The sequence below is a fragment of the Eucalyptus grandis genome, chromosome 1 (assembly GCF_016545825.1).
Source record: "Eucalyptus grandis isolate ANBG69807.140 chromosome 1, ASM1654582v1, whole genome shotgun sequence".
Lineage (NCBI taxonomy): Eukaryota > Viridiplantae > Streptophyta > Magnoliopsida > Myrtales > Myrtaceae > Eucalyptus > Eucalyptus grandis.
In genome coordinates, this window is record NC_052612.1 from 6,426,381 (window position 1) to 6,570,559 (window position 144,179).

Below are 144,179 nucleotides of genomic sequence, written 5' to 3' on the forward strand. Positions count from 1 at the left end.
ACTTTTCAAAGGCAACATCTCAGCAATTAAGGCACAAAATTCCAAAAAATAAGGAGAAGATATTGCCAATATTGGACGTTCACTATGGCCTGTTGTTACCGCGGTTAAGCCTTGACGGTCATTGCCCCTGCCCCCACGGCATCACCGCTCCTCCCAACCAAGCCAAGTCAGCATCATTCCCTTCGGTGCCATCGACACCGCCACCGACGCAGCGAAGAGTCCGACCCACGCCAAACATAGATTTCCAGCAGAACCGAAGAGACCCGCCAGTCCAGCCAACTCCTGCAGCTGCTGTTCGCCACCAAAATCAGTTAACCAGCATCTCCGGCGAGCATCAATTCTTCCCTGCAGCCGCGCCGCCAAGCTGCAACTGGGAAGCAGCCGCGGACGAGCCAGCGAACCAAAGCGCCCTCGCTGACGGTCTGCAACCTGAGCAACGGCGAACAAACATTCTCCGTCCCATCAGTTTAGCTGCAGCTTCCAGGCCCCACTCATAGCAATCACTAGCCTTGCCTACGCGTCCCATTATCCCTGTTGTTGTCGTGTCCAGCCCGTTGGAAAAATATTATATGAAATGAAAAATAAGGATAGTTGGAAATCTATTAAAAATATGAGAAAATAAGATCAATTTTCTGGATCCTGCAAGTACTGTCATACTCGGAATACAAAATTCGGTGCTATAGCTCTAATGGCTATCCTCCCAAGAAATAACAAACCTTTTTTATTCTCTACAAGATAATATAATAAACAAGAACAATGTTATACAACCCAGCAATGAAAGAAAATATTTGAGAAGAAAATGATATTCTCTTCATAATTCGGCATATATTCAAAAATGTCTTTTGAAGTTATTTTTATATTCAAAAAGAGAAAACAGTTACAAAACCATTATAATGCCGTTGTAAAATGATAGAGGGTTTATGAAAAAATAAATTAATCGTTACAAAGTCGTTAAAAAGCCGTCATTTGACCGTTAAAAAGTAATTATATAAACATTAATATAATCATTATTTTCATTGCGGCCATAACTTCTATAAAAGTCGTTACTTTAAAATATTTCAAAAATTGTTGCAATGGCCTTTTTGCACGACATCACCCTATAGTCCACGCAGCTTCCAGGTTTTCCCAGTGGGCAATAAGCAAGCTTTGAGCACACCCAAGTGACCTGGCTCTTCTCCAGACCAGTTCAAGCAAACCCCATCGAGCTCTTGATGCCTTAACTGAGTCCAGTAGCCTCAGTCGAGCTTCCACCGCGCCTATAATTTTCCTGCAGTGTCCAAAGCTATTCCCGGTGAACCAGCGAATTTCAGCAAGCCCTGACCTTCAGCCCTGCCTTCTTCGACTTGCTGAGTTCCCTGCGGTCAACTCTAGGTGTCTCCACCAATCTTCGGCGATTCCTGCTCAGCCCCGCTGCATCCCCAGCTACATTTGGACTTGCTGGCTTTGCTTGGAACCTCTTCCTTGAGTCAACCCAGCTTTTTGGACATCCCTGCAGCAGCTTCACGAGCGTTGATTACCTCTGTCGACGCTACTTCTATCACTTAGTTGCCATTTTGATTCTACGTAAGCTAAGTCTTTGATGTGGTGGCTTAATTTTTAGTATATAACGTTAAGTTCGTGACATTTAGTAAAGCCTTAGGATATCTAATTCTGCTTTTTATATTTTCCTGCATTAGTCAAGGAATATTAGAGCGCCGGACCTTTGGGCCTAAAGGTCAGGTCCTTAGTATCGCCCCTTCATTATTTGTGACTATAACATATCTTTTTATGCGTGATTGGTTGGAAAAATTTTACATGCATCACAATAATGTCTTCGATTTTTAATGGTAAACTTTGGTAAAATATATACTTTGATGCTTGACAATCATCATGTATAAATTGCATATCATAATCTCTTATACATATTTAGAGCTTAGGGTGCACTCATAATTTCATATTTGGGGCAATGCACTTAATCTTAAAATGAACATAAATTTAGGATAACGCCTAGTTTTCATTATAATAAAATGTCATTATTATATGTAGATTGCATGTAATTTTCGAGTTAATCAGTCCCATAGCATGCGTATCATAGAATACAAGGCTTTTAGAATTAATCATATGGATAACGTTAACTATTAATGGCATTACTGCATCATCCATTGCATATAATTCCATAATCACTAAATGTTCGTTAGGTCTCGGATTTTTAATATAAAAATTGCACTCCATATGGTCTTCATATAGAATAGATTCATGATTTCCATAGACCACTCATTTTTGCTAATTAACTAAGAATAGGGCATACATTATTTAAAATGTTCCATACTGCATATATAATAGAAATTGCATGCTCATTTAATTTATAGACTTTAGGGTCATCTGTCTTGTTGTTAATTTATAAAAGAAAAAAGAATAAAAAAGTCAAATTAGAGAGTCTCAAGTAGATTGCATTAATTAGGCTAACTTTTTCTAAAATTCATATCGCCCACTATTCAGTAGATCATTTAGGATTAATCTGACTAATGTCCCACATAGATCATTTTCGGAATTAATTCCATCATTTGTCATTTAAAACTAATCATGCATATCACGTAGCTGCATCATTCTTGCATGTCATTTAGTTATTTTATTAGGTCCTTGGCATATCGGTAAATTTCTTTTAACATAGAACTCTAGGGTTTATTTGTGTTTTTCTTAAATCATTGTGTTGGTTAAATAATAAAAAAATTAAAAAAAAATTAGAATATATTGCATATTAGTTAGTCATTAACTCATGCTAATCATAGACACCATTCATGCATTATGTATGCATATATTCCTAGCTAATGGTTTGTAGAAACCACGTGGTGATGGATAGTTATATGCTTTGCTTTGGCTTGGTGAATCCAGGTTCTTTAAATTTTTTACAATCTATTTACTACTTTGATTAATGAGTGTTACTTTCTTGATTGCATGCTCACATGATCACCATCTCCCATACTAGCGCATTCGATAAAATCAACTAAGATTGCTTGCAAAAATATTTTCAAAATAATAAGAAAAGGTACCAAAACGGCGTTGAATTAATCTAGTGTAATTAACTCCTTGAATCCATTTGAATATCTGATTCGAAGAAGTAAAATATACTCTCACATTTTACTTGTGTGTCTAATCGACCCATGGAGATTAGCGGTGGCTCCAAAAGGTAAGGTAAATTACATATCTAATTAAATACCAAGTTAAGATTGGTGGGGCTTCTTGGAAAGAGCCCATGCTAAACACAAACAATTGCCTCATGAGGAAACCTTCATTCCCATTAATAATCCATTAGCCTTCCCCTAGTGGTTCACTATTGGGAAGGTCGCGAAACCTACTACCACTTAGCAACTTCACTTTGTTAACACCTAAATTTTGCCTTGGTATTTTAATTTAGGACTTAGTTTTTATTTGCATCTATATTTTATTTTCTCTTTTCACCTTTTTTGGATAAAAATAATGATAATAAATAAAAACAATAAAAAAAAAACAGCAGCCCATTGGGGCTGGGCGCAGGCCCAGCCCCTTCCTCTTTCTTCTTTACCCTCGTGCGGGCCCCCAGGGCCCAGCCCGGCCCTTTTCTCCCCCCAGGCCCGGCCCCCTTCTCCTGTTTGTCTTCTTCCTCACGTTGTCTTCTTCCCCGTTCGGATGAGCAGCACACGCCAGAGGCCGGACGCGCGCGATGCCGGAATGGAGGAGGAGACGGCGACGTACGACATAGCAGGCGGAGGGGATGCGTCTTCAATGCGAGGTGGCCTAGCTAGAGCCACCTCGACAGATGGAACGCCAATTTGGCCGGCGAAGGCCGTTCGGTGTGCGAAGGACGAACGACCGAACCTTCATCAATCGGCCTTCCCCTCGCCTATAAATAGGGCGTCGGGGGAAGGCTAAACCACGGCGAAGAGAGGGATCACCGGCAGCAAGCTTCGAGAACCTTCCTCGAGAGAGATTCGGGGGAGGCCCGAGGGCGAGCCTCCGGAGATCTCAGATTTGGCCGGAGAGGGTCAGATTCGGGGGATAAACGTCGAGCAAGAGTAGCCGAGGCCAGCCGGAGGAGAGACGCCAAGTAGGAGCAGTCAAGGCCAGTCGGAGACAGAGATCCAAGAGAGGCCAGCCAATCCGAAGCAGGGTGAGATCCAAGCGAATCGCACCCCTCCGCCGGACCTCTGCCGCATCGACGCCTTCCCCGATCCCTGCCGTGCCTTGCGTCGCCGCCGTGTCAGGTAAGAACACTGCCAGCTGCCCCTTTTCTTCTTCTTTACATCTTGTTCGGCCTCACTGCGTCCAGGGTTTCCCGGTGCTGCCGTCACCGTAGCTCAGAAGACGCCGGAGCTTGCGCCACCCCCTGTTCGTATCGCTCCAACCACCAAGGCCCCCATCATCTGCTGTTGCGGCCTCACCGTCGCACCTGCTGGCGTAAGCTACGGCCGCCCCCGTTAGGGTTCGAGGGTGAGGAGTAGAGATCCCGTGGCCGGCTTCGTTGACTGGCGACGACAGTCAGCGACGACGGCGACTGGCCCTGTTGGAGGTCGGGTCATCGATAGGCCGGCGCAACGTAGGCGGAATCCGACGGCCGGGCATGGAGGGGTGGCGTTGTTCATCGCGACCACTGGACCACGAAGGCAGTTGCAGTTGCAAAGCCAAGTCGGCCGGGTTGGGCGCGTGACCCAGGGTTTGGTCGCGTGGGTCGAGTGTGGGTGGAAAATCGGGTAGGGTTTTGGACGATCCGGGCCAGGTATACAAGAGCCGGGTCCGGGTTGGTTAAAACGCGGGCTTGTGGGCCTTTTTTAAGAGGGAACGAGGCCCAGACTGGGCCCGTGTTTTCGGCCCATCCGAGCCAGCCGCTGGCAACCCGGGTCGGTCCCAAACCGGGAATCCGACTCGAGTTGTTTTTTATATAATATTGTATTATAATTAAAATCATTAATAAAAATAAATTATTTTCAGAAATCAGAAAAAATCCAGAAATACCCCATGTTTTCCTAATTTTCCAAAAAACCAAAAATGGTTAATATTTTCACAAAGAGATCAAAAATCCAAAAATGTTTTTATGTTAAAAAAAAATAGAAAAGACTCAAAAATGTTTGTCCTCCACAAATGCATGGAAAACCCCTCAAAATTCCAAAAAACCTTAGGGTTTAAACAATATTAGGCATCGAAAGGACATTAATGATTAGCTAATGTAATCAAGTTACCGAACTTAGTTTCTCTTGTTGCACAAGAACAAATATTCTTCCAAATATTTTGTTTGGGTTTCTAATCTACCCACCACAAATTAATTAGTTGCGACTCCTTAACTTATAGGTAAAAAAATATCAAACCATTAAATCATGAATTGATGGGCTTGGGAGAGCCTGGTTAAGTCTAATAGACCTAGTCAAACCATTAGCCTCCATAAGCGCCTACCTTGATTGGGCGCTGAAAAAAGAGGTCGTGACACACTTTGATCTCCACTATAGCCCTATTTTTGTTGTTGAATATTAAAGTAGAAAAATTGTGGAATCATGAGTAGCAGCATGGAAAAATTAAAATGCTAGAGTATAATGTGTACCAAATCTAATGGTATTATAATGCATGAGTGAATTGTGCTAGAAAAATTTTACATTGGAGAATTGATAAGTTATTGAATAGTTAATAATCTTAGTTGACCTATAACTTATTAACCTAAGTTTTTTAGTGAATATAGGTATAACTGAATATATTCACAGGTTCAGACTTTGACTCTCTCTTAGCGATCTTTCCAAATGAAGATATCAATTTTGACTGAAGGTTGATCTAACTGAATATATTGATAAACTTAGACTTATGCTCGTCATTGCTAATCTCCCCTAGATAAAGGCATCATATGGTGATTTTAGTGCAAAGAGAGTTTACATCCAATTGAGGCATTTTCTTCTTGGAGACATAAGTTTTTCAAGCTATGAGATAATTCTCGGTGATTTCTTTTATCAAGTTTTATCGAGTAATTACATGAAACTAAATACCGTATGTTTAAGTGTAATCTAGTTGGAAAACACTCAAGCATAGGAGTAATTATAACTCTATAATTATGTAATTGATTAATGGATTATTTGCTATTAACTCTCTATTAGAGTATAATTAGACACTTGGATTGGAAATCATGTGAATTTCTCATTTACTTTTTTGTTTCTCATTCATTTCACCGGTGATTTCATTCTCTCATATTGATTTACTTGCAAGATCCAATATCTTTAGCAATATTTTGCAACAGATAGCTTAACATTATCATTGTATACACCATATAAAGATCTCTTAATTACTTGTTGAATAACATTTCTAGTAAAATAAGAATATAGATTTATTTGTAGATTTAAACCACTCAACTAAGTGATATTTTCTTCTTGGTTGTGGAATATGAAATGCTTCGAACTCCGAAGGTATTTTTCAGTACACTAAAATAAGGTTGATCGGATGAGACCAAAGAAAGCCCTTTTTCGCCCAGAAAAACCTTCTTAGTAGAAATCTATCATTCAAAGTGGAATTTAAAAAAAAAAAAAAAAAAAAAAAAAAAAAAAAAAAAAAAAACTTGGGGTACGGATGTGGAGATCTAGTTATTTGGAGGCTTATAAAATATCTCGTAGTCGGTGAGATTTGAATATTGTTTCTGATCTGAAATCTCTGTTGCCATAGCTTTATGCTGCTATTGACAATTTCTCCTCTAGTTGATTAATTATGAGACAAGAAATAGTTTTAAAAAAAAACGCTTTCTCCCTGTCATATCATATCTCTTTATGTGTGCCAATCGATTTCATTGATCAATTTATTAGAGACTTAATCAAGATACCAACTCGAATATAACAATTGGCCTAAAACTTCCTGTAGTTATGCGGTATTTATCAAAATCTTTAGGTATTTGATTAATCCCCACTAGATGAAGGTAGTCCTCACAAACAGACAATTTAAATTTGAATACACATTCAACACTACATGAAAATTAACACGAATCCTAAAATCTGTTACGTGATAACCTTCATAAGATGCTTAATGCACCTGAAAATACATCATTTAAAGACCATATGTCTGCTCTTTGAACAAGCAAACAAAGCCAAAACAAAACTTTAGTTGGACAAATGGACCCTCTATTAAGAATAGATAGACTTGCTTTGAGGTGCCAAAAGAAAGTCAAGCCTTATCATGTTCTTTTTTTTCAAAGTTGTCATAGTTTCTAGGGATAAGTGTTTCGTAAGTCCTAAAACTTATCATAAAAGTGTAATTGAGTCCTAAAATTTTCAAAAAGTACAATAAAATCCTAAAATTTATTAGCGTTTTTCATTTGCTAAATTGGACAGAGTTAATGGAATGACTTAATTGCACAAGTTCGATAAGTTTTAAGACTTAATTAGACTTTTTGAAAGTTTAGGCCTCATTCGCTTTTTCATAACAAGTTTATGACTTGGTCACACTTTTTGAAAATTTTATGATTCAATTGCAACAAATTTTAGAACTTTCCGTACACTTATCCCTATATTTTAATATGAAGCAATGTTGCGTGGTAGACAATTAGGGGTACTTTCTAATTAGTTTTAATTTTTCATATGCAACTATTAATGGACAATGAAGATATTAAACTTCATGTAAATAGTATATGCTTTGTCAAGACGCTACTCCGTTTACCACTCCCCCACTTGTTAAATTTCGTGGATAGACATATGTAATGTGTTGACCCAATAGGTCATGAGTTTTAATTTAGATATGTCGGCTACTAGATATCCCTCTGATCTCACATTGCCATATATGAGTTGTAGTTGATAGATAAATCTCGTGAAATCTCAAATTAATATGGTAGGCTCTTCCGCCGTGTCGGCATGAGTGAGCTAGAGCCAAAGTTAGAACTTTATGTGTTGGCGCAGCAGGCTTGTGTGTCATTTCCTATAGTGGTATAGGCTGTTGGAAAAATATGGCTTCGAATTGGGTAAAACAATGAAGTTGGATCTTTAGAGTACTCAAGTCGGACTTTGAGGCGTGATATCACTTTCTTTAAGGATTTATTTGCCTCACTACGTTGCTAATGGTCACCGGCAAATTTCCTCCAAGATACAACAAAGTCTCAAGTGAGAATACTAGATAGCAATTATAGTATTTCTCCAGGGTCTCTCATGGGAAACAATTAGAAACAATGGCTGTTGTTTCTCTCGAAAGAAAACGAAAAAATGGAAGAAGATATATCTTTGATCTCAAAACAAATGTACTTATATATGTCTTTCGAATAAATGCAACTCTTCAAAAGATTGCAAAAGAACAAAGACAACCTTTCGGGAAAGGTTGTAAAATGAACAAGTATGCCTCAAAGGTTACGTTGAAAAGACATAAGAAATTCGGAATTAAATAAATAAAAAATAATTGTAACTTTCATGAACAGTCGCACTATTTCAACAAGACTTTATAATTAATTTTTTATAGAAATAAATCCGAATTTTCAATAAATAAAAATAATGATCGTTAGTTAGTGCCAAATCTCGTCCACGTGCGCACTCACATCTTTTCGATGTGGGACAAGGCACCTCTTCATTTGTTTTATAAACAAATTACCAACATAGGCAAGTTAGTCAAAATAGAGATGTTAGTGATTGTTTTTAATTTCACAATCCCATAATTGTCAGACATATTGTACTAGTTAGGAGCGTGCAATAGGAATTGCCCAAATTGAGAACCACCTAAACCAGACCGAACCGGCCAGTTCTGGGTAGTTTCTAGAGAGGGCAGTCCGGTTCTCAATTCTAAGGTGGGAATCAAACCGATGGGACTGACTAGACCGGACCGATTAATATAAAAAAAAATTAAGAAAAACCCTTTTGCCCATTTGAGGTTTTGCTTTCCCCTCCTTCCCTTTTTGCTTACTGCTTTCCCCTCCCTTCCGCGTTTTGCTTTCCCCTCCCTTCCGATTAACACAAGCTGATAAAAACCCACTGAAAAAACCGAAGCTTTAAGCTTGATTCTTGAAGACAGAATCGGTCGTTGTGGTCGCAGTCCTCCTGAGGCTGGGCGAAGGGCCGTCGTGCAATCAAAAGACACGCCGAACTACACCAGTTTAGGCGTGGGATACATGGACGTGGGAGAAGGAAAAAGGAGAAATCATAAGTAAAGGGAGCAAAAGGGAGGAGCATTTGGAGGTGTGCGTCGTAGTCGGAAGGATTGTTGTAGAGCTGGGACTCCAGGGCTTCAATCCGGAGCTTGTCCTCAGCCTTGGAATCGAAGTCGGAGTTGGAATCGGAATCAGAATCGATTGCAGAAGGGGAAGAATCGGCAAGGACACCCACGGGCTCGTCTGGAGGTGAAGGCATGGCTGAATCTTGACCTTCGCCGGCCATCTCCTTCTGGTCTGCCTCTCCGACCATCTCCATCTCCGTCTTTCTTTCTCCTTCTTCTGGATTGACGATGGCGGACGCTTTTTGGATCTGAGAACACCTCGCTAGTCATTAGTCACTGCTCTACCGGCGACAAACTGAGAAACGTTGCGACGGGATCTATAAAAGGCAAGTTTATTAGCATCACACCAGCTCCTTTGCAATTATGCTGCGGTTTATGAATTGACAACAAGGCCATGCGGCCACTGAACAAAATACTTTCTGGATGATCTACAGAAAAAAGACAGAGCTATCAACAAAACAGTGCACTCTCGTCAGCCCATCGACAAGACGGGGTCACTAAAAAAGGACCAATCCAACTGAAACAACTACTTATCTCCTCATCCTTCACTGCATAATCGGAAGATCCTCAAGCCACAAGCACCAACTCATCCAACACGGCGACAAACAAATAACAAATTATCAATTCCACCAAACCGAACTGGACCAATCAGTCAGTCCGATTACTAGTTCCAGGACCGGTTGGGCTCATTTCCCGATCCTAGAGTCTGGGAATTGGTCCTCCTGGTTTGATTCTTGGTTCTACCTCGCAACAGGATCGACCCGGGAACCGATCAGTCCTAGTACTGGTATATAACTCTAGCGCAATGAAATTAGAATGATGCATTTTAATGCCGTGTGAAGGCAGATGAGTTGCAGTTAGAAAGGGCAATATCATGTTGATGGTAAGGTCGCAATATTTATTGTTTTGGCTAGAAAATAAAGCATACATACTGGAAGACATCCTTGTAGACACCGTCAATAAACCGATTTACAACTTTGTCCTCTCTCACTTCACTTTACTAATCAAAAGAAATTCTTGCAAACACTAACGTGTTGAAATTAATCAATTTGTAACTTTTCTCTTTATATAATCTAGGGCTACAAAAGTGAGAAAACCCGGTTATTTGGAGATTCATAAAATAATGTACAAGTCTCTTATACCGATTAAACTTATACTTTAGCATTGCAAATAGCTAGTATTCAAATAATTTGCACACAGTTACAATAAATGAGGTTATAGATACGAAAGTGGGATTATATCCTTTGGAAAGTTAATTTTTTGACCTTCGGCAAGCAGCACCCCCACTTCGCGCTAGATTTGTCCTTGTTCTTGAATAAAATACTAAGATAATATGAGTTTGCGAATTACTCAGTAAATCAAGAGAAATTTTTTTAATAAATTTTAAACATGACATTCCCGTCTATTTAAGTTGATCACTACTCAGACCAAAAAAAAAGAAGAAAGAAAGTTGATCGCTACGTGTTAGTATTATTAAATTTTATTATGTTTTTTTTTTTCAAAAAATAACATATCACCGTACTTAATCTGGGTGAACGAAAGAGAATCAGGGTATCAAAGAATCACAATAATCTCTCCATAAATTAACCTCAAAAAGATAAAAAGAAAGTAAAACCAGCAACTTTTTAGAACCTTCTTAGTCACTAGAAGCCATTGTTATTGTGTATATTTTATTGGTTAATGATAAGTAACTGGTATATAGTATTAGGCCTTAATTTTCTTTTAATTGAAAGGTTACATTTCATTCATTTCCACAAAAAGACAACGCATCCAACTGCAAACCAAAATAAACCCTAGATAGTTTCAAAGCAAAACAAGTTCCAAATAATAAGCTGAATCATCAGAACAAAGTTAAGAGCCACATGTTCAAAGAGCATTTTAGTGATTTTTTCAAATCAAAATTGTCGATCGATTACTGAATCCATCTTCAATAATGAGCACACATCGAGAACTCCATAAATTGCTATGGCTTTGTCTTTCGGTGGTGTGCGTCTAGGTTCGATGTCCCTAGCCATCGCCATTCAAAGTAAAAAGGTTGTCCGAGCACAGATCTAATTGAACGAAGCCTTCACAAAACTACTACAATGTCTTGCAACTCTAGACTGGTACAACAACTAAACTCGAGAGAAACGAAACATTGAAAATATAAATGCAAAAATCCTCAAATCTAAATTAAATTGGAATATAAACCTTCACAAATTGAGAGAGAGAAGCTTTTAGATTTAGATTAGATCAGAAGAGAAAAGCCCCCCAAATGAGAAGGAAACAAGAAAAAGAAAACCAAATCAATCAAAGAAAAAGGGAGTGAAGAGAGATCGAACTCAAGCCCTTCCCTCTATGGAGATTGAAGAAGAAAGTTGCATGGAGATGAGAGAGAGAGAGGAGAAGAGGAGGCCGGCAGCTAGGGCTTGATACAATCTCGTATTAGGCCTTAATTAAATGGTGATATAAGTATGTGGTGACCTATAGGATAAGCAATTGCTTTTAATTTGAGTGATTCCAACTTTAGAATTTATTGTCCCATATTTACAGTAGGTGTACTCAATCGATTAGGCGTGCCACTGGGTTGAACGGATTATTTGATAATAAAACTTGCACCTTTCGGAGCAATATTTTTGTTAGTTTTTTTCTCATTTTTATTACTTGGAAAATGATAAGAAAAATCAGAAAATATCAATTCACTAGGGAAACTACTTCCCATGTGGCATTTTCAGTCTCGGATTTATAGGAAAAAAGATTTTAGTGTAAGAGTGGTTTGTAGGCGGAATTGTCGTGGAAGTTTTCAATCAATTAACCTGTCCCATGCTACCGTCATCAAAATCTTTTGGAGCTAATTCACATTGTTATTACTAAATATTTTTCTGCCATTCAGCAAAAGAGACCGTGCGTGTATCGCGGAGGGATTTCTTTGGGCTTTCGAAGAGGAATGGCCAAAATAGTTGAGTGGGAATAGGGGCACCGCAGAGCAGTTTCTTCGAGATTTCCTAGTGGATTGGACAGCATGGTTAGCACATGAAGAAATTTCCTTGAGTTTTCAAAGAGGACTGAGAAGGAGGTTATGACACATGACTACTGTACGGACGATCCCCCCTTGGACGGTTGGTGATGCTTTCCTGATTCTTCGCTGCGGTGAACCGGTGCAATCTCTCCCTACCTCCAGTTTGAGGGCGCGCCTTTCTAGATTGAACTGCATTATCCATGCAGCGTGATTTCGGTGTAACTTCTCAATATTTATGGAGCCACTATCCTTGTTCATTTCGATGGGGATGTTTGCATGGTGGATTAAGAGCACATTGAATTTTCTCCGAGCAAAAGCTAGGATCAAAGTGAACGTCAAAATTAACCCCAAAAAAAAAAAAAATCATAAATCTGTTTTATGAATATCAATTCAATCTTACCAATTTTTTTTTGGCCTTACCAAAAAAAAATATCAATTCAATATTAAAGCTTTCAATTTGATTAATCTAGTTTTAATGTAGTCATTCCGGCCAAAGGTGATGTGAATGCCAGCTATCTTACGTAACATAATCAGCACTAATATAGATAATTTTTACAATTTTTTTTTATAATTTTTCCAGATTTTTTTTTTTTCTTTCTTGTTTTATTTTCCCTTTTACTTCTTTTATTTTCTTTCTCCATTTTATCAAACTCTAACCTGGCAACCCTTGCCAGCCACGGGGTGAGGAGTGCAAAGCCCTTGGTTGCCCATGCCACATAGGAAAGCGGCATCCATGTCAATAGTTGCCAACCAAATTGGCGAAACAGTACTGACCAAAAAAAAAAAAAAATTGGCGAAACAGATATACTAATAAATTGTCAAAAGTTTAGAACAAAATTAGTCAAATTAAAATATTTAAAACTGAATTGACCGTGTACAATAGGTTTATGATAATTATCCCCAATTATAACTATTGGGGGTTCCAAGAAATCTTTTTGATCCTTATTGTTTTGTGGATGAAAATGTGATTGGTATAAGCGATCAAAATGATGTAGAATATATCCACATATCTATTCCCACGTATGTGGGATATATTCAAACGTATTCAGGCAATTAGGAACAGCTCCTTCTGGATCTCTCACCAGATACCTAGAGAACTCATGCACACGAGGCATGAATCATGATTACTGTTTTGCAGTGAGAGCTGGTGTTTTGCCTGATCACTTCTCTCCATTTATCTCTCGATCTGCATGCTTCTTTGGCAGACCTTTCAACAAAGAAATCAACATACATGATCAAGGAAGGGATTCTCATCCCAAAGCTTCTACCACTGAGCTACTAAGGAATAACGGGAGATTCGATCTCATAGAGTTCAATTCCCGTTCTCAACTCATAACCAATATGAGCTCGAAGTTTCCTTCGTAACTCCCGGAACTTCTTCGTAGTGGTTTCGTTACATGCCTCATTTCATAGGAAACCTCAAAGTGGCTCTATTTCATTATATTCCATCCATATCACAATTCCATTCATTTAATATCCATTTGGTGTCCATTGACATAAGAGATGTCGTTTCTAGTCTATATCTTTATATTTCTATATATGGAAAGTTAAAAAATCATCATATAATAATCCAGAAAAGAAATTGAGATAGAAAAGAAAAAAAGGAGGTTTGGATGAATGTATTAATCATGAGGCATACCTTTGTGCATCAGCATGAAAGCATCATGCATGATTTTCCTTACAAATTCAACATGCTAATTTCACACATCAATCAGCCTCCACTAAAGAAAAGGGAAAAGCAAAAGCTTTGGGCCCATTTTCATCTCTATGGGTCTTCAAACTAAGGGTGAGCATGGTTCGGGTTGGGCCGGTCCACCCCTTAACTCTAGGACCAACCCGTACAGTTCTCAATTTTGGGACCGAGGACCGATCCTATTGAGCTTGGGAGGCGAGGGACTGGACCGACCCAATGGGTTCGGTTTAGTTCAAGGTCAACCCAAGACCAAGTGATAATTTTTTATTTAATTTTTGTACTCCTTAAAAATCGATTGAGGATCGATCGACCCAATGGGTTCGGCCCGGATTCAAGGTTAACCCAGGGACTAACCAATAATTTTTTTTTTATTTCATTTTTTATACTTCTTGAAAAGGCAATTGAGGATCGTACTGACCCAATGGGTTCAATGATGAGCAAGGTTAGCTAAGAAATGCAAGCGGTGAGGGTCAAGTGGGGTGAGCGTCAAATATAATGAGTATCGAATGTCGAGCGGGGAGCAACAAGCCAAGTGAGCATCAAGCGGCGAGCGGCACGAGTGACCCAAAGTGAGCGAGGCAAGTGTCGAGTGGCAAGCGGAGAATTTTTTTTTTTTTTTTCGATTTTAGCAAATTAAAGACTAAGAGGACAAATAAAACAGAAGAGAACGAATATTATAGGAGAATACCATAAGGTGCATTTTCGGATGCCACAAGGACTCCTCACAAAAACATTTTCCTTCTTTGTAAATTATGACTATTGACACCATAAAAGACATTAAAAACCTAAGTTATTAAAGAACAATGTAAATTTACTTAAACTCATTAAAGAGTTGTTTAATGTTATTGACGCCGTTTATTTTAAGGTTTTATTTATATAAAAATTTATAAATAATATATATAGTCAGGGTTGGTTCGGGTTAGACCAACCCGAAACTCTCGTAACCGAGGACCGACCTATAAAGTGTTGGTCAAGGAATTCTAAGATCAAGGATCGACCTAATCTCTTTGGGAACCGAACCGGGATCGGCGCGGGTTGGGCGATCCGTGGTCACCCAAGGTTAACCCTTAATCGATGCTTACCCCTACTTTAAACTACACCCGAGCCTTTCCGGGGCCAAGGGGAAAAACCAGGATTTTAATTTTAAGGGTTCTTGGTGAGTTGGGCTTTAGTGATCGTCGTTGGCACATCTTTTCTTAGGGTCAAAATCGTCGTTGTCACTTCAATTGGCAAACTGTCTCCGCAGTCTCCTTTTCGCTTTTGATAAATGGCTCGTGCCCTCACCCTTTCAAACATTTCTGTGGTCTTCTACAAGGTGGTCTTCCATATGATCTGTTTATATCCCATGGCTGAGCCCTTTCAGCTTTTTTTTTTTTTTTTTTTTTTTTTAATGACCTAGGGATTATTGAAGATTACCCTTTGGGAATCACACGATCTTCCGGTGCTCGGTAGCACCGGTGGGGCCTTACCGTAAGCCGCTATTCAGACATAAACCCTTAGGGAGTTGGCCTAGTAAACTACCTCTGGGACCTCCATTTAAATCGCGAGTATCCGAAAATTCAAACTCGTTCCCTCGGCGATGAAGTAGCAAAACCCAACCATCATGGCTACCTACCGGTGGATCCCTTTCAGCTTCTTTTATATATCTACAAAGTCGTTTAATGTCCTCGAGGCATATCTTTTGTCTGCAGATGACTTGCTATTTCGTTTCGAGCCTATTAGCGGGGGCCATTAACATTGTCTAAAGCAACATTACTGTGGCCTCGCAACGAAGTTACCAATTTCATAATAGATGAGCTGTTTTTCAACAGTTCACAACGATCCAATGTCTATGATGGTGTTGAATTACAGGAGCCAACGGGAGAATAAAATTAAGGATAGGAAGTTGGTCGCCCCCAGATCCACATTCAGATATGTAAGTGAGGAAGGAAGAAGAAAAAAGAGTCTGATGAAGTCAGTGTGAACCACTGCGATTCGCCCCAGTGGCCACCGTTCCAACATGGAAGGGGGAGGTGAGGGGTTCAAATCCCCACATTCTCAGGGGGATGGGGTGGGGACGCGTAAGTTTCAGAGTGGGTTTCGACTTCCACGCCCGTAAGAGGCAGGCAAAAGTCCGAGAGTGAGTGTAGAGTAGGCATAGAGTATGACCGACAAAAAAAAAAAAGTCAGTGTGGGGCCCACTGTGCACACATGGCAACTAATGAATGGACTACTATAAATCCTATATGATACTACTTGAGCACTTAATATTTTCTCGATCGGAGAGTAGAGACTGTCCTCCCACAATGGATAATTATGGAAAAGTTCGAGTAAGTTTGCAACACATTTTCATATATGGGACACTTGAATTTCCTAATGACCACAATCACGATCATGACCATTGGAAAACGGAGAACTTTGGATGGAACTCGGTAGTTCTGTCAATTTTCCTTCTTTACTTGTCGATATCTCAATGATTCGTAGCAAATATTTTCCGATATTGTAGACATGAAACAACGTGACGTCACAAATTAGATCAGCTGTAGAGCTTGCTAAGTTCTTCTTGCTGCAACTGTACCCAACATAATTTATCAATTTACTAACCAACCTTCTCGACATCGTGGTCCTTTTTGCTGTTATTGGCAAAGGAAAAGAGTATCCTATTGCTTAACCCGCAAAGAGAGCCATGTAAATTCATACCATTTCGCTTGGATTGAAATTTGCGATTCGATGGATGAAAGGAAGAGCATATGGTAAAAGAGAAACAGGGTTGTGATAGTACAGCATCATTCTGCGTCTCATTTAGAATTTCTGATGTAAAGTGAAAAATTAGTGGACTTGTGGAAAAGAAACTCAGTCTCTTATATTTTGAATAATCCTCCGATCCATGTAAATGGGGGGAAGAAGGAAAAGAACAAAAGAAAATAACAAAGTTATGTGTGCTCCACTTGTCCTTTTTTTTTGTTTTTGGATTGAATAGAGGAGGTTTGCCATGGTTCAGTTTCTTTGCTTTGACATCAACTACCTACTTGATAGTTTTCATATTGCTGTTTTAGTCAAATACCAAGCAGCGAGTCATTCTCTTAAATTTTTTATCCTTGTCACTCAATTCATAAGGAAGCAAAATTACTCTTCCAGATTGCTTTGTTAATGGTTCTAACAGAGGAGGCTTGTTTCTCTGTTCGTGGAATAGGTGAAGTACTTCATAACTATGGCAGGGTATTTACGCTGGAATTGCATCTATACCGTTTTGTGGAGTAAGTACTTCATTCCTTTCCCGTTTGATCCATTCCTTTCGCCAATGATTAGCAGAGAGAAGGAAGCTAACATCAGCGAGAAAGTTAAATATCCTTTCAGAAAATGCGAAAGACTTCTTGGTAAGTTGATATATATGATGAAGAGATAATCTGTTTGGCTATTCTAGAGTAGTTCTCTCTGGTAGAATCGTACATGACAAAGGTAAGAAGAAATTGGCTTCTCAAGTCTTTCCTATAATTATTTCCAAATACCATTATTGCATTTGCAGCGTGGTTTTAGATTGATTTGGCATTAGGATGCACCATTCTCTAGTGCTCTCTCGGTTGAGGTCAGAGGGGGATTGGAGTTTGCTTATATCACTGCAGTTTGCTCTTTTGGCTTCTTTTACATTCTGGTATTTTCTTCGTTCTTGTGGACTATTTGATCGAGCTACGAAGGGTCACCTCTGACTATGTCCAGCTTTGGCTCGGTCTTCATTGTCATTTTCTGATTTACATTACCCTTTGGTTATATCCAGGCTACTATTTCTGCACCATCAACAACTAGCTTCTTTACATGTCCACATGTAGAAATACTGCGCTAAACTAATTGACTCTCTTCGTTCATTCCTCTCTGTGTTACCACATCTTCTAGTCTGCTTCGTAAACCTTCATACAATCACAGGAGCACTTGGCACCCGCTGGTTATTTGAAGATTCTGACCGTGAGCACGATTCTGTGTTAAAAGAGCATATATTTAGAAAGGAAGATTTTTTGTTTATATCTTCTTGAGGGTCCTAATTTTGTACATCTTACCATATTATCCAGTGAAGAAATTGTATATCCATTCCAAAGTTGGTGTGGTCCACGATTCTCTTTGTATAAGATAGGAGCCGTGCGTAGGTTCATAATCCTTGTTTTTAGCTTCATGTGTTTGATTTGCTTGTGATTTTTCTCAATGCAAAACCTCATTTCACTTGCTATTGGCTCACGAAGTCTACATGTTCTTTCAATTAATCAAGGCGGGAATTGCCTGTTGTTTCTGCTGGACCTTCCTAACTATCTAAAAGGTTGTAAATTTCTCCCAAAATTAAACAATGAATGCGTGCATCAGAGAAACTGAACCTACAAGGAAAGATTTGCTAGCTTGGAGAACCTGGTCCTTATTATGGTGAGTTTTGTACGGTGTTTTGATTTTGGACTGTCTTTTGCAGCTTCATGATGCTAACATATTTTATTTCCCCATTGTTTGAGCAAGCGTGTTGATACCAAAGGAAACATCCTGGTTCGGATATATCCAGATGGAACTTTTGACCCTGCCTTGCCTGCACAGGAGGTAATTATTGTGTTGCCTGGACACATGATTAACATTCAGTAGTTTGTCATTGAATTATGGTTTGTTGGTTTTTTTCCCCCGCCATGAAACCTTTTATATCTTGAAGACAAATTAGCTTAAAGGTTTTAAAGCACCTTAGCAGGAGTACCTTGAAATGCAATTGTCAGCATTTTTAGCTACCGATGCTCGCAAACAGAAACGAGGTTATTTTTGGGTAATACTGATGGTCACTGATAAGCAGAGGTAAAGTATTTATGCTAGATCATAGTATAATCTCTCTGTGGTTCAGAAAGCATGCACTTTGAAAGATTCCATTCTGTTGAGAATTATTTCCTGTACTCAAGCCAATTCCATAATTAAGATTTTGCTCGAGGACTTATTGCAATATGGTGCTGTCACTGTGGGTTAAGCTCATCGTAACATGCTTTTACCCTTACTCGATGATACGATATGCATCCTTTTATCATTAATCCAGTGGGAAAAGAGATGAATGTACCTATCCGATGCATTTCCTGCAGACCGAGCTTACATTGAGGATTGGATTGGATAGAAGACCTTGGATGAAGCTGGGAAAGTCAAATTATCAACATCTCTGAGAACCATCTCCAGTCAAATTTATATTACCTTACTTGGTGGATGATGCAGCTTCAGCGAAGAACGTGGCAACTGGAGCAGGTTCCAGTAGTTGGACCCCTTGGGTTCAGGGTTTCTATCGAAGAATGGTTAGGCTGTTCAAGGATCGGCCTCTGCTCCTCTCTGTGCATTAGCGAGTGATGCAGGATGTATTATACACAGGAACATGAAAGATGAAGCGAAATGATGTTTTTTTTTCTCCGTGAGGGAGCAATTGAATTTTTGTAGGTTGACATGGTGATACGTTCATGGTTTTGTCTACCTAATTTTTTGATGATGTCCAGTGAACTTGAAAGTTCTGAGATTACACTGAAAGGTGACATTCCCATTTCTATGAAGGCTCATGAAACTTTTGAAATAATCGAAAAAGAAGGATCTTGCATCAGCCATGACTAGCTCTTAATAGATGCTCAAAATGTTATGGTATTCCGGCAGTTTTGCGCAACTATGCCATTAGAAGTTGAAGGCAAGTCCAAATTCAACGGCAACTTCAACTATCTGCTAGTAAACATCACATTCTTGGGCAAACTTTCCTCTATCTACGCCTTCTTGTAAAACTAAAAAAGATATTAGGCATTGGTGAATGCATTACAATATTGCTAACTTACCAACTTTTAATCTGCCCGCTTGAAAACTTAAGAAGGCATTGGTAACTTACTAATTCATTTGACATTTGTCTATTCATTACCATGTCGGAACCTTGCTAACCTCTTACCCGATCTAACTTACAAATCAATTTGATGTCAGTAAATTCTTTACTATGACAATAGTTTATTAGCCTTTAGCTTGTCCGTCTGTAAAATTTTAATAAAGATGATAACTTACAAATCAATTTGGCATTGGTAGATTCAGTACAATACGGGTAACTCACTAACCAGTAACTTGATTTTGCGAGTTCACATCATAAACTTCCCCAAACATCAACCAACTTGAAGAATGTGTAAGGAATTCATGGAAATAAAAGTAATGGCAATTCACTGTAAGATCAAATAAAACTCATACATGCCATGCTACAAAATCCGACACTTCATTGCAACCAAAAGATTATCACCAAAGAATACCTACAGCAACTGCTCAGCAACTGCTAACCCTCTTGGATTATTTTTTGGTTAACTGTGATGGAGTCGACTTGGACATCCTTCACGTACAGGAGAAGTCTCAACTTGTTGGCCTTTGCAGCGCTCCTGTCAATCTTGAGCACGGCCACAGTTGGTTTACTTTGACTGCTGACAAATTCCCGCGCAGAAGGTCACGGGACTATAGAATCGGCCCAACTTGTTAGCAACTTTCCTAGATAATACCATAATCAAACAATAAGTTTCGGATGTATCTTTTGTGAGAGCTACGTGACGACCCGAGAAAACTTACGTCGGGGTCAAGGAAAAGACTGATGTGGTACAAAGTCAGGCCTAATCCAAACCCAACAATAGAAACGATTCCGAGCCCGATGGTTCTGGGAAATACAACATACGTACAACAAGCAAAGGCTAGTATCATCGCAATCTCAGCCGTGTAAGCGCAATTTGTGGCGGTGCTGGCATATCCTACCCTCAGGTGACCTTTCATGGCAGTAGCAGCGTATTGTAAGGTTAATGCCAGCACTGACAAACCGAACGCTATAGAGTTCAATATCACAAAGGCTTGGAAAGCTGCCCTGCCAGCAAGAATCGCCATTCCATTGTCGTTGTTATAACCTCCGGGCATCGTCAAGGACGCGCCGAAGGCAACTGTGGCTATGAGTACCGACACTAGTATTTGAAACTTGGCAAATACATCGTAATTTTCTTGGTAGGCAATATTCCTTTCTGTGGTTATAGAGATATCATTTGGCTTGTCTAGCCACTTCTTAACATTTTCAACAACCGCGCGTTGAAAATAGAACGCACCAAATTCTCCCAACAAGTGATGAGCTTTTGCGGCAGCGTAGCCGACCTAAAGAATGTACAGAAATATTAATTAATGAGTGGTCTTTCCCAGAGAAATACTTCAAAACCCTCACTCTACACAATGAAAACCCTTTTACAACAAGCAGAAGTCCTAGGGAGTGCTAACATAATGAAGAATTCATTCAATTCATCTCTTTTAGATAAAACCAGTAAATAGAGTCTTTTGAATTAAACAATTACAGTTTTGGGTAATCATATAATTAAGTGAGATAATCTACGAATTGGTTGAAATCCGTTTCCCAGATGGGGCAGAGTGCAGGTTCTCTGTTTTACCTCGAAACTGTTTGAAAGGGGGCACAGAAGAAACAGAAGGAATTTAGCTAAATATTGTACAAACTATTCTGATTCATTTCTATGAATGTCGCCCAATAGTCGTTTCAAATTCAGAAAGTGCATATCAACTTTTGGATTGGGATTTTCTTAAGTTACACCTTAATGCCACCTCTTAAATAGTGACGCCTCAGCGCAGGAGCCATTAGACAGTTCAGATTTATACTGTACTTTTCTTTCTTTTTTCTCTTTACCTTGTCCCCTAACTTATAGAGGAACCCAACCCCAATGTTTTGCATTGCTTTCAAGATAAATAGGACACTGTTACTTTTGAACAGGTTGAAGACCCGCCTGTCGCATGGATTTGGAATTTAAACTAATTAAACAATTTAGTTTTAATGATATTGTATGATCATCCAGCACAATATTTATAAACTTCAGACATTACATTTTAGAGAACTAATATATATTTATTAACCAAACAAAAAATTTAACTAATGTTGAACATTACTTTACTACGTGGTTTGTCTAAAATTATACCCTGTTATTTAAATATTTTGTTACTAACAAAATATTCAAACTCAATATTGATTTAAACTATTTTTATTTGATGCATTTAGCTAATCTATTAATACATTTTTTTTATGTAATCATATTTATAAATGGGCTTTTATGTGTGGGAATTCGTTAGAAGGTTCAATACTATAAGTATTGCTTCAATTATAAAGACTTCTATTTTTAACATTTTTGCAATAGTAACTACTCGCAAGATAATCATTTGGTAAACTGAAATTTGTATATGACAATGCACATTGATAACCATGTTATAGATTAAAAATAATATATATATTTGATCGCAACCTTTTAGCTACCGTTTGCAATACTCACTAATATGTCTGCATAAATTTTTTAAATAGACTATTTAATTTTACAATTTTTTTATTTTTTTGGGTCTTGAACGAGCTCCTTTTGGTGGATGATGGGCTCAGCAAGAGCCCACCTAGGAAGACGATCCAATAAACCTCCATATCCAATTTGACATTTTGCATTATCACTAAAGGTACATCTATTATGCGGAAAATAAATGATTTTGAAATCTAAAAACAATCGTTTATATCGCTTATAAAAATGAACAAACGAAAATCTATTTTATAGTCCACGAAAATGTCTTGGCATTTATTGTTTTCGATAATGAAATATTTTTCATTAACTAATTATTTCAAATAATATAAATGATCATTTTTATGTGATTATTTTCCAAATTATTCATTTTCTACAAAACTCCATTTGTTTCATTTGACAATGAATGATTTGAAAAATATGTTGCTAAAAATAATTGTTTATATCACTTAACAAAATCAGTCAACGAAAAATATTTTTATTGTCAATAACAATTTACATTACATGAACAATGAGAATTTTTTTATTGATTCATTTTTTTTTTTAAACGATACAAGGGATCATTTTTAGGAAAATATTTTTCAAATCATTCATTTTCTACAAAACATATATACCTATCATTTTGTGCACACATCCAATTTGTAGATAAATTGATATTTTGAAAAAAGAAATAAAGGGATATGACCCTTCACGATTAGTTAATCATAAATATATATCAATTCACTTCACATAGTTATGCGAATTAATGTTGACATTCTGTCGTAGGAATATTAATGATAGATTAAGCGGTATAAAAAAATCCTTTTATTTGTGCCTAATTAATGTAATAGTTAGAGTGCTAATAAATGTTAGGTGAAGTGGGAGGGAATGAAGCTTTTTTTTATACGTGGTTCAACCCCAAAGTTCAATTTTATTCAACTTTCTAGTTAGATATGACTAATAAGATCACTTCACTCCGAGGCCCTTTTTCAAATGCGTGTCACACTCAGTAAAGTAACCTTTGCTGCCATTTGCTATGAAAATTGAGAATATAATCAATATAGTTAAACAATTGAATAAGCAAAACCATGTTGACGTAAAAAGACTTCAATTGGGTTGTTTGTTTGCACGTGAAATGAGTATCACCTGGGTCACAGTTTCTAGACAATACTGAGAAAATTACTCTGTGAATGAACGAATTGGGCTCTATGGTGTTCAAGCAAACATACCTCTTTGTGAGCATAAAAAATGTCATGGGCGGTCAAATGTTCCTTATTTGTGGCTGAACAGTCCACCCCCTTATCTTGTGCCAATATGTAAATGATGTATTTTTTATGAAGCACAGCCAAATGTAGAGCCGTGTTTCCATCAGTATCTTGTTCGTTGATAAGATCCTCCAGGTTTGACGTCCCTATTATGTACTTGACTACCTTTACTTGTCCTCCAATGACAGTTGCATGAAGAGCCGTTTGCCCTTTGTTGTTTATGATGTCCCAAGCATCAGGACAAACTGTAACGAGCTCGTCAATGACTTTGATGTGGCCTTGAAACGCTGCAATGTGAAGAGCTGAATCTCCCTCTTTGTCTAAGCCATATGCCGCAGAAGTATCGTGTTTCAGGAGCAGTCGAACTGCTTCGTCTTTTCCAGAGTAAGCGACATAATGAAGAGGAGTCCACCGAATATCATCTCCTTCATTGATCAAGTCTGGTCTCTTCTCCAAGATTTTATCCGAAACTTTGCAAACACAATAAGAATACGTCACGATTTAGACTGTTTTTAGCATCTTGACATAGATATTTAACACTGCATTTCGTCCCATTTAGCTTTCTCCTTTTTCTCCTTACTAGGGAGGACCATGTCAGGTTACTCTGAAGTTTCTCTAGAGATGTTGTGTAACACATGTAAAATCTAACTTCCTTCAATCTAGCATAATGCAGAAACTTGTAAATTTTTCTATTTTGATAAATGAATTTGTCAAAAATTCATAAAGTTGATTGAGAAGATGCTTCATTTCTATTTAGCAAGGCATCTGCTCTGTCAAGGCTAGAATAAAAGATCAAGGGTTTTTACTCAGATGCCAATCAGAAAATTAAATTGAATGAGGACTTAGCACCTTCTACATCTTCCGACGTTAAAATCATTGTACTCCCTTTTTCCAAGCCATCATAATTTTCCCTCGAGGGTTAAATTTTTTTGCGTTCATACCATGATCTTTTGGAAATATATTGCAATGTGCCCTATCATCAACTGTAAATTGAAAAGCAATTAATCATAAGGAGAAAATGACGAAAAGAAGAAGAATACCCAAAAAAAAAAAAAAAAACAGGAACTGGATGAGAGAGAAAAGGGAAGACGTTGGGGTATGATGGTGATAGTGGTTGACGATGGTGCCCGGGGAACAATATGTAGAAATATTCTGTCTTATGATACTATGTACAAACTCTAATCTTCTTCTTTTGGTCCGCAAACCAAGAGAAGACGAACGAGTTGGAACTTATTTAATTGTCAATGAATATAACAATAAAGAGAATGCACCAGGACTAGCAACTTGAATATTTTCAAAACATAATCCTCACGCAGAAGTGGGTCACGCAGAAGTGTTCAAGAGGCATGTCCTTGGGAAAAGCATGACCTTTTTCACCAATATAAAAGTAATAACAAATAAATAAGGATGCGTTTAGTAACGTTTCTGATTCGAAAAACAGGTTTTTTTTAGAAACACTTTTTTTCTATTTTTATTCCCGGGAATAGTTTTTAAGCATTTGAACATCTTTAGTAACTACACAAAATTTCTGTTTCGAGAAAGAAATATGTTTGATACAACCTCAAATTTTTTGTAACTTAGAATTTCTTTTAATTTATTATTAATCTTCTTACAATTTTTTTTTTTTTTTCTTTCCTCTTTTTCTTTTTCTTCTCCTTCCTTCAGTCGGTTGCTAGCCGACGACCGGCCAGACAAGGGCCGGCCTCGGGAGCCTTGCCGGCCACCAGCAAGGTCCCCCAAGCCTTGTCGTGGTCGGGCGAGGTTCCGCGACCTCGCTTGGCCATCGCGAGGCTCAGGGGAACCTCGCCCGACCACAGCAAGGCTCGGGGGGAACTTGCCGGTGGCCGGCGAGCTTGGGGCAACCTAGCCAGGGGTTGGCGAGGCTCTGGTGAGGTCGCTAAGCCTCGTCTGGCTTGTCACCGGACAACGACCGGCTAGGGGAAGAAGAGAGGAAGAGAAAGAGAAATTAAGAAAGTTAAGAAAAGAAAAGAATAAAAAGCTTGATTCTTAATTTTTGTTTCTTGAGTTGTTCCCGGGAACAAGAAGCAACTTTTTTGTTTCTTGTTTTTGTTCCAAATCTGTTCCCGAGAACAAAAACTTACCAAATGTGTTTCTATTCTATTTTTACTTCCGAGAACAAAAGAATAGAAACACTTGTTCCCAAGAGCGTTACCAAACGTAGCCTAAATGTGCTGTCCCTCTGGAGTAAAGGAATAGAGGGGGACGCTAAAGGCGTGGAAAGATATGAAAAAGGAAGTGGAATCCGCGAGGAAAGAAAACAAAGAAAGAAAAAGAGGGAGTTTAACCAAATATCAAATAAATAATAAAGAGATTAATGCATGGTCAAAATACTGTGATAAGGAGTGTATAAGCCAAAAGAATGAAAAAAAGCGTGGCCGTAATTTTTTTAATTATATTTACAAGATACTAGTGTAGATGGGGGCCATACCACCGGCAATCTCACTAGAGAGAAGCCTTGCATTAGAGAGAGAACTTCGGTTGAAATTTATGTATCACTGGATTTATAATCTTGTGATACTTACTTGTTAGTGAGGAGTGCACTGCGGCATGTAGAGCTGTCAGTCCCTTAGGGCCCTTATGAGAGCATGGCGACGAGGAAGCCTGTAAAATCGGCTCAATGATATTTGGAAGGCTTCGATGTGTTGCAAGATAAAGCGGGTACTCACCAACAGCATTAGTAATATCACATAGGTGAGGATCTTCTTTAATCAGCAACTCAACCACCGACTCGTGACCTCCTCTAATTGCATAGTGCAGCGAGGAATCCTCCTTATTATTCTGTCTCTCAAGTAGCTTTTTGCATGCATCAAGTTGATCTAGTGATTTTGCCAAATCCGTGAAGACTCGAACCGCATGGTCGTTTCCCACTTTAGCAGCAACATGTAAGGGAGTGTCTCCTCTGTCGTTACCTTGCCAAAGAAGGGACGATCTTGATTGATGTTGCAGAATATCTCGGATGAAATTTACCTGCTTGTATTGAGCCGCAACGTGAAGAATATTGTTCCCCTTGGCGTTGTTTGGTGGAAAAGATCCTCTCCATTTTCTGAAATTGTTGTCATCAGGGAATGAAAGTCTCCTGACTTTGCTGCCTCATATACTTTAGGATGCATACTCAGTCTCTCTTTCATTCTCAGGACACGCGGTAGTTGCATGTAAACTTATCAATATAAGCAATGAGTTCAAGTGGGAGGAATTTCTTTGAGCTTTCTAAGAGGACTAGTGTGAACGAAGGATGCTGGAGAGGAAATTTAGTTGAGCTTCCCAGGAGTAATAGAAAGGAGACATTTATATGCATATGGTGGTTCTTCAATTATTCTTATAAAATCGAAATAAATTTATCAAGTTTAGTGAATGGTTTCCAAATAGTCTAATCAGTATGCGTTTTGGACTTCCTGTTTTTACACACAAACAATAATAAGTGGGCCAACTCTTGTTAGAAGGAAGGAGCACAAGTACAAAACAAAAATAATAACGGTAAATAAATTATATAAGCATGAAATTGAGTTAACGGACTGCTTTCCACTCTTCATCAAAATTTGGACCATCGGACATGTATGATTCAAACATTCTTCTTGAAGAATCGAATTTGATTGAACTTATTTATTAAAGTAATGACATTTGTGGGCCCACTTTTAGCTGTAGTTTCCTTTTTCTTTTTTTTTTTTTTTTTTTTTTATTTGACCGACAAATCCTTTACTCTTTTCAGTCTTCATGGTCCTAGTTTGTCGTGAGTCATGCATTCTCACCATGTTACTTGTGATGGAAGATTTACATACATAAACTTTTTCCGCTCAAAGATTTACATATGCAAACTTTTATGGTGCACGAACTTAGGTAAAAATTAGTTGACGCCCAATTTGAGGATCGTCTCTACTTGTATGATCCATTGGCAAAACTTGGAGCTCATAATCATATCTTTTCTATTGTAATGTTTGCTTAATATACCATAACGAGTAGAAATCTAAAAAAAATTATGATAGTTCAATGACTATCTATCGAAAAAAATGAGAGAGAGAGGGAGGGAGGCTGGGCAAGACCGAACCTGCTTTGCTTTGTCAGTGAGGGCTAGTGACCCTTGGTGGGTTGCCGGTGAGAGCTTCCAGGCCCTCATCCGTGTCACATAGTGGTCGTCATTGTGAATTTATATGTAGAGTTGAATTAGTAAGACTATTCTTCTGATGTTCTAAACTTCTTATCTCTATGGAACACTAGCTACAACTATGTCTGTTAATGGAATTTGGCAAATTAGTATCTTATTTGAACCCCGGTGACATTATGTTTATTTAGAACTGAATAATCTGTAAACGGCAAACTGCATTGGCAATGGGTTATTTTGTTTAACTTAACTTTCTATTTTTTTCGTGTATGTTGGTCTAGACTTCCCACATAGGCGCCATCATTAATCTTTTTTCAGTTCATTAGAAAATGGACTTATTTTTATTGGTTTACTCTTTCCCCTGTCTCTTACCATGTAGAGAAATAGGAGGCGGCTCACGGGACCCGTGGACTATGCCACTTCTAGAGCAGGCAACTTGTCGACTATTGCTTGTTATCCATGATGATTTACATATGATGACTCCGTGACAATCTGTTATGTTCCTTGCCTTTCAGACTGACGTCGCTTGTGAGAAGGTGTTGACAGTTTCGGTGAGATATATTGTCTTCTGGTACCTAGAGTTCACTTTTACCAGAACAATTTTGATATCACAGGTGCAGAACACGAGCGAACGAACTTAGCGATGGCTTCGACATAGTCAGGCTTTCTCAGGCAATGACATTGAATGTCGATCTTAACCACATTATAAGTCTCTAACTATGCATTCCCTCTTGTTGATGGAGATAGTAATTCTTTTTTTTTTTTTTTTGGTCGAAATGGAGAAAGTAATTCAATTGGACATGGAATTGAACATATTGAGAAGTTTGTGAACCTTCATTTGATGCAAGAGAAAATCCAACAGCTGTAAGTCGAGTGAGCAAATTGGGTTGACACCATCAAAGAGCCTGGACTTAAACTGGCTTAAACTGTTAGGACAGGACGTAATTTTTCATCATCTCTAGTTTCAATAGTTTATATGTTAGGAAAGAGAAGACGTTGGTAATGACTGCACATCTTATTGACAACAATTTTAGTTAAAATTAAATTTATTATTTTAAGTTATTGAGGTAGTGAAAAGTTCAAGGTAGTATCCTCGTGGAAAACTTGAAGTACGTTTAAAATCTACACTAATGCTTTTGAAAGCTTAAAAATGAAAGCTATTAGTAGCCAGTATTTACCTAAAAACATGGGGTTTAGATGCTGCAATGGTCAGCTCTTTGTAATTATTCTGTGCCGTTCTATGTTGTACTCCAGTAATTCTTAGGTAACATAACCAGCATACTGCATTGATGCAGTATATCGACAACACAGTTAAGCTCAATAAGTGATAAATGGATAAAAGATAATGTTGTAATCTATGTATTCTTATTGTTGTCTTTGTCCTGTTGCCGGTTACCTAGTTTCTCATGTACATGGTTAAGAGTTATCCGTCTACCATCATTTTAACTTGCCAATCTCACAGGGCACCATGATTGGTCGAGGCGTTGTCGAATTTTGTGATGGAGGACCTCCGGTGAGAAAAAGTTCTGCAATGAGTGAATTGCACATTTTCATGCTATGTCTTCTTTCTTTTCAATATTGAGGTGAAAACATGTGGCGAATTACTTTATATTGTTCGAAGAATTTATTCCCCTTTGTCCTTTCACAAGTCTTATAGTATTCTTCTTTATTGTACTACTGGCCAGCTTTTGAGATGTGCACATAAAATTCTCTTTCTTGTGGTTGTTTTCTTAAACATGTGGTTGAAGTATAATACTTTGAGTCTGCCGAGAAAATGCGATTCCACTTTGCAGCATGACACTTTGTTAAGCCATGCCACGATGGTGTAAATTTCTCCAACTTCTCGAGAAAAGGACGTCATGAGTGCCATAATTTCCACACGGTATTCTCTCTTCTCCCTTTTTTTTTTTGATCATTTCAATTGCATAACTTATATATAGCGTTCACTTAAGTACCATAACTCTTTTTTTTCCTGATCACTTGAGTGTCATTTAAATTTTCAATCGATCACTTAAGTACCATAACTTTTTAAAATTGTTTACCACAAGTGCTACACTACATCAAATTTGCAGCACTTGGGTGAATATTTTAAAAAAAATTTGGCATATAAGTGATCGATTAACCATAATGACACTTAAGTAAACGTTTTTTTTTATAGAAATTATGGCACTTAAGTGGTAGGAAAAAAAAGTTATAACCCTTAAGTAAGCGCTATATGAAAGTTGTGACACTCGTAATGTCTTTATCCCCAACTTCTAGTTTGATCCTAGAAGTAATACTTGATTGCAGTTGTGAGCTTTTTAACAGCAAGTCTCTTCCCAGAACACTGCCTGCGCTGGTAATGCTGTGGGCCTAGACTAAGGACCTTAACTACGATGACATAACTCAACTGAAGCTCCTTCAATCTGGCTTCATTTTTCAAGCATGACATTGAGGAAAAGACTGCCTAGAGAGAAGAGGAACAATATTTTGGCAAATGTTTAAGTAGGAATTAGTGACGGGAATGATTTCCATGAAATAAAAGATTAGCTTCCTCATAGGGGAACGTCGGGTTTTAAGGATGATGCAATAAACTTCTACATTCGTGTATTTCAAACGGTCTGCAGCACATTGCTGCGCTAATTCCCCATCGCCAACCAGCTTGCTAGATATTCTGGAGAACTTCGGATGTAACTTGGTAGCTACGTCATTTTTCCTTCTTCAGTAGTCGAAAATCTCAATTGTTCATATTGAATATTTTCCCACACTACCGACATGAAACAACGAATTAAATCAATTATAGAGCTTGCTAAGTTCTTTTTTGCTACAACTGTACCTAATATAATTGATAGATCTGCTGATCTACCTTCTTGGTGTTGTGGTCCTTTTTGCTGTTATCGGCAAAGGAATAAAGTACTACTACTTAACCAGCGAAGAGAGCCACGTTACTTTAGACTCTTTCACCTGAATTGAAATTTATGTTTGATGAAAGGAAGTGCAAATGATAAAAGAAAAGGGGAGTTGTGATAGGACGGTATCATATTATGTCACATTTATAATTTCTTATGGAAAGTGAAAAATTGAAAGTGAAAAATTTGTGGACCCACAGAAAAGAAAATTCGGTCTCTGCTTTTTCAAATGATGACACTTCATTTCCAAGTAAATGCAGTAAAAAAGGAAAAGAAAACAAGAATGAAAGAAATGAATAAAGTTATGTATGCTTTCCATTTGTGTATTTATTTTTTAGTAAGTGGACAATAGAGGAGGTTTGTTTCCATGCTTCTTTCGATTGCCATAGACACCAACTACCTATCTGAGAAATTTCAAATTGCTGTGTTATTCGAAAACCCAGTAGTGAGTCGCCCTCCTAAATTCTTTGATCCTTGTCACTCAATTCATTCGGAATCTAAGTTACTTCTCCAATGTGCTTTTGTTAACTATTCTAACATACCAGGCTTGTTTCTTTGTTCGTGGAACTGGTGAAGAACTTCACATCATTAGTAGATACCTGCACTTAATGAGTTCAAAGTTTTTAGAACACCTTAATAGTAGCACCTTGAAATGCAGTTTTCAATGTCTTTACTCATTAATGTGGGAAAATGATACTATAAGCACTATAACTCTCGAACAGCGCTTACTTCAATGCTAAAATTTTTGGAATGATTACTCAAAGTGCCACTCTTTAAAAAAAAAAAACAACTTTAGTTCTATCGACGATTTAGGTTGTTGGAAAAATCTACATGGCAGTATTTTATTATATAAACTCCAATGTGGCTTGCCGGCATGATAAAGTCAGAAGTATATCTCTGACCGACGTCCTTTAGAGATTGTTTGCCCCAAATTAAGGAATTGGGCCAAAGTCAAAGTGTTGTTGAAAAACCCTAATCCTTTGTCGCGAACTCTTTTTTCTCGGCGCCCACATCAGGGGCGAGCGCCTAAAGGAGGTTAATGGCTCGGCTGAATTTATTATGCCCGGACTCTCCCAAGTCCACTAATTCGCGACTTAATGGTTCAAGTTTTTAACCTGTAAGTCAATTTTAAAACGGAGTCACCACTAATCGATTTGGGGTGGGTTGATTAGAAACCCAAGTGAAGTATCGGGAGAAATACTCACTCCTACGCAACCAGAGAAATTAGGATCGGGGACTTGATTACACTAGTTAATCACTAATGCCCTTTCGGTACCTAATCTTGTTTAAACCCTGAGGTTTTTTTTTTTTTTATGTTCGAGGGATTTTCCATACATTTTTGGGAGGAAAAACATTTTTTTTTTAGTCTTTTTCTAATTTTTTTGGACACAAAAGGGATTTTTGGTATTTTTGGAAAATACAAGTCTTTTTGGCTTTTGCTGAATTTTTTTGGCTTTTTCATGAATTTTTGGCTTTTTTTGGATTTTTGGCATTTTTTGGAAAATATGGAATATTTTTTATTTTTCTGATTTTTCAGAAAATAATTTTTTTTTTAATATTTTTCAATATTTTTTGGTTTTTTTTGGAAATTAAAATATTTTTAACATTTTAAAACATTTTTCGGTTTTCTGGAAATTAAAATATTTTTTAATATTTTTTTTTGAAAATAAATTATTTTTTATTTTTCTTTTTTATTAAAATATTACATAAAATAATAAAAAGCCGACCCAGGTTGGATCCATAGGTTGGGTCCGACCCGGTCGACGACCCAAAACGCGCACGGGCCCGACTGGATTTTTTTGCTTTTTTCTTAAAAACTCAACCCACACACACACGGAATTGGGCCTATTAAAAAAGGATGCCCGGCCCAAGTTGAAACCGGCCCGACGAGTGTGTCCGACCCGGGAAACCCTACCCGGAAACGGAGGAACCGGGTCGAAAGGACCCGCGAACCGACCCAGTTCCCGGCCTCCTCTCTCCTTCGTTTGCTCGCGGCGTTGGTGGGAGGGACCGAGGCGTCACCGGGCATATGGCAACGACGGCGGCGACGACGGAATAGACGGCGATGATGGCGGCGACGGCGACGACGATGGAGACGACGGCGACGACGGTGGAGACGACGACGACAATCTGCTCAGCGAGGACGACTGACAATGGGTCTGTGATGGGGGTTTCAGTGGCGGCACGATTCGAAAAGGGGGAAGATGCGACGGCGGCGACACGACCGGCGGTGGTGATGGTTACCGTTACCTGTCTGTGATGAGGTGGCGAATGGTGGCGGTGACAGGAGGTAGTGACGTCGGCCCCGTAGCTCCTAGATCTAGTGTGGCGTCGGCGGATCGATCGCGACGCGGCTCGACGGGGGGTCTCGGCTTCTCGGATCCGGGTCCTTCAAACCTCCTCTCTCCGGCTTCGACTTTCTACGGCCTCAGCTTCTCCGGATCTGGCCCTCCTCTTTGATTTCTCTCTCACTCAACCTCCACATGCTCGGATCTCTCCCCTTCGGGCTCGCTTGCCGCCGGCCTCCCCCGAAGTCTCTCGGAGGGAGGTCGATCGAGCTTCGCGACCCGATTTCTCGCGTGCTCGCTCGTTGATTCTCCTTGAAGTCTCCCAAGGGAAGATCTCCGAGTTCGCTGTGCCTCTCGTCGACGGAGGTGCTCCTCTATTTATAGGCAAGGAGCAGGCCGGTCGACGGAGGTTCGGCCGTCGGCTCTCGCACGCCGACCGGAACCTCCCGGCTGAACCGACGTCTCTTCTGAGCATTAAAGGGGCGCATTGAAGGCGCATGTGCGTCGCCCTCCCCTTCAGCGGCCTACCTCTGTGCCTCTCTACCGTAGGCTACCCTTGAGCGCGTCGCCGGCCGCCGCGCGGGATGCACAAAGGCAGATGAGGAAGAAGAAGACAGGAGGAAGAAGAAGAGAGGGGGGGCCAGGTCGTGCGAAAGGAAAAAAGAAAGAAAAGGGGGCTGACTGCTTTTCTTGCTTTTATTACTTTTTTTTGTTTTTGTTTTTGTTATTTATTTTGTTTATTATCCAAAAAAGGAAAAACAAAGATTAAAAGAAATTAAAGCCTAAATAATAACCTAAATCAAAATTTAGGTGTCAACATCCTTATTTGTCAAACTGGGGCAAAATCATCTTATCAAATCGTGCACTAAGAAGAACACAGTTTAGAAATGTTGAAAATTTGTCCACCATACGATTTCACTACAAGGCCCTATCTTCAATCCTCCATCATGTCCTCATCTTCACTACAAGGCCTCCTCTTCCTCCTCCAAGCTAAGAAGAACCGGTCCCTTCTTCACCCATTCTTCGGGTTTCATCATCCTGAGCTGTAGCGCAGGAGAATCAGAGCATCATGAAGACAAACGAGAGGTGAGAAAGAGGGCTCTGTTCTCTGTTGAGAAAACAGAGCTCTATTTCTCCATTGCGTTTGCTCTATGTTCTCCTCACCGCATGCGTACACAAACGCAAGAACACTGAGATTTTCTTTTCAGTGTTACTATTTTTCTTTTGCCCTTTGCTCATCGCTTATGTCCAAAACAAACCTCCAACATGTAATTATTCTCCTCTTCCAAAACATGACTGAAACAACCTCCCAATTTCTTTGACTTCTTCAGATCCACCCCTCTTTTACGTAAAACCAAACTCTTCTTCCAATTTTCTGTCCCAAATTTGTGATCTTCCGCTTCATTTGTTTGGTTATTGCAGTGTATTCATTTTGATTCAGTTCTTGGTTGCACGTCGCGAAGATAATAGAGAAGAGTTTTTTTTTTTTTTGGGGGGAGAGAGAAGCCTTGTCGCTTTGTTCGTATTGCCCGTTGGATGAAAAAAATTTTCCCGGTTGGACTTCTTATTTATGTGAAAAGCCATGCATGAATAAAAATTTTACTAAACAAGCCACCTAAGATGAATTGTCGAAATTTATCTCGAGAGGCATTTAAGTGATTATTTTTCTTCCGATATGACACTCAAATGATCACTCATAGCCTTAAATTAAGCACTGAAAATTGTGCATTTTTACTGTCATTTTTCTACACCTATCCTCTCTGAAATAGAAACTGATAAGCATCGGTAAAGTATTTAAGCTAGATTAGGATGTGATGTCCCTGTGGTTTAGAAAGTTCCATTCTTTTGATAATTATTTCAGGTACTCAAATTCCAAATTTAATAATTCACTTGAGAACTTGCACAGGCATAGATATATGAAATACCAAGGAACTGGAATATTTTTAATTTCTTGTAACATTGTTATTAACTTGGAATTAATTGTTCTATTTTTTTTTTTGGAGGTTTATGCCATTAAAAATTCGAGACCTTTATCCTCTTGACACATTTATCCAAATTAATTTTAGTCTCATAAAAAATTCACGACACATTTATTTCAAACTAATTTTGTCTCTCAATAAATCCCAAAATTGGTAACTTGACCGAAATTTACCATCAACATTAGATCCTAAATTGCTAAAGGATGCTAGATTTGGGTCAAGTTACCGATTTGGGATAAATGTGTCATGAGAAATTAGTTCGAGAGATGAAAATATAATATGGGATAAATATGTTATAAAGTATTAATTTGAAATTTTTTATAGTATTAATCCTATTTTAATTGCATCGTATATGGTGAGCCAAGACATAGTACAGAATGGAAACATTTTTCTAAGCTTTATATATGAATGATTAACCATGTTGGATGTACGATAAATAAATAAATAAATAAATAAATAATCATGTTGAATGTAACACTGAGGACTACGGAAATCACTATCTTTACCGAGCTTCCTCCCCTACAATCTTATGGCAAACAAATAGCAAGAAGAACCCAAAGAATAAATAGGTATACAAATAATACGCAACAACAAATTTTTTTTTTTTTAAAAAAAAAAGGGGCTAATTTGGTCTTGATCTATGTTCTATATAGCCCACAAGAGGAGTTTTGTTCCATTCGCCAAACATGTAAGCTTCAGCCCGGATCAGTTCGGACGGCCCATGTCCAAATTCGTTGATCCCACGAGAGGAATAGAAAATTTGCTCTGGAAGAGAAGCTCCGTTCGAGAAGCTTGTGTATTCTTCCCCCGCCACCTTTGGACGTCGCCTTCCTCCCCTGGCCGTCGGACGGTGCTCGCCTCCTCTGGCCATCATCGATCATCATTCTCGGAAAAACACTGATCGGAGAGAAAACCATTTTTGAGGCACGCATACACCCTTGTGAGAAACCACACGGGCAAGGACGATCGGAAAAGAGGAAAAAGCTCGCACTCTCTTAGCGCACTTCTTTTGAATTTCTTTTTCTTCGGTCATCCTCATCCGCCAGTAATCGCCATCGGTTTACCATCACCGGCCATCGACTAACGTACGTACTGAAAGAGGACTAGAACAAAAGGCACCGGTTGAAATCACTCGATGGTATTAAGATTTCTTCCGAATCCTTTGCTACCTCTTCATTGTCAATGTGTTTTTGGCCGTGAAGACTTGAAGCAATTCGTGTTTGTCTGAAACTTCATTACCAGCTGAGTTTTTCAGATCCTTCTCGTGCGAACTCGACCAGTAACTGCCCTTCCCTACTATACTCTGTTTTGATGAATAAAAGTAACCGAAATGACATGTTCTAGATTAGAATAGAATCGGTTCAAATTCGTATTCATTATTGATGATTGCGTGCTTGGAATGATTTAATTTGAACCTGATCTCTAATCCGAAGTCATTGCGCTCTGTTTCACTTCTCCGCCTAGTGCACGTAACATGTTTGATAAAATGACTCCGAAGTATAGTCTGCATATAATTGATTGATTGGTTGGTCATTAAGCGTGATTTAGTAGAATTTTACGCATTGACCGAGACCGCCACACCTAGGGGTGAGCGCGGTTCCCGGTTCTTAAAGGATTGGTTCCGGTTCCCGGTTCCATTTTTCCGGGAACCGGAACCGGTCGTGGAACCGGTTTCGGAACCGGTTAGGGTTCCAAAAGGAACCCCCCTCCCCCGAGACTCTCGAGACTCCCGACCCTTTCACTTTCAGTTTTTCAGAGTCTCGCCGGACGCCGCTCTGAGTCTCACCGCCGGACACCGCCACCCTCAAGGTCACCGCCGCTGAATGCCGCTAGATGCCAGTCGCTGACGTCGCTTGCACGAACCTCGCCGCTGGATGCCCGTCGCTGCCGTGCTCGCTCCGCCCGTTGTTGCCGTGCTCTGCCTCGACGCCTATTGCCGACTACTTGACGCAAGCAGATCTGAGCCGAGCTCATCTCCGCTCGCGACCCACCACCGCTGCTCGCGCCAGAAGCCCCGACGACGTTGATTATGCTGTCTCCGCTCGCGACGAGCGGACCCACCGCCGTTGCTCGCACCAGAAGCCCTGACGACGCCAATTCTGCTGTCTCCGCCGCGACCCACCACCTTTGCTCGCGCTAGAAGCCCCGACGATGCCGATTTTGCTATCTCCGCTCGCGACCCACCATCGCTGCTTGCGCCAGAAGCCTCGACAACGCCGATTCTGCTGTGAACAACTCGTAACCTCATGGAAATACATATTAGTTTTGGAGTGAATATTCACCATGTTGAAAGTGGCTGGCTAGTGTAGATTTGAAGCTGAAGAAATCTGAAGGACCAAATTGATGTTTTGCTGAAGTAAATTAGAACATTCTGGTGCTGTGTTTCGAATCTTTTATTCAAACATGTTTCAACTTTACTCCAGTACTTTGATCTGCTGTTGATGGTCGCTCATGCATAACATGGTAAATGTCTATATTATTATATGCACACTCTATTTATGATTCACATCCTTCGCAACCACTAAACTCCCGTTGATCTTGCAGAGACAGAACACATTTTCACTGCTAGAGGAGCGATTACGAGATCCTTCTCTATTTGTTAGGAAGAATGCTGTTCTTGTGCTCTCCCATCTCATATTGAATGATATGATGAAGGTAAATGGACAGATCCTGGAATATCTACAATGATATAAGTATTATCGATTCATCATGATTGGAAATGCCATTGCTTGTCCAGGTGAAAGGTTATATAAATGACTTGGTTGTTATGGGTTTTGAATGAAATCTTGTAAATGCTAGATTGATTGCGCTTATCCCTGCAACCCTACTTGCCACAATATGGTTTTTGATCCCAATGAACACCCCGAAGTTAGCTTCCTCCGTTAAAGCCTTCTATCTATTCTTGAAGTTTCTTTTGTTATTGGCAAGATGAACTTGAACAATGAAGGGGATACATGATTCTATTTTACTTTTGCATCAGCACAAGTTGCAACACCAAAACCGCATGCTGGTCACTCTGTGTAATTCTTTAATGTATGCAGAGTATTGATAGTAATGAATAAGGGCACCCTTTTCTTCTAATCCGATCTTTCTCCGTGCACTACCTAATTTGTCTGGCAGGTGATTAACCATCTTAGACCTGAATACTTAGAAGATGAAACGGACACCTTCCAGGGTGTGGATGATTGGGATGGTATAACTTCTCATTAAAGAGGAATATCTTCAGAATTTTGATTATGGCATGATGTTTCTACCATTGCTATTTATATATGCTTGTAGGATGTGGAGCAAGGGACTTTATGAAAACTTACTCATAAAATGGAAATTGTCCGAAAACTGTGCTAGAACTTATTCATCCTGTAATTTGATGTGCTATTCAATTGGCCCTTACAGTTCCCTGTGGAGAATTACGTGGAGAATCTCTTAATTTAAGCCAGGAGGTATGCGGTCCTTTTGAGATGTCTGATTCACTAATGGAACTGGAGGAAAGGCTGAAGCTTCAGCAAGAGCCATTGGATCATGGACCTACTATTATTTATGTCCCTACGAGGAAAGAAACTTTGATAATTGCCAAATTCTTGTGTGACTTCGGCATCAAAGCAGCAGCTTATAATGCCAAGGTTTCATTCTGCATAATAAATACCCTTTTTAATTGATGTATTCTCAATTTGATGGTTTCATTTTGGTATCATTCTTGCTTCAAACTACTCCACATTTCTTTTATGCGTGTACGTTATAGTTCAAATTTGAAAATGAAAAAAAAAAAGAACCTATTGAAACCTGAAACCAACCCTGGAACCTGTGATAGGGTAGGTTCCAGATTCTTTGTTTTGACAGGTAAGTTCCAGGTTCCAAATTTTTTGGAACCTGTACCCGAGGGTAGGTTCTAGATTCCAGATGAAATCGAACCGAAACTTGAAACCGCTCACCCCTAGCCACACCTATTCTTGTTCTATTCCCGAGTACGTTTGTCTCCGAGGTGATGGATGGGGATCAATGGCAAGTAAATGGATTCGAGTTAATGACTGGAGTGTCAATCCATTGAAGCATTCGTTTCAGTTTGTTTCTCCATTCTTATGTTCTGTCCATTCCTTTATGTTGCGATTATTGTGGATCGAGTTGATGGTGACGGAGGATGGCCGTAGGCAGTGAGTCTCTGAATTGTACTGTTTCAGGTGAATGTCCATTCATAATTTTAGTGTTTCGGGTCTTGAACTTGACAAGAAAGGATTGGGCTGAATTTGGTTCAAGTAATTCGGATTTGATGAGTTCTTTTAGGGAATTTGGGCTTAATTCGACGAGTTGAGCCCAATTTGATTTTTTTAGGGAAGAATCTAGATAGATATATAGCCCAAAGGACTTTTACGGCCCCGACCTCGAAAGTATAAGTTTGACTCATACACGAACCGGGCCCGGGGCACAATCCGCGTCCCCTTCTATCCAAATAAATAAATAATAATAATAATTTAAAAATAAAAATTTGAAACAAAATTGAAATTTAAAAAAAAAAAAAAAAAAAAGAGGTTAGAAATAGAGGCCTTGACTAGGTTGTTAACTTTTAGCACTAGATTTGGCTTAGTTTCATTTAGTTAGCATACATATAGTTTAAAGAAATTAGTAACTTTGATAGAGTTTAGTTTTAGTAGATTGATCGTCTGGACAAGGAATTGGATTCAACTTGAATTTAGCTCATGAGGATCGCTGTAAGAGGGGCTTAATGATGATCCTTTGCTTGATACTTTATTGGGTTTACTTCTTTTTACTTTACTTTATTGTATCGATTGTGATTGTTTATTTGCTCTTGATTTTGCTCTCGTGGATGGATATCGTTTAGTGGTATAGGGTACTAAAATAGTTAAAAGATTGCATGAATATCTTAGGTACCAAACCAATCTAGCTAAGTTATTGAAAGGGCACTAGGTAGATAATTAGTGTAATCAAGTTATCAATCTTAGAATATCTAGTTGTGTAGAAAGAGGAATATTTTCTTATATCTCACTTAACTTCCAGTCAGTGTTAATAGGCTAAAACATTGCACTAAAACATTGCACTAAAACATTGGAAATTCTAGTGTTGCGTGAGGTAAGGGTTAGGAAGAACTTGAGCCATTAGAGAATCGTCGGTCCATTGTTGGCATTATGTCTAAATCTATCTTTCTCTAGACGTGTCGGGAGGGTCATGACACCTCGGGAGCTGTCTCCAGATCTCTCTCTCTAACATGCAAAATATATAGTACCGTACTTGGTGGATGATGCAACTTTAGCAAACAACATGGCAACAGAGACGGCTTCTAGTAGTTGGACCCCATGGCTTCAGGGTTTGTATTGAAGAATGGTTAGGTTGTTGGAGGATTAGCTGCTACTCCTCTTTGTGCATGGCGAGTGATGCACGTGTTCCACATACAAACACAAAAGACAAAGTAAGATGATTGTTTTTGGCATCACTGTGTGATTAGATTTTCATAGGTTGATAGGGTGATACATTCTTAGCCCTGTGCACCTAATTATTTGATGATGTTAATTACTGGATTGACTTGCAATATCTAAGGTTACTCTAAAAGATGACATTCCCATTTCCATGAAGGCTTATGAAACTTTTGAAATAATCGGAAGGTTTTTGGCTATCTCCTCCTCGTTGATGTTCGGTGCTCTTTCAATCGGAGCCCCCTTTTCTTCTGGTTTTCGCGACTTTGATTATGCTGGTGCAAGGTCTTCTGCTGGTGTGGGGTGTTGGGTCTTGGTGGGTTTTCTCTCCCTCGTCCACCCTTGGACTCCATCGAAGCATCTTGCCAAGCTTGCCTTCCCCGAGTATTAATGCTCTTCAATAAATAGGGTTTTCTGGGTTCCTTTCTACTATGCTGGGCTATTCGAGCGGATGGATACATCCACTCGTGAACTCATTACTTCAGGGAAGGCCCAGAAAGATCGGTCCAGGGGCCATAGCCGTGATAGGAGATCTCATCCTCCTATGGACAAGGGCAAGGCTACTGCCTCCCCTGCCCAATCTCCTCCCACTCGAGCCCATCCACCTACTATTTCTATTGTTGTTGGTACCTCTAGTAAACCTGACACTAAACTTGCAAGGATGCGTAAGTCTTCTAGAGGGCGTGTTGCCCCATTAGATCTTGAGGCCACCAAGGCACAAGCTCTTTCTTGGGCAAATATAGCTAAGGCTGCTACCAAGGGATATGACCTCACTTTTGTGCCTCTGGATGTGGTTGATGGTGAGCGATTTGCCTGGATTCCATCTGAAGTCCTTGAAGGTTGTGATCCTAAATAGAATGAATGCCTTGTGGGTTATTATGTAGGCAAAAGGTTGCCATTCAAGATGACTGAAATTGCTATGAAGAACGTTTGGGGGTCCCAACTTTTGGAAGTCTAGGCGAATGATGATGGATTTTATTTCTTTCATTTACCGGACCTTGAATTTCGGAGGAAGGTCCTTGATGGTGGGCCTCTCACTATGGCGAAGGTGCCTCTCATTCTGCAATAATGGCACCCATTGCTAGAACTTAAGAGGAACAACCACAAAACGGTCCCGATGTGGGTTCGGCTCAGGAGCGTTCTGATTGCTCTTTGGTCTGCCTTGGGAATTAGCACTATTGCTAGTGCTATTGGTCGCCCTTTATATATGGATTAGCACACGAAACAGGTTCGCACCCTATCTTATGTGCATGTTTGTGTTGAGATCAATGCTAAACATACCTTACCAGAGTCTATACCAATTGGTATAGAAGGAACCACTCACTGAGTGGATGTTCTATATGAATGGAAGCCTGTTGTATGCCCTGCTTGCTGCTCATTTGGTCATGTTTGTGGCCCTGAAATACCTGCCCGTCCTCTTGGTACATCTGGTGCTAATTCTTCCATCCCAGCCAACCCTGTTGGTGACGTATCTCGGCCTGTTGATCATGCTCAGAGAGCTCGGGTAGATGAAAGGTGGAAGGTGGTTTGGGGAAAACAGGGCACCCGTGCTAGTGCTTCTTTGCCTGTCTCCACTATTGATCCTCCTCAGAACTCGGTTATTCCTACTAAGGGTGTTATTCCTAGACTGCAAGAGGCTAGACCCTCATTGTCGATGAACTTTAACGTCCCCCGCATGCAGGTGGTTACCTCCTCTGTTTCTGAGGATGATTCGGATGTTGAGGCCTCTGTTGCTGGATTCGAATTTAAAGAAGATAGGTTGCTTGCTGCTTCCTCGGTTCCGTTGAATCTGTCTCCCCCCGCTGAACAGGTTCGACCGCCATCCCTTGTCCATCGGCCAAGTGAAGTACATCCAACCTCCTTTGATAGTAACGCTTCGGGTAGCCCCAAACTGAAAACTACCTCGAAGAAAAAGCGAGGTAAAAAGTAAGTCCCCCGCCATCTTATAAATATGTATATTGCTACTTGGAATATAAGAGGATTGGGTGCTCCTGTTAAACAGGCTGAGATCTGTAACCTCATTAGAGTCAATAGCCTAAGTTGTTTGGACATTTTGGAAACGAACTCTCCCATTCTATTCCGTTCGTTATCTCATGGCCTTGTGCCCGGTTGGGTTTGGATTGCTAACTACGAGCACTCTAACAAAGGGAGGATCTTGATTGGATGGAATCTTAAGGCGATTGAGCTTACCTCCCTCTCTTCCTCCCATCAAGTCATTCATGAGCATTTGAAATGTCTCTCTTCTGGTAAAGCTTTTTACCTTTTAGTTGTATATGCTGAGCACACCTTTGTGCGTAGGCATCCTTTATGGCAAGACTTGATTTAGACCAGTGGTTCTTGTAATACTTCTCCTTGGCTGGTCTCGGGCGATTTTAATGCCATTAGGTTTCCCTCGGATAGGGTTGGCAGCCTCTCCACCCGGTTACCGTCTTATCATGAGTTTGGAACCTGCTTACTTCAAGCGGAGCTTGAGGATCTCCGGTATACTAGTTGTAGATTTACCTGGGCTACCTCCTCTGGTGAAAATCGCAAGCAGAGGAAAATTGATCGAGTGCTTATCAATTTTTGCTGGAGTAGTGCATTTTCCTTTTCCGAAGCCTCATTTCTTCCGACCGACATTTCAGATCACTCTCCAATGGTGGTTAGAATCTTCCCTACTCCTAAGATGAAGAAGCCTTTCAAATTTTTTAACTTTTGGATGCAATATCCGTCTTTTACTCAGTTAGTTCGCCAAGCTTGGGACTCGCCGATTAGGGGTACAACCATGTACACCCTCTATGTTAAGTTGAAGCTGCTTAAGGCTAAGCTCAAGAGCCTTAACAAAGAATCATTTTCAGACATCTCTGCTAGAACTATGGAGGCCCGTAATGCTTTAACTGCGGGACAAGAAACTTCCATTTGGATCCATTTAACTTGGAGCTTGTAGCATGTGAGCGAGAATGCATCAACTCTTTCTCGGACCTACATCTACAGGAAGAAAGCTTCTACAAGCAGAAGTCTCAGGTTAAATGGCTTGAAGAGGGTAATCTTAACACCAAATTCTTCCACTATTCGGTAAACAAAAGGCATCTCCTCAATAGAATCCTATCTCTAAGGGATGATGCAGGGAATACAGTTCAAGACTCTCCTCAAGTCCAACAACTTGTGGTCTCTCATTTCTGAGACCTTTTGGCCTCCACCACTCTTCCTAATCTGCCTTTAGTTCAGGATGTTTCATCGGTTATCCCTTGGGTTCTCGACAACAGCCGGGTTCTTAACCTCTCAAGACCTGTTTCTAATGCGGAAATTCGTGAGTCCTTATTCTCCATTTCAACCGGTAAAGCACCAGGCCCCAATGGCTTTGGCGTGGAATTCTTTAAGCATTGCTAGGATGTTGTTGGCCCTTCGGTTACTAGTGTAGTTAGTGATTTCTTCACTACTGGAAAGCTCCTTAAGGAATCTAACAACACTATTCTCACCCTTGTGCTAAAATGCCCAAATGCTACTATGGTAAATAACTTCAGGCCAATTGCTTGTTGCAACACAATATACAAATGCATTACAAAGATTATTGCCAACCGTATGGCTGCCGTCATGCCTTCTGTCATTAGTACTTCTTGAAACGCCTTTGTTAAAGGAAGACGAATTAGTGACAACATATTTATAGCTCAGGAGCTTTTTGCGGGGTTCCACCTCAAGCCACATAAGCCTAGGTGCACCATCAAAGTTGATTTCCGTAAAGCTTATGATACTCTCAATTGGGATTTTCTTGAGGTAACGCTTCAAGCTTTTCGCTTTCCCCTCCACTTTATTAACCTTATTATGAACTGTGTTCGATCGCCTCATTTCTTAGTCTCCCTTAATAGTGAACTCCATGGATTCTTCCCTAATGGTAGAGGCATTAGACAAGGAGATCCCATGTCACCCTACCTCTTCATGTTTGTCATGGAAGTTTTTACAGGCATCCTCATTAAGCAAACCAGTTAACCATCGTTCCAATTTTTTTGGAAATGCAAGCCAGTTACTCATTTGTTTTTTGCGGATGATGTGCTGCTGTTTGTGGAGGTGTCTATGCCAGCCCTTTCTCTTCTCAAGGCAAAGTTGGATAGTTTTCCCGCATGGTCTGGCCTCCAACCGAATCTACATAAGAGTGAGATTTATTTATCAGGGGTCTCCCCTGAATCTCGCAGCGATTTCATCTCCTATTTGGCTTTCAAGAGGGATCCATGCCTTTCCGATATCTGGGGATTCTTGTTCTTTCTTCTAGACTTCGTAAAGTTGATTGTGCTACACTAGTTAATCTCATCACTTCAAAGGTGCAATCTTGGACACAACATTTTCTCTCATTTGTGGGTTGCCTACAACTGATCAGGTCAGTGCTCCATTCCGTTCAAGCCTATTGGGTGAATGTCTTCATTCTTCCTGGATTAGTTCTAGATGATATTGAGCAGATTTTGAGGCAATCCTTATGGAAGGGCCTAGACCTTGGTAGGGGTGGTGCTAAGGTCACTTAGACTGATGTTTGCCTCTCGAAATCTAAAGGGGGCTTAGGGATCCGAAGACTCAGGGAAATCAACACCATTGCCATGCTAAAACACATCTAGTTGTTATTTACAGATAGAGAATCCCTTTGGTGCAGATGGATACACTATGTCTTCTTGAAAAATGTTAATTTTTGGCTAGCATCTAAACCTACCTCTTGTTCTTGGTCTTGAAAAAAAATCTTGGACCTTCGTGTGGAGTTTCGCAAGTGCTTTTGCTGGCGAGTTGGAAATGGTTGCTTGACTTCCTTCTGGTACGATAACCAGTACCCCAAAGGGCCGTTGAAATTATAATTTTCCAATGCAGACATTTACCCTTTTTGGTTACCCAAAGAAGTTATGGTCACTGACTTTTTCTCTTGTCCTGACCCATCTTTAGGTGTTTTGGATGTGGTTGCCTCCTAGGATGATCCCCTACCTGAACTCAATGATGAAGATGATCATTTTCTTTGGCTGGGTAGCTCAGATGGCACTTTTTCTGCTGCATCTACTTGGGACACTCTTCGACCAACTAGCCATCCAATATAGTGGGCGTCCTTCATTTGGACCAATTCATTGGTTCCCCGCTACCAATTCCTGTTGTGGTTGATTACAAAAAATAAACTTCCGACTCAGGTACTACTCCTTACCTATGGTAGAATACCGGATGTGAACTGTGCCTTCTGCTCCCGTCGACCAGATTCAATTGATCACTTATTTTTTGGATGCCCCATTATTGCTGCCTTAGCCGCTTTTTGGGCTACAAGATTTAATTATGCTTGGCGGAATAAATATTGGAAGGAAAACTTGCTTTGGGCAATCAAATCTCTCTCAGGACCCTCCTTCCGCTCTTCTCTTGCTTGCTTTGCATTTGCTGCTTTATGCAACATCACTTGGAAGGAGTGTAACAATATACTATTCCAGGGTAGACCTCCTTCCCTTTTGGCCATGAAAAGGCACCTTGAACAGGTTATAAAGGACAAAGCTTTGTCTTTCCATCAAGTCCCTCCCACTGTGGCTAATAGGAGATTGTTGCAAAGCTGGTCACTCAACCCCTCCATTTTGGTGAGCTGATCACCTTGTTAGTTGACTGGTTTTTTTAGTAGGATTTCTTCCTTTCTCTCATCTGCTTGGAGGTTCTTTCGGGATTTCTCCTCCTCCTAGCTTCGAGACGGCCTCATTACCAACCTTAGAGCCATGCTTGGTTTCTTTTGTTGGTAGTGCTTTCTCATTGCTGTTTGTGTTGGTTTAGACTTGCTGGTTTTGTGACGTTGTTTGGCTTTTTTCTTTCCCTTGCCCTTGGCTTGGTTACCTTTTACCTTGGCCCCTTTCACTCTTTCCGACTTGTTGTCCTTGTGAGTGCAAGTTTCGGGACCGAGTTTTGCTGTATAGCTATATATAGCTCTTTTGGTTTAAAGTCAATATATTTCTTACCTTTCACCCAAAAAAAAAAAAAACTTCTTCAAACATCTACCACTGTTGAAGAATGTTCAAGGAATTCATAGATATTATAGTAATTGTGATCAACGGTAAAGACGAATAAAACTTAATATATGCTATGAAAATCATTTTTTTTTTAATTCAAATTCCCCAAAATCCGATGCCCTTGCAACCAAACATCTATCACCAAGCGGTAGACAATAACAATTTGGCAGTCCAACCGCAATCGCTCAAAGCAGCTGCTAACCCTCTTGGCTTTCATTTGGTCAACCGAGATGCCGTCTAGTTGTATATCCTTCACATACACGAAAAGCCTCAACTTGTTGGCCTTTGCTGTGCTCCGATATCTTTGACAGGGTTTAAATCAGACGGCAGACATAAGTGTGACATCCCAAATTTTCAACCCTGTCTTTTACTGAATAAATCGGGCATTTCATTGACGCGTCTATAGGGTTATTCTCAGAGCCGATGACTCTCGAGATAACTAGACTAGCTGGGGAAATTATTAAGGAATTTAAGGCAATAGACTTGAGAACTCGATCAGGAATTGGCTTCTTGACCGTGTCCATCTTTAGAGGTCAATACGGCACGCTTAAAAATCGATTTGAAATCGAGATAGACTGGATCGATAGAGATATGTGACTAATCGTGGGTGACACCACCGAATTAGAAAATTCTCGTCGGCCAACACTAGACTCGATTTTCTTATTGTTTTGATACCCCGTGTCCGTAATGAATCCTCGAGATTTTCACGACAATCAAGAGTCGCCATTGAGTCGAGTGGGTTCATAGTGGTTCAAGAAAATCGACCACAAGTCATTTGCCTTAAAAAGTTCAAAACTACCCGATAGTCTAGGTCACGCTAAAAACGCGCCGAATGAAAATTAACCGCCAATTCGAGTCCGATTTCAGAAATGAAGTTTTGGTCATATCACAATAAATTTTAGAAAGATCGATTCGTCCTCGAAGATTTTTCGGAGATTCGAGAAATTTTACGGAAATTGGGTTTGGACGTCGCGGAAATTTGCGTAAGTTCAAATTGGCTAAATTGATAGAAAATGACTTCCAGATCGAGCCGTTGTGTGTCGGATTTATAGAAAATCATTTGGGATTTTTCTACACCAAAATTTAATGTCGAATTTGGGAAATTGAGTGATGAAGTTAAAGATCAAAATGTGAAATTCGGATTGGAAAGTGGCAGCAATTTTAGGCTTCAAATTTGATTGGTTTATAAAGATTTTTACAATAAAGTATTAGAGACCAACCAAGATAAGGATAAAGAAAAAGGAGGGGGACAAGCAATTAAGGGAATGGCTTAGGTTTGTGATTTTGGGTCCCTCCTGTCGCTATCTCCATCATCACTGCATCTGCCTTCTCCTCCGTTCCTATCCATATTCGTGAACTCTCTCTCTCTCTCTCACAAATGAAGCCTACGAATTCCAGCAAAGTGTTTCTCCATTTTCGTTCATCCCTCTGCCACCATTTCAACAAAAAGAATTGACTGGCTTTGACGCCAAGATCCCACCGAAGCCCTCAACTCCACTCGTCCATCTTCCACTTCGCTGTACCAGTCGGCAATTGAGTTGAAGACGCCGAGGCAGCAACCGAAGCTACTCCATCTTCCACGCCCTTTTGTCAGCACAGCCACGACGTCCAGAGAAGCCAGGCGCTTCTCCACACGTCATCTCGGTCAAATTCTCCACCGAGCGAAGCACTTGAAGACCAAAGCCAGCACCGAAGGAAGCCACCAGTGTCTCTCTTCAACCACGCGCCCACGATCCAGTCAACGGCGCCCTCTCCTCCACCGTTTGTTGACCGAAGAAGCACCGCCCCCAACGTCTTTAACCTCTGCCGCGTCCACTTGTCATCAACGCACCTCGATCGGGCGAGATTTCCTTAGCCGCATCCACGGGATATCTCCCTTGCAGCTGCCGTGTTGTCCACTCGCGAAATCAACCCACGTCTTGGTCAAATTCGGTGATATCTCGGCGGTTTGTTGACCACCGAGTGAAATCCCTGCAGCTGCGTTCGTGTCTTCTCCAGCAGCAAAGACCCCACCGAAACCTCGAAGCAGCTCCACGCCTCACCGAACCGCACGTCATCAGCTCCTTGGACCACCGAAGCCGCAAGCCCAGCCCAGCGAATTCCAAGCCCAGTCGTCCGTGTATCTTCAGCCCATCTGCAGAGGCATTTCTAGCCCAGCATAAATTGGATTAGAAGCCCAGTAATTTCAGTCTTTTGGGCCCAGCAAAGACAGGCCCAATTCAGTTTTATTTCAAGCCCATTTTCAGCAATTGTAGTCTTCAAGCCCAGTTTTTGAAGCCCAATCGCAGCTAGGCCCAAGTCCAAGAGCAAGCCCATTCCAGTGCAAGAAAAAAAAAATCTCATTTGGGCTGAGATTTGTTGGGCCAAGTCCAAGGCCCGGTCCAAGTCCGCCGGTGTTGTCGAAAGTTCGATTTCGGCCGCCGTCGCGCCGCCGTCGTGGTGATTCGATCCCCGCTTTTGATCAAGTGAGTTTTACTCACTAATGCTTTATTAGTTTGCTAATTATGCTTAGGGTTGGTTAGACTTAATTAATTGCAATTAGGTGGTTGGATTAGGTTAGAACAATTAAATTAGTGACTTAAGGATGCATGTTAGATGGTTAGCTATAGCCATTATGGAGTAGAAATGCTCTAGTATTTATTGAATGCATCTCGGATTTTTCCGACCCGTTTCGGGCTCCAATAAGGCAATATGGGCCTAAATTGGATTTTTAATGTTTATTTATTTATTTTCGAAATTTATTTATTTAATTAATTATTTTTCCTGAAATTCAACCGGGATGGCCGGTGATCGGAATTTCGTGCCGATTGTCATGGTGCAGTCCATTTATTTAATTGAGCTTCAATTTTTATGGAATTGATTTAAATTTTGAAATTTGAGGAATGGTCATAAATTGTTTGTTATTGAGTATTTGATTGGTAATGGCCGAGCATGGATATATAGCGCCGCACGTTGATGGGCTATATAGTAGGGAGAATGGTGAGAGCTAACGAGAATGTTATTGGTTGAGACCAATCAGACGATATTATTGGACATACGTGGTTCGGTGATTGGGAGTATCACCGGCGAAAACGGGCGCTTAAAGAACGCACGTAAATGACTTATAGACAAACGTGGTTCGGTGGTTATGGGAATATCACTAGTGAAAACGACGCCTTAAAGAACTCACGATGTTGTCTATAGCCGATGTCACCTTGGCGAAAACGGCGCCCTAGAAAGGACACGTGGTTCGGTGATCGAGGATATCACCTGGGTGAAAACGACGCCTTAAAGAACGCACGGTGTCGGTGATCGGTATGTCATTGGCGAAAACGACGCCCGAGAAACACATGTGATTTGGTGAATGAGTACACCATTGGGAAATTATGGTGTGAGTGGGAATGACTTAGAGATGGTTCGATTGACATGTAATCGACTTAGTCGATTGGCCAGTGCTTGATCGGATGTTGTGAATTGTTTGAATATCTGTGTTTAACCTTGAATTGCAGGTGGGAACTGAGGCCAAGGTAAGTCCTCTGACTCGTGTGTGCTTAGGCAACCGTATGGCGTATTAGTTTATTAATCGAGTCTTAGGGGGTAGGACTCGCTGAGACGTGGTCTCATTGGTTATTGAATAACCATTTCAGGACCCTGAGGAAAAACTGAAGAGGAAGAACCTGAAGGGGAGAAAGTATTTTGAAGTGGAAGATGATCCAGAGAGGGATCTTGAGTACAACCCAGATGTGGATTGAGATCCCATCCCTTTTGTGAACCCTGTTTTAGTGTAGATAGGTGTGAGACTTTTATGCTGTAAATAGTATTGTAAATATATTATGAGTTGTGCCGTTAATGAAAGTGTGGTTGTGAATTTCAATATGAAAAATATGGCCTGCTTTTCTATCCCATTGTTTTATTGTCTGGGGATTTATAACTGCTTCCGCATGCGTAATAAAAAAAAAAAGAAAGGGTCGGCGATAAGTAGTCCTGGGATATCGCACTTTAATAATCGACCAAAGAGAAGGATGGGCGCGTCCCCGAGGATCGGGGCGTGACAATAAGAGTGCTCGAACTGACATAGCCAAAAGAAAATTTCCTGGGCACAAAGACATGGGACTGTAGAACCGTCTCAATTTATTAGCAGCTTCCTAAAGCATTTTATATTTAAACAATAAGTTTCGGACATATCTTCCCGGAGAGTGAGGTAGCCGATTTAAAGGATTATGAGGTTCAAGTAAACAACCGATAAAGTACATAATCACGATACATCCACCAATGATATAAGGAGTGATTCCAAGCCCGATGGTTCCGGTAAATACCACTTAAGTACCACAAGCAAAGGCTAGCATCATCGCCCATATCGCAATGAAAATGCAAAGTCCCACGAGGTGGGTGTATCTCACCTCGTGGCGAGAGCTCGCGAAACAAGTATCAAATTGTATGAACAATGCCAAGACTGGGAAAATGAACGCTATAATATTTAATACCACAAAGGCTTTGAAAGCTGCCCTGTCAGCAAGAATCGCCATCCCTCGGTTGGGTCCATCGTTGTTATATCCTCCGGGCATGGTGAAGGTTGCAGCAAAGGTCACCGTGGCAATGAGCATTGCCACTAATTGTTGAAGGTTGATCAAGTTTCTTATTGATGAATCGGAATTTTCTCGGTTGGCGGTATTACTTCCAATGGTTATAGACACGGCTGGTTGACCTTCAACAAATTACTTGTCCAACATCTCCCTCATTATTTTAATAACCATGCCTTGGAAATCCGATATTCCTCGAGATTGTTCCAATAGATATATGACTTTGGCAGCATGGTAGCCGACCTAAAAAATTTACAAAATGTATTGATTAGAGGGTGAACTTTTCCGGCGAAATAGTTCATGAAACTCACTTTACGCACTCAAATTTCATCTATAAACATACAGAACTCCCGGCGAGTCATAAAATATTATGGGGCAGAGTGTATGTTCTCTCTTTTATCTCAAGAATTGTTTGAATGGGGGCAGGAAAAAAACAGAACGATTATACCCAATTAATTTTTAAATATTCTGATATTTTCATGTGAATGTGGCAGAATAGTTGTTTCCAAGTCAGAAGGTGCAAATAAACTTTTAAATTGAGATTCTCTAAAGCTACATCTAATCTTACATTTAAAGTCACCGCTGTCTGGTTGACCCCCTTGCACACAAGGGCCATTAGACAGCACATATTTATTCTCCATTTTTCTTTTGTTCTTTTTTTCCTCCCTCTAGCTTATCCCTTAACTTTGGAGGATCCCAACCCCGATGTTTTGCATTGTTTTCAAGATAAATAAGATGACAATTATTTGTGAACTCTTTTGATGACCCGATTGTCGCACGCATTTAAAATTTATGCTCAATGAAAGTTTTTAGATTTGATGAGATAATATGATTATACAATCCATATTTACCAACTTCATACATTATATTGTACACAAATAATATATATTTATCAACCAAACAACATAATTAACTAATATTGAATATTACTTTATTGAATTCTTTGTTACTGGGTTGTCCAAGTGGTCAATCTTCCTACATAAGAAAAGAAAGGTGGGGAGTTTGATTCCCTACCTTCTCATATGGGTAGGGGGTGAGAATGTATAGTTTCAAGTGTGAAGTTCAACTCTCATACTAGGTAAGGCAAAAATCAGAAAATAGATTGAGAATTAAAGTAGGACAGAAAAAAAAAAAAAACTTCTATTAAAAAAATTCAAACATATATATATATATATATATATATATATATATATATATTTTCGACTTTTTTTTTTTATAGTGTGTAGTTAACTGTTGGCCATTAATTCAATATTCAGCTTTTTTTTTATGCAATTAGATTTTAAATAGGGCTTTTATATGTGAGAATAAGTTAGATGATTTCAGACTATCAGTATAAATTAAATTATAAGGACTTCAATTTTAATTTTTTACTGGGAAGATAATTATCTTGTAAGACATAATTTCTATATGACGAAGCAAATTCATCACCATGTTATAGATCAAAACTAAAATATTGAAGACAACTTCTTTAGCTACTGCTTTTTGTTAATATTGCAATACTCATTAATATTGTTTAACCAATTTTTTTCAATAGTCTAAAATATTTGTATGTTACTTTGTCACTAAATCGTTTGTGTGCACATATCCAATATATAGATTAAATGGTTGTTTGAAAGAAAGAAATTATGTCCCTCCACATTTAATTTATAATAAATGGATATATAGATTTATTGGCTATTGGATCACATTACATTCAAATTGTAAGCTATGGGAATTGATGTTGATATTTTGTTGTAGGAACATTACAGATAGATTAGGCGGATAAAAAAGCCTTTTTATTTTTGCCTAATTGATGTAATAATGTGTCGATTAATGTCAAGTGAAGCGGGAGGGAATGAAGCTTTGTTTGTAAGTGGCTTAACCACAAAATTCAATTCTGCCCAAATTTCTTATTTATGGTTCGATGTGAAATATGACATCACTTCACTCCGAGCTCCTTTTCAAATGCGTCACGCTTATTAAAGCTATCTATGCTACTATTTGCTCAAACAATCGACTAAGCAAAACAAAGTAGACGCAAAAACTCCAATTGGGCTGTTTGTTTGCACCGAGTATCACCTGAGCCACTGTTTCTAAACGATACTGTAGAAATTGTCTACAAGTGAACAAATTGAGCTCTATAGGGTTCAAGCAAGCAAGCATACCTCATTATGAGCCAAAAAAATGTCAAGGGTGGTCATATGATCCTTGTTTGTGGTGAAACGGTTCACCCTCTTGCCTTGTGCAAGTATATCTATGATGATGTAGTTTTTATGAAGCACAGCCAAATGCGGAGCCGTGTTTCCATCGGTACCTTATTCCTTGATAAGATACTCCAAGTTTGGCGTCCGGAGTATGTACTTGACTACATCTGCTGCTCCACTCATTGCAGCTGCGTGAAGATCTGTTTGCCCTTTGATGTTTATGATGTCCCAAGCAACGGGACAAAATTTAGCAATCTCATCAATGACAAAAGGGTAGTCTGCAAGAATGTGGAGGATTCCCCAAGAAATAGAAGAGTGCAACGTTCCTAGGAAGTGGACCCTGCTATCTTCGATGTTTGAGTTGGCCTTGCCTGGGTAGACACTTGGTGCTGCTTTGTGTCCTTCCTTGGCGTGTTTTATTGTCTTGGTGCTGTTGGCCGATTGGCCTTTTCTTAGCTTCCTTTCACTCATCATGAGCCTGTTTATCTTGAGTGACAGTTTTTTGAAGCCGTTTGTCTGTACTTTTTGACCTTCCCCTTAATATTACTTACTTTAAGTTTAAAAAAAAAAAAAACGAGTAGTCTGCAAATGCCGCAATTTGAAGAGCCGATAGTCCCTCTTTGTCTAAGTCATATGCCACAGAGATATCGTGCTGTAGGAGTTGTTGAACTGCTTCGAATTTGCCCCTCAAAGCAACATAATGAAGAGGGGTCCAACCCATTTCGTCTCTTTCTCTGATCAATTCAGGTCTGCTCTTCAGGATTTTCCGCCAACCTTTGCAAATACAATATGAATATGTCATGGTTCAGACTGTTTTCAGCATCTTGACGGAGATATTAAAATTGCATGGTCTCCCGTGAAGTTTTCCCCTTTTTTCTCGGTAATAGCAATGTATATGTCATGGTTATTATGAAGTTTCTCTAGTTATCTCGTGTTAACCTTCAGTCTAGTATAATGCAGAAATCTGTAAAGGTTTGCTTTTTGATAAATGAAATTGTTAATAGTTGGTAAAGTTGATCGACAAGAAGCTTTTCTTATCTTCAGGAGGGCATCTGCTCCGTCAGGGCTAGAATAAAAGACCAATGTTTTTTTTATCTGATGCCAATCATTTTGCAGAACAATCGTGGCCAACTCAATTTTATAGAAATGTCAATATTGAATTAGGACTTAGCGCCTTCATATTTTCAATGGTAAAATCGTTGCACTCCCATTTTTCAAGTCGTCATGATTTGCCCTCAAGAATTAAAAAAATTTGCATGCATACCCTGATCTTTCGGAAATATATAGGGTTAACATTGTGAAAAAAATCCAAAGTGAATCACATATAACAAATTTGCCCCAAATTAATTTTTTTGACTATCAAAAATCCCAAATTGATATATTTATGACAAATTTATTCCAAACTAATTTTTTTACTAAAAAAACCCACATACTTATATATTTGTAACCATTTTATCCCTTATTAATTTCTATTAAATTTATCTAATATAACGAAAAAAACCCAAACTAATATGCAAGTGACTAATGAATGGTAAAACTCTAAATCGATATATCCATCAACGAAAAGTACCAAAATAGTCCTAAATCTTTTGTTTTGGTATCAATTCAATCCTAAACTTTTCAATTTGATCAATTTAATCATAAACATTTTTACATTGATCCAATTTAGTCCATTCGGCTAATTTTAGCCGGAAATTGCTAATGTGGCCGGCGGCGGTCTTATGTGGCGTCACGTGAACAAATTTTATAATTTTTATATTTTTTCAGATTTTTTAAATTATTTTTTCTTTTTCTCTTTTCTTTATTTTTATTTTTATTTTTATTTTCTCCTTATCCCTTGGCCGGCGAGGTCACCGGCAGGCCAATCATCGCCGGCCACAAGCTGGTTAGGGCAAGGGGCCCCGTGCCCTCGCTAGCCACCGGCGAGGGCCGCTGCGCCCCGGCGGCCACAAGCGAGGTGTTGGCCCCCACCCAAATCCAGGCAAGGGGCGGTAGCCCTTGCTCGTGGAGGGCGAGGGTGTGGCAGCCCTCGTCCAGATCTAGGCGGGGCACGACACCCCGCCCGCCACGAGCGAGGGTATCGGGCCCTCATCTAGATCTAGGCAATTATTTACCCAAATTAAATTTTTAAACGCCATTTAGAGATTATTTGCCCAAATTAAGGAATTGGGGCAAATTCAATGTGTTCTTGAAAAACCCTAACCCGCATTTCTCAAATTGGGGCAAAATCATCTTATCAAAATCTCCTTATCAAATCTTGCACAAAGAAGAACAAGTTGGGAAACGTTCAAAACTCGTCCACGATACGTTTTCACTACAAGGCCTTCTTTTCAATCCTCCACTCATGGCCTCATCTTCACTGCAAGGCCTCCTCTGCCTCCTCCAAGGCAGAAGAATCGGTCCCTTCTTCACCCATTCTCCAATTTAGTCATCCCGAGCTGTAGCGAAGGAGAAGTGAAGAATCAAGAAGACAAATGAGAGGCGAGAAAGAGGGCTCTGTTTTCTCCATTGCGTTTGCTCTGTTTTTTCCTCAACGCATGCGAGCACAAATGCAAGAACATTGAGATTTTCTTTAGTGTTCTTATTTCTCTTTGCCCTTTTGCTCATCACTTATGCAAGCAATAAACTGAGTTTATCCAAAACGCCACAAAGGCGACAGAGAAGATTTTTTTTTTGGGTTGTGGGGGGAGCCCAATTGTATTGTTCACGTAGCCATGTTAGATGAAAAAGTTTCTTCATTGGACTTCTTTTTTATAAGAAAAGCCGCGTATTAATAAAACTTCATATAAAAAACGTAAAATTTGTTGGAATTTACCGCTGGAAGCACTTGAACAATCGTTTTTCCACTGATATAATATTTAAGTAATTACTTGAAAAATTTTGGCACTAAAAAGATATGACATTTAGTGTTATTTTCCTACCAATGCTCTTTGAAACAGAAATTGATAAGGAGTGGTAAAGTATTTAAGCTAGATCATGGTAGAATGCCCTAATGGTTTAGAAAGCATGCATTTTGAATGGTTCCATTCTTTTGAGAATTATTTTCTGTACTCAAACCAATTCCAAAATTAAGAATTCGCATGAGAAGTTGCCTGCCCATAGATATATGAGAAACTAGGGCATTATAATATTTTTAATCACGGGTAACATCGACATTGACTTGGAGTTGACTGTTCTATTTTGTTTTTTTTTTACGTTTATGTCATTAAAAATTGAAACCTGTATCCACATAACAAATTTATCCAAATTAGTTTTTGTATCACAAAAATCTACAACACATTTTACCCCAAACAAATTTTTGTCTTATGAAAAATCCCAAAATTGATAACCTGACTGAAGATTACCCTCAACGTTTGATCCTAAACTATTAATGGATGCTAGATTTGAGTCAAGGTACCGATTTAGGTTAAATATGTTATGAGGAACTAGTATCAAGATTGTTTGCGAGATGAAGACAAGGTTTAGGATAGATATATTATGAGGTATCAATTTGAGATTTTAATGGTAATAAACCTATTTTTGTTGCATCTTGTATGGCCAACCAAGACAGGATATAGAAGTAGTTGAAACATCTTCTAAGCCTTATGTATGAAAAGCAAGCATGTTAAATTTAATGTTGAGGATTACAAAATCGAGTTTCCCGAGCTTCCTCTACAATCTTATGGTGTAGGAGTTGTAAATCCATGACATGGTCCGTGATTACATCGTGCAGTGATTTATGATTTTCATTTGATCATTAAGCATCCAACTTTGTAAAGTTGGTGATCTAAGGGAAATTGCATTTACATGAGAAAAATGGACATAATGCAATGGATGAAAGAGCATATAATGATATGGTGTCATCATTATGGTGTAATATTGTCATACCATGCTTTTGCGCCTTACTCAATGCTACAATTTGTATCCCTTTTTACCTTTAATCAATTGGGAAAAAAAAAACTATGAACGAATCTGATTGATGCATTTCTTGCAAACCAAGCTTTACATCGAGGATCGGATTCGATTGAAGACCTTGGATGAGGCTAGGAAAGTCAAATTCATCAACGTTTATTTGTTGAAACCTCATTTGAGTTGACAGTTCAAGTATTTATCCTTGTAAAAATACAAAAAAAGAAAAAAAGTAAGGCAATAGCAAAAAGAACTAAAACTATAAAAAGGCAAACAAATAATAATCAATTCCACAGATAAAAAAAAGGGATCTAATTTGGTCTTGATCTATTTTCTAAAGCCCAGAAGTGGAGTCTTGTTCGCTTTGCCAAACGTGTCGACTTCACCCCGGATCAGTTCGCAAGGCCTATGTCCAAATTCTCTGATCCCACGAGAAAACGAATAAACGAAAGATTGCTCCGGACAAGAAGCTGCGTTCGAGAAGCTTCCGGATTCTTCCCCCACCACCGTTGGAGGTCGCCTACCTCCTCCGGCCGTCGGACGGTGCTCGCCTCCTCCAGCTGTCGTCGATCCTCAGTCTCGGGAAGACACTGATCGGAGAGAAAACCATTCTCGAGGCACGCATGCACACCTGAGAGAAAACGCACAGGCAAGGACGATCGAGAAAAGGGAAAAGCTCGCACTCCCTGAGCGCGCGTCTTTGGAGTTTGTTTTTCTTCGGTCATCCTCATCCGCCGATAATCGCCATCGGTTCACCACCGCCGGCCGTCAACTAACGTACGTACTGGAAAGAGAACTTGAACTGGCGAGGTTTTTGAGCGTCCAGAAGTCGCTCTCTCGGTTATTTCTTCTGAATCCTTTCCTGCCTCTTCGTTGCCAATTGTGTTTGAAGCAATTTGCGTTTGTCTTAAACTTCGTTACCGGTGCTCATCGTCACCAGCGACCTTTTCCAAATCCTCCTGGTGCGAACTCGACCAGCAATCACGACCGAGAACTCCTCATCGGCAAGGTAATCTCTCTCGCCTTCTATACTCTTTTTTTTTTTTTTTTTTATGAATAAAAGTAACCGAAATGGCATGTCCTTTATTAGGATAGAATCGGCTCGAATTCGTATTCATATTGACGATTGCGTACTTGGACTGATTTTGTTTGAACCTGATCTCTAACCCGATAAACTGATTTTGTCTGAATCTGATCTCTAACCTCAAGTCAACGCGCTTGCTTTCACTTCTCCACCGAATGCACATAACGTGTTTGATAAAATGACTCCGAAGCGTATCAGTGAGTTTCTGCTAAATCTGAAGATCTACTAGTTTAGTTTGCACATTATTGATTGATTCGTTGGTCATTTTAAGCATGATTTTGTAGATTTTACACATTGACCGAGACTGACATGCCTATTCTCGTTCTATTCCCATGTGTGTTTGTCTCTGAGGTGATGGGTGCTGGTCGATGGCGAGTAAATGGATTTGAGTCAATGGCCGGAGCATCGATCCATTGAAGCATTCGTGTCGGTTTGTTTCTCCAATCTTATGTTCTGTCCATTTCCTTTACTGTTGCGATTGTGGAGGATTGAGTTGATGGTGACCGAGGATGGCCGTAGTCACTGAATTGTACTGATTTAGATGAATATCTGTTGATGATTTTAGAGGTAATGAATTTATTATAAAAGTAAAATCAAGTCTTAAAATTATTGTTAATTAGTGTGAGTGCAGGATCGAACTTTTACAGCTTGATATGGTGATACATCTTTGGCCTCGTGTGCCTAAATATTTGCTGGTGTTACTCAGCGGATTGATTTGAAAGTTCTGAGACTACAATGAAAGATGACATCACTACTTCTATGAAGGCCCGTGAAGCTTTTGAAATAATTGGAAGCATCACCAATGACTTCCTGCGGTTTTTGTGCAACCATGCCACGAAAGAGAGATGCATAGAAGTCGAAGGCAAGTTCCAATTCAACGGCAACGTCAACTATGTGCTAGTAAACATCACATTCTTCAATAAACCTTCAGCGGAGTACAAACCAACAGTCGATAACGGCAGGTTTTAAATTGGACAACTGACATAAAAGTGCTCGAACTTGAAGGCTGACAAAGCAAAAAGAAAATTTCCCGTGCACAAGGTCAACTTATTAGATTTCCTAGCGACCAGAATGGAGCCTCGGCGTCAGGGAAATCAAAAGATACGGTGTATCCCGCAATCAAGCAAGAACTTTCGCATATATCCTAGGGGTACCCTACGTAGCAACCACGCATGAGCCTCGTGGTCAGATAAATCATACAAGAAGCACACGGCAAAGAGAAGTCCATACGTAACACAAAAATGGACTCCTTCCTCGATACTCTCGGGGAGCCTCTCCCGTGCCAGATTCAGCCCCACATAAAAGGCTACGAACAGCCCGAGCATAGCAATTTGAATGCAACCTTCCACGGTCGGGATATATTTCGGCTTTTGACCATAGCTGAACGTTAAACTTGCATAATGTAAGAATATTGCCACGGCGGAGAAAAGGAACGCAAAATTGTTAGACATCACAAAGGTTTTAAAAAATGGCCTGCCAGCATGAACTGCCATTCCATCGTCATTATAACCTCCCGGAACTGTGAAGGCCGCGGCGAAGCTTACGGTGGCTATCAGCCCTGCCACTAGTAGTTGAGCATCCATAATGCCTCTTTTTGACAAAGTGAAATCATCTCTATCGGCAATATTACTTCCTGTAGTTGTCAATATAGAGGGTTGACCCCAAGCAAATTGATTGTCTAATCTCTTCTTGCCATGTTCAACATACCAGCCTTGAAAACCCGGGAGTCCATGAGATCCTTTCAACAGGTAATGAACTTTCGTAGTGCCGTAGCCGATCTAAAAAATGTACAGAATATATCAATTAACATGTGAAAGTTTTCCAACGAAATAATTCAAGAGCCTCAATTTACACACTCAAAATCCATATATAACAAATAGAACTCCAGGCAATTATTAAAATGTCATGGAGAATTCATTCATATCATCTCTTTTAGATAAATAGTTATAGTTACGAGTGTGCTATCCCGGTCATGATTTATTCTCCATTTTTCTTCTCTTTTTTTCTTTTCTTTTCTTTCTTTTTTCTCTTTATGGTATCCCCTAAATTTAGAGAATTTCCATACTAAATGTTTTCCATGTTTTCAAGATAACTAAGATTTAGACAATTACCTTTGAACTAGTTGAAGACCCCTGTGTTGCTCGGATTTGAAACTTATTGAAATTTTTTGCTTAGATGATATGATATGATCATACAACATAATAGTTACATACATACATGTATCTATCAACTAATCAACAGAGTTAACTTATATTCAAATTGCTTTACTAAGTGATTTGTCATAAACTATACCTTCCTATTTGAATAATTTGTCACTGAATAATTTTAATAAAGCAAAATATTCAATCTTAAAATTGTTTTAAACAACTTATATTTAATGCATTTAATTTTTGGATATTAATACGATTTTTTTTTTCATGAAATCGGATTGTAAGTTGGGCTTTAATATGTGGGAATGGGTTAGATGGTTAAAAACTATAAGCATTAAATGGATTATAAAGACTTCTATTTTGAAGATTTTTGCAATAATAGCTACTGGCAAGATAATTATTATGCCAATAAAATTTCTATACGACAATGCAAATTCCTAGCTATGTTATAGACTGGAAATAAAAATTCGAATACAACTTTTCAACTACAAATTTTTGTTATTTTGCAATACTCATAAATATTGCCTAATTAATTTTTCCATTAGTCTATACATAATTCACATTTTACTTTGTCAATAAGTCGTTTTTGTCCACACATCCAATTTATAGATAAATTAATATTTTTAAGAAGAAAAAGAAGAAGAAGATATGACAATACACATTTAGTTAATGATAAAAAAAATACAATATATACATCCGAAAAAAAACATAAAGACTTCAAATCATGAGTTTAGGTTTGTTGACTATTATATCAGATCACTTCTAAATTCATAAGCTATATGAATTGATGTTGATATAATGTTCCTTCAAATCATGAGTTTAGGTTTGTTGACTATTATATCAGATCACATTTAAATTCGTAGCTATATGAATTGATGTTGATATTTTGTAGGAACATTAATGATAAAGAAAGACTTTATTTTTTGTCCAATTAAAAATAGTTCGTTTGCTAATTAATGTTAGGTGAGGTGGGAGGCCACGAAGCCTTGTGATAATGAGGCTCAACCACAAAGTTCAATTCTACCCAATTTTCTTATTCTTGATTGTAATTTATGAATTGTGAAATCACTTCACTCCGAGGCCCTTTTTCAAATGTGTGTCCAACTGATTTGGAACGAGAATTGAAAAAATAATTAATATGCTTAAACATTCGAATAAACAAAACAAAGTTGACGCAAAAAGACTTCAATTGGGTAGTTTGTTTGCACATGAAATGAGTATCACTCGGGCCACAGTTTCTAAATGATATTGAAGAAATTTCTCTAAAAGTGAACAAATCGAGCTCTATAATGTTCAAGCAAGCATACCTCCTTATAAGTATCAAAATGTCAATTGCGGTCAAATGATCCTTATTTTTAGCCAAATGGTCCACCCTCTTGTCTTGTGCAAGTATGAATATGATGTTGTAACTTCTATGAAGTGCAGCCAAATGCAGAGCCGTGTTTCCATCGGTGTCTTGTTCGTTGATGAGATACTTCAGGTTTGGCATTCGTAGTATGTACGTAACTACATTCACTCGTCCACCGACAACAGCTGCATGAAGAGCCGTCTGCCCTTTGGTGTTTATTATGTCAAAAGCGTCGGGACATGATCTAACAAGCTCGTCAATGACCTTGGCATGGCCTTGAAATGCTGCAAGGTGAAGAGCCGATTCCCCCGCATTGTCTAAATCGTATGTCACAGAAGTATCATGTTGGAGGAGTACTCTAACTGCTTCAACTTTGCCCAAGTAAGCAACGTAATGAAGAGGAGTCCACCCCATATCATCTCTTTCTCTGATCGCTTCTGGTCTTTTCTCCATGATTTTCTCCCAAACTTTGCATATAAAATAGGAAAATGTTATGATTTAGTCTGTTTATAGCATCTAGACATAGATACTAAAACTGCGCTTCATCGTGTTAAGTTTTTCCCATTTTGTGTGTACTAGGAAGGACTATGTCATGGTAATTTGAAGTTTTTTCCGGCGATCTTGTGTAACACTTGTAGAACCTGACTGCTTTCAATCTAGCATAATGCAGAAATTCATAAAGTTTATCAATTGAAAAGTGAAATTGTTATAAATTCGTTAAGCAGTTTGAGAAGAAGTTTCTCATATTTTTAGCAAGGCATTTGCACTATCAAGTCTAGAATAAAAGGCTAAAATTTACTTCAATGCCAATCATTTTATGGAAAATATCCTGTCCAACTCAACTTTATAAGAGGATTTAGATAATGAAAGAGGACTAGCACCTTCTACATTTTCAAAAGTAAAATCATTGCATCCCTTTCCTTTCAAGTCATCATAATTTACCCTCAAGGATTAAGAAATTTAGCATATATACCCTGATCCTTTGTATATATATTGCCACGTGCCCCATCATCACTTGCAAGCTGAAAATATTGGTATAATTTAGGAAATAAAAAGTAAGAGAACAAGATCTAGAAAAACGTGTAGAAAGAAATTAGCGTGTGCGAAATGCTATTACCAACACTGTAAATAGCAATTTTTCCGAATCAATGGATAATCTAAAATGGATACTATTTTTTTTAGTCCGCGTTTCAAGAGAAGACGAATCGGTTGGACTTATTTTATAGTCGATAAGTAAAACAATAAAGAAAATGCAATGAGAATTACAACTGAAATCTTTCCAAAACATAACCCTCGTATATAACTAATCAAATAGCATGTTCGACCTCTCCCCAAACTAAACATAATAATAAATAAATAAGTTTTGGATTTGCTATCACTGGGCTTAGTATCTTGTAATACTTACTGGTCAATGAGAGAGAGATTCCGGCATGCAAAGCTGTCAAACCCTTAGGGCCCTTATGAGAGGATGACCATGAGAAAGCACCTAAAATCAGCCCAATGGCATGAGAAAGTTGTCGATCTGTTGCAAGATAAAGTGGAGACTCATCGGCAGCATTAATAATATCACACAGTTGAGAATCTTCTTCAATCAACAACTGCACCACCAAATTATGGCCTCCTCTTATTGCATGGTGCAGTGCTGTATCCTTATGCAAATTTTGCTTTCGAAGTAGCTCTTTGCATGCATCAACTTGTCCGTTCTCAACAACCCAATGAAGTAATTTTGTGAAATCAGTGAAGACTCGAACCACTTCGCAACTTCCCACTTTGGCAGCAAGATGCAGGGGAGTGTCTCCTTTGTCGTTAACTTGCCAAAGAAGGGACGGTCCTGATGGACATTGAAGAAGATGTTCAATGAAATTTACTTGCCCGTATTGAGCTGCAACGTGAAGAATGTTGTTCTCCTTTGGTGTTGTTTGGTCGAAAAGGTCCTCTCCATTTCCTAAAATTATTGTCTCAAAGGAATCAAAGTCTCCCGACTTTACAGCCTCATACACTTTAGGATGCATTCTCAAGAGGAATTGACTAAAGGAAGAAGATTGGGGAGGAAATGTTTTTAAGCTTCTCAAGAGCACCCAAAAGGAGACTATTATATGTGTATCTATAAAATGTGAATATATCAGGCTTCTTGTTGTGAAATTTTTGTTCTCTTGAGAGCAAATTTATAATACCGAAGTGGTGGAATCAAGACAAGTTTGAAAAAAAAAAAAAAATCGACGTCTAGGTAGACATGTGGTCTTCGTTGGGTAGGTAGCAAAGATAACCTCCTTCGTTAATCTTCAGCCAAGTGAATATTCTAAGGAAAATGCTTGGCTAACATTAGCTTGGAAAACGGACGGTGAATCCTCGGCCACACAATTTGGATGAGAGAGAGGGAGACTTGTGTCTTGTTTGGAAACTTCCTAGTACTTGTGTTTCAGAAAGGAAATTTTTGTGGACATTCTCTGATTATCACACTTGAGACAATGATGAACCTTCAAGGATGGTGTCATCGAGATAGGAAAATCCTAACGAATCCACATTTAACGGTTAGGATTTATCCAATTACTTGACTTGATCAATATTGTCATCCAAAGATAGATAATTGATGTACAATGTCACTCTCTCTACCGTTCCCAAGACGAGTAGACAAAAGTAAAATTAAAGTTCAAGTGCAAGAAATGTCTTTGAGCTTATCAAGATGACTTGACTAACAGATGGATGTTAGAAAGGAAATTTCTTAGAACTTTTCAATAAAACTTTTTTGAACTTTCAACTAGACTAAAGGAAAGATATTATTGGGGAGGACATTTCTTGAAACATTTCAAAGGAATTGACTAAAAAGAGGTTATTGAGAATAAATTTCTTGAATTTTTCAACAGGACAGGATTAAAAGGAGGATGTTGGGAGCAAATTCAATGGAGGATGTTGCATGGTGCAGCGCGGTATCCTTATGCAAATTCTGCTTTCGAAGTAGCTCTCTACATGCATCAACTTGTCCATTCTCAACAACCCAATGAAGTAATTTTGTGAAATCAGTGAAGACTTGAACCACTTCGCAACTTCCCACTTTAGCAGCAAGATGCAGGGGAGTGTCTCCTTTGTCGTTAACTTGCCAAAGAAGGGATGGTCCTGATGGACATTGAAGAAGACCTTCAATGAAATTTACTTGCCTGTATTGAGCCGCAACATGAAGAATGTTGTTCACCTTTGGTGTTGTTTGGTGGAAAAGGTCCTCTCCATTTCCTGAAATTATTGTCTCCAAGGAATCAAAGTCTCCCAACTTTACAACCTCATACACTTTAGGATGCATTCTCACTGTCTCTCTACCTTTCTCGAGATATAGAGCAATTGTGAGTGAACTTGTGTATATAAAGAATGAGTTCAAGTGGGAGGAATTTATTTCATAATATAATTTTTAAAAAGCCATATTGCTCTAATTCTTGGAAGTTTCCGTTCTCCCACACGCAAATTAAAAGGAAAGCACAGGTCTCCCTGTAGCTTCTTTTTTCTTTTTCTCTTTTTTTCTTTTAAACTTCTAAGGCATCTTGTCTTCTACTTTTCCATAAGAAGCAAAACCATTTCACATCCAGGATACTTCCTGGAACATGGTAACTTTAGATTTCTACGCCTTCCCCATGTGAGGTAGGTAGCAACGAGAACCACCCTCGATAGTTCTTCAGCCAAGTGAATGTCTAAGGAACCTTCAAGGATGGAGTCATCGGATCGTCTCATCAAGGCTGAATCAACTGCTTATGAAGTTACCAATTACTATCACAACCACTGTTGCCGTTACCATGCACCAGCCCTACCCCTATTTCTAACATCCCACTATCATTCCAAATCTAACAACATGCCACCGTTGTCACTAAATTTAACATTGACACCTAAATTATGATTTTATCTAATCATTTATTACACTAAAAATTAGGGATTGGGTTCAATCCCTAAACAAAAAATATCAACATAACATAGTTTGCATAATGGGGAGTGCGTACCATGGAATATCACGCAGGCAATTTTTTCTTATAGAGTGGTGCCACTAAAAATTGAGATGCCTTGGCTGAAAGTTCTGAGTTAATTGCCAATCTATGATTGTGGGGGCCCACTTATGGATTGTGGAGACTGAGAGATGATGAAGCTGTGATTATGGGGGCACACTCGAAAGGATGAGGAGAATTCGGTGGCTTCTTTTCCGTGAATGACGGCCTCACAAATTTAAAGGAACGTGTCATAGGAGACATGACAATTTTTTGGGAGCGTGATTACCTCGGTCCTTGGCGAAAAGTCAAAGGATTTGGGACAGGGGAACATATCGCGACTTATCTTCTCTAAACGGAGCGTACTGAAGGCAAAAGCAAACTAACAAGGCAAAGTGTTGTAGAGGGCCGTTTACTTAACGAAGGAAAAGAGAAGAATTCTTTCCAACTAGTGAATGGCAAAATCTCAGCAGTTAAGGCACAAAATTCCAAAAGATAAGGAGATATCGCCAATATTCAACGTTCACTATGCCCTGTTGTTGTCACCATTAAGCCTCGATGGTCACTGCCCCCTGCCGCCCCTGACATCACCGCTCCACCCAATCAAGCCAAGTCCGCATCATTCCCTTCGGTGCCATGAATGTGGCCACCAACGCAGCGACGAGTCCAAACCATACGCCAGACATTAGGTTTCCAGCCAAACTAAAGAGACCCGCCAGTCCGGCCAACTCCTGCAGCCGTTGTTCGCCACCAACATCGATTAACCAGCACCGGCGAGCATCAATTCTGCCCTGCAATCGTGCTGTGAAGCCGCCACTAAGAAACAGACGAGGACGAGCAGGCGAACCAAAGTGCGCTCGCTGACGGTTTGCAACCTGAGCAACGGCCAACAAACTTTCTCCGTCGCATCAGTTTAGCTGCAGCTTCCAGGCCCCGCTCACAGCAGTCACTAGCCTTGCCGATGCACGCCAGTATCCCTGTTGTTGTCTTGTCCAGCCTGTTAGAAAAATATTATATAACATGAAAAATAAGGATTGTTAGGAATCTATTAAAAATAATGAGAAAATAAGATTAATTATCTAAGGCCTGTAAACATTGTCCTTAAGGACAATATCCTTATAATTTATTTTCATCATATCAATTGTGATTATTTACTTACCCTTAATTATACCCATGAATGGACATTGTTTAGTGGTATAGGATACTAAAATAATTAAAATATCAAATGAATCTTAGGTAATAAACCAATCAAGTTAGGGTATCGAGAGGAGACTAGTTGGATAATTAGTGTAATTAAGTTCCCGATCTTAAAATCTCCGGTTGCGTAAAAGGTGAAATATTTCCCCTATCTTACTTGGCTCCTATCCTGCCTTAATAAGCTAACATAAGCTCCTTTATGTAGGGTAAGTCATACTATAGTATTGAAAATTCTAATGTCACACTAGTTAAGGGTTTGGGAGGACCCGAACTATTTGAGAACTGTCGGTCCACTTTTGGCATTATCTCTAACTCATCTTTCCCCAAAAGTGTTGGGAGGTTGTGACAAGGAGATTTCTCTCGCCGACATGGAAAAGTACATAGTCCCCTAATTTACAGCTCCCAACACAGATAATGCAGCTTCAATGAAGAACATGGCGATGGGAATGGCTTCTTGTAGTTGGACCCCAACGGTTCGGGGTTTGTATCGATGAATGGTTAGGTTGTTCGAGGATTGGCCACTGCTCCTCTCTATGCATTAGCGAGTGATGCATATATTCCACAAGCAAATACAAAAGATGAAGCGAAATGATTGTTTTTTGCATGAGTGGGTGATTGAATTTTTATAGGTTGATATGGAGATACATTTTTGGCGCTGCCAACCTAATTATTTAATGATGTTACTCACTCGATTGACTTTGAACGCTCTGAGATTACATAGAAAGATGACATTCCCCACTTTTATGATGGCTAACGAAGCTGTTGACACTGACAGGTTTTAAATTTTACAAATGACATAAAAGTGCTCGAAATCGACGACTGGCTGACAAAGCAAAGAGAAAATTTCCGGTGAGCAAGGTCACTGGTTTGCAGAACCAGCCCAACCGAAAATGACAGTAAAAAACTTTCGGTTGTATCCTCATCTGGGAGAACTACCTAGCAGCCACGAATGAGCCTCGGGGTCGGTGAACTCATAAATGAAGCACAAAGTGGACAGAAATCCATACGCAATATAAGGAGCGACTCTTTCCGCGGTACTCCCGGTGGGCCTGATCAATATAGTGAACATCCCGAAAATATAGGCGAGCCCCATCGCGGCTATCGCAACTTCAATGCAACCTCCCACAGTCGGGATGTATTTCGGCTCTTGACGATAGCTGAACGCACAACTTTGACAATGTAAGATTATTGCCAGGACAGAGAGAAGGAAAGCAACACTATTGCATAGGACAAAGGCTTGGAAATCTGCCCTGCCAGCAAGAATCGCCATTCCCCGGTTGGGTCCGTCGTTGTTATAACCTCCAGGCATTGCGACGGCCGCAGTGAAGCTCACTGTGGCTATGAGTGCTGCCACTAGTAGTTGAACGTCCACAATGCTTTTTTTTTTATAAATCGAAATTATCTCGGTTGGCAATGTTATTTCCTATGATTGTAGACAAAGATGGTTGACCCTGAACAAATTGCTTTTCTAACCTCTTCTTACCATGTTCAATGAACCAGGCTTGAAAGCCCGAGATTCCATGAGATCCTTCCAATAGGTAAGAAACATTTCTAGCACCGAAGCCGATCTAAAGATGTACAAGATGTATCAATTAATGAGTGAAAGTTTTCTAGACAAATACTTCAAGATCCTCACTTTACAAACTCAAAATCTATTTATAACAATCAGAACTTGCAACGAGTGGTGAACCATCATGAAAAATTCAATGGAAAAATTGTTCTGAAATTCATAAGTTTATTGGACTTTTGTCAATTCAGTCATAAACCTTTTAATTTTGCCAATTGAGTCATGGATTTTTTCACATTTTGCAAATTGAATCCATTTGGCCAAATTTTGTTGGAAGTCACTGACATAGACATCGATCATCCTATGTGACATAACCAAAGACTAATATGAACATTTTAATATATTATTTATTTATTTATTTTATTTTTCCCCTCTATTCAATCTCCAGCCTTAGTGAGCTCTAGTAAAGCCCCCAACCGCCCCCAACCCAGCCACAAGTGAGGCCAAGCCTTGCCAAGGGTAAGCAAGACTTGCCAATGGCGGGCAAGGCCGACCTCACCCACCCTAGCGAGGCTCGCCCTCGCTAGTGGCTAGCAGGGGCAAGCTTTGCTTGAGGCTAACAAGGTCAACCTTGCCAACCCTTGCCTCTGACTAGTTGTTGAGGCTTGGTGACCGGATAAAGGAGGAAGAAAGGGAAAAATAAAATAAAATAAAAAAAAAGGAAAAAATAATAAATTTTTTGAAATATATTAAAATATTAATTACAAATTATCCATGTTACCATCGGCCATGCCATGTAGGTTGACCGACGTCTATCTTAGCAACTTTCGATTAAAATTGACTAGATGGACTCAACTAGTAAAAAGTAAAAATGTTTAAGACTCATTTAGTAAAATTAAAAAGATTTATAACTGAATTGCCAAATATGTGATAGCTTTAGGACTCTTTGGATAATTTTTCGAAATCATTCAAATCATAGCTGATAAAATAAATGGTAGATAACACCTGTTAATAGAGTTTCGTATAGTAAACAATACAATTACAAGTATGCTATCCAGTCTTGATTTATTTTCTAACTTTCTTTTCTTTTTTTTTTCTTTTTATGCTATCCCCTAGTAACAAAGATTTAGACAATCACTTTTGAAGTAGTTGAAGGCCCTTGTGTTGCCCAAATTTGAGCTTTATACTTATTGAAAATTTTTGTTCCGATGATACAATATGGTCATACAACATATAATTAACAAACGAATATGTATTTATCAACCAAACGACAAATTTAATTAATACTCAAATTACTTTACTACGTGATTTGTTTTAAACTATACCTTGTTATTTGAAGACTTTGTCACTGAATAATCTTAATAAAGCAAAAATATTCAAACTTAAATTGTTTTTTAACTGTGTGCATTCAACTTTTGGCTATTAATCTGATATTTGGTTTTTCTTTTTTTTCATGCAATCTGTACCTGGAGCTTTTATTTGGGATAATGAGTTAAATGTTTTAAAAATATAAGCATTAATTGGAGCTATAAAGACTTCTGTTTTAAATAGAACTTTTTAGCTACTGGCAAGATAATTATTGTCATATGAAATATTTATAGGACAATGCAAATTCCCACTATGTTATAGATTTAAAAAAAAAATTTGAATACAACATTTTAGCTACGAATTTTGTTATTTTTACAATACTCACAAATATGGCTTAATCAAATTCTTAATTAGTCAAAGAATATTTGATGTTTACATTTCACAAAATCGTTTCTATCCATACATCTACTTTGTAGATAAATTAGCAATTTTGAAAAAAAAAAAAAAAAAAAGAAATATGACCAAACACTTTTACTTAATAACAAAAAAAAAAAAAAAAACATTATATACCAACTCACATCTTGAAAGAACCATAAAGACTTCTATAGTGAGTTTAGATTTGACTATTATATCAAATCACATAAAAACTACTAAGCTACGTGAATTGATGTTGATTTTGTTGTAGGAACAATAATGTCAGAGAGAGCCTTTTTATTTTTACAACTAATAATAGTTAGTTTGCTAATTAATTTCATGGGTCGAAGGCATGGAAACATCTACCTCCTTGATGTAAAGCCAAATGAAGAACAATGCTTAATTTCAATTCAAGATGAAGCAATTCTATGGCATAGAAAGCTTGGCCATATCAACAAGAAGCAATTAGCCAAAATCTCTTCAAAGCAGCGGCTTGTTAGAGGTCTACCTAAACTGCCATACCAAAAGTCGACTTATGTACTCCATGCATTCTCGGGAAAGCAGGTAAAAAATTCATTTAAACAAATAAATCATGTATCTACTAATCATGTAATACGCTTGCTTCATATGGATCTCTTCGGACCAACAAGAACCCGAGCATTGGAGGTAAGAAATATTGTCTAGTAATTGTAGATGATTACTCGTTTTACCCGGGTATATTTTCTAGCAAACAAATCGAAACCTTTTCGTACTTTGAAAAGTTTGCTAAAAGGTTCAAAATGAAAAAGGATGTGCTATTTCTAGTATAAGAACAGATCATGGAAGTGAATTTGAAAATCAAGATTTTACGAGATTCCGTGATAAATCTGGTGTTAATCACATGTTCTCCTCTCCGTATACTCCAGAGCAAAATGGAGTTGTGGAAAGAAAGAATAGATCTCTTCAAGAAATGGCTAGAACACTTTTAATTGAAAGTAAAATTTCTTCACGATTTTGGGCTGAAGTCGTTTCAACCGCTTGCTATATTATAAATAGAGTCTTTTAAGACCTATTCTTGATAAAACCCCTATGAATTGTTCAAAGGTAAGAAGCCTATTGTTTCATACTTTCATGTGTTCGGTTGCAAATGCTTTATTTTGAAAAATGCAAATGATCGAGTTGGTAAGTTTGAAGAAAGATCGATGAAGGCATCTTCCTTGGATATTCTACATCAAGCAAAGCCTACAGAGTCTACAACAAAAAAGCCATCGTGTGGAAGAATCAATGAATGTCAAATTCCAAGACTCGGTGCAAGATGAATCCAGCCAGGACTCAACGATGAGACCGAATCCGCTCTAGATCTTCAAATGTCTACATCTCAAGAAGCATCTCGGATTCTCGGGAAGTCCATCATCAAGACGATCATGGAGAATCAAATAAAGAAAGAGATCATCAACCCGGTAACCGGAAACACAAATCCAGTCATCCCAAAGATCTTATTATTGGCGAACTTAATGAAGGAATCCGCACAGATCAAAAAGGCATGAAGAATCTAGTGCCGTGGCTCTCATCTCGAAATTGAACCAAAAGCATAGAAGAAGCTTTATCGATGAAAGTGGATCGAAGCTATGCAAGAAGAGCTTAGACAGGTTCAACATCAATGATGTCCGGGAATTGACATCTAAACCAAAAGGTAAAAACATATTGGAACCAAATGGGTATTCGGGAACAAAATGAACGAAAAGGAAAAGTCGTACGAAACAAAGCAAGGCTCGTGGCCAAAGGGTATACGCAAGAAGAAGGAATAGACTATGACGAGACTTACGCACCCGTTGCAAGGTTAGAAGCTATTCGTCTATTACTTGCGTTTGCTTGTTACAAAAATTTCAGGTTATTCCAAATGGACGTCAAAAGTGCTTTCCTAAATGGATTTATCCATGAGGAAGTTTATGTGGAACAACCGCCGGATTTGAAGACCCAAAGAAGCGGACTCGGTCTTCGAGGAGCGAAAAGGCTCAGTATGGTCTAAAGCAAGCACCTCGAGCTTGGTACGACAGATTAAGTAAGTTTTTATTACAAAATGGTTTTGTCAAAGGTAAAGTAGATACTACTTTGTTTATCAAAAAGGAAAACAAAAACTTTTTACTTGTTCAAATATATGTTGATGACATTATTTTTGGATCTTCTAATGAAAGTCTTTGCAAGAAATTTTCTAAGTCTATGCGGGATGAATTTGAAATGAGTATGATGGGAGAATTAACATTCTTTCTTGGACTCCAAGTGAAACAAATGAAGGAAGGAACTTTCATCCATCAAGAAAAATATGCGAATGATCTTGTCAAAAGGTTTGGATTGGAAAAATGCAAAAAGATCGACATACCAATGTCATGTTCTCGAAGATAGACAAGGATGAAGAAGGGAAGAAAATAGATCAAAAGCTGTACGAAGCATGATCGGTTCACTTCTTTATCTTCTTGCTTCTAGACCGATATTTTGTTGAGTGTTTGTATCTCGTGCTAGGTTTCAATCAGATCCTAGAGAATCACATCTCGGTGCCGTGAAACGAATTATCAAATACGTTGCTTCATCTTCAAGCATCGGTCTTTGGTATCCAAAGAAGGAGACTTTAATCTTCTAGGATACTCGAGATGCAGATCTGGCCGGTTGCGGGAATCGATAGAAAGAGCACTTCTGGAACTTGTCAACTACTTGGAAACAGAACGGTGTCTTGGTTTTCGAGGAAACAAAGCACCGTAGCTCTTTCAACAATGAAGCGAGTATGTAGCTCTTGAAGTCAGCTGTTCGCAAATTCTATGGATAAAACAACGGCTACAAGACTTTGGCATTGAAGACTCATGCACGTAAATCGAGATGTGACAACACCGGTGCTATAAATCTCACCAAAAATCCAATCCTTCATTCAAGAGCAAAGCATATTGAGATTCGACATCACTTTATTAGAGATCATATTCAAAATGGAGAAATCTCGATCCAATTTGTTGATTCAAAAGTCAACTGAGACATATTCACAAAGCCTTTGGAGAAGAATCGGTTTGACTTTATCCGCTCAAGACTCAACATTTTGAAGCTTGAAGAAGTTAAAGTCTAGAGACTCACCAACTCTAAAGACTCGATCTCTTAGACTCTAAGTCCCGAGACTCGGACATTCGTGGATAAAGGCGTAAGTTGTATTTCTTCTAAAAGGTACTAATTGTCATTTAGTCGAAAAGGTACGATCTTTTGTTTAATAATTTTGGCAGTTATAGATTTTGAAAAGAAGTAATCGTTCACTTTCCATTGCACCGATTGAACTTCCCTTTTCAAAAACTAAGTTATATATACAGTTTTTCCCAAATCTTCAAAACCCTAAAAGCACTCTTCTCTCTATCTTGTTTCTACTCTTTGTTCATCGTCGAGAAAGTGGTCATTTTTCTTGGGAAAGCAAGTGAAGGAATCCTCCAATAGACAAAGAAAGATGTCGTCTTCAAGGAAATCATCAAGAATCGCGAACAGGGGGACCACAAAGAATGAAGAAGGGACCGACTCATTTCGATCTCACCGAGGAAGAAGACTTATCCGGGTCGCCGACAAAGTCCGATTCGCTCTCCTCCACGTCATTCAGCATCTCCGCCCCACAAAGTGAAAGTCATAACTGGAAGAAGAGATAATCGAGGATGCCGACCCAGTAAGAGTTCAAAAGCCTTCCTTTTGTATAAACTTTATTGTGCATTGAAAAGCACGGGTACTCCATTGAACTACATAGATGACTTCCTTAAGGACAAAAATTATGGGAATGAGTATCTTTTCTGAAGAAAATGGAGGAATGGGGAATTGCCCCAAAAGGAAAAGCAGAGGAAGCTCTTGCGAACATTCCAAGAGATCCTCGTATGCCGGGACAAAATCTGATTGACGCGAATGATGATGACAAAATGTTCCTTGAATTTGAACCTAGAATGGGTGTGGCGGCAAAGGCGAAAGGAAATCGGATGGATTTGTTTAAATCCAAGGATCAAGAAAAAGTGTATTACGATCCGTTGAAAAGAGGGGTAATCAACCCTAGAAGTGTCGATTTTGACTTCTGGATTCCATCAACTTGAACCTAAGAGAGAAGTTGAATTTGCTTCAACTTGAGACTTTACGCTCCGACTCTCTGAGACGGGTATGATCATCTGACTGCTTATTTCTATTCAAATCTTAGCTTTTTGGATGCGAATAGAATTTCATTGATGTTCGAGACAAAGTCTATGTGGTAGATGTGAATATGTTAAGACATAGTTGGAGTTGAACGGGGACGCTATCTCCCAATTAAAGTCTCACCTCGAACTACTCTGGATCTTGTCAAAGATAGGGATGTAGATAAGAAAATTATCTATTCAAGAATGAACGCTATCAACATTGTGCTTCACAAGATTGTGATCAATTGTCTAAGACCTAAGTCTACTTCAAAGACTTCTGTGTCTCTTTCTGAAGCAAAGTTGATGTATGCGATCAACTCAGGACGGAAGTTCTCTCTCCCGCACACTATTCTTTTCCATATGTACGAAAAAGTGTCAAAAGACAAAGGACAATTGCCTTATCCAGTCAGTGACCAAGATCTTGAGACATCCGAATATTGAACTTTGCCACATACTTTTTGTGTTCGACCGTGTGATAAGATGGTGGTAGGGTTGAAAATGTTAATGAAGATGCGTCCGCAAGAACTTTCTAAGGCAATGGAGAAATTCAAAGTGAAATCTCCAGTCGATCGCTTCAAAGGAAAAGGAAAGAAGGCATTTAGTGCTTCTTCGAAAAGAGGAAAAGAATTCTTATCCTGGAGGATGAGGATGAAGATGAAGATGATGAAGATCCCACTATTCCAAAGACCGACAAGAACAAGACGTTCGTGTCTTATTGAGTAACTTCAGCGGAAGCGAGAGAAGAAGAAGAACAGAGAGAGAAGGAGAAAGAAGTTGAGGAAGAAAAAGAAGAAGTAAAAGATCAGTCTGCTGATAAATCTGGAGAGAAGGGAAATCAAGAGATTGATCATCACTCTTCCCCTTTCGATGTCCTAGAGACAGGGGGAGTTAGCGAGCAAGAGAGGTCTCCACCTCATGCTGCTTTGAAGATCAAAGAAAATCTCAGAAGACCCAGGAAGAAGCTCGGGTCTCTCAATTGCCGAAGAAGATGATACGACAATTCCAAATCTCGCAAGACCGTTCGAGAAGCGCCATCGCACACACACCATCCGAGAAAGCCAATGCCGGTACACGAGACGGATGATTCTGTAGATCTTCGTAGTATCATGAATATTCTTACGGAAATGCGTAACGAGATATATATTCTGGATTGTGAAATCCAAGTCTTGAAGCATCTTTGGACAAGCATCTTGATCTCTCTGGAAGAAAAATACAAAGACCTCTCTCTACAACTTCAAGCCAATGCCAAGAGAGAAGAGGTAGCTCATCTGCGAGAAGATCCGAAGAAGCTCGAAGAGTAGTCCAGTCCATTGGGGATTTCCGGATCGTGCGCATTCCCAAGCGGACATGACTCCTTTCTCACCCTCTTTTTAATGATGACAAAAAGGGGAGAACCAATTTGAACAAACATTATTTATTTGACTTTTTGTGGTTATGTTTATTTTTGAGTATGACTTGAGAACTTGAACTTGAGTGTTAGACTGAATTGGTTGTGGATTTTGATGCTTGAGGTTGCATTTATATCAAGTATTGTTACATGGTATTACTCATGAAAGACTAACCAATTTGCTGTGGATGCGGAGTCCGGTTGTTTATTAATCTTTATGAGTTAGCCATATTGCTTGAGAAATGTTTTTGCAGGTCAAAGTTGTTCAAATCTTCAAGAAAGTTTTGTCACCATCAAAAGGGGGAGATTGTTGGAGAAATCTTTCCGAGAATATTTTGAAGCCGACAAAACATTTCTATCAGTCTAAGTCTGGATATCGATAGTTAAAGTCTCAAGACTTTATAGTCTCAAGACTCTGTTATCTCAAGACTCAAGACTCAAGACTCAAGACTCAAGACTCAAAGTTATTCTCACTGACAGTCTTTCTAATCCAGTGTTGAAGGAAATCCAAAGTCGAGGTTTATGATTGAGGATTTGATCCTATCCTCTGGGATAGATTCTTTGGTTGGATAATCATTTCGGATTCTTTATATCTTATCTAAGAACGATTGAAGATCCGATGGTCGACGAAATAATCTTGGATTATTCTATTCTTGGAAACCGAGATCCCGATTGTATGGGCGAACGGGATTGATGGGCTATCATCGATTCCTTATATAGCTCGGATGATCTTCTTGATTGATTCCGTCCAACGGGTAGATTGGAGGAATTCCTTTGGTAAGTGCCAACGGCTATGATGGCATGAAGGAGTATAAAAGGAAGACGTTCTAGTTGTTTTAAGTGAGTGATCGATAGAAAAATTCCAGAGTCGAAGATCCTTTGATTGTTAGTTGAGGCGAGCGAAATTGTATACCGAGAGTGTTTATACTTGGTGACGCCTTGAGCAAGTGTGGTAGATCATCTACACCTAGAAATCAAGGAAGATCAACACCGTAACAACTCTTTGATCATAGTGGAATCCAGCCAATCGGCTGTCGGTGCGAAAGAGTGGACGTAGGCTTGAATCAAGCCGAACCACTATAAAGCGAGTGTTCAATTCTCTCTTTCCCTTACTCAGTCTTGCGATTGAATTTTCAACTGTTGCAAAGTCTCTAATTGTTTAAATATCGTGCAAACATCGAGAAATTTTTTTTGTATACCTATTCACCCCCCTCTAGGTACTCGTACTAGCTATCTCACCAACGGCTCGGACAGGAAAGCTTGAGTACATGCGGATAATTCTTGCGCAACGAAATGCATGGTAAGTCACGAATCGAGACTCATCCGCATACACGCTATTGCGACCATGACCATGAATACCACTTCCTTGACTAGTTGGCCAGTCGGAGGAGGAAGACGTGGGTTGAGCATATCCTATAGTGGCACATTTGAGTCTTTGAATAATGTCGACATTTGTGTCATTTGTAGGGAAGAGAGAAGATTCTGGATGCTTCCTCATCATTCTCTAGCATCGGTACTTTTACCGTTGACTCGTTTCATGAAAGAAGAACGAATCAATGTTTTGATCACAACCTCAAGTTGCCTATAAATTCCAAATTTTGAGATTACATTATACGAGACCACTTTTCAAAATCTATACTTGCTCTTCCTAAAAGTCTTGTTAGAACTATTGGATGAATCCAAATTCAATATGTCAATTGAAGGTATTTGATCAACCCGAGACCATAGGTACAGGGGGAATGTACTAATTAGATTTGATCATGTAGCTTACTAGGAACCATGTAGCCATAAGATCCAGCCACTGGGATCCAATTCGACGAATCCGAATTCAAGAGCCTCACCGTCCCAAAAACCAAAAGCCAAGGCTAGAAGTCCGACTTGAGCAAGATGTTGTTCAACATCATGTTCCGATGGACAATAGGCAGTGAGCAATTGTGATGCAAGTAGGCGATCACGGGAGCCACGCATTGAACAATCTTCACTCTCTTAACACAAGTCCAATTCAACTGCTCCGCTTCCTCCATGCAAGACCTTTGCCAAAGTTCACAAAAGATTGGATGATGTCCCTGCGGTTAACCACCACTTTTTTTTACCGTGACGATGTGGCTGCTAGCCTATTCGGCCTTGTAAACACTTCTGAATCCGTGTTTTCTGATGCAGTACTCTTCACTGAAGCCGTTGGTGGCCTTGGCAATATCGTTGAATGCAAACTTCATTCCCCTTTCCCATATGATTTCACGTACTTCATAAGATTTCTTATCTCTTCATCGAGATGCTTGTTTCACCGCCAAAGCACCAAAATCGAGCAATAAGAGTCACGAGAAGTAGTAAGCAGCAAACGCAACAATCACATTAATCGAGAACCTTTCTCCGATGGTGGGTCGATTCTTGCTCGACCCACATGGAGACATTCCGTCGCGTTTCCTCACAAGCCCGGATTTGCAATAAAAGCACTTCCTAGTTATTGTTGGAAGAGGCGACCACCAAGAACTGCGCCTGTCAGCTTGTTGTACAAGAAGCCCATGAAGCTTAAACTACTCATGCTGGTGAGAGTAGTTGGGATCGTACCCGACAAATCGTTATGCAAAACATTGAGATTTTTCAATTTAGTGAGCTTTGCTAAATTGGAAGGAATTGATCCTACTAGTGAATTGTGGCTCAGGTCTAGTGGTTCTGTAGCGTGAACGAGTTCCCTAGCTCTGGCGACATGACACCCAACAGATTGTTGTTGCTCAAGTTCAGGCTCAGTAAATTCTCGCAATTTGCTAATTCTTTTGGTACGATCCATAGAGAAGGGATGTACTTGCCGTATTGTGGTTTATGAAAGATTGTGCCACATTGATAACTTTAGATGTTAATCCAAATTCGAAATATCAGGCCAAAGTTTGGTATTTTATTGGCCATTTGGCATTTCATTTGTAACTCATGAATTCTCTCCTCGTAAAAAAATTACTAAATTAGAGAATTTCATTCTACAAGCCTTGTATAAACATGTAGCATAGTTTATCAAATTCCACAAAACCACTGCACCAGATTCCTATCACACCTTTTATTCTCTTATTCTCAGCAAAGACAAGAACAACAACACTCACCAGCCCAACATGCTTAGCTCCAAACAGAGTGACTCAAACTCTTCTTGTCTCCTTTTCAGTATAGCACAACCACACATATTTAACGCATTACGGAAACAATACAAGATAGCGAAAAGATAGGCTCAGTAGGCATCAGGGTTTGCCAAGAGATAAGCCTCGATGGCCTCGTACATCGCGGACACCTTCTCTTTCCAGGTGTTGATCTCCTCCGCGGTGAAGTAACTGTTCGTGCACTTCAACATCGAGCCTCCCAAAGGCAACGCGTTGATCTTCACCTCATGGGTGATCTTCCCGAAGGTGGTGCCCAGCATTTCGCCCTCGATGATTGAGTAGCAGTAGGTGAAGTTCTCCTTGTCCAGGGCCTCGACCTTGTGCTTCGCTGTCTTGAACGGATTGCCTATCAATGTAACAAAAAGTGACACTCACATTTAGAACTCGCAGGTTTCAATATCACGAGCACCAATCTTCATGGTGTCCATCAGTCCATTTAGGAATTAACCCAATTGTTCCGACCGCAATCCAATACAATTGACTTAGACATAGCCTGACTTTGCCTAATCAAAATTGAGTCACATAATCACTTGTGTAAAGTTAAACGGTTAGAAACATCTTAAGTAATCGAGTCATATTTCTATCTTTTTCCATATTCATTATAGTGTTCCATAAGGTTGAACCTACCTTGATTCAGAGCAATCCTAAGTTCCTAATACGGATGGACTAATCTTCGGCAAAAGTCATCAACTTGATGGTCCCGGGACCTCCATCGCCCTCGAGGACTTCAACGCTCTTGACGGCTTGTGGGAGGACCTTGGGGAGGAGGTTATCGGCATCGAGGATAGCGGCCTTGAACATCCTGGCCTGGGGAATGGGGGATGGGATATCGAAGTGAAAAGTGATGACACCCATGACCGGATCTTAATAGAGTTGCTAAAACTGAGAAGGGGGTGATGATCTGGAAAGACTTGAGTAGTAGTGACGAAGTTGGTCTCTGGGACTTGGGAGTGAAGAGAAGAGGCTGAATTGAAGTTGACATATATAGAGAGAGGGAGACTGAGTGTGAAGGGTTCTGATCACTGCATATTTTTTTTCTTACTAAGATGCATTATATTTTGCAGAAGATAAATAATTTAGAAAATATTTTCCTAAAAATAATCACTAAATTTAGATAGTGTTCTGAGCATAAGTTATTTGGCGAGTGTGCTGCATGTTCTAAAATGATCTAAATTGCTAAATTTAATGGGCTCACTAGAATTAAAAGTCTAGATTCCCCTTAATATAAATACGACACTACCTCATTTTCAAGTCTTCATCAAAATTGCGTTGTATATAAATATGACCCTAGCTCATCTCCGAGTCTTTATCAAATGTGTGTTGTATGTCCTAAATTGATCTAAATCGCTAAATCTAACAGGTTCACGTGGGATCCATGTGGAACTCCCTCGAATTAAAAGTCTAGATTCTCCTTGATATAAATACGATGCTATGTCATTTCTAAGTTTTCGTCAAAATTGTGTTGTATATAAATATGACCCTAGCTCATTTCCGAGTCTTTATCAAATGTGTGTTGTATGTCTTGAATTGATCTAAATCTCTAAATCTAACAGGTTCACGTGGGATAAATGTGGAACTCACTCGAATTAAAAGTCTAGATTCTCCTTGATCTAAATACGATGCTATGTCATTTTGAAGTTTTCGTCAAAATTGTGTTGTATATACTAAGTTAATCTAAATCGCTAAATTTGATGGGTTCATGTGGGATCCATAGGAAACTCACTGAATTAAAAGTTCAGGTCAACTTAATACAAATACAGTTTTCTTTCATCAAAGTTATGCCGTATGTACTAAATTAACCCAATTGCTAAATCTGATGGGCTCATGTGGGACCTATATAAAACTCACTCGAATTAAAAGTCAAGATTCTCCTTGATATAAATACGATGCTATGTCATTTCTAAGTTTTCGTCAAAATTGTGTTGTATATACTAAGTTAATCTAAATCGCTAAATTTGATGGGTTCATGTGGGATCCATAGGAAACTCACTAAATTAAAAGTTCAGGTCAACTTAATATAAATACGGTTTTCTTTCATCAAAATTATGCCGTATGTACTAAATTAACCCAAATTGCTAAATCCGATAGGTTCATGTGGGACCTATATGAAACTCACTCGAATTAAAAGTCAAGATTCTCCTTGATATAAATACGATACTATGTCATTTCTAAGTTTTCGTCAAAATTGTGTTGTATATAAATATGACCCAAGCTCATTTCCGAGTCTTTATCAAACGTGTGTTGTATGTCCTAAATTGGTCTAAATCACTAAATCTAATAGGTTCACGTGGGATCCATGTGGAACTCACTCAAATTAAAAGTCTAGATTCTCCTTGATATAAATACGATGCTATGTCATTTCTAAGTTTTCGTCAAAATTGTTTTGTATATAAATATGACCCTAGCTGATCTCCTAGTCTTTATCAAACGTGTGTTGTATGTCCTAAATTGATCTAAATTGCTAAATCTAACAGGTTCACGTGGGATCCATGTGGAACTCACTTGAATTAAAAGTCTAGATTCTCCTTGATATAAATACAATGCTATGTCATTTCTAAGTTTTCGTCAAAATTGTATTTTGTATATAATAAGTTAATCTAAATCGCTAAATTTGATGGGTTCATGTGGGATCCATAGGAAACTTACTAAAGTTAAAAGTTCAAATCAGCTTAATATAAATATAGTGCTCTTTCATCAAATTACGTCGTATGTACTAAATAACCCAAATCGCTAAATCTGATGGGTTCATGTGGGACCTATATAAAACTCGCTGGAATTAAAAGTCTAGATTCTACTAAATAAAAATGAGGCCCTAACTCATTTCCGAGTCTTTGTCAAAAGTGTGTTGTATGTCCTAAATTGATCTAAATTGCCAAATCTGATGAGTTCACATAGGATCCATATTGAATTCACTAGAATTAAAAGTCCAAATTCCACTTAATATAAATATGACGCTAGCTCATTTCTGTTTCTTCATCAAAATTGTGGTATATGTACTAAGTTAATCTAAATCGCTATATTTGATAGGTTCATGTGGAACCCATATGAACCTCACTAAAACAAAACGTCCAAAATCAATTAAACATATATACTACTTTAACTCATTTCTAAGTCTTCATCAAGCGCCTTTTTCTCATCTCTTTGAAGCTTCCGATCGGGTGCCATTCCGTGTGAATCGCAAATGATTTTCCACGCCAGAGTCTTTGTTAAATCTCAAGACTTAAAAATACGAATGTGAAGTAACAATTGCGTGTCAAATGCAGAAAATTCATATGTGAAAAAGTTGACCGTCCCTTCTTGAGTCAACTGTTCTCTTCCTCGATATGCTTTTCTGATCTGGCCTCAAAGACAGATGGGCAAAGCGGTGCATTCATATCTATAATCTCGCGGCAGTTTCAACTCTGTTAAAAGAATGCCGAGATCTTTACAAGATGTATGACAATCGTCTTTGATGACAGCATGCAGCATATCTACCGCTTCAAAACATAGTTACGGTTCAGTCTCGATTGTTATTTTTCTTGAAAGAGACACGAATGAAGACATAAATTATGGTGGGAGGTAGAAAGATCCAGCCAACATGTAACAACTCAATCGTAAGCATCAGCGTTTTTGCAAGAGATGGGCTTCTATGGCTTTCAACATTTCCATGGCCTTCTCTTTGCTGGCCTTGTTCTCAACCCGGTCCATGGGGAAGTACTTTCTCATGCTCTTGGCCATACACCCTCTCTGTCTGGACCCGCCTCGAACTTGATCACGTTCGGGATCTTCTCTAGCGCGTTGCCCTGGACGATGGCGTACGCATGCGCGAGCTTTCCTTGTCCAGCTTCTCGACGGGTGCTCCACCGAGTTGAACTGTCTAGCTGCGAGACACAGACAACTGCAGTCAGTTCCCACGTTAGCCTTAACAAAGAATGTCGGCAAATGTCCTTTTGACATCACGTGTTAATGCGACGCAATCAAAATAAATGAAAATAGAAGACAGCGCAAGCACTGGCCTTCGCCAAGGATGGCGCCGGGACCCCCATCACCTTCAGGGATGACAAAATCCTTAGAGGCTTGTGGGAGGAGCTTGGGGATGAGATCGTCGTCAAGAACAACGGCCTTGAACATTCTTGCAGGTGGGATGGAATCGTCTTCACCTAAGAGTTCCAAGTCCCACGGCAAGAGATCTGTGAGATTATGTTGAAAATGCCCTCTAAATGATTCTCAATCGCCTCGTTTAGTAATCTAACTCAACATCACATTGGTCTAAATCATATAATTAGACCCGTTAAACGGGTGGGTCGGGTCGGGTTTGGGTCGGGTCATAAATGGTCCGACCCAAATCGACCCATTTAACCCGTTTATGACCCATTTATTGAAATGCAAAAATTTTGACCCATACCCGACCCGACCCATACCCAACCCATACCCGACCCATTTAATTAAACTTAATTTATTATATATATAGATATATATATTTAAAAATGATATTGCTAAAATAATTTTATACAACACAAATTTAATGGACAATTTTTATAATTTTTAAAATAATTATTTTAAAAATGGAATTTTAATTATTTTTTAAAAATGGAATTTTAATTATTTTTTAAAAATAAAATTTTAATTATTTTAATTTTTTAAATATAACTTTTCTTTTTCTTTCTTCTTCTTCTTCTTCTTCTTCTTTGGCCGACGGCCGGCCACGACGACGGCCGGCGGCCGGCCACGGGCGAGCCTCGAGCTCGCCCGCTCGCCGACACCGGCGAGCTCGAGGCTCGCCAGATCCGGCGAGCTCGAGCTCGCCCGACGCCGGCGAGCTCGAGTCTCACCGGATCGGCGAGGCTCGAGCCTCGCCGGACGTCGGCAAGGCCGTCGCCTCGCTAGATCCGGGCGAGCTCGAGCCTCGCCAGATCGGCAAGGCTCAAGCCTCGCCGGACGTCGGCGAGGCCTCCGCCTCCCAGATCCGGCGAGCCCGAGGCTCGCCGGCGTCGGGCGAGGCCACCGCCTCCTGATCCGGCGAGCCCGAGGCTCGCCAAGGCGTCGGCGAGGCCTCCGCCTCCCGGATCCAAGGAGCTCGAGGCTCGCCGGCGTCGGGCGAGGCTCGAGCCTCGCCGATCCGGCGAGCCTCGAGGTCGCCGGCCGTCGCCGTGCCGGCGACCGGAGGAAGAGGAAAGAAAAATAAAAGAAAAATAAAAATAAAAAGAAAAGAAAAATAAATGGGTTGCACAGCCCATCTTTAAACCGTAATGGGTTTGTAAATGGGTCTTAAATGGGTACCCATTTAAGACCCATTTATTTTAGTTCTTTTATTTTTAAAACCCATCAGGGTACCTTATTTCTCAAGGCCTGACCCATTAACGACCCATTTATGTTTAAATGGGTCCATAAATGGGTTGCACGACCCATTTAACACCTCTACATATAATAAAGAAAGAGGACAAAAGGCATGGATCTCAAGCCCAAATGATACTTGTTAGCATGCGAGAGATCTTTGAATGCAGACAACCTTGAGGGAGTCACTAAATTATTATTAAAATATTCTAATAGAACCCAATAGCTTAGACAAGCAAGCTTGAGTGCGTGCGGATAATTCCTGCTTGACGAAATGCATGGTAGGTCGCGAATCGAGACTCGTCCCCATGCACATCCACTTCCTCAGCTAGTTGGCCGGTCGGAGGAGGAAGCCATGGGTCGAGCACATCCTTCAGTAGCACATTTGAGTCTTTCAATAATGTCGACGTTTGTGTTATTTGTAGGGAAGAAAGAACATTCAATGGATGCTTCCCATCATTCTCTAGTGTCACTAATTTTACTGCTGACTCTGTTTCTTGAAAGAAGAACTAGTCAGGGTTTTGCTCACATCATCAAGTTGTCCACAAATTCCAAATTTCTGTGATACTTTTAAAACAAACCACTTTTCATAATCTATACTTACTCTTCCTAAAAGTATTGTTAGATTTATTGAATGAATCCAAATTCGATTTGTTCATTGCCCCGTTTGGTTCGGCATTTAGAAGGGGCTTTCGGCCTCTAAAGGGGTTTGGGCAAAAGCGGGTGGTGTTTGGTTCAATATTTTGGGACTTTGGGAGATGCAATTGCATCTCCAAGGGGCTTGAAGGGGCTTTTGGGAAATGGAGGGGAGAGGTCCATTGGGAAGTTGCATTTTCGGAATGCAACTTCTACCGTTCATCTTCACTGGAGAGAAGCCGATCGGAGGCCGACGACCGCCGGCCAAGGGGTCGCGCGCACGCCGGTAATGCGGCGGCGACTGCTGGCCAAGGGTCCCCCGACCCGGCGACCATCGCCGGACCTCGGCGACGGCCATCATCGGGGTCGCGTGACCCTAGGCGACGGTCGCCTGAGGTCGCGAGACCCAGGCGGCCAGATCCGGCCATCCGGCCGCCAGATCTGGTGGCCGGACTTCAAAAAGGAAAATATAATTTTTTTAAAAAATTTAATAAAAGTCATTTACAAATACAAATTTTACCAAACGGTATTTTGGCCAAAGTTATATTTTAATGCAAATTTTACCAAACGGTATTTGCATTTCGTAAAAACCCCCTTCAGCTAAAGGTATTTACATTTTGGCAAATGCATTCCCTAAAAGCCGAACCAAACGGGCCCATTAACTGCAGAGTTACTACTAATTTTATTTTTCAAAAAGAAGAATGAATCAAAGTCATGATCATAATATCAAGTCATGCCCAAATTCCAAATTTGAATGACACTCTAATACAAACTACTTTTCAAAACCTATGCTTGCAAGAATCCTATAAGTCCCGTTAGAATTATTTGAATGCAAATTATCGATCTGAGACCATTTGTACCCACGAAATTAGATTCAATCATCTAACTTACCAGGAGCCATGTAGCCATAAGATCCAGCCACAAATAAGGCCGGAAACTCGCATGAACCGGAAAGCAGCAGCCCAGTCCGTCGAGCCCGAAACAGGGCATGGGCACAAAAAAGCGCGGTCGGCCGAGAGTCCCTACCCAGCTTGCGGCGTTGGACAACGGACGAGCTCGATAGATCGGGCTACGTCCGTCCACCTCGCCGTCTCCTAGCCGGGATCCTCGGGAAGCCGACCCCGAATCGGGAAAAACCAAGACGGCCCGAATGGGGACCTTATCATGGCCTCGAAGTGGACAAGGAGCAGCGGCGGATCATCAGTTTTGGTTCGGAAGTGGAGGCCAACAGCGGCTCTCTCAGTCGTGTTCTCTCTCTCAACTCACGGTCTCTCTTTCGCAACCTCTCTCCTCGGATCCGAATCCCTCTCACCTCGTACTTGGCTGAGAAGGCCGGTCGGCGGAGGCGCTTCGGCCGCCGGTCCTTAGCGCGCCGACCGGCCCCCCTTGGCTGAACCAGCATCACATCACCCGTCGCCTGCAGCGCCGCCTGCTCTGCTCCTACTGCTGCGGCCGTCCTCGCTAGCGTGAGGAAGAAGCGGGAAGGAGGAAGGAGGGGCCGGGCCGTGGTGAGAAGCACAAGCAGAGTGGGCCCTAGGCCCACTCCGGGAAGAAAGGAGAAAAGAGGGGGGGCTAAGGCGAGGGCCCAGCCGCCGTGGGCCCTTTTTTTATAAATAATATTAAATAGGGTTAAATAAGAGAAAATAAAACTTAAAATGCAAATAATATTAATGCTTATATGATGTGAAAATCGTCTTTATTAGGGTCAAATTGATTCCAAATTTTTTATATAATTTCAATTTTAGATGTTTAGTCAAAAATTTAAGTATCAATAAATATAAATCTCAAACTCCAAGAATAAAAATAAAAAAGAAAAGAATTAAAGAAGAGACAAGTGCGGGTTGCACCTTTATCCCATCATGTGACTGAACTTGTTTACGAAAGTAATAATTCAACGAACATCACGTGCTCTAGCTTTAATTATATTATTGTGGGCCTTATTTCTCCGCCATGCATCCCACGTTGAAGTCATCCTTTAATGTTACATATATGAATGAATCGAAATTTGTCTATATGTTATACGTAGTGACACCTGTAATGTAGTGTGGCTCTTTTGATGGGACAAATTTCCCCACATCACCAATTACCTCTTATTAGGACAAGTTCTTTCAAGGAAGGATCCTATGCTTTTCTTTTCTTTTTTAATAATATCGATGTTGTTGTCGGTGACGTGTTCCATTTCCAAATTAATTGGAATATATCATTTTAAATAGAACATATCTCTACTTTAAATGGGAGTATGAGTTTCAAAAACCTATGATAGATTATTATCAATAGTCACACAAGAATAACATGCCAGTTGATGCTACGGCGTGACACATAATAAATAAAGGCAAAAAGCCAAATTTTAGTAAAACAATTTCGAAACCGAATGTTGAGATTATTTATTGACATGGACATCAACCTATAGCATCTCCTTTTACTAATGAATAGGGCTTGGATTAAATAATCAACCTAGTGATAGTCTAAAATAGCTCTTTTTGCCTTCCTCCTCTAGCTTTGGACATCAACTTTATTTATTTTTTAATTTACTTGGAATCTTATTTGGTAAAATCATAAAGAAGTAACTATATAAATTAATCCTAGTTAGGATCTTCCTACATTTCTACATGGGTAGGTATTTAAATGATCAATGAGAGAGAGAGAGAGAGAGATTATATATAGATCATAATTCAAAGAGACAATCTACTATCTTAATGATGATGATGATAATTGTATAAAATTGCGAGGAGCAGAATTTTTTTGGCCTGGTAGAGTCTATAAAAAACTACACAATACATCGGGATGATCATTAGATGAGAGTGCATGTTTAGAACGATGAAAATCATTTTGTAGGGTATAGATCTACCAAATTGTTCAAACATTGTTTTAATGGTTTTCGTTGGATGAAAGAATCTTCCTCTAACACATGATTTACTTAATTTAATCAGTCCAAGAGAGAGATACACCACCCACGTGCCCCATAAGCAATGGGGAATTTGTCTAATATGTTATGATTGTACAATCTCGTTTGCTCTTTTAATAAATATAAGTTATTGTACAATCAATGAATTCAGATCTAATGTTATTAAGACATTTCACGTGTGCACATGTGGTTTTGGTCTAATAGATCAAACCAACATACAATGTCAACTCAGACAGACATTTTTGGTCGTTCACTCTTCCTTGATAAAAATCCCTTTGAAGGCCAATTGTCTGATAGCCCTTGATACTTGACACCCTAAAGTTTACTTAGCAAAGGTTCAATAAGTCGGGTTTTGGAAGGGTCATCAGGAGTATTACAGGTCGGAACGGGTAGAACAAGGATCTCTGTAAAGTTAACCACCTTGCTGGAGTTGCATTTGATGAATGAATTGTTCCCAACTGAAATTCTTTTAGAGCATATGTTAACAAGACAATCGCAAAATTGTCGTCAAATAAAGCGCCCGGGCCAAAAGCGGATTGATCACTATGATTTTTGGATTGAAGTGCTGAAAAAGCTTGGTTGAGAGCTAATTGGGAGATAGAGAGAGCTCAAACTTTAGGATAAGCAATTTTGTGGCTAATAATAGAAGCTACAAAAGGTTTTGGCCACTCACACACGTGCCAGGTCTGCTCTCACGTGCATGCGGACCCTGGTCTGTGTCTAGGCCTCTCAAATCTCTCTCTCCTATTCTTCAATCTCCACTTTCCGTCACCCATTAATCCCATCTTCCTCGCTGACATGAAGTCATTAACATTCGATTTGATCCCCAGAAAGAGAAATCAACGCTTATCGCATGAATCGGAAGCAAATACTATGGAATCGGGATCCAACCGCGAGCAGCTGCGTTGGTTTAGAGTCTCTCCCTCATCGCCAAGGTCGAGAGTTCGAAACCCACGTTTGCCAATGCATTATAAGTAGAGGGTCATGGTGTTAGAATTCTATGCTAGTCTCCCTTGAGGTATTGATGGGTCCGAATGTGCCACCGGGCGCTACTAGGGCTCCCCTGCCCCCCGCATAAAGGGTTCGGCGGATCCTCAGTTATCAAAAAAAAAAAAAAAAAATACTATGGAATCAGTGTCCCATGATGTTGATCTTATATAATAACATCTTTGTATCGGTTACATACATTAAGTGCAAATAAAGTGTAATTATACTATCATATTTTCGTTAATTCACCTCTTCGATCCAATATTATTTGTTGACGTTACCCTTAAAAAATCAGGACATGACATCCTCCTTAGTTGATTGATATATGACAAGGGTCGACAAAAAAGACAGCATCTAAGTTAACAATTTGGGAAGATTAACGTTTGTGATGGAGGGTGTTGACTTATTACGTGGCAGAATCTTTCCAACATCGTACAATTAAGCTGTCAAGCAAACTTTTTCGCCTTCTGTTTTTCAAGAAACAAACAATCACAAGTTTTTAAAGACCAAATGCCCATTTAGTTGATGGAATACGGAAAAGTTTTCCATATTTCAATATTTATATGGTAGAAAATTATTCAATCTACCGGAAGTGTTTCCTGTGGATTGAAAATAATAAATTTATATTTGGAAAAAAAAAACTTCTGTTTACGGTAAGAAATCATTTTTCCTAATTTTTTGCTAATTCTTATCGATTAAATTAGCCTAAATTATACTTTATTAACGCATATTAGTGGATTCACTTGCTATCAAACACCATAAAATTAATTTTTCTCCAACATGTTTTGGCACGAACGAACACCAGAAAATTATTTACTTTTTCTTGAATTAAATTTTTTGAAAATACTTTTCAGTGATAAATTTTCGCTAAAATAGGCGAATCCAAGCGACATTTTTGTTAACCCTATCCTCTCTCTCTCTCTCTCTCTCTCTCTCATAGTTGCTCTTTCTTCGCCAATTGTACAAAAGGCAAAAAATATAAGGATTAATATCTTAAAAAACCCCAAACTGGTATACCTGTGACAAATTTACCCCAAGCTAGTTTTTTTTTTTACCACCAAAAACTCCAAACTGGTACACATGTAACAAATTTACTCTCCATTAGCTTCTGTTCGATTTTTCCGTTAACCTTGTTAACGTGGCAAGCCATGCGAAAATTCATAGTTTAATACTATTAAAAAACCAAAACTAGTATATTTATAACAAATTTACCCCAAATTGATATATTCACGACAAATTTACTCTAAATTAATTTTTCGATCATAAAAAACCTAAATTGGTACACTTGCGGCACATTTACCCTCTTTCAATTTTCCCAAATTTGATTGAGTTGTGATGTCCAATCAATTTTATTTTCGGATTACTCTAACACTGTCTCCATATCATTAATACTTGATTTTTTTCTTTTTATTGAAATCATTATTAGAAAACTATTCAAAGACTACCAAATGTGCACTTCATTATATATGAAATACTATCAAAAAAAAAAAAAAACAAAGCTTTACAAATCAAATATTAATGATACGGAGGCAATGTTAGAGTAATCCGGAAAATAAAATTAATTAGACATTACAATTCGGTCAAATTTGGGAAAATTGAAAGAGGGTAAATGTGCAGCACGTGTACCAATTTAGGTTTTTTATGATTGAAAAAAATTAATTTAAAGTAAATTTGTCGTAAATATATCAATTTAAGGTAAAATTTTCATAAATATACCAATTTGGGGGTAAATTTGTTATAAATATACCAGTTTGAAATTTAATGGTATTAAACTTATGAATTTCCACATGGCTTTGCCTAACGGCAAAATCGAACGGAAACTAACAAATGATAGATTTGTCACATGTATACTAATTTGAGGTTTTTAGTGGTCAAAAAATAATTTTGGGTAAATTTGTCACAAGTATACTAATTTGAGATTTTTTAGGGTATTAACCCAAAATATCATTGAGTTTCGCCGGTAATTAAGCATCGAAAGTAGCTTTATTCTCTCTCTCTCTCTGAGCTGCTCTTTCTTCGTCAACTATACAAAAGGCCAAAAAATATAATTGAGTTTCACGAGCAATTATGCACCTCTCTCTCTCTCTGCTGCAGCTCTTTTTTCGCCAGCTGTACAAAAGGCCAAAAAATGTAATTGACTTTCACCAGGAATTATGCGAGAGAATATTCGCTACGTCTGCTACTCCAGGCTGGCAAATAAGAAGGCACTCAAATTGCGCCACATGCCCCACGTGAGCCCACGTTGTCAGGCCAATTTCCTATGAAGAGAAGAGAAGCCCGCGTTCTCAGGTAATTTTGAAATATGTTTGGCTCTTCCTCTTGAGAGAGAGAGAGAGCACGCGTTCTCTCTCCCCTGTTCTCCCGGCTCCCTCTCTCTTTTGCGCCCGACTCTCTCTCCCTCCGACCCCTCGTCCGACGCCCCCGACTGACGCACCATCGCGCCCGATCGACGGACCACTGTGCAGCCTTTCTTTACTGTTCAGGTTTTGTTGCTTTGATTTCTTGACTCATGGCTTCTGTCCTATGATATGCTTCATGTGCTACCATGTTCTGTTAGATCTGGGTTTTGGCGACGGTTTTCCTGTCTTATGGGATCGGACTCTTTTAAGGATACTCGAACATCATTGTTTTGTTGCTTTCTAAACTATGCATGCACATTCAAACATCACATGGCTTTTTGTAATTGCATTTAGCTTGATATAAGAATGTTTAATTCCTTGGATTAGCTAACTTTGATCTGCATTTGGTTACTGCTAATTCTGCCTCACCCCAGCTTCTAGATTGCCCTTAGAAATCTGGTCATCTTTAGTTTGTTGTGAGCATAATTTGAATTTGCAGCCCACCCAAAAGAGAAAACCTTACATGTTCACAGCGAAAATTCTAAGTCAATTAAAGTGAGAATTTGCAGACTATCAAGAAAAAGTTGATTTTTCACAAAAGTGCTATTAAGTTATAAATAAGTCATATGGAAATCAGGTAATACTTTTTTTTTATCAATAATTTTTTAACACTTACCAATTCTTTCATGAATTTATCCGCTTGAAAAATATCCGTTTGTTTTAAAATGGAGTAGTAAAGTCGTCCCTGTGACGTATGAGAGTTAATTGCTTTTTTAACAATTTGCGTCTGGATGGCCTCTTCACTAAACAAGACGTCTTCTTGTAAATGGTGTAATTATGACCTTTTGGGTGTCGAATTGTCGTGATCATAATTATTATTACTTTTTGACCAAGATCATGTGTTCTACGTTAGTCCAATTCTAAGGAAATTTGTTACCCCCGTAACGGGGGGTGAATTGATTTTTCAAGATATTAAAAATCAATTTTGTAAAACCTACCCCTATAAAAATTGTGCTTCTACTACCAAGTATACTAGCAATTTAAACAGGACAAACTAAAAAGTTTAGAGAAAGAAAAATTGCAAAATAAGAATTATGAAAGTTCGATTTGGGTATACATACTCCTCTTTCTAGCTCTAATAGCCCAAATAGACTGAACTCTACCAGCTATGCCAAGAGTACAAATACCATCTTGTTTGGAAAATTACTCAATCGGTCTTAAATTTTTCAATTTTGCAAATTTAGTCTTAAACATTTGTGTGAAATTTCAAATATATTCCATTCAGTCATTTTTCGCCCAAAATTTCTGATGTGACAATATTGTTGGCTGTCCTATGTAGCACACCACAATACCCATGATTTTCAACTAAAATTGCCGAAAATACTAGATTGAAATTTCACACGAAAGTTTAGTTAATGACTAAACTAGTATCCATAAAATAAGTCTAGGATTGATTAGACAATTACTCCTATCTTGTTATAAGTGTAGAACTTGCTGCCACAGAGAACTTGACTTCCTTCTACAGCATTCCCATTGTACACTAAGTAACTTTGTAACCTCCAATAGCCATTCTCACACCTTGTTCACACAATACAAAGGTCCTTTTATAAATTGTAAACCACACCTCCGACTGTTTACAAAGAGTCCATTGTACATTTTATCTCTTTCCTAGACAAATATTGTTCACTCTAAGTATGTACAACCACCCTTTTCACATGTTTACGAATGGGTTTGTCCCTCTTGCTAATACTTAGAAACAACACTAAAATGGGTATTACAAGTTTATGAAAGACACGAACTCAAAAGTCTCCCAATAATACTTAAATTCCCTTGTAGTAGTTATATCTATCTAATCTTCAATTAAAAAAAGAAAAATCTCAGCAAAATTCCTTAAAAACACATGTATAAAACCATGTTACAATCTAGGCCATCAATCTGATCTTCTATTAATGCAGGTTTTAATCATATTGTTTCACCAACCTTCTAAGCGAATTAATCCCTTTTTTTTTTTTTTTTTTTTTTGCATAACTAATCTTGGGATGTCACATTTTATTGCTATGACTTGGGGCTTTGATTTAGAAACTCCAATAGTCATGAAATCTATCCATGGAGAGCGCCCGCTAAAAAATTCTGACTGCTTTGGATAGTTTGGTTCTACACCTTTCCTCCAGCAGCTTTCCTGACATGGTAAAATCTTACTTATGTACCTGTAAAATCCGAACCAAGCTTCTATATGGTTTAAACATGAACATTTGCACACTTAAATGAATTCTTTAAATCCTTGGGTTAAATTTTGATATTATCATAATCCTTTTAGTATATTTTCCAAGCAGTTTCTCCTTTTTCGACAATGACAAACCTATACCATTCATTCAATAAGAGTGAGTTATGCACATAAGCATGCATATTCTGCAGAACTATCTAACTGTAAAATCAGAGATGATTCATGCATGCTTCTACATGCGACATTTTAATAGACCATACAAATATGTCTGCAAAACATAATAAACTCCCCTTAATATGTACACATAGTGTGATACTCCCCCTGAGTATGTGCTTCTCCCCCTTCTTGTTTCTTAAAAAAGCAATAACATCATATGCCCAGGGATGAAAACCATATAAGCAAAAGCATTCATTTATTTATATATAGAATTGTTCTACAAAGCATATTCCAGAAAAATTAATATAAAGGTGAACATTAACCAAAAGATCACAAACACCGATTTCATCCATCAAGCTAGAAACGTATTATTATCAAAAGGTTTATTCAGAATATGAGCGAATTGCATATCGATACTAACAAATCCTTTTCATTGATTCATGTTGTGCTGTGGCTACCATAATTAAATAAATAAATAAATAAATAAAAAAAAGAATCATATGAAAGAGTCTCTCTTCTTGAAGTTTGACCTAGTTCGAGCTCCTCAAAATGGAAGCCACCCCATTAATTAGCACAACTCATCGTTTAGGGTTAAATCTTTTATTAGAAATCCAAAATTTAGGCAGTTGAATACTTGGCCGATTAGTAAAGAAAGACTTACCGATTGCTTAACAATGTTGCAATTACACTTATTTTCAAATCCTTACATTAATGATGACACGTCCTTATATCTCAATAAGGGCCATTGACTTGACTAAGAAATTTATGCCATGAGGTTTAGTACACAGCTGACTAGATTATTCTGAAGAATTTGATTCCGTTGAATACTCGAAACACAGAAATCTGACTAATTGGAGTATGAATTATTGAAACCGCAACAACAATTGAGTAGAAATGTAAAAGAGACTTAGGGTTGATGCCTAATTATATATCGAAATACCATGGGTTTGACATATAGACCTCCTTGTCAAAGCCCTGTATGCTATTGGAAATATGTATACGTAGTAGGCGTATTTTGTGGGCTACTACATGGTACACTTGTTTTATATTTTAAGTTTCAATGGGTCAGTTTTGTCTACTGGTAATATTTTCCTCCAATCATACTTTCAATTAACAAGTCAAAGATTATGGACATTATCGATATGCAAATTCAATCAAAATAAAATACGAGTGATGTTAATATTTGTGTGATCCATCAATGAAAGTTATGGCTAAAAAGAGTTCATCCAGCTAGAGCCTTACATCTGCAAATAGAGATAAAATAAATTTAGAATTCTATCCGTGAACTTTTACATCATTGACTACGGTTGCTAACAAGCATTTTCATTGCAAAATTTGACCATTTTTGGATGGCTTTTGGATTATCGATGTTGATTACATAATTATGCCGTGATTCAATTTTGTCATGTTTAGATTTAATTTTCTTACATTTATTTGAATCTAAGTTACTATTATTGCACATGATCTAAGCTCCAACAATATTCTTACATGACATTTTTTGCTTGTCAATCATGTGACTTTAACGATGTTGTAAATTAAATCAATTACACATAAAAAGTTTCAGTCAATAATTGACACAAATAGTAGTAGTGGACCGACCACATAACATTAGGTTGGCAGTGCAAAATCTAATTTCAAGAGATCAATAGCATAACTGCAGCAAATATCAAACTTTAGGACCGTGAATGAAATTTCTCGGTGTTAAAAAATAATTTTTCTTCTCTTGTCGCCGCCACGGAGAAAATCTTTTAGCACCGCCACTGGAAAAAAGGATCGTGGTTTTCTTCCATCACAAATTTGATTGGCGAGTTATCAAAATCTGAAGAATCATCCTAGAGACCGATTCAAGGACAGCAGTTGATCTACTAGTTGGCAAGATTACAGAGTCGTCGATGCCAGATTGGACGGTGAAAACCAACACAGCCCGTGAAGGCAAAACGTGCAACGATTGATAAGCCAATGCAGCGTTCTTTTAGAGACCAGATTTAGTTATTCACTTAAGTTTATCTACGGGGCTTCAATTTGTACTTTTAGGAGATAAAAGTGGGTGTTCGGGACTTTGCATATGAGATGTGTTAGAAATTAAACCGAATTAATAAATGTCCTCAATCGGCTACAAGTTGCTGATGTCAATGGAGAAGTTACTGATATTAATGGTTGTCAATGCCGATAGTCCAGAATTTGATACTGATGATTTTGTTTGGTGAGTGATACGGATGACTGTCCAATGCTCGAGTTGATTAGATTCTTTATTGTAGCGTTGTTTTTGAGAAGTCTGTTCGTATTTTTATTTAATGACTGTTCATGTTCCTAAGTGTAATCAATGTTTTGTAAGTTCTTAGGATTTTATCACCTCATAACATTACCTATATTTATGAGTTATTTAGTTTAAGAGTTATGTGTGAAGCGTACAAAAGTCGAGTCTTGTAATTGTTTTCGATAAGGTGAAAAAAAGGTGAAATAAACAAAAAGGATATCTGTCTCCTTCTCTTTTTTGTGTTGTGTCAATGAGTGTTTCAGCTTTAAATTATCCCATCAAGATATAGCCTATATTTGTCTTTTACAAAAACTCGATATTTTCTAGTTTTGATGCCATATGAAATTATGAAGGAGCACTATTAGTTATTATAGAAGTTTAGATAATTAGATGGATGCATTATTCAATACTTAATTGATATAATGTCTCTTTCACGACCCATGTTCCTTTTCAACAACTAGATTACTTTGCACAGCTTGGGCTCAATGGACGGAGAGCTGTCTATAGAAGTGGAGGATGGTGGAATGAACAACTCGATCGCAGAGGAGGTAAAGAAGGATGAAAGAGGACCTTTAACGGAAGTGTCAGATGATGAAAGGGATTCTGAAGAAGAAATCTGGAGAGGTCGACGGGAGATAATGAATAATGCATTGGCGGCTTCCGCGGGGGGACAAGATCCGGCAAAAGCTTACGAATATGCTCGAAAACTGGGGAGTGTCATCGATGGCGGCGAGTTTGACGTTTCCTTTCCATGATCAATCGTTTAAATGATCCATTGTTGCGGGACATCGATTGGTCTGCCGTTTTAAATTACCGATTTGCAATTAACGGAATCACTGCTCCAAATCGCAGCAGCAACCGGAGAACGACGACATCCTAAGGCTTCTGGTTGATTATGTTGGTGAAACCTCATAACCGCCCAAGATGATCGTGGAAATACCCCACTCCACTGGGTCGCTTGGTTGGGGGATCTACTGGCGCTGCAGAGATGTTGATTCAGCCGGGCAAGAGGCCTCCCAACGTCGAGGACAAGAACCTCTTGAGGATGAAGAACAAACGTGGAAACACCGCTTTGCACAGAGCCGTGCTCAGATGTCACGCGGACTTGGTGCGCTATTTGTTGAGCAAAGATTTGGAGCCCGTGTACTGGAAGAACGCGAGTGAGAAATCTCCCCTGTACCTAGCCCTCGAGACTAAAGACTCCGCAATACATGAGGCTTTATTTTCACACTCATTGGAACCATCAAAAATAGAAGGCTTGCCGCCCATTCAAGGTGCCCTTGTACATCAATTAGGCTTGGGTACGTACCTAAATCTGCTTATGTGGAAATATATTTATCTATTTCGAGACTGACTCGTCCCAAATCTGTGCAATAACTTTTTGCTCTTACCAGAACCCCTTTACCGGTTTTTACTTAAAATTCCCTACCCTGCTTGTTAAAGTAGTTGGATACCCATCGGTTTAGCCGCATAATAAACAAATTATTCACATTAGAGCATAATAGATCGGCTTAAATATTACAAATACAACCATTTCACTAGAAACTCATGTGTTGTCGATCTTTGATTAGAAAAGCTATAAAGTGCAAATATTTAAGATTGATGACCATGAAAATCTGGGATCTAACAATGACGCCATGTTTGAAGCGAATGAGAGCCATGAACCAAAATGAACAAAAGGAAAGTTAAGGGCATGAATTATGAACTGGTAGCAAACCTGTAGGCTGCAAGGCGTGCTTTTTTCATTGAAAAAAGAGGAGGTGAAGGTTCCGTCACTCTCAGCAAATTGACGGAACATCATAAACGTTAATTTGTTTGTGACAAACAGTCAATAGGTTTTTAAGAAATTAACAAAAATGGATCTAAATAAAGAAAGAAAGTTTTTTTTTTTTTTTTTTAAATGAATACAGTTATCATAATCTTTGTAGAAAAAGCCAATACGTAATCTAGCCTAAATTACCTTGACCATTAAAATATTGAGATAAAATTCATCAGACACACGATAATCAATTATGTGAAATTTTTTGGCTGCTAACACCATGGATCCCAAGTTTACTACTTGAAAAGTGTAGCTGATGTTCATTGATCATCAAATTGGTGGATTGCATTCAGGTGTTACACTCATATCAAATAGGAGAATTGTCCAAAAAGTTCTAAACTTATTATACGGTTGTCAATTTAATTATAAATCTTTTCAATTTGTCAATTTAATATCTATTTTAGTCCTAAACTTTTAAAGATTTGTCAATTTAGTCCTTCTAATCAATTTTTACTGAGAAATCACTGACATGGCGGTTTAGTCAAAGCTAGCCATCCTACATGATGTTGATCGTTTATGTGGCTTTTTAACAATATTTTTTAATTTTTTGCATTTTTTTCCTTCTTTTTTTATCCCTTTTTTCGCTCTACCAGCCTCAAGCGAGGGCCACCCTCCGACCCTTGCTCAACCTTGCCCTTGCTCAACCTCCAGGCATCAACTATTGATGGTTGGAGAAGGGAAAAAGGAAAAAAAAAAGAAATTAGAAAAAAAGAAAAAAAAAGAAAAAGGAAAGGAAAAAGGAAAAAGGAAAAAATTTAGAAAAATAAAAAAATTGCAAAAATTATCCACATTAGCGTTGGCTGTGCCATGTAGAACAATCAGTACTACTAGACCACCATGCTTATGATTTCCAACAAAAATTGGCTAGAATGATAAATGACAAATTGTTAAAGGTTTATGATTAAATTGTACAATTAAAAGATTTATGACTAAATTGGCAAGTTATTAAAATTTTAATGACTAAAGTTGGCACAATTGAAAGATTTAAGATTGAATTAATGATCATATAATAGATTTAAGACTTTTTGGACAATTTTCCCTATCAAGTATAATTCCAACCCTAGATGCAGTGACTTTATTTTTATCTGTCTCAATTTATTAATCCAAGCACATGTTATTATTTACATTGCACGACATAACATGTTTGATGCTCTCTATTTGAACTGAACATGCAAAAACAATTTCAAATAGACATAAAGTGAAAATGCGTAACAATGTATTATGTGATGCAAATACTAAATTAGCATACCCAATAAATATTTGTCTAAACTTACATCGCACTCGTTGAATAGATTATAAAAGTCGACCCCCACAAACAATGTTCATGATCCATTTATAAACGGCTTAACTTATTTGTGATAATACTATTAAACCTAATCCTACCATATTTAACCACGTTTCATGTGGTGAACATCTATGTAAAAGGGTTGTGTCATGGGTTGTCATCTCATACTTCTAACAAGCAATTTAGAAACTATACAAAAGATCCCATTGAAATTGGATTTACTATATATTTCTTATTCTTACTGTCCAATATATAAGAATCCTTTTATGAAGTACTACCGATTGAAATCTGATAATAATAGTTGAGTTTATTCTTCATTGAATATAAAAGTAGATGACACTGTGGAATGAATCGAGCGTTCCATGGACTTTTGTTCATAGGCACTGTACTAGGTTATCATGGTAGGCACTTTTTTTTAAGGTTCATATCAATTAAATGAGGTAAGGTTATTTCTTTAAATCTAGTAATATTCTTTCACTTGGGAAAATTATCCAAAAATCCTAAACCTATTACACTTTTGCCAATTCAGTCCTAAACCATTCAATTTTGTCAATTCAATACTAAACCATTTTACTTTTTACTAATTGAGTCCATCGAGCTAATTTTGACCAAAATTCATTGACATTGATTAATTTTTAAAATATTTTAATACTTTTTGGAAATTTTTATACATTTTTTTTTTTCTTCTTCTTTTTCTTTCTTTCTTCCTCCCTTTCTTCTTCCTTTTATCGGTGGCGGCTACCAATCACCGGTGATGGCCTAGCTACCAGCCATGGCTGGGTGAGTTGACCTTGCCCGCCGCAAGTGATGCCTAGCCGTGAGGCCAAGCCCCAACAAGGGTCAGCCTCCCCTAGGTTAGGCAAGACCAACCCTTGCCTAAACTAGGCAAAGGTGAGCCCCTTTGCTCGACCACGTCTTACTTGAGGCATGCGAGGCTAGCTGGCTCGGCCATAGTCAATGGCTGGCACAAAGGAAGAAGAAAGCAAAAAAGAAAATCAAAAAAATCAAAAAATATTTTTAAAAATTGTTTACATTAGTGCCAACCGTCCTACAAGACACCGCTAGTGTCCACGTCGGCATATTCCCATCAAAATTGGCTAGATGGACTTAATTAGTAAGAAGTAAAAATGTTTATGACTAAATTGATAAAAATGCAAAAGGTTTATGACTAAATGGACATAAGTACAACATATTTAGAATTTTTTGGACAATTTGCACTCTTTCACTAATGTACCTAGAATGTAACCAGTTGCCCATATTGCTTAATTGAAATTTGTGGCCTGAAATGCTCCATCAATTTCAAGAATGACGGCATCCGTCATTTGAGCACATTTTTTTTATTTGTGTAAAATTGAAATATGTTTTTATTATAAATAATTGGTAAAATAGTATTCTATTTCAAATAAAATTTCCTCTTTTGAATAGAATAAATGCAAAATTCTTAATTAATGTTATATATTAATGTAAAATATAGAGGACTCGACAACAGTTTGAAAATTCCTAATTATTGTTGTTATATGACTCATGAATACAAATTTGTATATGTACTTAACGATATTATTAGAGTATATTTTATAGGAAGTATTATAGAAATGTTAAAATTTTCAATAATTGCTCATTTGCAGTATTTGAAACTCAATAGAACTAATTTCGATAAAACTAATGTCTCTTTTGTTGAACAAAAGTCATGGTATTGGAGGCAAACATAAATCCTAATTTGAAGCAAAATAAATGGAAAGTGGAAGAAAAACACTCTTTGTGAGGAAAATAATCAATCCCTTACAAATTAGAGCCCTATAAATCACTTTTAGAGACAATTCTTAAAGAAAAAATCATTATTTATTTATGTAGATGTTACAATGGTCTAGATTAATTTGCAAAGTTCACTGAACTTTTAGTATTATGGATGTAATTTTTATGGCGGTGAAATGAGACTTATTTTGTTTTGTGTTGTGTCATCACAGCTTAAATATGTGGTCGTTATAACTAGGATATATATGACTCCATGCAATGCACATACAAGATAGAACATATAATGTGATTTATTGAGTAAAAATATCTTTCCTAGAATCACTAAAATTTCACAAAATATATTTGGTCCATTCAAAGATATAATGGGATTGAGTAGCACAATCCCCAAGGATGAGGTTATCTCTAAAGCACTCTCACCTGTCTTTGAAGTCCAATGGCCACCCACAATCCTCAAACACCGTTGGAATATTCTCAAACAATTGAAACACCTCTCTCACATTATTGAACCTCTTTACTAGCACCTCCAAATTTTCATAGTTGGGGCCAAAAAGTTTTTATTTTGGTGAAGCCTTTTCCTTTCTGTAATTTGTGATTTATAAGCTCTACTATCTTAGAAATAGATTCTGGTCACAAATTTTACTTAGATTTTACTCAAAAATTTTGCTTAATACATAATTTCTTAATTGAGCTGAATAAGTGCCGTATACCTTTACGAAGAAGATGACGTTCAATCTAGAGATGATGGAACAATTTTAAGGGGGATTTCGGTATGGTGCTATGGAGGCTGTTGCAATATTCTTGACAATCAAATAAGTCTGCTTGATACTTGCCAGAATTCGACGAACCTAATATGAAAAGTTCATTTTCTTTTCCTTGATCATGCCTTAGCTTGCATTACGTCTGTCAACTCTATAGATACTTCATGGCGTGGAAATGCCATATAAATTGCTGTCATTTAGTAAGATTTTTATAGTAAAATCTTAAGTACATGTCGATGTCATTAACTAGTTTTGGTATTGCAATCTAATCTGTTATCGTCGACTATCAATACTAGTAGTGATTAAGGCACGTCAAAGATGTCCTTACTCCAAAATGGGTTTAAATATATTGAGACCAACCAAGCTCCAACCATCCTAATTTGGAGCTCCTGATCCCAGATTTATTCGGCCTGATACTCGAGAAAAACATGAAGCTATTTGCAATGACCGACTCCAACGGGGGCAATGTATTCCATTTCGCAGCTCACCTAAATCACGCTTGGGTATTCGAATTCTTACAACCAGAAACTGAATATTTGACCTTAGAACAGGACATGAATGGAGATCTCCCCGTTCATATTGCGAGCAAGATGGGTTATGTTAAACATATCGAGAAGCTAGAGAAAGTATCACATTGTCTAAATGGGCAAGGGCAAACTATTCTTCATGTCGCCGCAAAATATGGAAGAGTCTCCGTAGTGAGATATATACTCAGCGATCCAAATCTAGGGATGCTGTTAAATGTACAAGATAATGATGGAAATACAGCTTTGCACTTGGCTGCGATGCATTCACAGCCCGCTGCTTTGATTCATCTTGTGCGGACTGACGGAATTGTACCAAGCGTGTTCAACAATGAATGCTTGCTCGCTGTTGACATTGCTCGACGACGACACAAGGCAGAGGGGTATGACATTCGGCATGTAGGTAACATGAACAGTCACTGTTTTATTTATTAACTTACTAGAGATTTCGTAGACTAATGCATTAGTTAAGGCAGATCTTGTATTCAAATCATTATGTCTCCCAGCCAACTAGATAGTAGAAGTAATGATCAAATTTCTAGAATAGCTGAGACTCCTCTTGGATAAATGTTCTGCAAGTCCCCAATTTAGTCTTGATAGGAGGTAATTAAAATTTGTGATCATGGATTTCTCTGCAGTTAGAAACAAGTAACGTGTCTTTCATAACACGGAGACAACAATTTATATATTTCGTTTAATTGAGCCTCTGAATACGGTCATGAATAAAAAGGCAGGGTTTGTCGAGGTTGCATTCTGTTTTTCATAAAAAGCCAGGGGTCAATGTGACAAATTTGACCGCTCCAAATGTTGCACAATCTCATAACATTATCATTTTGTCGACCTATGAAATGATTGCCCGCATAGATTCCATTCATGCCTCTTTTTTCGTCTAAAACGAACTTGGCAATTTTGTGCTAATTCTTCAAAAAGAGCAGAAACTGCATCTTTAGAAGCAAACGTTTCCAGAGTTCATTCCCGTTATAAATATGGTATAAGTTTGTTCTTATTTTCCTTTTTACATGCTTCCGATCTCAGCACTTGGCATACCTGGCGTTGCTTTGCTCGCTCGCGGAAGAAGGTCCACTTGAAAACCAAGAGTTAATCCTAGTTAGAGCCGAAGCTCGAGATGAAGATTTATCAGTAGTCCGCTCGCGCAAAAGCATGCCGAGCAGGGACATCGTCTTGGATCACATCAATTCCCGTATGGTGGTGGCAACGCTTGTGGCCACAGTGAGTTTGCAGCTGGTTTTGCAGTTCCTGGAGGATTTAACAGCTCGGACACAGCCTCCAAAGATGAGCGGGGCATGGCTACGATGCTGGACAATAAAATGTTCCAGGCTTTCGCGATTTGCAACACCATCGCGATGTTCTGCTCAATGACTGTGGTCGTCAACCTCATCTGGGGGCAGACAGTTGATGTCAACGCTGCAGTCGCTGCATTCGAGCGCACAACGCTACCACTACAAATTGCACTCCCGGCGATGTCCACCGCTTTCTTAACTGGTGTCACCTTGACCGTTGGCAAACTCCCGTGGCTTGCTAACACCATATTTTATTTGGGACTCGTTTTCCTCCTCATTATCTCAGTCGCTAAATTGTTAGAGAAGCCTCTCTTCTTTCACATCGGCGGTCGTCCTCTCCGTCAACTAACATTCTGGCTTATTCTGGCTTACATTTATTTGTGGAGAGTTGAGACGTACATTTATGATGACGATGACGCGAAAGATAACAGAAGGAAGAGCAAGACCTTCGCTAGTCCGCCTGTGGATGGTACTGGCGAATCGAGGACCGATGACTCGGCGAAAGCAAAATGTGAGGATGCGTTACATCCTCCAAGTCACTGATTTGAATTGATCATTCCATATTATCTGTAATATGTAGTAATAATATATGTTTTCCTTGGTGAGTGTGACTCACTCTACGGTTGCTTTCCTTTATGTCAGATCAAAGGTGATTGTTAATGTATGTAAGCTAAACCATGTGTTTCTCTAATAACTTAACTTATTAGAATTGTTGGATATAATTCCATCAAATTTCATATGTTATTAAAGCAGAGGTTCTAAGTTCAAACATTTTCAGGTCCTATTTGCTTCATCTATTATATGTTCTCATGTTTCATTCTTAGATCAAGTCAAGCTTACGAGTGAAGATGAGTATAAAAGTATTTGTATTAAAGTATTTGAATTAAACATCGCATTTGTCTAATAATTTAAATTTTTAGAACGAGTATTTATAGTTCCCCGAAATTTCAAAGTGATACACACTTCATGTAAATTAAATGGATGAATGGCTCATTTCATCCATTTCATCGCCCTGGAATCAAATTGTTAACTTTGAACATGTGGAAGCTCGTGGGTTTATGAAATCATTCGTCTAGAGTAGCCATGTCCGATTTACTTTGAACTAGTCCAATTTGCGGCACTCTCGAGTCACGAAATCCTAAGCACTCACTTACCTATCTAGTAAGGGTGTGCAAAATACCGGGAACCGCCCGGACTGCTCATAACAAGATTGGAATCGCCCGGAACCGGCGGTTCTTGAGGGAACCGGTCCAGTCCCGAGTTCCAATTTATGGGAACCGGTGGGTACCAGTCCGGTTCCCGGTTCCATGGGCAGATCCTCCTGCCCGGACCAGACCGGAACCTTTTTAATATTAAAAAAAAAAATTACTAAAAGAAACCTTAGATCTCATCTCACTCCCTTCGTCTTTGGCTCCTAATCCTATTGTCATTTCGCTGCGTTTACTTCTCCCGCCGTCCGCATCTCCACGTACTTAAATTTGGTTTTTCTTTCTTTGGCTTGCTTTGATGTCATGTAGTCGTTCTATGTTGAAAACCAAAATTGTTTCGTGTCAAGATCGGTTCCATGGATCCACCCGGGAATCGGACCGCTCCGGTTAGGTTCCCGGGTGGATCCATGCAACAAACGAGTGAATCATGGTTCTAATTTTTCGAAATTGGATCTTAGCGAGCAGTTCCCTTCTAGGTCAAGAACCGCCCACCCGAACCATGCACACCCTTACTGTCTGGTGTGCAAAGAAAATAATTCTCAAATTCTCATCGCCTACTCTCTGAGTCGAGAGTTGGGTGAAGAAAACTGGAACAAAATAATTCTCTTCACTACTCACAAAAAAATAGAATCAAACACCGAACTCATTTCCATTTACACCCCTTTCATTTCCCCACTTCTCCCTCCTAGGCGCCCAATTTCTGTGCATGCAAATGAGTTTTGGTGTTTGATTCGTGGCGGGGTATAATCTAGTGAGCAGCGGGCACAAAAGTTTAGTCAGGGGACGAGATAAAAAGGAATTGCAATACGCAACTCAAGGAGAATTGTGGAAAAGTCTGAATATGTGATTTTCCTCCTCCGATCTCCGATTTTTATTTCAAAGCTGGTTGGTTTTGACACGTAGAATACAACTCTAAAGTGATTCTGGACCTATTTATCCGACAGTGAACGTAGATAATTACAAAAAATAAAAAGGATCCCACTTTATGAATGTCTATTGAGTTACAAACTATTAAAAATAGTCAATTTAATTTTAAACATCTTGACAATTTGTCAATATAGTCATTTTGACCAATTTTGACCGAAAATCGTTGACGTAGATGCTAGCCATCCTATGACACATGACTAGTATTGAGGTGGACAATTTTTGTAATTTTAAAAAAAAAAATCTCAATTTTTTTTTTTTTTCATGTTTTCATTTTCTTCATTTTCTTTTCTTATATTTTCTTTTTTTCTTTTTCTTATTCCCCATCGCCGGCCATTGGTCGGTCCATGGCTTCGGTGATTGATAGCAAGGGCCCAGATGCCCTCGCCAGCGATTAGCAAGGGTTGATGGATTTGCTAGGGCCACAGACTAATGGAGGGATAAAGGAAGAAAAAAGAAACTAAGAAGAGGAAAAAAGTTTTGTAAAAATTATCCACATTAGCATCGGCACCTATATCGGGCGAGGCCAATCTCGTCATGGCTTGGCCTAGATCTGGGTGAAGCCGCCTCGCGCGTGGCCCTGAGGCCTCGCTCATGGCTGCCGAGACTCGTCAAAGAAGCAAAAGAATCAAGAAGAAAAAAATAAAAGGAAAAATAAAAAATATTATTCAAAAAAATTATTAAAATTGCCACGTCGCGTTGACCGAATGGCCAGTGTCCACATCAACGTTAACCACCTAAAATTGGCCGAATGGATTGAATCGACACAATTACGAAAAGTTTAGAACTGAATTGAGACAATTATAATGGATTAAGGATTTTTTGGTAATTCTCCCAATCTATCTATTATCTCCATTTTTAGATTGCGACATGTGTCCATCCAATTTTAGTCCTCACCGCACCTCATCTAAATACCATCAAACCTTAGCAGCGAGGATGGTACTTGGAGATCTATGCAAATATTTATATATAAAAATCACATTGAGATAGTAAAGTGTGCTCACCATCATCATATCATCATCCATCAAGTCGATTCCACATAATGATCTATTTGTCACTTTCAACATCCTGGGACCGACCAAAAAAAACATCCTAGGGATTAAATTTTTCAATTAATTACGGTAGGATGAGAAGTATTTTTCATAAAGAACGGACATTCAAGAAGTCTTGCTAGATTGATAGATTGATGTTGCAAATGGTTCTCTTCTCAAGTAGCATGAAAAATTATGCTACTCAAATGTAGAGCCTCCTTTTTTTTCTATTTTTTCGGCAGATCTTCCCAATCAAATTACAGGGTTACGACTATGAAAGCTTGCAGCACAAGTACAAAAAATACCAAATCAATCATCTATTGACTTCTTGATGCTCATTAAATCTGATTCACAAAATAGGTTGGGACCCATTTTGCTAGCCTACTAAAATACATTTTAATAAATTAAGGATTTATACGACGTCCTAGTTCACAAAGATGTGCTGTTGCTGTTGACAAATCGACAGTGATTGATTTCATGAACTCATCGTCATATTGTCAACATTCCCATTATATATGAGCATAAGAGTGAACTTTGATTTTTGAGCATCAAGAGATAAGATTGACTTAAATAGAATGCCAAATAGCCCAAGTATCACAATTAGATAAGTCCAAACCCCAAACACATTTTTTTTTTTAACCCCAAACACATTCAACTATGGTTTTTTTTTTTTTTCCTTATAACTTTCTTCACATAATATAAGAATGTACTTTATGGTTAATGATCATATATATCACGGTTTATGAAAGACTGTGCCACATCGATAGTTTTAGATGTTAGTCCAAATTCGAAATACCGGGCCGACGTTTGAGATTTTATTGGCCATTCGGCATTTCATTTATAACTCATGAAGTCTATCACTGCATGAAATTTACTGAAAATGAGAGAATCTCACAATACCAACAAAACATCAAGTTTATTCAACTTTTTTACCCTTGATACACTCCACATGTAGCCCAATTTACAAAATTCCACAAAAAGCACTGCTCAGCAAAGACGAACAACAGCACCCATCGGCCCAACATGCTTAACTCCAAGCATAGAGTGACTCGAACTCTTCTTGTCTCCTTTTCAGTTTACCACAACCAGACATATTTAATACAGTACCGTGAACAAGACAAGATAGCGATGAGATCGGCTCAATAGGCATCAGGGTTTGCCAAGAGATAAGCCTCGATGGCCTTGAACATCTCGGACGCCTTCTCTTTCCCAGCCTTGATCTTCTCCTCAGTGATGTCCACCTCGCCGATGGTGAAGTACTTGCTCGTGTTCTTGCACACCGAGCCTCCCTCGGGCGATGCGGTGATCTTCATCTCGTAGCTGATCTTCTCGAAGGTGGTGCCTAGCGCGTCGCCCTCAACGATCGAGTAGCTGTAGGTGAAGTTCTCCTTGTCCAGGGCCTCAACCTTGTGCTTCATTCTCTTGTAATGACTGCCTATCAAGGTAACAAAAAGTAATATTCACATTTAGAACTCGCTGGTTTCAACATCATGAGCAACGATCTTGATGGTGTCGATTGGGCCATTTAGGATGTTCCAACTGCAATCTGATACGATTGACTTAGACATGGCTTGATTTCCCTCGATTGGAGTCAAGTCACGTGATCACTTGTGTAAATCATCGAGATGCTTGTTTCACTGCCGAAGCACCAAAATTAGAGCAATAAGAGTCACGAGAAGTAGTAAGCAGCAAACGCAACAATCAGATTAATCAAAACCTTTCTCCGATGGTCAGTCGATTTACTGCTCGACCGACATGGAGACATTCCGTCGCGTTTCCTCACAAGCCTGGATTTGCGATAAAAGCACTTCCCACTAATTGTTGGAAAAGGCGACCACTAGGAACTGCGCCTGTCAACTTGTTTTACAAGAAGCCAATGAAGCTTAAACGGCTCATGCTGGTGAGAGTAGTTGGGATCTTACCTGACAAATCATCATGCGAAACATTGAGATTTTCCAAATCAGTGAGCTTTGCTAAATTGGAAGGAATTGATCCTGCTAGTGAATTGTGGCTCGGGTCTAGGTGGTTCTGTAGCGTGAATGAGTTCCCCAGCTCTGGCGACATGACACCCAACAGATTGTTGTTGCTCAAGTTCAGGCTCAGTAAATTCTCACAATTTTCTAGCTCTTTTGGTATGCTAACCGCTCAATGCCTTCTCCCCAAAAAACAAGATAATCTAGCTTCGATAAGTTTTTTAACGAGGTGGTAATATCTCCGACGAAATGGTTGTTGCTCAATTTTAGCCTTATCAACTCCCCTAGATTTCCCATCTCGTCGAGAATTTTCCTGGTCAGTTCATTGCCGTAGGAAGTCAAAACATGCAACTGGGACAATTTCCTGAGCTCCGACGAGATGCGGCTGGCAATTTTGTTACCATCTATCAGCAAATTCGTGAGATTCATACACTCTCCCCATTCTGCAGAGAGATTCCCGACAAATCGGCTGTTGCTGAGGCTTATAAAGTCCAGATTCGGTCTGAACGAACTCATGACATCTGTAGTGAACTGATTGCTGTTCAGATGGACTCTCGTTAGCCTCGGAAAATTCCTCAAGCAGTCAGGCGGCAGCTCGGTGAAGTTATTCCCATCGACCGCGAGATATCCAAGAGCAAAGTCGCTGCATATATTTTGCAGCATTTCTCCAATGAAGCTGTTGTTCGTAAAGGTAACGATCCCCAGAGAAGGGCTGTACTTGCCGAAATCACGTGTTATGCCTCCCGAGAAATTGTTCTTGAACAAATAGATGGACCGTAAGTTAGCAAGGCGAGAGATGGTCTCACAAGAAAATATTGTGTACACAAGTGATGCTACGTCATGGCTTTTCCTTCCCAGCCTAGATCTCCTCTTCTTCAACTTGAAGTGCCTTCTTGCTGTTGTCCTTGCTCGTCATCCTGCAGACCAACCCTCCATCGCTGGTGGCCTCAAACTTGACCTCGTAATCGATCGACTGGAGCTTGTCACCCAGCACGTCACCCTCGATCATCATGTTCCTACACATGAAGTTCTCCTTGTCGAGCTCATCGATCTGGTGCTTCACATACTTGAAATGACTAGCTGCAATTACACTATGAAAATCCCTGCTCGATGAGTGTTGAGTGTACATACCTTCGGTGAAATTTAACTTGCTCAATGCTCCCGGCTCCACCGTCGCCTTGCACCAGCTCCACGCTCTTTATTAACTGAGGCAGGAGCTTCGGGATCAGGGTATTTGACTCGACAATCAAGGCCTTGAGAATGCGAGCCGGAGCAATCGAATGTGAGCTCGTGTGAAGCTGGTTGCACCCATGGCTACTGGCGATGAGAAAGAAATAACCCCAGAAAAGAGTGCTTCTGAGTCCTGTCAATGCCTCCTAATTATGGTTGGAATTATGTCAATAGGTAGGGTTGGTTTGGCAAGAGTCACGCTCGAGGAAAATAGGAGAGTCAAGGATTGCAGGCTAAAGGAATGGAAAAGAGGAATTAAGGTAGTCTCTTTTGTTCTTTTGGTCATGAAAATGATTTCGGTCCCTTTCAAAGTTTATGTTCCAAAAGATGAACATTCTCGTGCCCACATGGGCGGCCATCCCTTTGAAATGATTGTTGTGGAGTTCGATCTAACAATTTGCCGATTAGATATTATAACGAAATGTCATTGTTTGAAGAAAAGTGAATCAAATTTTGTCTCATTTAATATGTAGCAAACGAGAATACTTTATTAGTTGGTGATATCACGTTAACTTGTCACGTAATATAAACATCACATAATATATTTCTTCATTTGTAATGCCCTAATGTCACGGGAGATCTGATTCAAATGTATGAAGTAAAGCCTTTTGAAATCATTTTCACGGGTTGATTCAAACTTCACTAGCACCGACAGTTTGACTCGGTCAAAATTGGGTCCTCAATCGGGGTGTCCCAAGATCAGCTCGTCCTCTAAGTTTTGGGGGAGGTGGAGGCTGCTGCTTTTCCGTTATCTTTTGCTTCTCTTTTTCTTTTTTATCATTATCAGTGTTGAAGCATTTGATCTCTAATCCCATGTCCCCATCAAAGGGATAAGATAGGATTAGCTTAAATAGAAGTTCAAATAGCGCAAGCGTTACAATAAGATAAGTCCAAAACCTGAACACTTTAACTTTATTTTTCGATAGCTTTCTTGACATATAATAAGAATGTACTTTTCTTTAATAATCATATGCATAACAACCTCTGAAAGATTCTACCACATCGATAGTTTTAAGTGTTAATCCAAATTCAAAATATAAGTTTGGATTTATTCATTTGTTACTCATGAATTCTATTCTTTTATGGAATTTATTGAAAATTAGAGAATCTCGTGATACCAACAAAATATCAAGCTTATTCAACTTTTATTCCGTTGATACGCTATTTATGTAGCACAATTTACAAAATTCCACGAAAACCACTTCACCAGATTCCTGCCACACCTTTCATTCTCTTATTCTCAGCAAATACAAGAACAGCTACGCTCACCAGCCCCACAAACTTTACTTCAAACACAGAGTGACCCAAACTCTTCTTCTCACCTTGTGAATTTAGCACAACCAGACATATTTCACGCAGTACAGTGAACAATCCAAGATAGCGATGAGATCAACTCAATAGGCATCAGGGTTCGCCAAGAGATGAGCCTCGATGGCCTTGAACATCTCGGACGCCTTCTCTTTCCCGGCCTTGATCTTCTCCTCAGTGATCTCCACCTCGCCAATAGTGAAGTACTTGCTCGTGTTCTTGCACACTGAGCCTCCCTCGGGCGATGCGGTGATCTTCACCTCGTTGCTGATCTTCTTGAAGGTGGTGCCAGCATGTCGCCCTCGATGATCGAGTAGCAGTAGGTGAACTTCTCCTTGTTCAGGGCCTCGACCTTTTGCTTCATTGTCTTGTACTGACTGCCTATCAAAGTAAGAAAAAATAATATTCACGTTTAGAACTTGCCAGTTTCAACATCACGAGCAACGATCTCGATGATGTCGATCGGGCCATTTAGGTTGTTCCAACTGCAATCTGATACGATTGACTAAGTAGACATGGTCTGATTTCCCTCGATTGGAGTCAAGTCACGTGATCACTTGTGTAAATCAATGGTTAGAAACATCTTTAATTAACCAAGTTACATATCTATCTTTTTTAATGTTCATTATGATGTTCCATAAGGTTGAAACAGCCTTGATCCAGAGAGATCCTAACACGGACAGACTAACCTTCGCCGAAAGTGATCAACTTGACGGTCCCGGGACCTCCGTCGCCCTCGAGGACGTCGACGCTCTTGATGGCTTGCGGGAGCACCTTGGGGATGAGGTTATCAGCGTCGAGGACGGGGGCCTTGAACATCTTGGCCGGAGGGATTGGGGTCGTGATCTCGGAGTCGTAACTGACGACACCCATGATTTGGATCCAAATGGAGTTGCCGAAACAAAGAAGAGGGTGATAAGGAAAGGCTGACTAGCAGTGATGAAGTTGGTCTCTAGGACTTGAGAGTGACGAGAAAAGGATGAACCGAAGCTGACATATATAGAGAGACCGAGTGTGAAGGGTTCTCGTCATTAGATATTTTCTTAAAGTGTGTTCGTTTGGTACAAAATAAATAATTAAATAACTATTTGTATCATTTGGTATAATTATTTGATGAGAAAGTTTTGCATTATTGACAATAATTTATATATAAATATTTTCATGAATGATGAAAATATTTTTTATTCATTCATTTTTGTAAGTTATATGAAAAAAATATTTTTTTACGAAACAAACGAAGCTTAATAAAAAAATCTTAATCAGTCTGTGGGTTGTTCAATCATGACATGGAGGGGAGCGCGTAACGACAAGTCGGATCTTCTTCCCGTTCGTGGGCCGGCTTTCGGTCGTCGGCTCGGCTCACCTTACATTTTGGAAATGGCATCTTTTCTCTCTCTCTCTCTTTCCTTCTCTCGCCCGCTCTTCCCTGCCCCGCCCCCCGGGCTTTGTTGTGGTTGCGACCGGATCGAACTTTGACCGTCAATTGGATCGTTCGTTCGGTGGTGTTGGTGACGGGGTTGTCGTTCGATGAGGTTGTCTTGTCCGTGCACAAATTCCTTTCTTTCTATGTTTTTTGCTTTTTTTTTTTCTTTGTTTGATGAGGTCGTTGTTCGATGAGGTCGTTGTTCGATGAGGTTGATCTTGACCTCGCCGGCCGTTGCCCTCGGCTGGTCGCCAAGGTCCAGTGACCAGCTGGAGGAAGAAGATGAGAACAAAAAAATTAAAAAATAAATTAAATTAAATTAAAAATTCAAAAAATAAAATATTAGTAAAAGTTGTCAACGTTAGCGTGTCTAGTCAGCAAAATCCAGCCAAAATTGGCCAGGAATGACTAAATTGGCATAACGTAAAACTATTTAGGACTAAATCGGTACCAAAAAAAGTTTAGAACTAAAATTAGCACAAAAACAAAAAGTTTAGAACTTTTTTGGCATTTTTCCCCTAAAATGGGTATTACTACGAAAGATTCGAACTCAAAAGTCTCCCAATAATACTTAAATTCCCTTGTAGTAGTTATATCTATCTAATCTTCAATTAAAAAAAGAAAAATCTCAGCAAAATTCCTTAAAAACACATGTATAAAACCATGTTACAATCTAGGCCATCAATCTGATCTTCTATTAATGCAGGTTTTAATCGTATTGTTTCACCAACCTTCTAAGCGAATTAATCCTTTTTTTTTTGCATAACTAATCTTGGGATGTCACATTTTATTGCTATGACTTGGGGCTTTGATTTAGGAACTCCAATAGTCATTAAATCTATCCATGGAGAGCGCCTGCTAAAAAAATCCGACTGCTTTGCATAACCTAGTTTGGTTCTACACCTTTCCTCCAGCAGCTTTCCTGACAGAGTAAAATCTTACTTATGTACTTGTAAAATCCGAACCATGTTTCTGTATGATTTAGACACGAACATTTGCACACTTAAATGAATTCTTTAAATCCTTGGGTTAAATTTTGATATTATCATAATCCTTTTAGTATATTTTCCAAGCAGTTTCTCCATTTTCGACAATGACAAACCTATACCATTCCTTCAATAAGAGTGAGTTATGCACATAAGCATGCATATTTTGCAGAACTATTTGACTGTAAAACCAGAGATGATTCATGCATGCTTCTACATGCGACATTTTAATAGACCATACAAATATGTCTGCAAAACATAATAAACTCCCTTAATATGTACACATAGTGTGATACTGAAAGAGGTTGAGGAAGACGAGAGATTTTGTAAATTTGTGTATTCAATTGTATTTACTGATGTACAATGCTTCTGTAATTATAATACAGAGATGAAATAATAAAGGCAAATACATATTCTGGAAATCATGATCTAATCTCAATCTAAGATTCCTAGCTAATTTATACAAACAAAATTGGTCGAGAATCCGAGCGAATCTTCTGGATTGATGCATATCTTCCAACACTCCCCCTCAAGCTGGTGGCTGGTAGATATCCAAGACGCCTAGCTTGCTTAGTAGATATGCATGTTGTCTTTGACATAGAGGCTTGGTGAAAATATCAGCTGGTTGCTCAGCTGTTCCAATTCCTCTAGTTTCAATTACCCCTTCTTGAATCTTGTCTCGAGTGAAATGGCAATCCACTTCTATATGCTTTGTTCTTTCATGTACTATAGGATTCATTGCAAGTTTGAGTGCAACATCGTTGTCACAGAACAACTTAGTCGGGCCTTTTAACTTTATCCCAAGATCCCCAAGTAGACCTCGTATCCATATGATCTCACAGGTGGTCTTTGCCATAGCTCGATACTCTGCTTCGGCTGAAGACAATGATACAGTAGCCTGCTTTTTGGTTTTCCATGAAAGAAGAGAGTTTCCAAGTTTAATACAAAAACCCGTAATGGATCGTCGACTCATAGGGCAAGTCGCATAATCCGCATCACAGTATGCCAACATCTCCATGTTACAATCTTTGGATAAAAGAATCCCTAGTCCTGGACATTTCTTCAAATATTTCACAACCTTCAAAGCAGCATTTAAGTGAGACAACTTTGGACTATGCATGAACTGGCTAAGAGTCTGCACTGCATATGATATGTCGGGTCTGGTCATAGTCAAGTATATCAGTTTCCCAACGAGTTTTTGATAACCTGAAGGATCATTGAGGATGGGATCATTATCCTCAGATGTTCCAGCATCATAATCCTTGGTGGTCAATTTTACGTTTTGCTCAATTGGAATGACCGATGGCTTGCACCCCGACAAACCAGCCTCTGATATAATTTCAAGCACAAATTTTCGTTGACTAAGGGAAATTCCACGATCGGATCTAGCAATTTCTATTCCAAGGAAGTATTTGGGTGCCCCCAGGTCTTTAATATGAAAAGTGAAGTGTAGATACTCCTTGAATCTCTCTATTGCAGTTTTATCATTTCCCATAATGAGAATATCGTCAACATATATCATAAGATAAATAAATGACGTACCTTGATTCCATGTGAATAAGGCGTAATCATATCTGGATTGCTTGAAGCCTGTAGAGGTGAGGGCGTCGGCAAATTTGGCATACCATTGCCTGGATGCTTGCTTGAGACCATAAAGGGATTTACGGAGACAACATACTCTATTCTCCCCCTGTCTCCGTAATCCTTGAGGAATATCCATATAGATTTCCTCTTCTAAGTCTCCATGCAGAAAAGCATTATGCACGTCCATTTGATGTAATGGCCAATCGTTAATAGCTGCAACAGATAAGAATGATCTTACCGTAACGTCTTTGGCAACCGGGGAAAATGTCTCATGGTAATCAAAACCTTCCCGTTGAGTGAACCCCTTGGCTACCAACCGAGCTTTGTAACGTTCAATCGATCCATCAGCACGATATTTAATTTTGTAAACCCATTTGCATCCGATGGGTTTCCTACTTGATGGTAAATTGACCAAATCCCAGGTTCCATTTGCAGTCAGCGCCTGTAATTCAGCCCCCATGGCTTCTTGCCATCTTGGGTCTTTTACTGCTTCTTCATAAGTAGATGGCTCAATATCTTCTGATATTCGACTCACACAGCATCTATGTTCCGGTGAAAGTCTATGAAACGAGACATAAGATGATATTAGGTAGTGAATACCTGGTGAGTTGAAGGATGCACAAACATAGTCTTTGGTCCACGTTGGCGGTCGTGTAGACCGACCAGATCATCGGGGAGGAGTTGTTTGAGCTGGAGTTGATGATATTTCCGTGTTGCCAACTTCATTTGGAAAGTCGGCCATCATTGGAGAATTTCCTTGAACTTCATCATTTAGCTCTTCAGCAACTGCTGGTACAGAAATCTCAGGAGCCATTGGGGTAATTGGTGCTTGAGTTCCTGCCACAAGGTATTCAGTATGTGGAGATTCCTCCAGGAATGGTGACTTACCAGAAGTGTTTGAAGCCTCCTTTGGAGTATCTCCTTCCTTGAAGGGAAAGATGTCTTCATGAAAAATGACATCTCGGCTGATGAAGAATTCTAGCGTTGATTGATCAAGGACACGATACCCTTTCTGTAAATTCGGATAGCCCATGAATATGCAGCGTCGTGCTCGAGGACCCATTTTGTCTCGAGGGCCTAAGATAGTAGCAAAACATTGGCAACCGAATATCCTTAAATGCCCCAATTCTGGTTTCCTTTTGAAGAGAGTCTCAAATGGAGTTTTTCCGTTGAGGACCCGAGTTGGCATACGGTTGATGAGATATGCTGCAGTAATTATGCATTCTCCCCAATAATTTTCTGGAATGGATGCCTGAAATTTTAAGGCACGGGCAACTTCTAATAAATAGCGATGCTTACGTTCCACTATTCCATTCTGTTGTGGAGTATAGACGCAAGTACTCTCATGGAGAATCCCATGAGATGATAATAGTTAGTTGCAATCATTGTTGAAGAATTCCTTTCCATTGTCTGTCCCCACTCGTTGAATGGATCTTCCAAATTGATTTTTGGATAGATCAATAAAGGTTTTCAAGTGTGAGAAAACTTGGCCTTTGGACTACATCAGAAAAACCCAGGTGGCACGAGAATAATCGTCCACAATTGTTAAGAAATATCTGGACCCATCATGATGTTGAGTATGATAAGGACCCCATACATCCATGTGAATTAAAGAAAAAATGTGCATGGCACGATTTTTACTAAGAGCAAAAGGAATGCGTGATTGCTTTGCAAGAGGACATATCTGACACTTAGAATATGGAATGGAAGCACTATGACCCAATCGTGAATGTAAAAGATAGTCTTTATCATTGGTAGTCGTGTTACACAATGACATTTCATTTGAAGGAAATAAAGACAAATCAAAATTACTTGGATCATTCTTCCATAGAAATAGCCCTTCAAAAGGACTACCCAAGCCCATCACTTTGCCAGTCGAAAGGGCCTGAAAGAGACAAGTGTCGAACCAAACAATACACGACATGAATTTTCTCTGCAGACTTTGGACACAGAAATGAGATTGAATTGAAATTCTGGAAGGTAGAGGACATTTCGAAGTGTGATTTGTGGGCTAAGTTTGACTGTGCCAGTAATTTTGACGTGAGTGGTATTTCCATTTGGCAATTGAACAGAAATAGGAAATTCCAAATCATCATGAATATCTGAAAATAATGCCTTCTCACAAACAATGTGGTCACTAGCCCCAGAATCAATTATCCAGGATTTTCTGGAAATAATATTTATCATGCAACGGGAAATACCTGAAAAATTTCCTCCCTTGTTTGACATGTCTAATTTCTGTATCGCCTGCATGAGCTGCTGGTATTGGTCATTTGTGATGGATCGATCGGCATTAGGAACCCCGATTTGATAAGCAGCATAAATTCTTTTCCCTTTTTCTCCGGGTTTTCTGTGCAATTTCCAGCAATTTTCTACGTGTGTTGTGGCCTTCTCGCAAAAATCACAATATAATTTACCCTTTTTTGATTAAAATTTTTTTTTTGCAGATGCCGAAAAAAATTCCTCCACCGTCGAGATCCGGAGAAATAATTTCCACCGTTGGATGCGAAGGAGACGCCACCACCGTCGGATGCTTTCCAAGCCCGCATCTCGTCCGTTGGACTCGGACGAATAGATAGGCCCCTTTGGGCCATCCGATCCGCGTGCGAAATCTGGGCCGCCCGTTCCTCCTTTTTTAAAGGAACGGGAATCCTCAGATCCGGATGCCCGTAACCCTAGCTCGCCCCTTTTTTCGTGTGCTGGGGTTTTGGGTCCCCAATTTCGCCGTTCGCCGCGGCTGGCCAGAGCGAAGCTTTCTCCTCCTTTCGCTGGTTCCGACGAAGCGAGTCTCTGGCTCTCTTCCTGAACGGCCAATTGGAAGATCCGTCCAAGAGGCGGCACCGGTTCCATGGCTAATATCTCGCGATCGGAACGTCGGGTAAGAGTCATTCAAGATAAGTAAAAACGGGTCGCCTTTTCTCGTTCTTTCATCATCCGGTACTGGGCGAGCGTCTCCTCTGGACCCTCGAGTTTTTCTTCTGCAGCTTCGAGATCGTTCCAGAGGGACGATAATTTGTTGTAGCATGCGGAAATCGACATATTTCCTTGTTTTAAGTCGCTAAGTTCCTGCATCAAGGAAAAAATTCTCGCCCGATCTAGTTTGCCGTACATTTGCTTGATATTCTCCCACATTTTTTTGGGATCTTCCGTCGGCGGTAGACCGGCCGCGACATCTGGGGAGATGCAATTCCCGATCCATAAGCGGACGAGCTGGTTGCATTTCCTCCAGTGTCGCGCTAGTCGCTCGTCGGTCGGAACGGGGACGGTTCCATCTAGGAAACCGTCCTTATCCTTTGTCACCAGCGCTCGTCTGAAATCTCGGGACCACCTGGAATAGTTCTCTGGTCCTGTTAATTGCAGGTTGATTAGCCGCAATTCTGGGCCATCGGCTGTTGATACATACAGGGGGTCTCCGGGCTTTGGTCGTCCGGTGATTGCTCCGATGGGAAACGGCAAAAAACCGGGCGCGAAGTTTAGGTAGGGATTTGTCCCTGGACCCGATTCGCCCGATCCGTATTGATGCCCCGCATTGAAAACTCCCGGATAAGAATTTGTGCCTAGACCCGGTTCTCCCGACCCGCTCGTCTGCTCCAATCCGGGGGTCGGGCTTGCCCCACTTACGGCTGGTGGGCTCCCTTCGGATTGGATGTGGACTCCTTGGTGCCCTACAAGGCCAGGCGATGATGTAGTTGGGCTCGTCCCAAGGTACCATGGGTAAGGTACCCACTGGAATGGTTGACCCGAAGCGGGTTGCCCCAGATTAAACTGAGCCTGCGTGGGTATCCACTGTATCGCCTGGGTCTGGAGTGGCTGTTGTTGTGTGTTGGCGGGTGGTGGGTTTTGGGTCTGCGATGGAGTGATCGTCAGCCATTGAAGGTAAAGAAAAATTCTCTTATTTTCTTCCTCGAAGATGATTCCACTACAGATGGCAGTTCTGTTTTGCAGGTCAGGACTCCTCTGGTGGGCAATCAGAAGCGGAAGCGAAAGGATCAAGAAGCAAAAATCAGAAGCCTAAAGCTCTGATACCATGAAAGAGGTTGAGGAAGACGAGAGATTTTGTAAATTTGTGTATTCAATTGTATTTACTGATGTACAATGCTTCTGTAATTGTAATACAGAGATGAAATAATAAAGGCAAATACATATTCTGGAAATCATGATCTAATCTCAATCTAAGATTCCTAGCTAATTTATACAAACAAAATTGGTCGAGAATCCGAGCGAATCTTCTGGATTGATGCATATCTTCCAACAGATACTCCCCCTGAGTATGTGCTTCTCCCCCTTCTTGTTTCTTAAAAAAGCAATAACATCAGATGCCCAAGGATGAAAACCATATAAGCAAAAGCATTCATTTATTTATATACAGAATTGTTCTACAAAGCATATTCCGGAAAAATTAATATAAAGGAAAGTGAACATTAACCAAAAGGATCACAAACACCGATTTCATCCATCAAGCTAGAACGTATTGTTATCAAGAGGTTTATTTAGAATATGAGCGAATTGCAAATTGATGCTAAGAAATCCTTTTCATTGATTCATGTTGTGCTGTGGCTGCCATAATTAATTAAATAAATAAAACAATCATATGAAAGAGTCTCTCTTCTTGAAGTTTGACCTAGTTCAGAGCTCCTCGAAATGGAAGCCACCCCCGTTAATTAGCACAACTCATCGTTTAGGGTTAAATCTTTTATTAGAAATCCAAAATTTAGGTAGTTGAATACTTGGCCAATTTTTAAGACAGTTTGACTCTGAAAATTGTGCTAGTGTAAGACAGTGTGACACTAAAAATTGTGCTCGTGTTCAACTGAAACACAATTAGTAAAGAAAGACTTACCGATTGCTTAACAATGTTGCAATTACACTAATTTTCAAATCCTTACATTAAGGATGACACGTCCTTATATCTCAATAAGGGCCATTGACTTAACTAATAAATTTTATCTTTTCCCTTTTTGCTGATCAATATGTCATGAGGTTTGGTACACAACTGACTATATTATTCTGAAGAATTTGATTCCGTTGAATACTCGAAACACAAAAATCTGACTAATTGGAGTTTGAATTATTGAAACTGCGACAACAATTGAGTAGAAATGTAAAAGAGACTTAGGGTTGATGCCTGATTATATATCAAAATACCAGGGGTTTGACATATAGACCTCCTCGTCAAAGTCCTGTATGCTATTGGAAATATGTATACATATTAGGAGCATTTTGTGGGCTACTACATGGTGCACTTGTTTTATATTTAAAGTTTCAATGGGTCAGTTTTGTCTACTAGTAATATTTTCCTCCAATCATACTTTCACTTAACAGGTAAAAAATTATGGACATTATCAATATGAAAATTTAATTAAAATCAAATACGAGTGATGTTAATATTTGTGTGATCCATCGATGAAAGTTATGGCTAAAAAGAGTCCATCCACCTAGAGCATTACATGTGCAAATAGAGATCAAATAAATTTAGAATCCTATCCGTGAACTTTTACATCATTGACTATGATTGCTAACAAGCATTTTCATTGCAAAATTTGACAACATTTTTGGATGGCTTTTGGATTATTGATGTTGATTACATAATTATGTCGTAATTCAGTTTTATCATGTTCAGATTTAGTTTTCTTACATTTATGTGAATCTAAGTTACCATTATTGCACATGATTGTTGACATCTGAATTTCGCTGTTTTACTTAAGACTTAATAGCATTAAAAATTAGGAATTAGTTGCTAAAAAAATTAATTATAAAATTAATTAGTAAAAAAAAAGAGAGAGAAGAAGAAAAAACCTTAGGGGTAGGGCCGGATCCGGCCTTTGCCGCCCGCCCTTCCTCTCTTCTTTTCCCCCTCGCGGCCCAATCTCTTTTCCTTTCCGCGCGCCCCGCGCCCCCAACTGTCTTCCTTGTCCTGTCTTCGCGCGCAAACTGCAGAGGAGGACAGACAGCACGCGAGTAGGCGGGACCGGCAGAAAGAAAAGACAGGGTAAAACAGAGAGAACGAGGAGGGGCAGAAAGAAAGTGGAGCAACTAGAGAAAGAAAAATAGAGGGAGAGAGCTCGAGAGGGAGGAAGTGAACCGGAGAGGGAGAGTCTCGGCACCGTGGCTGCCGCCGCCGACGTGTCTCCTAGCCGCCGACCCTCGCCGCCTCCCACACCTCTCCAGCAATCGCCATCCCGATGATCGCCGTCGTGCTGGGTCATTGCCTCTGCTTCGCCGCGACACCAGCCACCTACGCTAGTCATCGCACCGAGGCCCCTCGTCGCGCGACCTACAACACCCGCCGACGCTGCGGCTGGCCGCCGCCGCTCCCAGTCCCGTGCCGTACCTTTGCGTCACCGCTCCTGCTGCTGCTGCCGTCACCCGCGGCCGTATCCGCCGTCGCAGCCCTAACCGGAGGGGCCGCCCGTGCCACCACCGACCACACCTCTCCATTAAACGCCATCCCCGACGACCACCGCCGTGTTGCTTCCCCCACTGTCGCCTATTGCTGCGTTTTCGTCACCAGCTGCCGCATTCGCTGTCGCCCGCCGGTGTTGTTCCGCCACGGTGCCGTCACCCACTGCGTCCCAACCGTCGCCATCAAGCTCATCATAAAATTAAGGCAAGTAATAAATAATACAATAGGATAATGATTTCATGCAAAATACACGGCCAATGAGAAATCCACACAAATCCATAACTTACACAAAACAGCATGTAATTTTCGGATGAAACCAGAATGCACAGTTTCCGAAGAAATTCGATTAAAATATCCATACGACCTCCAAAAATTACGAAATTTTACCAAGTTACGGCCGAAACATTTTCGTACATATTTCATGAATATTTCCAAGTCAGATTATTTTTATATTAATTTTTACAGTCTCATGAAACTTCTGGATCCATCACCGAATCGTCCAGTACATGCTTCTTTGAAATATAGAGTTTTCACCTACCTATTCTTCGTTTCCTATGAAATTTGGATATGTTCTACATCAAGATTTCCTATACAAGTTTCATGAAGAAATCGAAGAGGGATTCTTAGCACAAATCAACATGCAACCACAAATCCATCAAGAGGTCAGTGAAATCGTTCCAGATCTGAGGTCTCCTTAGGATGAGAGTTTAACCCCCTAAATCTCCATAATTGTCCACCAAATTTTAGTATGTTGTAGTTTAAGATGTTAGCTATAACTTTAATGAAGAGACCAAAGCTAAAATCGAACTCTAAACATGCATTCAAGCTCTCACAACATTCTGACTAGAGTGGATTCATGCGAAAACATTCCAGATCTGACATCTCCGTAAGATGAGAGTTTGACCCCTCAAATCTCCATCATTTTCCACCAAATGTTAGTATGTTGTATTTTAAGATGTTAGCTACAACTTTCATGAAGAGATCAAAGCCAAAATCGAACTCTAAACATGCATGCAAGCTCACACAACATTCTGACTCAAAACTGTTCAAGCGAAAACAGCAACACCACTCAAGAACGAGCCATCCAAGCTTCGGTTTCTCCCTTCCAATCACTCAAATTCGACACTGTACCAAACATACATGTAACACACACACATGCAAGAGCAGAAAAGGACCCCAACTTGCCTCTAGACCACACGAACGGCGGCACACCGGCGACGGATGAACGGCGTGCGGGCGGCGACGGGTGAGCTCCTTCCTTTCTCTCTTCCTCTCTCCCTCTCTTTCTCTCTTTCTCTCCTCTCTCTCGGCACCTCTCTTGGACGACAACCCTCAACCATCAGCCAATTCCCTCTCTCTCTTCCTTTTTGGTTGTATTTATATTGCATGCACCCCCTCTTTGCATGGGGGACACTCCTCCCTAAGAAGGAGACAAGTGTCTCCTTGTTGAAGACACTTGGAGGAAGCCATGCGGCTCCTCCTTCCCCTCCATGCGCGACAATGGGCCGGGCTTATGGCCCACTTTAGGCCCATCTCACTTGGGCCCTAGGTCCAAACTTAAATGGCCCAAGTTTATTTTATTTTATTTTATTTTTATAATATATCTTAATCATCATTTAAATAAATATCTAATTGCATAAATAATAAGGCCATTAAACGTATAGTCACAAATCCATAAATTCCAATTTATGATGCACATGGCCAATGATAGAATTTTCTTTCCTATCACATAATTATCCCTTAAAAGCTTGGCCATATATCTTATTGCAAATTATGGATTAAATGGCCATAAAATAACTTGATGGTACTTCCATCACCTATTCATAGACTTTAATGTAACTAGAGGTCGTTAAGAATTTTGGGATGCCAGAATTCTCCCCTCCTTAGAGAATTTCGTCCTCGAAATTAGACATTTCCTATGTCTCCTTAAACAAGTGAGGGTACCTTTCCTCATCTCACTTTTACTCTCCCATGTGGCTTCCTCCACATCATGATATCGCCATAATATCTTAACCAATGGAATTCTCTTGGTCCTGAGAATTTGTTCCTTTCAATCCAATACTTGCACAAGCTCCTTAATGTACCTCACTTTCTCATCCACTTTGATAGCTTCATGATCGAGTATGGGTCCTAGATTCGGGCTGATACTTCCTCTAGAGTTAAGGATGCAAGCTCTTAACATATCTTAATTTATCTCGACACCAAAAACAGTTTTAAAAACAATAACCACATCTAAAATTCCTTTTGAATGCTTGAAAATCTTCCTTCATGAAATCAAACAATACAAACTAAAGTTTTCAAAAGCACATCAACGACTACCATAGCAGGCTTTGAAATCATATGTCATTTCCATGTCAGAACATTTTCAAATCACCAATGTGGAAAATCCTTTGGGTTCTTGAAAATTCAACTTTATGATGTAAAATAGGGATTTAAAAGACACAGCAATATAACAATAATAGTCTTTGGAAATAGGTAAATCTCATATCGTTGAAGCCAATTCACAAAATCAAAGCATGATACCAATTCCATAAAATCCATGTTCACGTTTAAATTTCAAATGTTTTTTTTTTTGGAAATCCACATGTAAAGCCTCAAGTCGCACTTGCATCATGGTGCGAAATAAAATACTTTATCAAAACCCTTGGTAAATTTAAATCGGTACGTTGGCAAATTCAAATCTCAATCCCAACTCCAATGGGTTGGAATGTTTTCTATAAAAGTTCAGAAATCTTTAAAATAGAAAACATTTCTTAAAACATTTGGGCACGGTGTCACAGTACTCATAAATTTTGATGAAATTCAAGAGATTTTCTAAAACAGTTCACAATCAAAATCTACTTTTCGGTTGAAGTTCAAAACTTGGAATGTACAGGTGATAATTTTCTCCAAAAACCATAAGCATTTCTTGAAGTATTGAAAATCATATTTCGGCGAGTCAATAATATTGGTCCCGTCGTAAAGATTTTTTAAACCAAAAACTTTGAAATACCAAAATCCTAAGCCTTTCTTAAAATATCGAAATCAACGCATCGGCAAGTCATCAAACTCGGTTCCGACCTTAAGATTTTCAAAGTAGCTTGCATGTAAAATCTTAGAGCTTTGAAAACATCCAAACTCAAGTATTTCCAATCTATCTGCACTACATCAGACAACAACGGCAATGCATTATATAGGTTAGTAGACTTTCACTTGCTGGCATGTTAAACACTAGGAAACGTGTTTAGCTACATCCGCCTTCATGCCATTCCACCAAAACTGTTGGTGTAATTTCTGTACATCTTTGTACTACCCAGATGAATACTATAATTACACCTATGTGCTTTCGATAGGATTTCCCTTGTTTACTTCTTCATTGTCGGGAACATAGAGTCGTCCTTGACATCTTACTACTCCATCTTCAGAGACTTGGAACTCTGGTCTTTTCCCTAAAGACACAGCATTTCGTATCTTCACAATTTCCGAATCAGATTCTTACAGAACCTTAACTTTCTGAATATTATCAAATTCAATCCTTTTGCAATTATCATACCATCAACGTGGTCTACTTCCAACTTAAAGTCTGAATCTACTATTGACTTTAATAGATTCCACTATGTTATCCTTAGATTAGCCATGTTCGTAGCTGACTTTCGATTAAGAGCGTTTGCCACCTTATTCACCTTTCCTGAGTGGTATCGTAACAGTCAAAACCTTTTAATAATTCCATCCACCTCCTCTATCTCATACTCGATTCCTTTTATGAAAACATCTATTTCAAGCTATATCCTAAGTGCAACTATCAATGAGATTCAAATTTAAAGAATTCCACCTTCTCGACTCAATTGAACACACCATTTAGCTAAATTATTCCCATACCTTTGTCACCATCAAAATCGACGCCACCAATAACTCATTTGGCTTAGTCCAACAAAGACATTCACTATGCATTCACCGCAACATAGATTCAAGCCTAAAATATAGCATCATTCCTTCGATTCAAATATCTATAGTCCACCAAGACTTATTTAATTCAAAGATCGACAATCCACCAAAAGAAAACTTGTCTAGTTTCCACCGAATATATCTCATATCTCATCCTAAAGAATCATCACTTAGACTAATCACTCATCATATCCACAATTTGAACTTCCACCATCTCACCTTGGAAAGACTATAACCACAAATGATCATATTCACTAATTCCACCAAACATTTTCAAACTGAGATCATCACCTAAAATTAAAAGTCGACCACCATCGATTAAACCTATTATTCTGACATATAAACCTCAACTAATTCCATGTCTCATATGACAACTCAAACTCATGACTTCCAAGATCAATCTATACATACTAAATACCTCCATGTAACGCATCAAGATTTCCAATGAAATCCTCAAATAGGAAGTCACTACTTAGCTCAAATGATCATAACTTAATCCTCAAATTCATAACTCGCTCTTCATAATTCACTTCTTAAGCCTTGCTTGCAACACTACGCTTAGATGCTACGCATGTTCTTCAGGTCCTTTAGAATATATCAGGATATCATCAAATGAAGACAATCACAATTTAATCCAAATAAGGCCTAAATATCCTATTCATTAAATCCATGAATGCAGCTAAGGCATTCGTCAATCCAAATAGCATAACCAGGAACTCATAGTGTCCATAACGAGTCCTGAACGCAGTCTTAGGAATGTCTTCTTTCTTAATCCTTAGCTGATGGTATCCTGACCTTAAGTCATTTTAGAAAAGACTGAACTTCCTCGCAACTGGTCAAATAGGTCATCAATTCTAGGTAATGAGTACTTACTCTTAATAGTCACTTGATTCAATTGCCTATAATTAATGCACAAACACGTCTACTTGTCCTTCTTTTTCACAAACAACAGTCCTACAAGCTTAACCATGCTTCCGCCGCGCCACTCTGATAAAATTATCCCAGAAACACTACCTTCCCAGTTCAGTTCATAGTTCGGTTCACTCCTGCCCCCTTTTGCCATTCTAGAAGCCTGCCAGGAGCCGCTCCTTGTTCAGGTCCTCTGACCTCGGCGTCCACTCCTCGCTCTCATCGGATCGGGACGTTACAGGCACACCAGCTTTCGCTTGGTTCGAACCCAAACTACACATCTACTGAAGGGTCTCGTTTCAATAGGGATTAACTTACGGAGTTATTATCCATTTTGGCCTATCCCATACTAAGCCTCATGGTTCCATCCTTGGCGCATGGGCAAGCACTATCTCAGGTAGCTCTTCGTTTGAATAGAGTCTCTTACCTTATCGTGCATCACTTAACGTCACTTGTCACCTTGATTCCATTCATTCTCTTAACATTTCTTGCTTTCCCAGCTGGGCCCTTTCATAAACTTCATTATAATCGCTCACGTACAGGAGCACTAGTTATCTCCTACTATCTGTCCTCAGGCCCTTAAGGAATCTCTTAACCTTTTCCTCCCAATCCTTTATCAATCTAGGGGCATACCTAGACAGCTCAGAAAGTTTCGCTTTAGGAACAATTTGCGACTCAGTGTCACAAATTTGCTAAGAAGGAGAAGTAATGTTCATACATTACTAAAGTCATATAAGTAACATAAAATGTTACTGACACACAAAAGCAATATCACACTAGTTACCAGGGATCTATGAGTGAATATCCATCACCCGTTGTTCAAAGTTAGTCAACTACTCTTAGTTAGTATCCTATGGTGTGCATCATTCTATCCTCATTTCCATTTGAGGCTCCTTATCACTCCAAATAGACCATAGCTCTGATACCAATAAAGAAATGTGGCACCCCTCGACAGCCCCCGATCCGATTAGTCGCCACAGTTCGTTTACCATTCATTTTTCCTAATAACATGTCACTCTGATATCATTTCAATTGCAGCGGGTCCATACAACCTGGGGGTTTACATCTTTTAGATCGGTCCCTTTGCACAATTTAATTACGGAAGCACATCCAACAACTCCCTTCCCTATATTCAGAAAACGATGCACACCTACTAAACATCTTATATAAGTAAAAGCCGAACACGTTTATTTACATAGAGCAGATGGACATCTTTAGTCGGTACATCAAAATGCCGTAGTCTTTAATACTCGACTACACTTCAAAGGATGACCGACATCTTCTCCAACAGTCGAATACTTAAAGTCCATTGATCAGTGTCGGCGTCCAAAAGTTTCCTCCCTTTGCTATCCTCCTCCTTGCAATCATAACCATCAACTTGATTCATCTACTGGTAGCAGTGGCAGCAGAGGTATCTTATCTAGTCTGAAATGTTATTTCACAAAAGGGGTGAGTACAACCACTCAGCAGGTAAAGGAATCCAATAACCACTCAATGCACCATATAAATCATACATGCATTGCAAGCATTACTTACCTTGAAGCCATGCATATACTATCATGCATCATCACCACAATCATAACACATACATGTGTATCATCATGTCATACTCATATCATCGTCATCATGACATTATTATATCACACACATGTCATCATCATCATATACATGACACCATCATACCATACACATGTCATCATCATCATGGCATCATCATATCGCACATGTCATCAACATCATGACTTCATCATATCACACATGTCATCATCATCATGACATCATCATACAATACACATATATGCATGTCATCATGCCATATCATATATCATCATCATATCACATCATACATCATCATCATCATGCATATCATCATGCCATGGGTGATCATCACCATATCACATCATACATCATCATCATCATGCATATCATCATGCCATGGGTGATTATCATCATATCATATCATATCATATCATGCATGGTTCAATTTCCACTTTTAACTTTCAATTTGATCACCACATCACCCTTCATCAGATCATCAATTTCATCTCATATTTTACACTCGCATCCCATGCGAGAAAACCTCCGAGGCTTAGGCATTCAGCCATTCCGGGCCACCGGGCATCCGGCCCCCACATTCCGGGCATCTCGCATCCCAACCGGTATCACGAGGCATTCCCTCGGGCAAAGACCTCCGACAGGCTTCCGGCATTTACACTCCCTGGCCGGGCATCCCACACCCCAATCCTGGCATCACGAGGCATTCCCCTCGGGCAAAGACCTCCGACAGGGCTTCCGGAATTATGTACCGACATACTACCAGGCCTCCCCTGAAATTACGTACCGTATACCACCGGGCATCCCGACACTCTCGGGGCATTATCATCCGCCACATCAATTTCCTCATTTAACATTACTCATGTTCACCAATTTCGGTCTTAATTTAGCATGGCATATGATGCAATGGCAACCAAAAATCATGTTCAACATTGAATTCACACATGCATCTCAATGCATACATCAAGACCTCATCACACATACTACATGGTGCAATTATTTATAAAATAAAATTCATGGAATTTATGCCAATTAAAATAATCCATTTATCATGCCCTTTTTACATTTATTTAAATTCCAGCTTGTGCCATTTTCAAACATATTAAATTTAATTATTTATATAATCTCAAAACTCATAAAATTATGGCAAGTAATAAATAATACAATAGGATAATGATTTCATGCAAAATACACGGCCAATGAGAAATCCACACAAATCCATAATTTACACAAAACAGCATGTAATTTTCGGATGAAACCAGAATGCACAGTTTCTGAAGAAATTCGATTAAAATATCCATACGTCCTCCAAAAATTACGAAATTTTACCAAGTTACGGCCAAGACATTTTCGTACATCTTTCATGAATATTTCCAAGTCAGATTCTTTTTAGATTAATTTCTAAAGTCTCACGAAGCTTCTGGATCCATCACCGAATCGTCCAGTACATGCTTCTTTGAAATACTGAGTTTTCACCTACCTATTCTTCTTCGTTTCCTATGAAATTTGTATATGTTCTACATCAAGATGTCGTCTACAAGTTTCATGAAGATATATAAGTCAAATAACCAGAGTATAGTCGTCATATGGGTCCATGAAGTCTCGGGTGTCCTGTACCGTGTCTCCAGATATACCGTCTCCAAGAGTAAGTCGATTCACTAGGTTGTACTTGTTCATTTTACTTCAAATTTGATTATGTTGTATTTTAATATATCTCCTACAAGTTTCATGAAGAAATCGAAGAGGGATTCTTAGTACAAATCAACATGCAACCACAAATCCATCAAGAGGTCAGTGAAATCGTTCCAGATCTGAGGTCTCCGTAGGATGAGAGTTTAACCCCCTAAATCTCCATAATTGTCCACCAAATTTTATTATGTTGTATTTTAAGATGTTAGCTATAACTTTAATGAAGAGACCAAAGCTAAAATCGAACTCTAAACATGCATTCAAGCTCTCACAACATTCTGACTAGAGTGGATTCATGCGAAAACATTCCAGATCTGACATCTCCGTAAGATGAGAGTTTGACCTCTCAAATCTCCATCATTTTCCACCAAATGTTAGTATGTTGTAGTTTAAGATGTTAGCTACAACTTTCATGAAGAGATCAAAGCCAAAATCGAACTCTAAACATGCATGCAAGCTCACACAACATTCTGACTCAAAACTGTTCAAGCGAAAACAGCAACACCACTCAAGAACGAGCCATCCAAGCTTCGGTTTCTCCTTCCAATCACTCAAATTCGACACTGTACCAAACATACATGTAACACACACACATGCAAGAGCAGCAAAGGACCCCAACTTGCCTCTAGACCACACGAACGGCGGCACACCGGCAACAGATGAATAGCGTGCGGGCGGCGACGGGTGAGCTCCTTCCTTTCTCTCTTCCTCTCTTCCTCTCTTTCTCTCTTTCTCTCGGCACCTCTCTTGGACGACAACCCTCAACCATCAGCCAATTCCCTCTCTCTCTTCCTTTTTGGTTGTATTTATATTGCATGCACCCCCTCTTTGCATGGGGGACACTCCTCCCTAAGAAGGAGACAAGTGTCTCCCTTGTTGAAGACACTTGGAGGAAGCCATGCGGCTCCTCCTTCCCCCTCCATGCGCGACAATGGGCCGGGCTTATGGCCCACTTTAGGCCCATCTCACTTGGGCCCTAGGTCCAAACTTAAATGGCCCAAGTTTATTTTATTTTATTTTATTTTTATAATATATCTTAATCATCATTTAAATAAATATCTAATTGCATAAATAATAAGGCCATTAAACTTATAGTCACAAATTCATAAATTTCAATTTATGATGCACATGGCCAATGATAGAATTTTCTTTCCTATCACATAATTATCCCTTAAAAGCTTGGCCATATATCTTATTGCAAATTATGGATTAAATGGCCATAAAATAACTTGATGGTACTTCCATCACCTATTCATAGACTTTAATGTAACTAGAGGTCGTTAAGAATTTTGGGATGCCACATTACACGTAAAAAAAATTTGTCAATAATTGACACAAATAGTTGTAGTGGACCGACCACATAACATTAGATTGGCAGTGCAAAATCTAATTTCATGAGATCAATAGCATAACTGCAGCAAATATCAAACTTTAGCACCGTGAATGAAATTTCTCGGTGTTAAAAAATAATTTTCCTTCTCTTGTTGCGGCCATGGAGAAAATCTTTTAGCACCGCCACTGCAAAAAAGGATCGTGGTTTTCTTCCATCACAAATTTGATTGGCGAGTTATCAAAATCTGAAGAATCATCCTAGAGACTGATTCAAGGACAGCAGTTGATCTACTAGTTGGCAAGATTAGAGAGTTGTCGAGGCCAGATTGGGTGGTGAAAACCAACACAGCCTGTGAAGGCAAAACGTGCGACGATTGATAAGCCAATGCAGCGTTCTTTTAGAGACCAGATTTTGTTATTCACTTAAGTTTATCTACGGGGCTTCAATTTGTACTTTTTAGGAGATAAAAATCGGTGTTAGGAGACCGGGACTTGCATATGAGATGTGTTAGAAATTAAACCAAATTATCGACTACGAGTTGCTGATGTCAATGGAGAAGTTACTGATATTAATGGTTGTCAATGCCGATATTCCAGCATTTGATATGGCTGATTTTGTTTGGTGAATTGATACGGATGACTGTCCGATGCTCAAGTTAATTAGATTCTTTATTGTAGCGTTGTTTTTGAGAAGTCTGTTCATATTTTTATTTCATGACTGTTCATGTTTCTAAGTGTAATCAATGTTTTGTAAGTTCTTAGGATTTTATCACCTCAGGACATTAGCTATATTTATGAGTCATTTAGTTTAAGAGTTATGTGTGAAGCGTATAAAAGTCGAGTCTTGTAATTGTTTTCGATAAGGTGAAACAAAGGTGAAATAAACAAAAAAGATATCTGTCTCCTTCTCTTTTTTATGTTGTGTTAGTGAGTGTTTCAGCTTTAAATTATCCCATCAAGATGTAGCCTGTTTTTGTCTTTTACAAAAACTCGAAATTTTCTAGTTTTGATGCCATATGAAATTATGAAGGAGCACTATTAGCTATTATAGAAGTTTAGATAATTAGATGGAAGCATTATTCAATACTTAATTGATATAACGTCTCTTTCATGACCCATGTTCCTTTTCAACAACTAGATTACTTGCATAGCTTGCAATGGCCGAAGAACTGAATATAGAAGTGGAGGATGGTGGAATGAACAACTCGATCGCAGAGGATGAAATGGATTCTGAAGAAGAAATCTGGAGAGGTGGACGGCTAGCAAAAGCTTACAAATATGCTCGAAAACTGGGGGATCTCCTCACAGGCGGCAATTTTGACAGTTTCCATTCTGTGATCAATCGTCTAAATGATCCATTGTTGCGGGACATCAATTGGTCTGCCGTTTTAAATTTCCCATTTGCAATTAACGGATCAGTGCTCCAAATCGCAGCGGCAACCGGGAACATCGAAATCCTAAGCTGTCTGGTTGATTATGTTGGTGAACACCTCATAACCGCCCAAGATGATTGGGACACACCCCACTCCACTGCGTCGCTCGGTCGGGGGGATCTACTAGAGCTGCAGAGATGTTGATTCGCCGGGCAAGAGACCTCCCCAACGTCAAGGACAAGAACCTCCTCTTGAGGATGAAGAACATATGTGGAGACACCGCTTTGCACTTGGCCGTGTGCTCTCGACATGCCAACTTGGTGCGCTATTTGTTGAGCGAAGATTTAGAGCCCGTGTACTGGAAGAACGCGAGTGAGAAATCTCCCCTGTACCTAGCCCTCGAGATTAACGACCGCAGCATACTTGAGGCTTTATTTTCTCTCTCGTCAGAACCATCAAGGATAGAAGGCTTGCCGCCCATTCATGGTGCCATTGTACGTGGACAATGCGGTACGTACCTATAAGCGTGGAAATATATTTATCTATTTCTAGACCGACTCGTCCCAAATCTGTGCAATAACTTTTTGCTCTTACCAGAACCCCTTACCGGTTTTTACTTAAATTTCCCTACCCTGCTTGTTAAAGTAGTTGGATACCCATCGGTTTAGCCGCATAATAAACAAATTATTCACATTAGAGCATAATAGATCGGCTTAAATATTACAAATACAACCATTTCACTAGAAACTCATGTGTTGTCGATCTTTGATTAGAAAAGCTATAAAGTGCAAATATTTAAAATTGATGACCATGAAAATCTGGAATCTAAAAATGACGCCTTGTTTGAAGCAAATGAGAGCCATGAACCAAAATGAACAAATGAAAGTTCAAGGCATGAATTATGAACCGGTAGCAAACCTGTAGGCTGCGCAGGCATGCTTTTTCATTGGAAAAAGAGGAGGTGAAGGTTTCGTCACTCTCAGCAAATTGACGGAACATCGTAAACCATTAATTTGTTTGTGACAAACAGTCAATAGGTTTTGAAGAAATTAAGAAAAGTGGATTTAAATAAAGAAAGAAAGTTTTGCTTTTTAAAAAAAAAAAATACAGTTATCATAATCTTTGCAGAAAAAGCCAATACCGTAATTTAGCCTAAATTACCTCGACCTTTAACAATATTGAGATAAAATTCATCAGACACACATTAATCAATTATGTGAAATTTTTTGGCTACTAACACCATGGATCCTAAGTTTACTACTTGAAAAGCGCAGCTGACGTTCATTGATCATCAGATTGGTGGATTGCATTCAGGTGTTACACTCATATCAAATAGAGAGAATTGTCCAAAAAATTATGAACTTATTGTATGGCTATCAATTTAATCATAAATCTTTTAATTGTGCCAATTTAATATCCATTTTAGTCCTAAACCTTTTAAAGATTTGTCAATTTAGTCATTCCGATCAATTTTTACTGGAAATCACTTACATGGTGGTTTAGTCAAAGCTAGCATCCTACATGATGTTGATCGTTTATGTGGCTTTTTAACAATATTTTTTAATTATTTTTGCATTTTTTTCCTTTTCTTTTTTTTTATCCCTTTTTTGCTCTACCAGCCTTAAGCGAGGGCCACCCTCCAACCCTTGTGTAGGGCAACCCTTGCCCTTGCTCAACCTCCACTAGGTATCAACCGTTGATGGTTGGCGAAGGGAAAAAGGAAAAAAAAGAAATTAGAAAAAGAAAAGAAAAGAAAAAGGAAAGTAAGGGAAAAAGGAAAAAAATTAGAAAAAAAAAATTATCCACGTTAACATTGACCATGTCATGTACATGTAGGACAACTAGTGCTACTAGACCGCCACGTTAATGATTTCCAACAAAAATTGGCTAGAATGACTAAAATGACAAATTGTTAAAGGTTTATGATTAAATTGGTACAATTAAAAGATTAATAACTAAATTGGTAAGTTATTAAAATTTTAATAACTAAGTTGGCCCAATTGAAAGATTTAAGATTGAATTAATCATCATATAATAGATTTAAGACTTTTTGGACAATTTTCCCTATTAAGTATAATTCCAACCCTAGATGCAGTGACTTTATTTTCATCCTGTCTCAATTTATTAATCCGAGCACATGTTATTATTTACATTGCACGACATAACATGTTTGAGGCTCTCTATTTGACCTGAACATGCAAAAACAATTTCAAATAGACATAAAGTGAAAATGCATAACAATGTATTATGTGATGCAAATAATAAATTAGCATACCCAATAAATGTATGTGTCTAAACTTACGTTGCACTCGTTGAATAGATTGTAGAAGTCCACCCGCACACACAACGTTCATAATCCATTTATAAATGGCTTAACTTATTTGTGATGATACAATTAAACCTAATTCTACCATACTTAACCACGTAGTGAACATGTATGTAAAAGGGTTGTTTCATAGTTTGTGAGCTCATAATTCTAATAAGCATTTTAGAAACTATACAAAAGATACCATTGAAATTGGATTACTATATATTTCTTATTCTTACTGTCCAATATATAAAAATCCTTTTATGAAGTACTACTAATTGAAATCTGATAATAATAGTTCAGTGTTTATTCTTCAATGAATGTAAAAGTAGATGACACTGGAATGAATCGAGCGTTCCATGGACTTTTGTAGATAGGCACTTTACTAGGTTATCATGGTAGGCACTACTTTTTTAAGGTTCATATCAATTAAATGAGGTAAGGCTATTTCTTTAAATCTAGTAATATTCTTTCACTTAGGAAAATTATCCAAAAAATCCTAAACCTATTACACTCTTGCCAATTCAGTCATAAACCATCCAATTTTGTCAATTCAATCCTAAACCTTTTTAATTTTTACTAATTGAGTCCATCGAGCTAATTTTGACCAAAATTCGTTTTACGTTGATTAATTTTTAAAAATATTTTAGTACTTTTTGAAAATTTTTATACATTTTTTCGTTTTTTCTTCTTTCTTTTTTTTTCCTTTCTTTCTTCCTCCCTTTCTTCTTCCTTTTATCAATGGCCGGCTACCAATCACAGGCGATGGCCGGCTATCGGCCATGGCTGGGTGAGTTGACCTTGCCTACTGCAAGTGATGCCTAGCTAGGTGAGGCCAAGCCTCAACGAGGGTCAGCCTCCCCTAGGTTAGGTGAGACCAACCCTTGCCCAAACTAGGCAATGCTTGCTCGCTTTTGATGTTGCTCTACAACGACGCAAGGCAGAGGGGTATAAGATTCGGCATGTAGGTAACATGAACAGTCACTATTTTATTTATTAACTTACTGGAGATTTCGTAGACTAATGCATTAGTTAAGGCAGATCTTGTATTCAAATCATTATGTCTCCCAGCCAACTAGATAGTAGAAGTATTGATCAAATTTCTAGAATAGCCGAGACTCCTCTTGGATAAATGTTCTATTTGTCCCTTTCAACATCCAGGGACCGACCAAAAAAAAACATCCTAGGGATTAAATGTTTCAATTAATTACGGTAGGATGAGAAGTATTTTTCATAAAGAACGGACATTCAAGAAGTCTTGCTAGATTGATAGATTGATGTTGCAAATGGTTCTCTTCTCAAGTAGCATGAAAAATTATGCTACTCAAATGTAGAGCCTCAATTTTTCTATTTTTTCAGCAGATCTTCCAAATCAAATTACAAGGTTACGACTATGAAAACTCGCAGTACAAGTACAAAAAATACCAAATCTATCATCTATTGACTTCTCAATGCTCATTAAATCTGATTCACAAAATAGGTTGGGACCCATTTTGCTAGCCCTACTAAAATCTAAACATTTTAATAAATTAAGGATTTATACGGCATCTTAGTTCACAAAGATGTGTTGTTGCTATTGACAAATTGATAGTGATTGATTTTCATGAACTCGTCGTCATATTGTCGACATTCCTATTATATATGAGCATAAGAGCAAACTTTGATTTTTGAGCATCAAGAGATCAGATTGGCTTAAATAGAAATTCCAAATAGCCCAAGTGTCACTATTAGATAAGTCCAAACCCTAAACACATTCAACTTTGGTTTTTTTTTTTTTTTTTTTTTTGCTTGTAACTTTATTCATATATTATAAGAATGTACTTTTCGGTTAATGATCATATATATTGCGGTTTATGAAAGACTATACCACATAGATAGTTTTAGATGTCAGTTTGTTGGCACCTAAAATTTTGATTAGGTTATTAATTAGGCCTTAATTTCTTTTATTTTTCCTTTGTTTAGATAATAAATAATAAATAACAAAAAACAACAAAAAAATCAATAAAAACAAAAGAAAACAAAAAATTGGCAGCCCCCTCCTTTTTCTCTCCCCTTCGCGGGCCCAGGCCCGGCCTATTTTCACGATCCGGCCCCCTCTCTCTTCTTCTTCTTCTTCTTCTTCCTTCTTCCCTCTTCTTCCCCTCCGCCTCTGCAACTCACGCGCACAAAAGACAACCTACAGCCAAGGGGGGTAGGCCGACGTCGGCCGGAAGAGACAGATCTCATGCGCCATTAATGGCCTGCTTTCAATGCCGAGCACACTTTGTTGGAGGAGCGAGGATGGGACGCCGGTTACGTCGCGGGCGTCCATTCGGCATGCGAAGACTGGCGGTCGAAGCCTTGTCGACCGGCCACCCTCTCGCCTATAAATAGTGAGGCACCACCTCCGTCGAAGGACACAGCAAACTCCAAGATCTTCCCCTTGAGAGACTTCAAGGGGGAAATCAAAGAGCAAGCGAAGGGGGGGCGAAGGATCGGGTCGCAATCTAAACGACCTCCCGAGAGACATCGGGAGGCCGGCGTCAAGCGAACCCGGATCCGAGAGCGGGTGAGCTTGAGAGGGAGAGATCTCGGCGTGAAGGGTCAGATCCCGAGGGTAGAGGCCGAGCGAGGTCAGCCGGAGGAGTGAGGTTCTCTGCTGTTCCGCCCCAACACCGCGCCACGAGTGACCCGCCAATGCCACACCGGATCCGAGAGTCAAGGGACTGCCGTCGCTACCCTGTCGTCGTCACCACCACCATTCGTCGCCACCAGGTATCCGCCGCCTCCGATTGCGTAGCCGTTGTCGCCCCCCCTCTCTCGAAACCCATCCATCTTCGGATCTCAACCTCGCAAATCGGGGGTCTTCGTCGTGTCTCCTACCGCCACGCCACGAGCCCCGTCGTCGATCTAGTTGAGTGGCCGGCCGCCGTCTTCGCCACCGCCGTAGCAACCGTAGCCATCATTGCCACCATAGCGCCTCCATTCCCCCCCTTCGGCGCCGCGGATTCGCAAACCCTAGGGTTCGCGATTTCCCGGGTCGTGAAACGGATCCGGACCCCGAAAATCGGGTAGGGTTTGCAATCTGAGGGTGACTGGAGGACGGGTCGCGAGCGAGCCGGATCGGGTAGGGTTTCGCCGGGAAGCGGGTTGCCGGAGGTTGGGGTCGTCGGGCCGGGCGGGCGGGCGTCTCAAACGCTCGGCCACGCCGTTTCCATAAAGTAAAAAGAAAAAGAAAAAAGACAAAAAATCCAGTCGGGCCCGCGTTGGCGTTCGAGGTCACGGCCGGAGTCGGACCCAACCCGCATCCGACCGGGTCGGCCCTTTTTTAAATCTTATTTTAAATAAATAAATAATTTATTTTCCAAAAAAAAAAAAAAACACTTTATTTTCGAAAAATATTAAGAAATATTTTAATTTCAAAAAACCAAAAATATTGAAAAATATTAAAAAATATTTTATTTTCCGAAAAATAAAAAAAAATTCATATTTTCCAAAAATGCCAAAAATCCAAAAAGGCCAAAAATTCATGAAAAAGCAAAAAAAAATTCAGAAAAAGCCAAAAAGACTTTTATTTTTACAAAAATACCCAAAAAAATCCAAAAAAATCCCTTTTATGTCCAAAAAATTAGAAAAAGACTCAAAAATGTTTTCCTCCCAAAAATGCATGGAAAATCCCTCGAACATCCAAAAGCCTCAAGGTTTAAATAAGATTAGGTACCGAAAGGGCATTAGTTATTAACTAGTGTAATCAAGTCCCCGATCCTAATTTTTCGATTGCGCAAGAGCGAGTATTTCTCTCGATATTTCGCTTGGGTTTCTAATCAACCCACCCCAAACCGATTAGTGGCGACTCCATTTTAAAAATTGATTTACGGGTTAAAAACTTAGACTATTAAAGTCGTGAATTGGTGGACTTGGGAGAGTCCAAGCATAACTAAATACAGCCGAGCCATTAGCCTCCGCCGATGCCCGTACCCGATCGCTAGCGTAGAAAAAAAAAAAAAAAAAGAGAGGTTGCGACACGGTCAAATTTGAAGTCTTCACCTAAGAGAAAATAAAACGAAAATAAAACTTAAAATGCAAATAATATTAATGCTTATATGATGTGAAAATCGTTTTTATTAGGGTCAAATTGATTCCAAATTTTTTATATAATTTTAATTTTAGATGTTTTTCAAAATTTAAGTATCAATAACTATAAATCTCAAACTGCAAGAGTAAAAATAAAAAGGAAAAGAATTAAAGAAGAGGCAAGTGCGGTTGCACCTTTATCCTATCATGTGACTGAAACTGTTTACGAAAGTAAAAAATTGGGATAAGTGCATTAGAAATACTAAAATGTATCATGAAAATGCAATTGAGTCCTAAAACTTTCAAAAAGTGCAATTAAGTCCTAAAACTTGTCACGAAAGTTCAATCAAGTCCTAAAACTTTCAAAATATTCAATAAAGTCCTTAAACTTGTTTCGAAAGTGCAATCGAATCCTAAAACTTTCAAAAATGCAATCAATTGAAGGACTAAGATTGAACCACTTTGATAAGTTTTAGGACTTGATTGCACTTTTTGAAAGCTTTAGGTCTTAATTGCACTTTGTGATAAGTTTTAGGACTTAATTACACTTTTTAAAAGTTTTAGGACTTAATTGCATTTTCATGACAAATTTTTGGACTTCCAATGCACTTATCCCTAAAAAATTCAATGAACATCACGCACTCTAGCTTTAATTGAATTATCGTGGGGGATTTTTATTTTTTCCCTATAAAAAGAACTCACCACTCGACGATAACAGGGGATTTCAATTTTTTGCACTTGGCCGTGCGCAGAGGTCACGCCAACTTGGTGCGCTATTTGTTGAGCGAAGATTTGGAGCCCGTGTACTGGAAGAACGCATTGAGAAATCTCCCATGTACGAAGCCCTCAACATTAACGACTCCGTTGTACATGAGGCTTTATTTTCACTCGCATTGGAACCATAAAAAATAGAAGGCTTTCCGCCCATTCATGGTGCCATTATACGTTCACGGCGCGGTACGTACCTAAATCTGCTTATATGGAAATATATTTATCTATTTCTGGACTGACTCGTCCCAAATCTGTGCAATAACTTTTTGCTCTTACCAGAACCCCTTATCGGTTTTTACTTAAAATTCCCTACCTTGCTTGTTAAAGTAGTTGGATACCCATTGGTTTAGCCGCATAATAAACAAATTATTCACATTAGAGCATAATAGATTGGCTTAAATATTACAAATACAACCATTTCACTAGAAACTCATGTGTTGTCGATCTTTGATTAGAAAAGCTATAAAGTGCAAATATTTAAGATTGATGACCATGAAAATCTGGAATCTAACAATGACGCCATGTTTGAAGCGAATGAGAGCCATGAACCAAAATGAACAAATGAAAATTTAGGGCATGAATTATGAACTGGTAGCAAATCTATAGGCTGCGCAGGCGTGCTTTATTCATTGGAAAAAGAGGAGGTGAAGGTTCCATCACTCTCAGCAAATTGATGGAACATCGTTGTTTGTGACAAACAGTCAATAGGTTTTGAAGAAATTAAGAAAAGTTGATTTAAGTAAAGAAAGAAAGTTTTGATTTTTTTAAAATGAAAACAGTTATCATAATCTTTGCAGAAAAATCCAATACCGTAATCTAGCCTAAATTACCTTGACCATTAACAATATTGAGATAAACTTCATCAGACACATTGTCACGCCCCGATCCTCAGGCATGCGCACATCCCTTACTTTTGGTCGATTTTAAAAATGTGATATCCCAGAACTATGTATCACTGACCATTTCATTTATATATGCACATGCGGAAGCAATTATAAATCCCTAGACAATAAAACAATAGGATAGAAAGCAGGCCATATTTTTTATATTGAAAATTCACAACCACGCCTTTTTACACGCATCTCATAGTATTCTACAATACTATATATACGTAAGTTTGATCTAACATCTATTCAAATGCAGAAAAGGTCTGACAAGACAGGACGGGATCTCAGTCCTCATCCGGGTCGTACTCGGGGTCATCCTCGGGGTCCTTCTCCACGTACTCATCTTCGGGTTCCTCAACAGAGATCTCCTCATCAGATTCCTCCTCCTTAGGCTCCTCATCCGGGTCCTGAAATGGTTATTTAATAACCACTGAGACAACGTCTCGACAAGTTCTACCCTCTAAGACCCGATTAGTAAACTGATACACCTTAGGGCTACCTATGCAAAACATGAGTCAGAGGACTTACCTTGGTCTCAAATTCCACCTGCATATTAGCACAGATCAAATAGGCACCCAAGCAATCACATCACAGATCGAAGCATCGATCAAATCAACATAATTGATTACATCTCAATCAAACCATTCACCGGTCATTTACATTCAATCAATCAATTCACAACATTAGATCAAAGCAAAGGTACATGTCATCCAAATCATTTCCCCACAGTGGAATATCTAGAAGTCAAGCCACGTACATTCTCCAGGACGACATACCAAGTCTCCGAGCCACGTGCCTCAAACCTTGGGCCCACGTGCATTCTCTAAGGCGACCTCTTCGCCAAGGTGGTACATCAAATCACCAAGCCACGTGCCCTTTTAGATGCCATTCTCGAATACTGGACCCACGTGCATTCTCTAAGGTACTAGTTCACCAAAGTGACGCATCAGATCACCGAGCCACGTGTCCTTTTAGATGCCATTCCGAAATACCGGGCCCACGTGCATTCTCTAAGGCACTAGTTCGCCAAAGTGACGCATCAGATGACTAAGCCACGTGCCCTTTTTACGATGCTTGGGCCCACGTGCCTTCTCTTAGGTGCTAACTCACCAAAGTGATGCATCAATTCACCGAGCCCACGTGCCCTTTTTATGATGCCATACACTGTCACCAAGCCACGTGCATTCTCCAGGAGGACATATCGAGTCTCCGAGCCACATGCATTCTCCAAGTGATTTACCAACTCACTTTCAATATTGACAACCGATACCTGACCAATTCTCAATCACATAGCCAAAATTGCCTTATTTAAGAATATAACTTTAAAATGTATCATTAAATCAATTCGACACGAATTAAAGCTCAAATAAATAAACAGACTGCTCCACGACAATCAGCACGAAATTCCAGTCACCGGCCATCCCGGTTGAATTTCCAGAAAATAAATAATTAAATAATTAATTTCGAAAATTAAATAAATAAACACAATAATTCCAATTTAGCACAATATGAAGCTCAATTAAATAAACGGACTGCGCCACAATCATCAGCATAAAATCCTGGTCACTGGCCATCCCAGTTGAATTTCTAGAAAATAAATAATTAAATAATTAATATATAATTCCTAAAAAAATTCTATTTAGGCCCGAATTGCCTAATTGACACCCGATAAGGGTCGGGAAAAGTCCCACGAAGCATCCAATAAATACTATAGGCAATTCTCTATTTAAGTACACTAACCAAACAACTAATATGCAATGCAATTAACTCATAATCGCTAATCAATTCTAATCTAACCACCTAATTACACTTAACTAACACTAATCAACCTTTAAGTATAATTAGCAAACTAAGAAGACATTAGTGAGTAAAACTCACTCAAAACAACCAGGTCGACGCGAGGATCGACTTTCCTCAAAGTGGGCCGAGCATCCGGACTCGAGAAGACGGCCAAAACGGGCCAAAACCCCATTATCATACCCATTTTTTGCCTTCTCTATGTGATGTTGGTTGAGGTGGTTCCGGCGTCAGTTGAAGCGACCAAGGGCGGCGAAGGGCAAGGCGGAGCTCCGGTGAGGTCGACAGTGGTTGGAGGGGGTCGGGCGACGGCCTGAGGTGGCTGAACGGGACTGAACCGAGGCGGAACAAAGGCTAGACAGCATCTCGTTCGGACATGGGCAGACGGCGCACGGCGGGCGAGTGTGAGGCGAACGACAGCGAGGCGGCAGCTCCTGGCGACATCGGCTGCTACTCCGAACCCAGGCGGGCTGCTTCTGTTTCTGATCTTCAACTCATAGGCTTTGAATAGCATAAAAGGGATGGAGAGAGCTTGGCGAAAGAGAGAGGGGGCGGAGGGCGTGCGAGCAGCTACGGAGCAGCGGCGGCGACTCCGGCTTCAGTGGGCGACAACGGTGGCAAGAGGCGGTGACGGTAGCTGCTTTTGCTTCGTTGGTCTTCAGTTGCTGGTGAAGAAGAAACCGAAAGAAAGGTGAAGAAAATGGAGGTGCTCGACGGAGGAGAGAGGGAAAACTGGTTTTCTCTTCTCTCTCTCTCTCTCTCTCTCTCTCTCTCTCTTTGGCCCCTCCAATCTAGCTATCTTCCTCTCACTTTTCCTTGCCAAAAATGCCCCTTTTAGAACCTTTAAGGTAGGCCAAAATGTTGGGCATAAGTGGCATACGAATTTGCTATCTTTCCCTCTTCAATCTTACTCAAATTTATTCAATTCTCAAACCAACAATTTCAATTGAAGCCTAAATAAATTCAGCAAGGTATCCTTGTCCATTTCATGACTTTTTCCGTCATATAATCCAACTCGCATCCTAATTTCACAATAAAAATGGTCATATGCAAATTCGATAATAAAAAACGGCCCTAACTCAACTTTTTCCCAAAATGTCTCGGTTGTCAAAAAAATCTTATGAGACTGAGTTGACATTCCTAAAATGACTTGTGATATGACAAAACTTCCAATTTCTGAAATCGGACTTAGATTGGTGGTTAATTTCACTCGGACGCGTTTCGAGCGTGACCTAGGCTACCGAGTAGTTTTCAGAACTTTTTAGGACAAATGACTTATGGTCAATTTTCTTCGAGCCACGATGAACCCACTCGATACATTGGCGACTCTCGATTGTCGTGAAAATATCGAAGATTCAAATATGGACACAGGGTACCAAAACGACAATAAAAACAAATTAGTGCTGGTCGACGAGAGTTTTCCAATTTAGTGGAATCATTCACGATCAGTCATTCATCTCAGTCAAACCGACCTATCTCTGATTTCAAGTCGATTTTATACTGTGCCGCAATGATCTCTAAAGATGAGCACGGTCGAGAAGTCAATTCCTGGTCAAATTCTCAAGTCTATTTGCTTTAAAGTCCTTAATAACTTACCCAGCTAGTCTAGTTATCTCGTGAGTGGCCAACTTAGAGGACAACACTATAGTCACGTCGATGAAATGCCCAATTTATTTAATCGAAATCAAAACCCAAAAATCTGGATGTCACACACACGATAATCAATTATGTGGAATTTTTTGGCTGCTAACACCATGGATCCCAAGTTTACTACTTGAAAAGCGCGTGTTCATTGATCATTAGATTGGTGGATTGCATTCAGGTGTTACAGTCATATCAAATAGGGAGAATTGTCCAAAAAATTATGAACTTATTGTACGGCTGTCAATTCAGTCCTAAACCTTTCAATTGTATTAATTTAATATCCATTTTAGTTCTAAACCTTTTAAAGATTTGCCAATTTAGTCATTCCGATCAATTTTTCCTCACTTATTATGACCTGGAGAGCTTTGTATCCTGGAGTCTTCCCCACTTCTTATGACCCGGAGAGCCTTGTATCCTGGAGTCTTCCTCACTTCTTATGACCCGGAGAGCTTTGTATCCTGGAGTCTTCCTCACTTTTTATGACACGAAGAGCCTTGTATCCTGGAGTCTTCCTCACTTCTTATGACCCAGAGAGCCTTGTATCCTGGAGTCTTCATCACTTCTTATGACCCGGAAAGCTTTGTATCCTGGAGTCTTCCTCACTTATTATGACCCGGAGAGTTTTGTATCCTGGAGTCTTCCTCACTTCTTATGACCCGGAGAGCTTTGTATCCTGGAGTCTTTATCACTTTTTTATGATCCGAAGAGCCTTATATCCTAGAGTCTTCCTCACTTCTTATGACCCGGAGAGCCTTGTATCCTCGAGTCTTTCTCATTTCTTATGACCCGGAGAGCCTTGTATCCTGGAGTCTTCATCACTTCTTATGACTCGGAGAGCCTTGTATCCTGGAGTCTTCATCACTTATTATGACCTTAGGAGAGCCTTGTATCTTGGAGTCTTTCTCACTTCTTATGACCTAGGGAGCTTTGTATCTGGAGTCTTCCCCACTTCTTATGACCAGGAGAGCCTTGTATCCTCGGGAGTCTTCCTCACTTCTTATGACCCGGAGAGCTTTGTATCTTGGAGTCTTCCTCACTTTTATGACCCGAAGAGCCTTGTATCCTGGAGTCTTCCTCACTTCTTATGACCCGGAGAGCCTTGTATCCTGGAGTCTTCCTCACTTCTTATGACCCGGAGAGCTTTGTATCCTGGACTCTTCATCACTTCTTATGACCCGGAGAGCTTTGTATCATGGAGCCTTCATCACTTCTTATGACCCGGAGAGCTTTGCATCCTGCAGTCTTCCTC

At 39.3% G+C, this 144,179-nt stretch overlaps 7 protein-coding genes and 1 pseudogene across 7 annotated transcripts; 1 reads left to right on the forward strand and 7 right to left on the reverse strand.

Annotated features, from left to right (window-relative positions):
- Nucleotides 1-20,124: 20,124 nt before the first annotated feature.
- LOC104442897 (ankyrin repeat-containing protein NPR4-like) lies at nt 20,125-29,948 on the reverse strand. The gene is made up of 5 exons (XM_039316179.1): nt 29,797-29,948; nt 25,944-26,464; nt 23,365-23,870; nt 20,461-20,972; nt 20,125-20,266 (listed from the first exon to the last, which is right to left on the reverse strand). Exons 1-5 carry the CDS (start codon nt 29,946-29,948, stop codon nt 20,125-20,127), a joined length of 1,833 nt encoding a protein of 610 aa, XP_039172113.1.
- A 6,557-nt stretch (nt 29,949-36,505) lies between these two features.
- On the forward strand, nt 36,506-38,379 carry LOC104438665. Its single transcript, XM_039316180.1, has 4 exons — nt 36,506-36,706; nt 37,217-37,327; nt 37,793-37,865; nt 38,066-38,379. Exons 1-4 carry the CDS (start codon nt 36,506-36,508, stop codon nt 38,326-38,328), a joined length of 648 nt encoding a protein of 215 aa, XP_039172114.1. The 3' UTR covers nt 38,329-38,379.
- Nucleotides 38,380-58,643: 20,264 nt separating this feature from the next.
- LOC120290615 lies at nt 58,644-59,571 on the reverse strand. Its single transcript, XM_039306947.1, has 2 exons — nt 58,895-59,571; nt 58,644-58,834 (listed from the first exon to the last, which is right to left on the reverse strand). Exons 1-2 carry the CDS (start codon nt 59,374-59,376, stop codon nt 58,759-58,761), a joined length of 558 nt encoding a protein of 185 aa, XP_039162881.1. The 5' UTR covers nt 59,377-59,571; the 3' UTR covers nt 58,644-58,758.
- On the reverse strand, nt 58,903-63,486 carry LOC104442885 (protein ACCELERATED CELL DEATH 6). Its single transcript, XM_018872622.2, has 3 exons — nt 62,697-63,486; nt 61,251-61,758; nt 58,903-59,571 (listed from the first exon to the last, which is right to left on the reverse strand). The coding sequence occupies exons 1-3, from the start codon at nt 63,301-63,303 to the stop codon at nt 59,535-59,537; spliced, it is 1,152 nt and encodes a 383-aa protein (XP_018728167.2). The 5' UTR covers nt 63,304-63,486; the 3' UTR covers nt 58,903-59,534.
- A 14,948-nt stretch (nt 63,487-78,434) lies between these two features.
- On the reverse strand, nt 78,435-79,218 carry LOC120290423 (major allergen Pru av 1-like). Its single transcript, XM_039306668.1, has 2 exons — nt 79,037-79,218; nt 78,435-78,711 (listed from the first exon to the last, which is right to left on the reverse strand). Exons 1-2 carry the CDS (start codon nt 79,216-79,218, stop codon nt 78,435-78,437), a joined length of 459 nt encoding a protein of 152 aa, XP_039162602.1.
- Nucleotides 79,219-106,679: 27,461 nt separating this feature from the next.
- Nucleotides 106,680-109,344, reverse strand: LOC108957995 (annotated as a pseudogene).
- A 767-nt stretch (nt 109,345-110,111) lies between these two features.
- Nucleotides 110,112-111,242, reverse strand: LOC104439712 (major allergen Pru av 1). Its single transcript, XM_039306634.1, is given in 3 exon segments — nt 110,112-110,588; nt 110,591-110,674; nt 110,983-111,242. Coding segments are annotated over 3 exon segments (477 nt in total). The 5' UTR covers nt 111,167-111,242; the 3' UTR covers nt 110,112-110,379.
- A 1,530-nt stretch (nt 111,243-112,772) lies between these two features.
- Nucleotides 112,773-114,197, reverse strand: LOC120294980 (uncharacterized mitochondrial protein AtMg00810-like). Its single transcript, XM_039316186.1, has 2 exons — nt 113,364-114,197; nt 112,773-112,829 (listed from the first exon to the last, which is right to left on the reverse strand). Exons 1-2 carry the CDS (start codon nt 114,195-114,197, stop codon nt 112,773-112,775), a joined length of 891 nt encoding a protein of 296 aa, XP_039172120.1.
- Between the last annotated feature and the right edge of the window lie 29,982 nt (nt 114,198-144,179).

Bases quoted from the DNA above. Each gene is read 5' to 3' on its own strand.
- LOC120290423 (XM_039306668.1), bottom strand. From the start codon at position 79,218: ATGGGTGTCATCACTTTTCACTTCGATATCCCATCCCCCATTCCCCAG. The intron at 78,712-79,036 runs AGATTAGTCCAT...TGTTACATTGAT, and splicing joins AAGTTGATGACTTTTGCCGA to AGGCAATCCGTTCAAGACAG.
- LOC104438665 (XM_039316180.1), top strand. From the start codon at position 36,506: ATGCCAGTCGCTGACGTCGCTTGCACGAACCTCGCCGCTGGATGCCCG. The intron at 37,328-37,792 runs GTAAATGGACAG...TTTGTCTGGCAG, and splicing joins TATTGAATGATATGATGAAG to GTGATTAACCATCTTAGACC. The intron at 37,866-38,065 runs GTATAACTTCTC...TGGCCCTTACAG, and splicing joins GGGTGTGGATGATTGGGATG to TTCCCTGTGGAGAATTACGT.
- LOC104442885 (XM_018872622.2), bottom strand. From the start codon at position 63,303: ATGCATCCTAAAGTGTATGAGGCTGTAAAGTCGGGAGACTTTGATTCC. The intron at 61,759-62,696 runs GTAAGTATTACA...TTATATGCAAAG, and splicing joins AATCTCTCTCTCATTGACCA to TTTGGGAGAAAATCATGGAG. The intron at 59,572-61,250 runs GTATGCTTGCTT...TACATTTTTTAG, and splicing joins ATTTTGATACTTATAAGGAG to ATCGGCTACGGCACTACGAA.
- LOC120290615 (XM_039306947.1), bottom strand. From the start codon at position 59,376: ATGGATGCTCAACTACTAGTGGCAGGGCTGATAGCCACCGTAAGCTTC. The intron at 58,835-58,894 runs CTTTTGATTTCC...TAATAAGTTGAC, and splicing joins GATTGCGGGATACACCGTAT to CTTGTGCACGGGAAATTTTC.
- LOC120294980 (XM_039316186.1), bottom strand. From the start codon at position 114,197: ATGGGAAATGATAAAACTGCAATAGAGAGATTCAAGGAGTATCTACAC. The intron at 112,830-113,363 runs GTAATTGAAACT...CTCTTATTGAAG, and splicing joins GAGACAAGATTCAAGAAGGG to GAATGGTATAGGTTTGTCAT.
- LOC104442897 (XM_039316179.1), bottom strand. From the start codon at position 29,948: ATGTCATGCTTGAAAAATGAAGCCAGATTGAAGGAGCTTCAGTTGAGT. The intron at 23,871-25,943 runs GTAAGTATCACA...GTGTTTGCAAAG, and splicing joins AGTGCACTCCTCACTAACAA to TTTCGGATAAAATCTTGGAG. The intron at 20,267-20,460 runs GTTTGGATTAGG...GGAATTTGTCAG, and splicing joins GGAATCGTTTCTATTGTTGG to CAGTCAAAGTAAACCAACTG.